At 51.2% G+C, this 133,841-nt stretch overlaps 51 protein-coding genes across 51 annotated transcripts; 32 read left to right on the top strand and 19 right to left on the bottom strand.

Annotated features, from left to right (window-relative positions):
* Positions 1-456: 456 nt before the first annotated feature.
* On the top strand, positions 457-978 carry COCMIDRAFT_26394 (uncharacterized protein; the record flags this gene model as incomplete). The annotated part of the gene is made up of 3 exons (XM_007689839.1): positions 457-491; positions 551-864; positions 935-978. 3 exons carry the CDS (start codon positions 457-459, stop codon positions 976-978), a joined length of 393 nt encoding a protein of 130 aa, XP_007688029.1.
* A 2,523-nt stretch (positions 979-3,501) lies between these two features.
* Positions 3,502-3,900, top strand: COCMIDRAFT_95511 (uncharacterized protein; the record flags this gene model as incomplete). The annotated part of the gene is made up of 1 exon (XM_007689874.1): positions 3,502-3,900. One exon carries the CDS (start codon positions 3,502-3,504, stop codon positions 3,898-3,900), a length of 399 nt encoding a protein of 132 aa, XP_007688064.1.
* A 635-nt stretch (positions 3,901-4,535) lies between these two features.
* Positions 4,536-5,357, bottom strand: COCMIDRAFT_95563 (polysaccharide lyase family 3 protein; the record flags this gene model as incomplete). The annotated part of the gene is made up of 3 exons (XM_007689873.1): positions 4,536-4,736; positions 4,795-5,028; positions 5,082-5,357. The coding sequence occupies 3 exons, from the start codon at positions 5,355-5,357 to the stop codon at positions 4,536-4,538; spliced, it is 711 nt and encodes a 236-aa protein (XP_007688063.1).
* A 2,484-nt stretch (positions 5,358-7,841) lies between these two features.
* Positions 7,842-9,269, top strand: COCMIDRAFT_95527 (uncharacterized protein; the record flags this gene model as incomplete). Its single annotated transcript, XM_007689872.1, has 1 exon — positions 7,842-9,269. One exon carries the CDS (start codon positions 7,842-7,844, stop codon positions 9,267-9,269), a length of 1,428 nt encoding a protein of 475 aa, XP_007688062.1.
* A 2,373-nt stretch (positions 9,270-11,642) lies between these two features.
* Positions 11,643-12,460, bottom strand: COCMIDRAFT_36842 (uncharacterized protein; the record flags this gene model as incomplete). The annotated part of the gene is made up of 4 exons (XM_007689845.1): positions 11,643-11,771; positions 11,911-12,076; positions 12,131-12,362; positions 12,448-12,460. The coding sequence occupies 4 exons, from the start codon at positions 12,458-12,460 to the stop codon at positions 11,643-11,645; spliced, it is 540 nt and encodes a 179-aa protein (XP_007688035.1).
* A 144-nt stretch (positions 12,461-12,604) lies between these two features.
* Positions 12,605-12,766, top strand: COCMIDRAFT_36841 (uncharacterized protein; the record flags this gene model as incomplete). The annotated part of the gene is made up of 1 exon (XM_007689844.1): positions 12,605-12,766. The coding sequence occupies one exon, from the start codon at positions 12,605-12,607 to the stop codon at positions 12,764-12,766; it is 162 nt and encodes a 53-aa protein (XP_007688034.1).
* Positions 12,767-13,636: 870 nt separating this feature from the next.
* On the bottom strand, positions 13,637-14,687 carry COCMIDRAFT_5367 (uncharacterized protein; the record flags this gene model as incomplete). Its single annotated transcript, XM_007689832.1, has 5 exons — positions 13,637-14,023; positions 14,080-14,292; positions 14,349-14,443; positions 14,559-14,621; positions 14,681-14,687. The coding sequence occupies 5 exons, from the start codon at positions 14,685-14,687 to the stop codon at positions 13,637-13,639; spliced, it is 765 nt and encodes a 254-aa protein (XP_007688022.1).
* A 365-nt stretch (positions 14,688-15,052) lies between these two features.
* COCMIDRAFT_5366 (uncharacterized protein) lies at positions 15,053-16,681 on the top strand (the record flags this gene model as incomplete). Its single annotated transcript, XM_007689831.1, has 1 exon — positions 15,053-16,681. One exon carries the CDS (start codon positions 15,053-15,055, stop codon positions 16,679-16,681), a length of 1,629 nt encoding a protein of 542 aa, XP_007688021.1.
* A 379-nt stretch (positions 16,682-17,060) lies between these two features.
* On the top strand, positions 17,061-18,503 carry COCMIDRAFT_95548 (uncharacterized protein; the record flags this gene model as incomplete). Its single annotated transcript, XM_007689871.1, has 1 exon — positions 17,061-18,503. The coding sequence occupies one exon, from the start codon at positions 17,061-17,063 to the stop codon at positions 18,501-18,503; it is 1,443 nt and encodes a 480-aa protein (XP_007688061.1).
* Positions 18,504-18,832: 329 nt separating this feature from the next.
* Positions 18,833-19,444, bottom strand: COCMIDRAFT_95543 (uncharacterized protein; the record flags this gene model as incomplete). The annotated part of the gene is made up of 3 exons (XM_007689870.1): positions 18,833-19,022; positions 19,077-19,184; positions 19,266-19,444. The coding sequence occupies 3 exons, from the start codon at positions 19,442-19,444 to the stop codon at positions 18,833-18,835; spliced, it is 477 nt and encodes a 158-aa protein (XP_007688060.1).
* Positions 19,445-20,607: 1,163 nt separating this feature from the next.
* On the bottom strand, positions 20,608-23,190 carry COCMIDRAFT_95469 (uncharacterized protein; the record flags this gene model as incomplete). Its single annotated transcript, XM_007689869.1, has 1 exon — positions 20,608-23,190. The coding sequence occupies one exon, from the start codon at positions 23,188-23,190 to the stop codon at positions 20,608-20,610; it is 2,583 nt and encodes an 860-aa protein (XP_007688059.1).
* A 591-nt stretch (positions 23,191-23,781) lies between these two features.
* On the top strand, positions 23,782-24,867 carry COCMIDRAFT_36835 (uncharacterized protein; the record flags this gene model as incomplete). Its single annotated transcript, XM_007689843.1, has 3 exons — positions 23,782-23,842; positions 24,114-24,449; positions 24,512-24,867. The coding sequence occupies 3 exons, from the start codon at positions 23,782-23,784 to the stop codon at positions 24,865-24,867; spliced, it is 753 nt and encodes a 250-aa protein (XP_007688033.1).
* Positions 24,868-26,767: 1,900 nt separating this feature from the next.
* On the top strand, positions 26,768-28,250 carry COCMIDRAFT_26384 (uncharacterized protein; the record flags this gene model as incomplete). Its single annotated transcript, XM_007689838.1, has 3 exons — positions 26,768-26,860; positions 26,909-27,172; positions 27,222-28,250. 3 exons carry the CDS (start codon positions 26,768-26,770, stop codon positions 28,248-28,250), a joined length of 1,386 nt encoding a protein of 461 aa, XP_007688028.1.
* A 1,285-nt stretch (positions 28,251-29,535) lies between these two features.
* COCMIDRAFT_95545 (uncharacterized protein) lies at positions 29,536-31,268 on the top strand (the record flags this gene model as incomplete). The annotated part of the gene is made up of 5 exons (XM_007689868.1): positions 29,536-29,713; positions 29,821-29,919; positions 29,979-30,049; positions 30,102-30,731; positions 30,789-31,268. 5 exons carry the CDS (start codon positions 29,536-29,538, stop codon positions 31,266-31,268), a joined length of 1,458 nt encoding a protein of 485 aa, XP_007688058.1.
* Positions 31,269-31,699: 431 nt separating this feature from the next.
* COCMIDRAFT_5360 (uncharacterized protein) lies at positions 31,700-32,648 on the top strand (the record flags this gene model as incomplete). Its single annotated transcript, XM_007689830.1, has 3 exons — positions 31,700-31,925; positions 32,013-32,351; positions 32,416-32,648. The coding sequence occupies 3 exons, from the start codon at positions 31,700-31,702 to the stop codon at positions 32,646-32,648; spliced, it is 798 nt and encodes a 265-aa protein (XP_007688020.1).
* A 1,711-nt stretch (positions 32,649-34,359) lies between these two features.
* COCMIDRAFT_95528 (uncharacterized protein) lies at positions 34,360-35,259 on the top strand (the record flags this gene model as incomplete). The annotated part of the gene is made up of 2 exons (XM_007689867.1): positions 34,360-34,754; positions 34,824-35,259. 2 exons carry the CDS (start codon positions 34,360-34,362, stop codon positions 35,257-35,259), a joined length of 831 nt encoding a protein of 276 aa, XP_007688057.1.
* A 1,102-nt stretch (positions 35,260-36,361) lies between these two features.
* Positions 36,362-37,819, top strand: COCMIDRAFT_95472 (uncharacterized protein; the record flags this gene model as incomplete). Its single annotated transcript, XM_007689866.1, has 1 exon — positions 36,362-37,819. One exon carries the CDS (start codon positions 36,362-36,364, stop codon positions 37,817-37,819), a length of 1,458 nt encoding a protein of 485 aa, XP_007688056.1.
* Positions 37,820-38,861: 1,042 nt separating this feature from the next.
* Positions 38,862-39,749, top strand: COCMIDRAFT_95541 (uncharacterized protein; the record flags this gene model as incomplete). The annotated part of the gene is made up of 3 exons (XM_007689865.1): positions 38,862-39,286; positions 39,397-39,527; positions 39,655-39,749. 3 exons carry the CDS (start codon positions 38,862-38,864, stop codon positions 39,747-39,749), a joined length of 651 nt encoding a protein of 216 aa, XP_007688055.1.
* A 1,806-nt stretch (positions 39,750-41,555) lies between these two features.
* Positions 41,556-43,348, top strand: COCMIDRAFT_95497 (glycoside hydrolase family 79 protein; the record flags this gene model as incomplete). Its single annotated transcript, XM_007689864.1, has 2 exons — positions 41,556-42,372; positions 42,435-43,348. The coding sequence occupies 2 exons, from the start codon at positions 41,556-41,558 to the stop codon at positions 43,346-43,348; spliced, it is 1,731 nt and encodes a 576-aa protein (XP_007688054.1).
* A 1,721-nt stretch (positions 43,349-45,069) lies between these two features.
* Positions 45,070-46,443, top strand: COCMIDRAFT_71132 (uncharacterized protein; the record flags this gene model as incomplete). Its single annotated transcript, XM_007689863.2, has 3 exons — positions 45,070-45,170; positions 45,233-45,879; positions 45,935-46,443. 3 exons carry the CDS (start codon positions 45,070-45,072, stop codon positions 46,441-46,443), a joined length of 1,257 nt encoding a protein of 418 aa, XP_007688053.1.
* Positions 46,444-49,142: 2,699 nt separating this feature from the next.
* COCMIDRAFT_95481 (uncharacterized protein) lies at positions 49,143-49,343 on the top strand (the record flags this gene model as incomplete). Its single annotated transcript, XM_007689862.1, has 1 exon — positions 49,143-49,343. One exon carries the CDS (start codon positions 49,143-49,145, stop codon positions 49,341-49,343), a length of 201 nt encoding a protein of 66 aa, XP_007688052.1.
* A 2,968-nt stretch (positions 49,344-52,311) lies between these two features.
* On the top strand, positions 52,312-52,911 carry COCMIDRAFT_95518 (uncharacterized protein; the record flags this gene model as incomplete). Its single annotated transcript, XM_007689861.1, has 1 exon — positions 52,312-52,911. The coding sequence occupies one exon, from the start codon at positions 52,312-52,314 to the stop codon at positions 52,909-52,911; it is 600 nt and encodes a 199-aa protein (XP_007688051.1).
* Positions 52,912-53,053: 142 nt separating this feature from the next.
* On the bottom strand, positions 53,054-53,650 carry COCMIDRAFT_95544 (uncharacterized protein; the record flags this gene model as incomplete). The annotated part of the gene is made up of 1 exon (XM_007689860.1): positions 53,054-53,650. One exon carries the CDS (start codon positions 53,648-53,650, stop codon positions 53,054-53,056), a length of 597 nt encoding a protein of 198 aa, XP_007688050.1.
* Positions 53,651-54,680: 1,030 nt separating this feature from the next.
* On the bottom strand, positions 54,681-55,073 carry COCMIDRAFT_26376 (uncharacterized protein; the record flags this gene model as incomplete). The annotated part of the gene is made up of 1 exon (XM_007689837.1): positions 54,681-55,073. One exon carries the CDS (start codon positions 55,071-55,073, stop codon positions 54,681-54,683), a length of 393 nt encoding a protein of 130 aa, XP_007688027.1.
* An 825-nt stretch (positions 55,074-55,898) lies between these two features.
* On the top strand, positions 55,899-57,019 carry COCMIDRAFT_95575 (uncharacterized protein; the record flags this gene model as incomplete). The annotated part of the gene is made up of 2 exons (XM_007689859.1): positions 55,899-56,879; positions 56,930-57,019. 2 exons carry the CDS (start codon positions 55,899-55,901, stop codon positions 57,017-57,019), a joined length of 1,071 nt encoding a protein of 356 aa, XP_007688049.1.
* Positions 57,020-57,726: 707 nt separating this feature from the next.
* On the top strand, positions 57,727-58,227 carry COCMIDRAFT_5351 (uncharacterized protein; the record flags this gene model as incomplete). The annotated part of the gene is made up of 1 exon (XM_007689829.1): positions 57,727-58,227. The coding sequence occupies one exon, from the start codon at positions 57,727-57,729 to the stop codon at positions 58,225-58,227; it is 501 nt and encodes a 166-aa protein (XP_007688019.1).
* A 288-nt stretch (positions 58,228-58,515) lies between these two features.
* COCMIDRAFT_95471 (uncharacterized protein) lies at positions 58,516-59,920 on the bottom strand (the record flags this gene model as incomplete). Its single annotated transcript, XM_007689858.1, has 2 exons — positions 58,516-59,784; positions 59,858-59,920. 2 exons carry the CDS (start codon positions 59,918-59,920, stop codon positions 58,516-58,518), a joined length of 1,332 nt encoding a protein of 443 aa, XP_007688048.1.
* A 385-nt stretch (positions 59,921-60,305) lies between these two features.
* On the top strand, positions 60,306-63,299 carry COCMIDRAFT_95530 (uncharacterized protein; the record flags this gene model as incomplete). Its single annotated transcript, XM_007689857.1, has 6 exons — positions 60,306-60,444; positions 60,515-60,579; positions 60,641-60,805; positions 60,859-61,208; positions 61,258-63,217; positions 63,279-63,299. 6 exons carry the CDS (start codon positions 60,306-60,308, stop codon positions 63,297-63,299), a joined length of 2,700 nt encoding a protein of 899 aa, XP_007688047.1.
* A 1,105-nt stretch (positions 63,300-64,404) lies between these two features.
* COCMIDRAFT_5348 (uncharacterized protein) lies at positions 64,405-66,329 on the bottom strand (the record flags this gene model as incomplete). The annotated part of the gene is made up of 5 exons (XM_007689828.1): positions 64,405-64,888; positions 64,940-65,031; positions 65,087-65,176; positions 65,227-65,317; positions 65,407-66,329. The coding sequence occupies 5 exons, from the start codon at positions 66,327-66,329 to the stop codon at positions 64,405-64,407; spliced, it is 1,680 nt and encodes a 559-aa protein (XP_007688018.1).
* Positions 66,330-69,822: 3,493 nt separating this feature from the next.
* On the bottom strand, positions 69,823-71,968 carry COCMIDRAFT_95489 (uncharacterized protein; the record flags this gene model as incomplete). Its single annotated transcript, XM_007689856.1, has 2 exons — positions 69,823-70,119; positions 70,175-71,968. 2 exons carry the CDS (start codon positions 71,966-71,968, stop codon positions 69,823-69,825), a joined length of 2,091 nt encoding a protein of 696 aa, XP_007688046.1.
* Positions 71,969-73,374: 1,406 nt separating this feature from the next.
* On the top strand, positions 73,375-73,866 carry COCMIDRAFT_95486 (uncharacterized protein; the record flags this gene model as incomplete). Its single annotated transcript, XM_007689855.1, has 1 exon — positions 73,375-73,866. A coding segment is annotated over one exon (492 nt), but the record flags the coding sequence as incomplete, so codon positions are not given.
* A 279-nt stretch (positions 73,867-74,145) lies between these two features.
* On the top strand, positions 74,146-82,034 carry COCMIDRAFT_5346 (uncharacterized protein; the record flags this gene model as incomplete). Its single annotated transcript, XM_007689827.1, has 4 exons — positions 74,146-74,176; positions 74,256-75,109; positions 75,175-79,524; positions 79,575-82,034. 4 exons carry the CDS (start codon positions 74,146-74,148, stop codon positions 82,032-82,034), a joined length of 7,695 nt encoding a protein of 2,564 aa, XP_007688017.1.
* A 2,153-nt stretch (positions 82,035-84,187) lies between these two features.
* COCMIDRAFT_95533 (uncharacterized protein) lies at positions 84,188-85,110 on the top strand (the record flags this gene model as incomplete). The annotated part of the gene is made up of 2 exons (XM_007689854.1): positions 84,188-84,602; positions 84,689-85,110. The coding sequence occupies 2 exons, from the start codon at positions 84,188-84,190 to the stop codon at positions 85,108-85,110; spliced, it is 837 nt and encodes a 278-aa protein (XP_007688044.1).
* A 925-nt stretch (positions 85,111-86,035) lies between these two features.
* Positions 86,036-87,295, top strand: COCMIDRAFT_36816 (glycoside hydrolase family 17 protein; the record flags this gene model as incomplete). The annotated part of the gene is made up of 1 exon (XM_007689842.1): positions 86,036-87,295. The coding sequence occupies one exon, from the start codon at positions 86,036-86,038 to the stop codon at positions 87,293-87,295; it is 1,260 nt and encodes a 419-aa protein (XP_007688032.1).
* Positions 87,296-90,323: 3,028 nt separating this feature from the next.
* COCMIDRAFT_36815 (uncharacterized protein) lies at positions 90,324-90,632 on the top strand (the record flags this gene model as incomplete). The annotated part of the gene is made up of 1 exon (XM_007689841.1): positions 90,324-90,632. The coding sequence occupies one exon, from the start codon at positions 90,324-90,326 to the stop codon at positions 90,630-90,632; it is 309 nt and encodes a 102-aa protein (XP_007688031.1).
* A 2,024-nt stretch (positions 90,633-92,656) lies between these two features.
* COCMIDRAFT_95525 (uncharacterized protein) lies at positions 92,657-93,934 on the bottom strand (the record flags this gene model as incomplete). The annotated part of the gene is made up of 3 exons (XM_007689853.1): positions 92,657-92,777; positions 92,827-93,526; positions 93,628-93,934. 3 exons carry the CDS (start codon positions 93,932-93,934, stop codon positions 92,657-92,659), a joined length of 1,128 nt encoding a protein of 375 aa, XP_007688043.1.
* Positions 93,935-94,329: 395 nt separating this feature from the next.
* On the top strand, positions 94,330-95,057 carry COCMIDRAFT_26365 (uncharacterized protein; the record flags this gene model as incomplete). Its single annotated transcript, XM_007689836.1, has 2 exons — positions 94,330-94,641; positions 94,806-95,057. 2 exons carry the CDS (start codon positions 94,330-94,332, stop codon positions 95,055-95,057), a joined length of 564 nt encoding a protein of 187 aa, XP_007688026.1.
* A 1,617-nt stretch (positions 95,058-96,674) lies between these two features.
* COCMIDRAFT_95500 (uncharacterized protein) lies at positions 96,675-99,515 on the bottom strand (the record flags this gene model as incomplete). The annotated part of the gene is made up of 2 exons (XM_007689852.1): positions 96,675-98,992; positions 99,047-99,515. The coding sequence occupies 2 exons, from the start codon at positions 99,513-99,515 to the stop codon at positions 96,675-96,677; spliced, it is 2,787 nt and encodes a 928-aa protein (XP_007688042.1).
* A 1,286-nt stretch (positions 99,516-100,801) lies between these two features.
* COCMIDRAFT_95496 (uncharacterized protein) lies at positions 100,802-104,133 on the bottom strand (the record flags this gene model as incomplete). The annotated part of the gene is made up of 6 exons (XM_007689851.1): positions 100,802-100,849; positions 100,909-100,999; positions 101,056-102,023; positions 102,156-103,110; positions 103,172-103,829; positions 103,941-104,133. 6 exons carry the CDS (start codon positions 104,131-104,133, stop codon positions 100,802-100,804), a joined length of 2,913 nt encoding a protein of 970 aa, XP_007688041.1.
* An 895-nt stretch (positions 104,134-105,028) lies between these two features.
* On the bottom strand, positions 105,029-105,904 carry COCMIDRAFT_5340 (uncharacterized protein; the record flags this gene model as incomplete). Its single annotated transcript, XM_007689826.1, has 1 exon — positions 105,029-105,904. One exon carries the CDS (start codon positions 105,902-105,904, stop codon positions 105,029-105,031), a length of 876 nt encoding a protein of 291 aa, XP_007688016.1.
* Positions 105,905-108,147: 2,243 nt separating this feature from the next.
* COCMIDRAFT_95519 (uncharacterized protein) lies at positions 108,148-111,479 on the top strand (the record flags this gene model as incomplete). Its single annotated transcript, XM_007689850.1, has 11 exons — positions 108,148-108,272; positions 108,330-108,374; positions 108,435-108,536; positions 108,611-108,732; positions 108,973-109,202; positions 109,261-109,588; positions 109,641-110,444; positions 110,544-110,883; positions 110,935-111,209; positions 111,279-111,360; positions 111,413-111,479. 11 exons carry the CDS (start codon positions 108,148-108,150, stop codon positions 111,477-111,479), a joined length of 2,520 nt encoding a protein of 839 aa, XP_007688040.1.
* A 715-nt stretch (positions 111,480-112,194) lies between these two features.
* COCMIDRAFT_26360 (uncharacterized protein) lies at positions 112,195-115,258 on the top strand (the record flags this gene model as incomplete). Its single annotated transcript, XM_007689835.1, has 7 exons — positions 112,195-112,213; positions 112,309-112,694; positions 112,760-113,193; positions 113,268-114,307; positions 114,358-114,450; positions 114,541-115,089; positions 115,215-115,258. 7 exons carry the CDS (start codon positions 112,195-112,197, stop codon positions 115,256-115,258), a joined length of 2,565 nt encoding a protein of 854 aa, XP_007688025.1.
* Positions 115,259-115,643: 385 nt separating this feature from the next.
* On the top strand, positions 115,644-116,195 carry COCMIDRAFT_26359 (uncharacterized protein; the record flags this gene model as incomplete). The annotated part of the gene is made up of 1 exon (XM_007689834.1): positions 115,644-116,195. The coding sequence occupies one exon, from the start codon at positions 115,644-115,646 to the stop codon at positions 116,193-116,195; it is 552 nt and encodes a 183-aa protein (XP_007688024.1).
* Positions 116,196-116,625: 430 nt separating this feature from the next.
* Positions 116,626-117,743, bottom strand: COCMIDRAFT_95572 (uncharacterized protein; the record flags this gene model as incomplete). The annotated part of the gene is made up of 2 exons (XM_007689849.1): positions 116,626-116,878; positions 117,052-117,743. The coding sequence occupies 2 exons, from the start codon at positions 117,741-117,743 to the stop codon at positions 116,626-116,628; spliced, it is 945 nt and encodes a 314-aa protein (XP_007688039.1).
* Positions 117,744-118,063: 320 nt separating this feature from the next.
* On the bottom strand, positions 118,064-119,273 carry COCMIDRAFT_36807 (uncharacterized protein; the record flags this gene model as incomplete). The annotated part of the gene is made up of 2 exons (XM_007689840.1): positions 118,064-118,177; positions 118,227-119,273. 2 exons carry the CDS (start codon positions 119,271-119,273, stop codon positions 118,064-118,066), a joined length of 1,161 nt encoding a protein of 386 aa, XP_007688030.1.
* A 464-nt stretch (positions 119,274-119,737) lies between these two features.
* Positions 119,738-121,380, bottom strand: COCMIDRAFT_26356 (uncharacterized protein; the record flags this gene model as incomplete). The annotated part of the gene is made up of 5 exons (XM_007689833.1): positions 119,738-120,632; positions 120,685-120,832; positions 120,887-121,035; positions 121,089-121,303; positions 121,363-121,380. The coding sequence occupies 5 exons, from the start codon at positions 121,378-121,380 to the stop codon at positions 119,738-119,740; spliced, it is 1,425 nt and encodes a 474-aa protein (XP_007688023.1).
* A 1,887-nt stretch (positions 121,381-123,267) lies between these two features.
* COCMIDRAFT_95503 (uncharacterized protein) lies at positions 123,268-124,242 on the bottom strand (the record flags this gene model as incomplete). Its single annotated transcript, XM_007689848.1, has 1 exon — positions 123,268-124,242. The coding sequence occupies one exon, from the start codon at positions 124,240-124,242 to the stop codon at positions 123,268-123,270; it is 975 nt and encodes a 324-aa protein (XP_007688038.1).
* An 817-nt stretch (positions 124,243-125,059) lies between these two features.
* Positions 125,060-125,459, top strand: COCMIDRAFT_95461 (uncharacterized protein; the record flags this gene model as incomplete). Its single annotated transcript, XM_007689847.1, has 2 exons — positions 125,060-125,216; positions 125,314-125,459. 2 exons carry the CDS (start codon positions 125,060-125,062, stop codon positions 125,457-125,459), a joined length of 303 nt encoding a protein of 100 aa, XP_007688037.1.
* A 1,790-nt stretch (positions 125,460-127,249) lies between these two features.
* COCMIDRAFT_95517 (uncharacterized protein) lies at positions 127,250-129,580 on the top strand (the record flags this gene model as incomplete). Its single annotated transcript, XM_007689846.1, has 3 exons — positions 127,250-127,287; positions 127,337-127,862; positions 127,919-129,580. 3 exons carry the CDS (start codon positions 127,250-127,252, stop codon positions 129,578-129,580), a joined length of 2,226 nt encoding a protein of 741 aa, XP_007688036.1.
* Positions 129,581-130,417: 837 nt separating this feature from the next.
* Positions 130,418-130,921, top strand: COCMIDRAFT_5332 (uncharacterized protein; the record flags this gene model as incomplete). The annotated part of the gene is made up of 1 exon (XM_007689825.1): positions 130,418-130,921. One exon carries the CDS (start codon positions 130,418-130,420, stop codon positions 130,919-130,921), a length of 504 nt encoding a protein of 167 aa, XP_007688015.1.
* A 530-nt stretch (positions 130,922-131,451) lies between these two features.
* COCMIDRAFT_5331 (polysaccharide lyase family 1 protein) lies at positions 131,452-132,468 on the bottom strand (the record flags this gene model as incomplete). The annotated part of the gene is made up of 2 exons (XM_007689824.1): positions 131,452-131,877; positions 131,941-132,468. The coding sequence occupies 2 exons, from the start codon at positions 132,466-132,468 to the stop codon at positions 131,452-131,454; spliced, it is 954 nt and encodes a 317-aa protein (XP_007688014.1).
* Between the last annotated feature and the right edge of the window lie 1,373 nt (positions 132,469-133,841).

The following is a 133,841-nucleotide window of genomic DNA, read 5'->3' as shown; positions in this document are numbered from 1 at the left end:
AGACCCTCAATCTAGCCTCCTACCTCGACCCCGTTTGCAATTGATTGATGCCTAATTGCAGTAGCCTGGTACAGCATCCCCAACAGAACATTTTCACAACGTCATTTGCTTTCAAAAAGGCACATCGGCGAGCGATTCCGGCAAAAAGGCCAATTTACTCAAGTCTGAGCTTGATGGACTCATCAATCACGACATCTTGGATACCACACCTGCGATATTAGCCTTTCATCTATACAGCCTTGCTTTTGGACAGATCGACGTGAAAGCACTTTACACTGGGCGACTGGCACCCAGGAACATGACTTTCCTGAGTACCTTTGCCAAAATGCATACGCGATGAAAGACATATAAAGAGCACCATCTCAGTACCATCTTTTTCTTCACCACCATCAAGCTTCTCCAGCCATCTCTACTATAATCTAGCTTCTACTGCAACTATTGTCTCGATCCTCAACCATGAAGTTCGCAACTATCCTCTTCCTGGCCACCAGGTACATCCCTACCACCTTGCCCCTCCCCCCAAAAAATCCTATCCACTAACACCACCCAGCGCCCTCGCCGCCCCCGTCATCGAGCGCCAAGTTTCTCCCCCGACCGGCCTCCCGCCCCGTCCAACAGGTGTCCGACCAACTCCTTCGGGTCCCCCCGGCGGCACTCCCCCTGCCTTCCCAACCGGCTTCCCACCACGCCCTACAGGCCCCGTGCCTACAGGCTTTCCTCCTCGCCCGACTGGCGGCTTCCCCGGCGGTGGTGCACCTTCATTCCCCCCGCCAGGCGGCGTGCCTTCGTTCCCGCCGGGCGGCTTTCCTGGATTCCCTACTGGCGGGGCTCCGCCGAGACCTACGGGCGCGCCCCCTGCTTTTCGTAAGTTATTCTTTTTTTCTTTTGTCAAAGGTTGAGCATGGGGGATAGAGTAGGCTGATTTCTTGGGTAGCATCGATTCCGCCTAGGCCGTCGGCTGTTGCGCCGCCCCAGTAGATGGGTATTTGGAATTGGTGAGGGATGGGTTGGGGTGATATGATTAGGGGGTTTGGGGGTTTTGTAAATATGTTGTAGGGTAGGGTATAGGTGACTTTGTTGTTGAGGTGAAATACATGGGGTTTTTATACTTTGATTGCTTTGTCGAAGTGTGTGCACATTCAGTGTTCTTTTCTTCAGTATCTTGAAAGCCCTGGATGGACTTCTTGTTACGATGATGTTGTTCGAATCTTCTTTTCGGAGTCACCTTGAAACGCTTACAGTATCCCTAGTGTTACATTTGTAAAGGATCTTAATCTCAAATTGGAAGGCGGCTTTTCAAACGACATACACGGCATCCGAAACTACAGTCTTCATCTACTTTTGGACATTACACATTTCCGAAAGCTGTAACATGCCTGTGCGTGCGTCTTGGGGCCCTGGACTGCGTGAAACTGTGCCATTATAGTGCTACGTAGGGGTGTCACTGAAGATTCTTTGATCTTTTCGGTTTGGAGGAAGAAGCTACTCCAACTCATCTGCTCATCGTTAGTGTTTTGCACCATCCGGTACTTAATTGACGAAGTATAGGCTAGTCAAAGGTTGATGGCGAGATGGGGAGGGCTATTGACGTGCTGCTACATGGAATCACCTTTCTATACTGTCCCTTCCCTACTACCGAATTCTTGGCCTTCAACCCGGAGAAACGGATATACTTACGTAGTAAATTCTGGTCATCTATGCAGCTCCATATGTAGTCATCTTCCCTGCAGTGCACGGAATATGGCGAGGCTCTCTCGCCATCCGCTTCACTATTTGCTGTCGTTACTGCCCTAGTCAATGCACATTTCCTTACCTCGAGCTCCGATTGGAGTCTGCTCGGGCAAAAAGCACAAGTATACTAAGGCCCCTGGTGAAACTGCCAAGCATGGTATAACAACTCTGATGGCCGTAACGCGGCCACTTGGCGCTGCATCGGGCTAAATTCTGGAAAGCTGTGATGGTACTACATATTGCCACCACATGGCGTGATGGTGCGACTTGCTTTACAAGGGTCAGGATGTTCGTCCGGTTAGAGTTGGAGTACATGTGCAGATGAAGCGGGGTTGGCAGGCAAGGCGGGGGCGGGAGGCAGCGGGGTCGTTGGTGCTACATACTTTAGATGGACAATAAGACGGCAGTCGACTTTGTTGAATTCATACTCGAGAATCCTTGATTTATTTTCATGTGAAGACTGTTGACGACGAAAGGTGGTTTGACAAGACAAGAATTAGCTTTGCCGCCTACATATCTGTGAGGAGACACACTTACTAGCTCACGTGAAAACTTGGCAAACTTCAAGTTGGAGAATCATCAAGTCCATCAGAAAAACTGAAACAGAGACAATCGGTGAATATTAGAAGCAGAGTAAACCAACTCTTTTTCGTCGGTTCTCAGAGTTTGTATCCCTAGTAAGTAGTCTTCACAAGTCTCGCTGAAGTGCACCTACAAACCTCGAGACATTGTCAGGCGTAGTTATCGGTTAATAACAAGAGAGGTTTATTTTGAACAAAGTAGCTGGTTTTTTCGTTCAATGGTCAATCCTTTGCCGCTCATATTTGCAGTGTGTGGCATGAACAAGGCGTGAGTACATGTCATGCTGTTCGTGATGTGCGTGACTGCTTTCTGCTCAAGTAAACCAAATCACATCCCGTGATAGTAGCTGTAGCAAGACATTTACGTTAAAAAAATATCACACGAGCATGGGCTCACCATTGTGGCTTCTGAAGTGTACCAAACATACCAAATAACATCGGATCCTACGGAGGAGGCGCAGCTGATGGCTCAGCCTCCATGGCACTTCCCCACCTTTCGCTAGGATCTCACGATGCCCAGAACAGGCCACCAATCGAAGATGGACGCCACATGCAAAGAACATCAGCTCGAGAATAAATATAGCGATCGTTCCTCGCTTACTTGACCAATGGAGAGTCAGCTGACCGCAATGCAGCAGTGAATGAGGATTGGAAATATGAGCAGACACTAGCCCATTTTGGCAATAACTTGATACTATACCAGATGCGCTGGCAAAGATGATGTTGCAAGCATCAGCTATATGGCAAGGCTAGCCATTCAGAAAGCGGTCTGCTTGACCGCTTCCCATACGCCCTTCAGAGTAATACGGTATACAGCCTCCACCAAAAGTGAAACGTTACAAGAATGATGGCGCACTAAGAAGGTGACTGACACGAGAGAAAGAAAAAAAGGTGAGCTGAGCTGAGCGCAGCTGTGGGTAGACTACCAACTCTGCTGACTGCTATTCTTGCGGTGTAACATTGAGGCATTGCTAAGGCAAAGCCATCGATGGATTTCCAAGATGTCACACCGAGGCTGCATGAACAGAAAGAAGTATAAGAGAGACAGCTTCTGCGTTGAACAGAGAATCATCACAACACATTCCAACCCAGCTTCTACAACAAGAACAACTTTCTTACCATCTTCCATTTCCAATCTCCCAATCCTCTCTCTTCAACTTTTCATCAAACGCCACTTCCAACCATCAAAATGAAGGCCTCCATGATCATCTCTTCCGCTGCTCTCTTCTTCGCCGGCGCTCTCGCCGCCCCAGCGACCGCTCGCTCCGCTCCCATCAATTTCACCGTTCAACTCGCCAACGACCTCTCTGGCAAGAACGCCAACGCTGATGTCCCCGTCAACGGCGGAGCCCGCACATTCGGTCAACTCTTCGGTGCCGCTTTTGGCCCCAAGGTCCTTGCTACCTCGCTCCAGGCCGTGAGCCCCGGTGCAGGCGGCAACAACGTGCACTGCGTCATCATCAACCCTGCCGCCCCAGCCTATGGAGTGGTCCTCAACTCCTGGAACACTTTTGTCGATCTCGATGGCAACGTCCAAAAGGCTGTTGAGACAGATGTTACTGCTTTCACTATCGAGTGCTTCTTGTAAATGAATGGTTCTGTGATGGAGCATAGAGATAGAGGCTGGTGATGATCTTCGAGGACATTCCTTTTGAGCAGCATTTGTTTTGCATAGCGCTTTGGTGTTTTTTGTCTTTTGTTCCGAATATTTACATTCCTTGGATGTTTATTAGAATTACTAGTAGTTAATATCATTCCCTGACGAGTTTCTGCAGGACTCGTCTACATGATTTCTGGTCAGTTCCTTGGATTTTGTGAAAGACGAGCATCTAAGAAACTAGTGAAGCTAACATACCAAATTGTAAGACGAAGGCAACCCTCTCCAGCAGGTAAGACTCTCCCTACTTTCCACTATCCTTCTTCAATAGCTATTCATATTGCGAGAAACCTACTGGCATAACCAACCCATTAGATTGACATTAAATATCGTGAACGCGGATATCAGTAACCAGAGCGATACTGTGAGAAACGGGTAATGCGTCTTGTATCAACAGTGTGTGCTTCAGTGAAGCAAAGGGTAGTTAAATATTTACTGAAGAAGAGGATACAAGTTACAAAAGCAAGAAATAGTCACAAGAACTAGACTCTACTATGGTTTTCGAAGTACGTTATGCATTGCAGCTGGCTGCAGGGTCATACCATGGCTTCAACATCAGAGTAAGCTTAGCCAGAGCAAACACCAGCCTTCTGGGGCTCGCAACCACCAGCACAACCAGTATACATCTGGCACTTGACCTTTGCGTCAGAGCAGACGTTTCTTAGAGTAGCAGTGTCGCCGTAGTTGCTGTTGATACCGGCCAACTCATTTCCTTTGACAGCAGTAACACCCTCGATGTAAACGTTACGCTTGCATTGCGTGGAGCACTATTATACTAATCAGTCGTAGCTCTGTTAGGCTTTTCAATAGATCGAAAAGACTTACGTTTCCGCAAGAGCGGTAAAGCTTGCCGTAGTCGTTGACGTAAAAGTTAATGATGTTAACGGTACCACATCCGTTGTGCTGGACAACCTTGTCTGAGGCGTGGTAGGCACCGCCACCGATAATCCAAGATTCTTTGCCTGGCTTGTCCGACTTGATTGAGATGGCGTCCTCACAGACGTCCTCAAACCAGACATACTCGAGACGGCAATGGCCCTGGCAATGGACACCCTCAGCCTAAAACAAATTAATTATTATCCTCTCTGCTGTTCCTCTCACACGAGACTCACCTGGTTCTTGCCAATGATTACGTTGCGGAGAGTCGCGCCCTCCTTCAGCAAGAATACAGCGTCTGAAGCACCTCCCTCTGTCTGACCAGAGCAGGCACCGCTACCGCGATCATATCTATACCATTGCCCGTCAAAGGTCTGGCCAGCCGCGATCTCGATGACCTTGCTGTTGGTCTTGGTGCCGACAGCGGCAGGTACACCTCCAGTGTATCCATTGCAGGCGAAAGCAGTAGGAAGGAGGGCCGTAACGGCAACGACGAGTCGGGCAAATTCCATGTTAAAAATGAGGTCGAGATATGGTCAGCTTGTTAATCCAGAAATTGAATGAACCCGTTGTTAACGGAGGGTGTCATGAAGGCTTTAAAAGTAAACTGGCTATGCTAAGGACTGAAAGCCTTAACCGGTAGGTCTTGATTCGCATTCCCAAGTAGTTGAACATCGCTCTGCCACCTTCCTACCTCATCTTCGCCAGACCTACTGTTGAGGCCTCCTCAAGACCTCTAGTCTATCCATCTTACCAGATCAGGAGCCCCGCCCTTTGTTTCCCCATAGCTCATTCGCGGAACTCCACATGGTTACCGTACTCGCTTGGCAGTGGATTCTCCGCCCGACGCTACAGTGCTGCCAAGAGAACGACTGATCTTAGGGGTTGCATTCCAAGACATGCACACCACAGAACACAAACGCAAGGCTGAATGCTGTGAACATTCCAACACCCTATCTTCGGACAATTTAATCCGCCAACCGCCGTTTTACCGCTTTGCATATTCATGCATATAATTCAAGTAGGTTTCTACAAGAGGAGGTTGAAGGATGCTACAATACTACAGACGTCTTGGACATCGTCAAAGCAAGAGAAAAGGTTGGCGGGTTCCGAAACGGTACATATTGTACCTTTGCAAACACGGACGACTATCGTAATTACTAACTGTGCTGCACACAAAAATGATTGGCTAAAGTTCATAACTCAACTCAACTCAGTCGTTTTTTCTTAAGCGAAGAGTTCTGGAATACGCAGATCGGGCTTGCGCGAATATCTGATCCACTTGCGCCAAAACCAGCTATTGGCTAGCACTGCTTTGACATATTCGCATGTGGGTATATTAGGTATCTCTCGGCTCTGTAAATCAAGGCCTGTAGGGATAATCATGATACAGAATTCATACACGCATGTAGTAGTCAATATTATAGGCGTGATAGCACTTTGTAGGAGTACAACTAATATGATGGAGAATCTCGCACCATATGACCAAAACATCATATTCTTTTCCAAAACTTCATTATGAGATATACAAATCGCATGTGGCTTCTCCTTTATGGAATGGCATGAGCAATCCCTAATCACGTCACATGACTTTCTTCACTAAGCGATATCAATCCTACAGTCTTGAGCAATGAGATTGGTCCGCGGAGGAGATAATACAATCAATGTATCTGCACAATGCCACCGACTCATTCGTGTCGATCTCAACCCCACCTTTTGGCGCCCCCTCATACCACGTGGCGGCTGTCTCAGTGGTGGACAGAAGGGTGACTAGCACTATGGGGTGCATTTTAGGGTGCATCGTGACTTGCGTACAGCTCATTGCATTAGCTTCGAGTACCCCAGGTTTCGGAGAAAATGTGCCAAATGCTTGGGCAAAGACGGAACAATATCGAGGTTCCCCGAAATTTCCACGAATAAGCAAGCGGACAACTATCATTGATGCATATCTGATCACATCGTCCCTACACCATAGTTTAGATCTTCGAACAATGGGTGCCTCAGCTCTTACAGGTCGATTGACTGATGGTCAAACTCAGCCTTTTTGGGCCAGACTTGGAAACTGCGGCCTGTTCACACATAGTTCGATAAGTAGTGCATGCGATCTCCAGTGACCCTGATCCGGATTAGCAGGTAAGATAAATGCAACATGTTCCCAACAAGGGTTTTACGAGCAAACAGCTATATGATTTTTCTGCACAACTATGTCCGCGATGATGGTGGTCATCGATATAAAGTTGCGGAAAGCAAATACCCGGCGAAGCACCGCCACAAGCGACGCCACATGTCATCTTGACTAAACTCGGGGTCGGATCGACTGTTTCATGTCAACAGACCGATTGGCCTCCATTCGACACTTATGAGTTTAACACAGAGTTGCGTTTTGTATAGGTAGATTGTTCATGAGCTCATAAGTCGTTGTGCCTGGTCGAGACACTGACATCTAGCAAGTCTACATCACTTGGCTATTGCGTAAGTGTCGTTCACTATGATTCATCTACGTCTCTTAAGTACTATCTAGTGGTCTACGGATATACACTCACTGTTCCTCATTTCTTCGGACACTGGCCAATTAGCGTAATATGTCCAACATCGCTAATCCAACGTCTTCATTCGTCACCGATTATCAATTTTCGAGTATAAATTGAGCGTAGACGCAACAACCAGCAATTACTAAAGTTTCACTACAAAGCCAATACACCCGCTGCTTACATGTTACTAGTGTATCTTGTCTTCACCTTTCATTAGGCAACACTTTGTCAGGTCTCTTTCACTCACTTATCCTAAATCCCGTCAGTCTCACTTTCATAACAGCGACGCAAACACGAGTCATAACAACCCCTACCAAAACCCCTGTATATTCGAGGTTTTCACTACCATTCGCCGCGACACTTAAATGGTGCCGCAGTCAAGCCGGATATCCCACCTCCTTAATTCCCCACCTCAACCACATATCGGCCTGAGTATACAACCGCGCGATACCCGAGGTTTTCAGCATGGCGTGTCCAAATATCCGTTCTGAACCCTTTAGTCGTACTCCATCACCAGTGCACATTCAAACAAACACTCCGGATAATGCTTGCATACAACCCGCTGCGCTGGACCCGGCACATAACGGACCCGCACGTCCTCCATCGCCCATGGCAGTCACAGCACCAGCATTGCCCATACACTCAACAACTGCTGTTGGATTTGTAGCCAATCACACTAGACCATCCACCTCACATTCCAACACGGATGACTGCCCCATTTGCCTGGACAGCTATACCACTGAAGTCTGTCTCCAAATTACAGGAATCACAGGATGCAACCACCGCATTGGTGACATGTGTTTGCAAAAAATGCTCGATCACCATCCCGAAGACGAGAAGAAATGCCCGTTGTGTCGCACGGTCTGGATATCCAGCTCTGCCCCCGATATCACTGCACACAATCAAAGTCTTGCTAGGATAAGAGCGATGACAAACATGCTCCTGGGTATGGGCAGAGATGCTTCCAGTTCACGCAATCGAATTCCACCCGAATACATGGCGCACCATATGACAGGCCACAATCGAGATGAGCTACGAACCGACATACATCCATCATCACTGTGGGAGCACCAAGATCAATCTATCCTCATTGACTCGTCAGAGGAAGCAGAAGATGGAGACTCAGACTCAGAAGAAGCTGCTTATGCACTCCAAGTCCGGATCTACGAAGACCTAACGGCCGATATCGCTGATATACGGCGTCGAGCAAATAACCATGGAGCGGATCGGACCAACCGAAACAGACGCCAAGATCGATTGCGGTACGGTCACGAGGAGAACCAGTCTGACGGTGGTGAGACCAACAGAGTAGAGCCTAGAAGAAGGAGAGGAGCCATGTCCGCCAATACACCAGGAGCGAACGCGCTCAACCGCTTCATGAACGCACGCGCATTGAATGCTTTCCGAACCCCCGTGAACGGGACTGCACCCGAAGTCGCGACTAGGGGCGACCGCTTCACCGGCCATGTTATGCGGGGAATAGCGCGTGCACGGGATGAGCCCAGTGCTCGAGACGGGCAGCATCGCGCCACGCCTGGCGAAGGTCAACAACAAAATACCATTTCATCCGCCGTGACACCTGCTTCTCCGCATCCACAGACTCGTGCTCGGCATCCCGGCGCAGATTTCGGAGTGATTAGGTCCGACAGCGTTCTTCCACAACCTCATACTCGTATCTATCATTCATTCCGTACTCCCGAAGCTCGCGCTCAGTACCTAGACGAACGAGAGCGGCTTCTAGATATCCGGTATGCAAACTTGCTAAGGTGGCAGGAAGCGCTTCAAGAGCGCGAGACGAGGGCAGAGAACACGCTTGCACTAGTAACGAGACAAAGGCTTGAGTTGGAAGACTTGATGCGAAGGCAACTAGAGGAATTGGATAGTAGTAGGTAGGATCTCAGAGTACGCGTATGGCGATACGTACGTAGCAGCCAAGGCGATAAGGAAAACCCACCTGATCATATTCAACTCTACGATAATACCATTAAATATCGATAGCAAATACATACATAACCTAAAAATAAATCTCCCACGCATCCATCACGCACACACCCCAAAGAAAACAAAATCACACAGCCTCCCCCAGCAGACCAGTATCCTCGACAACAAATCCCAGAAAATCCCCCGCTAAGATTCCCCAGCCCTGCGGCTCTCGGGATCCCCGAATATGCATGTAGCTCGACATGCAGCGCACATGCACGGGTTCTCGTCTAAAGCGAACTAGCTTCCTGCGCCTCTCTCGCAATCCTTCCCATCTAAGCCCCACGCGGGACACCGCACACACACACACACACCACACGTGTACTTACACATACATGCACACATACAGACATGCACACACACACAGACACGCACATACAGAAACACACAGACGGGCGCATATACGCAATACGCATAAGCGAAAAGATAATAATAATAACAATGATAATGATAATAATAATGAAAAAAGCGCCACGGAAAGGATAATGTTACACGAATGTAGTCTGTGTGCGTGTGTGTAGGTTTGCAGGGTACACACACACACACACCTCGAGGCGAGGGAGATTTGGGAGAATGAGGAATGTCACGTGGCTAGGCGAGTGAGCGGGGCATGCCGTTGTACTATATGCTTGGGACGGGACGGGATCCGGGGTGATGAGGTTGGGCAATGGGCGATGGGCGATGGGCGGGCAAGGCAAGGCAAGGCAAGGCAGAAAAAAACCTCTTCTAGAGTTTCTGTTGGAAGATATTCTGGGAAGATGGCAAAAAAAAGGAAAGTAAATGCGGAGGACGTTGTGAAAGTGCATGGTTTGGCTGTGGTTGGTTAGGAGGTATGGTGATCCGAAAGAAGTCGTTTCTCGTATACTTTCTTCTTACTTTGTACATCACTCTTGTCTTATCGTTATTTTTTTGGTTGTTTACTATTCTGAGAGGGGTTCTGTTCGGTAGATATGATTTCCGCGCCTCTATGGCTTTCCTTTTTTGCGGAGGTTAGTGGTCAGGCGGTTTGTGGTAGATGTTTGGTTCTGGGGGGAGATGAGAAAGACGAAGGATGGAGGACCAGACTTTGCAAAGTGTGTCTCCCTTCTCGATCCGCAAGGATGAAAAGTTCAGCCCTGCGATTTCAGGCGACATGAGCTGAAATATCGTCATTTCGCACCATCTCGGCCAACGACATGCGTCACGTTTGCTCTCTGTGATCCAGTAGACTTATTTCGCTTTCTGTGGCTTATTGTCGCATAGTTTCAAGGCAGCAGTTTCACCAAATGTGGAGCAGTGGTGGGGGAGGAGTGGAAGAGCACACGCTTAAACGACCATGACCGCTCGGTTCCACAACGGCGGTATCCGATAATGGTCCGATCATGCTCGGCCGCTGCGTGTCATGCGGCGCCTGTCGAGCTGAACCTGAATCATGTTTTACGGTGCGTAGTGCTTTGCGAAGCTCAAGACTAGTAGCCCTAGCCGCGCTAGTTAAGGCTGGAAACAAGAAAAAGTTCCCGTGTAGTTCTGGGACTGCGGCGTACCACGTAAATGTTCGGCATCTATAGCTTCTAGATGCTTTTCGGGCTTTTTTTATGGGGTTTTTCTTCAGCACGAGCGTTCGTAACGGTGGACAAGTGAATGTTTGAGATGGTAATTAACTGTTTGATATATTCAATACATGAGTATATGGACAGGAAGAGAAATGAAATATAAATTGAGAAATAAAGGAAAGAAAACAGTACAGGGACAAAAAGGAGAGAAGAAATAAATCCGGAGTGCTGGTAATACAAAACAATCGAGCCGAGGAATCAAGTGATGTAAACTTCACAAGCTTCACTTGTTACTCGCTCTCCAGCATATCCTCATCAGCGGATACATGGTACCGACCGCTTGCACCTTCCAGTGAGAAATGACATGTCCCGAAGGATTGGACTAGCTGAACGCCAACGCCAACGCCAGCGCTAAGACCGACCATGGCCAAGAAAAACTGACATGTATAACGTTTTGTGCCTGTGGGAGGGAAGAAAAAAATAAGGGCGTGACCAGCACTGTTGTCGAGTGAGAAAGGGTGGTTGCCAGTTTTTTTTTAAAAAAACTGGCAGAAATCCCAAAGGAAAGGGATGTCTGGAAACATGATGGGTGGAGCCAATAGGAGAGAGCGGATTCGTCCGATGCCGAGGCGACCGTTATGCAGCATGATATCGTAGCGCAGAGTCATGAATGGCGCCAGAGTAGGCGGCGTGTATCCGGGGAGTATAATGGGGGTATCCAAAGTCGAGAGACATTATCGTTACAGGGTATCGCTTATCGTCGAGACAGAATGATCTGCTGAATTTGTGCAAGCGAGGGATCTTCGTTGAGCCATTTTCCCTGCGCTGCATCTGCGGCACGGAGGGTATTGTCAATGTATGCGTCTGTCATGGCCATGAGTTCCTATTGCTCGCTTGTCAGCCCATGTTTCAAGTCCGGATAATGATCTTCTAGTCTTCCAAGTTTTCTGAAGCGCTTTCATCCTTCAGGGAAGGCCTTCGGCTCCCCGAGGCGAGGTGGACAGGGGAAATATTTCACGTACATTGCTCAATGTAGCATCGGCTTGCTGCAGTGCTGCCATATGACTAGCATTAGGTTTCTGGCCGCGCAAGATGCTCTGGCGGCTGTTCATCCAGCGGAGACCAGCGTTGGCTCGAAGGTAGGCACGCTGGCATTGGAAGCGGCGTACAGCTGCATCTACGATAATGCTGTGAATTCCATGTTAGCATGCTACCAGGAGGCCTCTCAAAACAATCACTCACGCCCTCAATTGCCGCTTCTCATATTCGAGGTCACCCGTTCCCGAGGGAGTGCTGCTGGCGAATGGCGTCTGGAGGATAGCCTGAGCCTCGCTCGTACACTGTCGGAGAAGGGAGTAGCCATCTAGATAGTACTCCTCGGCTGTTGGTGTGGCACGTAGTTGGACAAGGTAGTGTTGGAGGTTGCGGAAATCAGTCATTATCTCCGCTACGCGCATTGCGCGGGCATCGTTGACTTTGAAATGTTAGCAAGGAGGTCCTGATAGATTCATCCTCAAAGACGCAGTGATGGGCTTCAAGAGAGTTGAGGGATGCCTTACGACCGTCAGACATGATGAATATTAGGTTTCCAAAGTAAAGGTCGGCTGGCGACGAATGTGTAGAAAGGAGTGAATTGTAGTGTATCGAAGAATGAATCGAGGCTTGTTGGCTTGTATGAAAGAATGAGGCGCGGCGTAAGGAGTGTTAAATAGTCATATGTCCTCAGATGCACACTCCTGCTACGGTGAAGGTAGTAGGGCCATGGGCGAGGTTCTGATAGCTTGGGTAGAGAATAGAAGCCTCCCTGCAGGGCTACTCCCGCCGCTACATGGTGCCGAGCTCCACTTTGAGAGCGTGAGTCGCTTCCAGCTGTACTAGGTTCGTCTCCGCTCGCACCATTCAGCGGCCGGCATAGAGTATGTCGAGGCTTGGAGGAAGAGGAAGAGGGCATACTAGCATCGCCATGAGTATCCATCGGTGCTACAATGGGGAAACGCAGCATGCAGGAACCGTGCGTCTGCATCATAGCGAGTTGGTTTTTTCGGTGCTCCGCTACCGCGGCATCCCAGCTGGAGTTGACAGCGTAGTGTTGACTGACTTCAGCAGCGTGAGGTGCGCCACACGGAGAATTGGGTTTAGCGGGCCAGCTCTAGGGGCCTGAATCGGGTAAGGCAGCGATGCCAGGCTGTGTATCCTAGTCCCAGCGAAGGCGGCGATTGGCTCTGGTGTGATTAGCGGTGCGTTCATCGCGTGCTGGTCCGCTGAGTGTGAACCTGAAAGGCATGTCCGGAAATGGAGCACCAGTGCGTAGGGACGCACAACGCTCGCCAAAGCCACGGCTGCAAGCCGCAAAGGCGGTGTCAGCCACGCGACGGCTGTGCTGGACGCTCCGAATGCTGTGAGCCAGTCAGATGACGTCGAGGATGCTGCTCACGAGTTGAGGGCCAGCCGTTGGCAGCTGAGAGGTTATGGGAATCTGGGGCCATGGGCGAATGGGCATACCAGCCAAGCAGCCTCATGGCTGAGCTCGCGCACTTCTTTTTTTTCATCATGTCCGGCGTTGGTGACTCGCTCACGGTTCATTTAGGCAGGAGAGTACAGTCTAACGTCTTTATTCATCGTGCTGCTCGAGCACTTCTGGCGTGTAAGAGGTCGTGTCATGCTACCTGTGAATATCGTAATGCTTTAGATTGTGTGGCCGTACCTGAGCGCCCCACACCCTCCTTGCAGCCCCATGTTTGCTGTTTCCTAGTCCTTGTCTGCAATTGACTGAAGTCGCTCGTCGATCTCGTCCTCGGTGAGCGCCCTGAAGGCGGGATCTGTACCCTCCGCGCCATCCGCCTTGGGTCCTCCTACAATGCCAATCTCCAACTCTCCCTTTTTGAAGTCAACAGACAAGACAGTGCTCAGTGCGGTAATGGCAAGCTCGACCACCTCTTCCCAGTTGCCGTCGGCATGCTCCTTGTTCTTCAGCTTCTTCTCGAGAAAGTTTAGCGCCTCTTGCGTTTTGGGGCCAGACGCTGTTGCCTTGTAACCGACATAGTAGCCTGCAGGATCGCACTTGTATAGTTGGGGTCCGTATTCAGAGTCGAGCGAGATGAGCGTAGTGGCCACGCCTAGCGGTCGCATGTAAGCCTGCCCTTCTGTCAGTAATTGATTGGCCCATGTTTGTACGTAATGTCATGCAGTACCCTTTGAGTGTAGACTTGGCTGATGTTGGCTATCCTCTTTGCCAGGACATCACAGGGCATCTCGTAGCCGTACTTGTAGCGGAACTCAGCAGCCTCACCCCGCGCTCTGCTCACTGACGCTCTCGCATCGGCAATGGATCCAGTCATGACGCAGCCAACCGAGGGCGACAACCGAAAGATGTGCGAGACCGAGCTGGGGTCAATCAGCTTGTCCTGGAGATATGTCAGTACACACGGTGCCGGCCCCTCCTCGCATGCGCCACACATACAGGCACCTTCTTCTGCGAGATGACTACCGCACAGTCTTTTCCTCGCACACCTAGCGATGTGATGTTGGCAGCGGTGATGGCCTTGAATGCATATTCTGGTGTTGCGGGGTCAGCATCTGGTTGTCGACGAGGACACAGCAGCGGGCAGCCAGCCAGTTGGCAATGGTGACCACCCTAGCTGTGTCTATGGACAGGCAATGGACTGCATACCGACTTGGTAGAGACGACCCTGGTCCGAGAAGATGGTAATGTGTCGGTCGTAGCCTGCGCTTCCTACATGGTGGCCACCGCTGTCAGCATCTATGTAGCTTGGTGGGCAGCTTGCTACGGACCAGACATGATGAAGGCGGTGGTGGGTGGTGGATTTGGTCTATATTTGTAGTGCTTGTCTTCAGCTTCAGCTCCCGCAACAGGTACCGGAAATATGCGGTGTATTGAAAAAAGGCGCGGGTCTGGATGTAGGCCAGAGGTTGCTGGTGTTGGCTATCGCTGCTTCACCTACGCGTTGCTTGTGGCCTGGAGCTTCTGGGATCGCCGTCACCTGGTCCGTGCATCCCTAGCATCAGCCCCGAAATTCTCTGCCTGCGACTTCTCATTCGACCTTTGTATGCTGACGAACGCCTTATTCCAGCTGATTCGGTCATGCGCGATGCCCTCTAACTTCTGCATCTTCAGTCGCACATAGCCATATTCCTCTTTCGATCATGGCCCAAGACGCGGGCAGAATTCCCGCCTGGCGGAGACTGGGTCTCGCCCTCAAGAACCAAGAGCAGGCCGGAGTCGCCGTGTCTGAAAATCAAACTCCTTCCAATGCTCCACAGCAATCTGCCTTAGGCATTGAGCTGGATGGAAGCGGTCAGGCGGCCAAGCTTGGCAAGCGGAAACACCAAGATGAACCCCATCATCAAGAGGCCAAAAAGAGCCGGATCGCTATTGCCGACATCCAAATCAACCAAAATACGTCCATTGAACCTCCTGAGACTGTCCTGGAGAAAGCCCCAGAGACGGCAAAACCTACCAAGGGAGATTCCAACTATCGGAAGAAGAAGGAAAAGCCAGCTAAACGCCCAAAAGCAACTAAAGACGCTCAGCATGCTGGCTTCCAGCCGCACTCCCAGCCCAGCCGTGCATCACCTGCGACTGCAACAGAGCGCCCAACTTTACTTGCGTCCACTGAGACAAATAGTGCAGACCAAGTTGCGACTCCACAAAAACCTCTGGTAAAGCAAAGCCGCAAAGACCCCTCAGCCTCACCGCGGAAATCTGTTGCCTTTACCCCAGACACTAAAAAGTCCGACGGCAATACCGGACAGGATTACTTCAAAGCCTGGGTCGCGTCACAGAAAGGCACTGGAGAGGTGTCTCAGCCACCAGAGGTCTCGAATTTTGTCCTGCATGCATTGATTGCCGACGAAGAGAAGACGGCAAGGAAGAACGGACAGCTCGAGAAGAAGCAGGAAAGCGAGCAGACTAGACTAGCAAAAAAGCCATCACCTCAGCCCGCAAAGGCTGAGAAAACCACCCCCGAACAGGACGAGACAAAGCTGGAAAAGTCAAAGCCTAACGCCGAACAAGCCACCTCACAAACTGCGCCCACGGCAAAGGGTAAGAAAAAGGATCCATCCGTCTACATTGCTTATCTCACCCAATACTACAATGACCGAAGCAACTGGAAGTTCAACAAGGCCAAGCAGAATGATGTTGTTGACAATGCTTTGAACATTTTCCGGATCCCGATGGAACATTCTGAAGCACTGGCGACATATATTGCTGGCCTTCAAGGAGCAGGTGTTATTGACCGCCTGCGTGAGCGCTGCCACGCGACACTGGACGACCTTGACAAGCAAGACGCAAAAATGGACGATGAAGAGGCCCGCAAAGTAGCTCAGGAGGAGGCAGAGCAGGAACGCATCGCCAAGGAAAGAAAGAGAAGGAAGACTGATGGTGATCTAGCCGCCTTTGCAGAACATCCGTATAGCCCCGGTTTTATTAGAAGACTCCAGCGACGCCGAGCTGAGGCGCTTCTGAACGCTTTAGGACGCACTGCACCAGTTATGGCACCACCAAAGCCCATTATAAATCCGCTGATGCAGCAAGTCAAGCCCGAGCCACCGAAACCAAACGGGCGAAAACGCAAGCGGAGAACCGAAATCTCAAGTGACGAGAGCAGTTCGGACAGTAGCGATGACAGTTCGAGTTCAGATTCAGATTCAGACTCAGACTCAGACTCAGATTCCGGTTCTGCAAAGGATGCCGCTAGCTCCAGTGACGACATTGATAGTGGGAGCGATAGCAGCAGCAGTGACTCGTCCAGCGATAGTGATAGCGACTAGATGGCAGAGTGATTTTTTCCAGGATATTTTGCATTGCATTCGATCAAGGATCTCGGCGTTGTCTGTCTTGTAGATACCATTGTCCTCAAAAAGCCCGCCTGGACTATTCACCAGTAAGCCGGAACATCATCTTTACATACCACAAACAGAATGCATGAATTTTAATGGCCTCCATCATGAAACCAAAACAGTATTCCCGGTTAGTAAATATGCAAGTATGTTACCCGAACCAGCTAGCTCCATCGTGTCCCACGAGTTCCCCGCTCTTGTTACCTAAGTTGGACTATAACCAGTCCATTGACGTCTACTATTTACTTAATCAATTTCTTTAACAAATGTCCCCTCAATCACCTCAATATTTCTTCTAATACAAAACAGAATGACATTGACATCTCTTCCCAACGAGCTCATCGAACACATTGCTTCGTATCTCGACCTCCCCAGCACGCGTTCACTCCGCCTAACCACAACCTCCCTAACAAAAGCATCATCCCACATCTTCAAAGACCGCTTCTTCCAGCAACGCACCCTAACCTGGACCAAACAAAGTCTCGACACTTTTGTGCAAATCTCGCTACATCCACAATATGGCAATGCCCTCCGCCATCTTATCATCGACGCAACCCCTCGACACTCCATCCTCCTCTGGTCACTCTCCAAACAAACAACCGACATAACCCCCTTCCCCAGCTCCTCCCCCTCCTCCTCAAGAATTGCCGCATCCACCGAGCAATGCAGACTCCAAGACGCCTGGGCGCAAGCCGCAGAAAAAGCCGCACAAAACACCTCCTTCTTCAACGAAACCCGGTACGACCAGAAGACCCTCAAACAAGCTTTCGCAAACATGTCCCAGGGGAACCTAACCACCATTACTTTCCTCTACACCGGCCTTCCCGCCTCCCTCGTTAAAGGGGGCAGAACATACTGTGCACTAAGCCAATGCGAGACCTCCCGCCCTTTCGTCTCCACCCTCGCCGCCCTCGCCGCATCCCCTCACATCCAGCTCTCCACCATCGCACTGCACAAACCCTTGCACCACGGTGCCATCAGCATCGGTCGCCTGGAAAGTCTCGCCCCTCTCCTTTCCTCCTTCGACAAGGCATTCAGCTCGCTCACGCATCTCGCGCTCAACCTGCGCGATTGGCGCGAACAAGAATCCGGGTTTCAACTCCCATTCTCATATTCTTCTTCTTCTTCTTCTTCTTCTTCTTCTTCTTCTTCTTCTTCTTCTTCTTCTTCTTCTTCTTCCTCTTCTTTGGTTCCCCCCCGCGCACCCTTCATCGTGCGCTTCCTATCTAAAATGACTAACCTAACTGAGCTGGAACTGAGCTGCTACAGTAACTTGGAGCAGGATGTTTTTGAAGAAATAGCAAAGCACTGTTGCTTTGACAAATTGGTCGTATGCAAGCTTTCGGTTATGAAGATTGAGCGGGTAGAGTGGCTAGACATGTTTCTGGGCAAGAGCCTGGGAAAGACACTCAAGGAGCTTTGCTTGAGGCATGTTATGCTGGGGAAGCGGGAAGGGAATGGGTGGGTTGAGTGGATGAAGCGCGTTGCGCTTGAGCAGCAAGACTTGAGCCGGAAGCGTGCATGTCAAGGGCAAGGGGTGACGGCGACGGAGATTACGCATTTTTGCTTTGCGGATTTGTTTACGGGACAGAGTGAGGTGTTGCATGTACGGGGGTGTCGGAGTCTTTGTTTGGGAGAGGACTGGACATGTCGGCTTTTGGGTGCACTGGAAAGTGGAGCGGAATGGAAGGAATGGAGGCCACAGTGGGATATGGGCGCCTCTGCGTATCCGTTTGTAGGGCTAAGCATGTGAGAGAGGTATGGAATGGTTTCCATTAGTCTTTCAGTGAATAGCAAAAGTACGGCCCTGGGCGCGTTTGTAAAGACTACCCAGTGATTCAGGTTCTGGAATAGACCATAGTATTTCAAGGTCAAAGGGCCGTCAAAAGTCTAGAATACAGGGGGGACTTGTATATTTTGGTATTCGAAAATTTCTATCATGATTCCGCATTCCCCCGCTTGCTGCCCACTGTTCAATCGTTCTCAAAGGAATGCAACTCCATTCAATATGAAGGCCTCGTCTGTCGAGTGAGATTACCCATGATTGCGGGAGCGGCCCAAGTGTATTGCGGCGTATATCTCTTACTCGAGGTTGGCCTTGATGGCGGCCTCGAGAGCCTTGGGGTTGGCACCAACAACCTCGGCGACCTTGTCACCGCCCTTGAAAAGAAGGAAGGTGGGCATAGCGCGGATACCGAGTTCCTGTGCGACGTCGGGGACATCGTCAACGTCGAGCTTGTAGAAGCGTGCGGTGGGGTATTCTTTGGAAAACCTAGTGCAGTGTGAGATGCGCAATCTGCGTACATGGGCTAGGGTAGAGGCTTACTTGACGACCTGGGGAGCAATCACTTTACAAGGGCCGCACCATGTCGCGAAGCAGTCAAGAACCAGCAGGGTTTCCTTGTCGTTCAAGGCAGCGTCAAAGTCGGCCTTGCTACAGTTCGCATCGCGTCAGCTACGGCTACCAAGTATGACGTCGCGTACATGGCGCGAAAGGCGACGGGCAGAGACTTACCTGCTAAGGTTGTGGACGCCCTCCTTTTGTTCGCTCATTTTTGCGGTGTTTGAGAAGAAACGTGGGGTGAAGAGTGGTCGGTAGAGGTTGGTGGTTGAGGTGGGGTTGATGGAAGCTGTTTGCAGACGTACAGATGTGAGCAGTGTTCTGGTAGCTCTGAATGATGACGGCGCGAACATAATATATGCTAGACAAGAAGAGAGAGAGAGACGGCAAGAAAAAGGTGATTTCAAATGCTCGGGAGAATGGAATGAACTGGCCGCCGCCGTTGCCGATTGCAATGCTGAAGCGCGCCTATTTTTCGGCAAGCCCTGGGAGTCCCTGCGCAGATGCAAGAATCGTAGTAGTGCACTGGAGCGGGACGGCGGAGAGGCAAATAGGAACGCAAAGGGGCTGCTTACAATGTCCAAAGGTGAGTGTATTTGTGATGGTAAGTGAAGTTGGATTTCTCCGAGTTTCTTAGGTATGTATAGCGTCAGGCGCGCTGATAAAGGCGGATTACTGTACACAGGTGGCTGGAGGGGCTGTAGTGATGGATGACGTGCTTGGCCGACCGACGACCCGAGTTGCCCCGCCAGGGTCCTGCCTCGTGCGGCGAGCCATGTGGCAACCACGACGACGTCGACTTGCTGCAACTCAACCTCTCGGAAGCGCCATGTAACAAGTCATGGACGGAAGCCCGACATCTCCCAACCCACCTCTATATCGAGACCCATAAAGAAGAGACATAAGTAGGTGGGCGCAATGATTGATGTACAAAAGCCACTGGTGCGGCTCATCAACTTAAAATTACAGTTTTTCCCGCAAGAAAAGATCCATCCAGAGAAGTGTCTTAACAACGCCAGGTCTACACGCCGAAGATACAATGAGGCGGCGGCCCTAAGAGACTGGGCCTAACTGCACACGTCTAAATGCTGCCCGTATTCCAAAAAAAAACTATTAATTACAAAACCAACATCGCAATCCATAAGGAGGGTATCACAGAAGCCGACCGCAGCTGCTTGTGCTATCACAGACCACAATAAAACAAACCCAAATCCTGAAAATAAAATACAAACACCGCGCTATGCAAGGCGCAAAGGACAACCCAGACCCCCACAGAATTGGTCCGAGAGGAAGCTTGCATCCATTCGAGAGCTTTCCTGATCAATGAATCGCATGCTGCCAAGCCAAAAAGGGACAAGAGACGAGAGATAAGAGAGACAAGAGACAATCAAGGAAATCGTAAACGAGTGACTGAGTGAGTGGATCAAGGTACAAAGAAAAAATGCAAAATGAATGGCGTGGCGTGGCAGGCATGCAATATCAGAAAAATCAGGAAAGCTCTTACAAAACGGCTGTCTTACTCCTGCTCGGGCTTTCTTGCGGGTGAGTTGTCGTCCAACGGTATGCTTGACCGTTTGTGGATGTCCAGAAGCCTCGCCGAACCAGCGCTGAGGTGCCTGACATGATGCTTGCCGAGATCAACGCTTTTGGCACGTTGCAACACCATTGGCTCCGAATCTGATGTCGGTGATGTCGGTGACTCTTCGGTGGGCGATCCCGTCACTACTTCGGCCGCCTTGGAGGATCTATCCCCCGTGTCGTCGGTGAAGACGCTTAGAAGACCTTCGGTGGACTGGATGCGAGGTCGGCGGTAAACTATAGTAGGCTGCCGGGCGACGCCGCTCTGGACACGCTGGTTGCCATCTTCGGTTGTCGAAGCCACAAGAGTGGACTCGACCTCCTCGTCGGATTCGACCGCAGTGTCAAGAGCCATCAAAGTGCTACTAGCTCTCCGGCCCCGGTCATCGCTTCCATAAGGAGAGTAGCCTCTTTGGTTTGGCATGCCAGTGAGTCTCTTGAAGTACTCGTCATCGGCCATTCCCAGTTCCTCGTAAGAAGGATTGAACTCTTCGTGACGCATCACAGCCGAAGACTTGAGGCTAGAGCGCATCTGGGACCGATTGGATGGCCGTTTAAGCGGTCTTCCCGAAAGCCATGATGCTTCAGAGTCGACTGATGCAAGAGACTGTGACATGTTGTTGGTGGGCAAACTGGGACTCACGGGCGAATCAGACCGGTCATCGGATGGCGGTCCCACACGAATATCCGACAGATGCTGGCTTCTTCTGCGAGCAGCAAGGCCAGCGTTGGCCGGTGCTTCGGGTGATTGCACGCGGGAATCGGGAGGTGAGATGGGGAATTCGGGGAGATCTTCCCTAAACTTTGATCGGGTTCGTCGAGGTACACTAGAGGGTCTCTTTATCTGCATTGGCTGTGACTCCACAGGTGCAGTACCGACGAGGTGAATGGGAATGTGCTGGCGAGACATGGATTCCCGTGATGTGTTGGAGAAGGAGGCCTCGGAAGGCGGAGGACGTGCTTGGTCTTGCGAGTTGCGCTTTCCTCTTCGGAAGAGTGAAGCAAACACGCCCAAGCGCTTGCCCTCAGTGCTGAGCCTACGCATAGAAGATCCTTTTTTCGACGTCGCCGTAGTGTCAATGGTATCAACAGGGTGCAATGATCCGCTCCTTGCAGGCTCCTGGAAATGCACAAACTCAATAGGGGTGTCGTGGCCAAGTTTCTCGGTTAGGAGTTCTGGGAGTATGGAAGCATTGGACACGACACGGGTGTGCAGCTGTGTGGAGGCGCTGCCTCGTGAGAAGCGGACAGCCTGGGCATCGGATACAACGGGTTCTTCAACAGGGCTTTCGAATGGGGTGGGTAACTGGTTGTTGACTTGCGTTGGAGGGGTGATGGGTATCTCGACTGGCTGAGGTCGGGCTGGTGTCGATGGACGAACGTCCTCCATGGGCACAGGAGCCTCTCGCTCAATGCCCAGCCCAACTTTACTACTAATTTCATCCTTGGGGGGAGTTGCAGGCGTGACTTGGGCTTCGGCAGCAGCATTCTGTTTCTCGGCGCGTCGTTCTAGCCTTCGGCGGAGACGTTCTTGGTCGGCCTTGGCCTTCTTTTCTCTCCGCCTCTTGTCTCGCTCGAGGATATCGCGGAGTGCTCCGGTGTCGAGGTCGTCAGCCAAGTCGTCAATTCTACTTGTTCTCCGGTTTGCCTTTTCCTCATTGCTGGTAATTGGTCGTCGGTCGCGGCGTGCGGATTTCTCACTTCGTGCATTGGGCGAGGTGCGGTCGCCTGCGTGATAGTTTGAGCCGTAAGAGACGCGAATGGTGGGTCGAGGTGAGAACATGTCGAGTGCACTCACGCGAAAGGCGCGGTTGTCTGAGCCACCGGACATGGACGAGTGGATCGAGTCGGCGAGGGACAGGGAAACATTCGAGGTCGGGCGCTCAAGGCGGTAGTTGATGGCGCCCTTGACCTTCTTGCTGTCTCTGCGCAGCATACTGGCAGAGTTGCCGGCGGGTCGTTTCTGAGGCATGGCAAGAGACATGGCGCGGATCTCCTCTTCACGGACGTGATCATGTTCTCTGCGCCGTTTACTCGACTTGCGGCGGACAAGGGAGTCTATAATATGCGGATCCCTGCGCATTGACTGGGATCGCTGGAGTTTGCCGCGATCCTTTGCTGAGACCAGGGGTTCGGGATGGACGTGGGACTGGAAGTTGTAGAGGATGCCGCCGTGCTCCTGGGTAATGGGACGCAGGTGTGGGCTGTGTTGGAGTCGACGCTGCGCAGGCAGGGCGGTGATGTCTTCAGTGCTTGACTGGGGCCAAGGCTCTTTGGCAAAAGAGAGTTCGGGCAGGGTCTTGTCAACGTCGCGGATTGAAGCGGGCGTGGACCGCGAACTGCCCCGTCTGCGGCGTAAGCGTTGACTAGGGCCTCGCCGCGGGCCATTATTGCTCTGATTCGTGTTGGATTGCTGGCCGGCGGCGGATGCGACAGGCAAGTTCCTTTCTGTAGCGGCAGCAGATCCACCACCGTCTCTTAATTTAGCGGCCTTCCTCCGCCTCCGCCCAAACAGCCACATGGGGCTTCGCGGGCGCCAGCGCGGCGGCGACGGCGAGGAGCTCTATGAAGCAGGTGTTTTTTGTCGAGGGGCTTCGTCGCGACAGTCGACGCGACGAGGCAAGTCGGGGGATAGCGAGAGAAGGGCGGGTGCTATGTGGAATGGGAGTCGCTGCACGGCCGGTCGGGCTGCATGTTGCGCGGGCTGCGGTGGGCGGGTGGCACTCGGGCTGGGGCCGCCAACGGGCGAGCGAGTGGGTAAGTGACGGAGGGCGTAGGTGTAAGGGAGTGAGTGGGAGGCAAGGGAGAAGAGGAGGATGATGAGCAGTGGATGTGTAAGTATGAGAGACGGCAGTATGGTGTGTCTGCGTGTGCGTATGTCTGTGTCTGTGTCTGTGTGCGTGCGAGTGTCTGTGTGCGTGGGTGCGGTGCAGGGCGGGTGCAGGGCGGTGCTGCGATGTGATGTAAGGGAGGATCCGCCTGCTCGTATCTACCTGTAGGTGTACCCTCCGCTCATACGTAGAGTAGACAGGGCTCGAATCTTGCTTCACAGGGCTCGACCCTTCGCTGATGAAGATCCCCACCAGGCGGACAGGGCCAAAAATATACTACTATGCTACCCGTCTTGCTTGTTCTTTTCGGGCATTTCTCTGCTGGGGGCCTGGTCGGTCCTTGTCGGTGCGCAGAGGGCGGCGACACGGGCGAGGGAGTGCAGCAGCTTTTAATCTTGCCTCGCCCTGGCCGCTGGACCACAGCAGCACCGCACCCGCGGCCACGACAGCAGCGGCGGGCTGGGGGAGAGGCAGGCAGAGGCAGGCAGAGACAAGGCATTGGAACGCCAGAAGCACCGTCCCAGATTGCCCTCGTCGATCTCGCCCTGACCGTGGCCAACCAACGGTGGCAAGGGGCTTGCGCTACCCTATCCATGGCAATGCCAGCATCCAGCCAGGCCAGGCCAGGGCCGCTGCTCACCTCAGCTTATCGCTCGCCTGCCACTGGTCTCCTGTGCCCCCCCGTCGAACAAAAAAGAAACATGCTGCCCCCCCCACTGCAAAACAAACATATTCAAGCCGCTGTCATTTCCACGCTTTTTTGCACCTCGCACTCGCACTTGCACTTGCACACCATGCCTGCCCTGCCCTGCCCTGCACTGCACCGGAGCCTGCGTGCTGTCAGAGCGCGGTACGCTGCACGCCTGCGACCCAAACCATGTCTGTATTGAATTTCAGTGGGACACGTTGCTCCTGCTCCTCCTCCTGCTCCTGCTCCTGCACGCCAATGGTGCCCGTGGCTTGCTGGGGGGGGGATACTACACTACCGTCACCATCTCCATCTCCCTGCAGCCCACCCACCTGCAAGTCCATCGACAGCGACGTTGTGTGCCTCGTTGCAACTCAGGTACCCGTCTCTCAACCATGCGCATTCCTTCGCACCCCGCTGTAAGGGCCTTCCCTGCTCCGGCCAGCGGGCCCCCCCTCCCCTCCCAAGACCACAACCGTCGCCCGCCGGCCCAAACGGCTGCGCATGGCTGGCGCCTGCTTTTTCGTCTTGTGCGTGTGCCCCATATACTACTCTACTTACTGCAAAGACCTGTCGGCGCCCACCAAGCCTCCTCGCCTCTACACCTACTTGGAGGTCGCGTGAAACGTTCAAGGCGTGGCAGGCTGACGTTTCAGATGCACAATGTGGTATTACCTGACTTGTGCAGTTACAGTCCCGGCTTCCGCTTTCTCGGCGGCCCGCAGTTGACTCATTGCCAACGCCAATACGAACCATCCAAGTACGGGCGACATACAGGGAACGCCAACTGTCACACCTACGTCAATTTTTGCCTCGCTTGCGGCTTTCCGCCACGCCTGCGAGGCGCATGATCCAATACCACTGTGCATCCATCCACCAAACCTCGCTCCAGAGTTTGGCCCCCTAGCCACAAGTCTGAACTTACTTTCCCTTCTGCCTCCTACACCTACAACTAAGCCGAACCGCTGGGGGAGGGGGCAATGCATGACGACAAGCCGTTCATTGCTCGGCCTCGACCGACCGACCATCCTGCTCATGGCCGCCCGTTTTCCGTTTTCCAGCCCTCCCACTCCCCTCGTCTCCACCAGGGTTGGCACTATCTCGGCCATACAACCCCAGTGAACGCATAGACGCAGCAACGGATCCCCAAAAAACTGTAGCATTTTTTTCCTCGTCTTGCCCTGCTGCTTACTATTATTACTAACCCTGGCTCACTCTTTCTTTAGTTGGAGTTATGATCCAATGCTTCGTAGTCGTGCAAGCATACTTACTACTTTTGCTCAAGCCTGACGTATAACAGCTGCCACAACAGCAGGCCAATATTGGCGTGCGTCGGACAAGCATAACATCCCCTCGCCTCGCGCGAAATTACAACACTGCATCTCGGGGATTTGCTCCTAGTCACTTGGGTACATTGCTTGTCCGGAGTGTCATTCAACTCATGCAAAGCCATGCTCCCAATAAACACTGTGCTCACTAACCCCAAGCTGCTGCATGTCCGGTCGGAATCCTCCACGCAGCCAACGCATCACTGCGAGTGCATCACTCCTACGTCTAGGCAACAGAATTAGTTTGTTTTGGTTTTGTTTCTTTTTCTCGCTCTTTGGTTCCGTGTCACGTGGCTAGTGCTGGCTGCGGCGGAAGGAGCGTTCCATCCAACGGTACCTTTTACCCGAGTACTTTTCGCCTACCAGCTACGGTTTCCTGGGCAAATTCAAACCAAACTGGAGGCCCGCCAAAAGCCACCCGGCTATGTATGTATGTATGTATGTATGTACGACGACATGATTTAATCCACATGTGCATGCCGCCCATGTGACCTTGAGAAGTCGAGCATCTTACTCCTTCTACTTCACCTCCTTACCCCACTGCCTTAGTGTTTGAACAGCCTGCACTCAATTGGAGTATATTACATGTTGTCTCATCTTATCTTGTACATTTCGAAATCAGCACCAGGTAAACATATGCATAAAACGTCTTACCATATACAAAACCCGAGGTGCTGTAGCATTGTTCGATGTTGTCTGTGAGCAAAGGAGAGACGAGAGAGCTTGCCACTGTCCAAACAGGAGTCATAGCCCATTACGAACGTTGCTTGATATGGTCACAGAGAGCCCGCTACCAGTGTAGCAGTTGTTTCATTCACCATCTGAACGCTAAAGCTAGCATGCAGTACAAAAGCCGCCAATATTGGTGAGACGGCTTGGAGTATCAATGCTTCCAAGGAGCGTGCACGTGACATTGTTGGGAGGTCATGTGAGCACAGGGAACAGTACTGCGTACATATCGATAGCTCACAAGCATGTGAAAACAGAGTGAGAGTAAGCAGCGGAACCGCTTGCCGTCCGTGGTCCATGTCTGGTTGTGGACGAGCTGTTGGTGTGGATCCGTGTGCTGTTCTGCTTGTGCCGATTCGGAAAAGACAGGGTCTCCCGTGCCTTGCCAACAAAGCGCTCCACTGTGTAAACAAACACCGCCCACCCACATTACACCACCATCACCCCGCAGTCGAGATAACCAAATCCAGCAATATTCAACCAATACATCAATACCTGTCTGCAGTCGCCCATAACACCACCATGTCTTACAACGGGCGCATGAGCATGGCGCGCACCACACAACACAATCAGCGCGCACCCCCGGTCAACGAACATGACGCTTTCATGACCTTGGTATGTCGACAGACGCCCCTCGAGTCGAAGACATGCTGACTGCTCTAGCCGGACAACGAGATTGCAGGCTGTATTTCAGACATCGGCATCCAGTTCACCGTATCGGACCTACAGAAGCCCAACCCCCAGATCATCCAAAAAGTTTTCGAATGGCTGGCCGAACTGCTGATGAACACGACTCGCGAAGTCGTTGCGCCAGCGATGCGTGCCGCGGCTGAAGACATGTGCGGAGGAGACGCAGAGCGACTCTACACTAGCGATACCAGAGATTTGATGGGCTTCTTTGTCATTCTACGAAAACTATTGCGCGAGGTGAGTGTCATTCGGAAGTGTCCGGATCGGTCTTTGTTAACAAATCTAGTGTGGAATTCACGATTTTACTTTCAACGATCTATACAAGCCCACTCATGGCCGCCTTGTTAAGATATTTTCGTACATGATCAACTTTATCCGCTTCCGCGAATCTCAAACCGAAATCATCGACGAACATTTCAACAAGGCCGAACGCACTAAACTACGAATCGAGCAGTTGTACAACGATAAGCAAACCAAGGAAATGCAACTGGCCGATCTCGAGCGCAATCGTGCAGCCACTCAAAGGCTGATGCAGGAGAAGGAGAAGCGCAACAACGAGCTGAAGACCCGACTGCTGGAATTGAAGAGGGGGCAAGAGGCAGTAGCAGAGAAGCTGGAGCGTGCCAAGATGGAGCAAGACAGGCTGAAGAAGCTGCTTCAGCAAAAGGTCGAAAACAAGGAGAATGTCCAGCGCGAGGTGCTGAAATTGAAACCATACACTCAACAGAGCCCAACAGCTCTTGAAGACTCATTGCGCGACTTGAGCGATCGTCTCACCGGCGATAAGACACAGATTGACATGTTGGACCGCCGTGCTCGTGCCCTCCAGACCTCGACCGATTCGTTCGCTGTTGTCGCTACCGACGTTACTTCATGCACGCGCTTGCTTACCGATGTACAAGCCGATCTCGCGCGAGAGGAGGAGGAGCTGGCAAAGGCATCGAGACATCGAGATGCGCTAGCCGACCGGAGCAACAATGTGCGCGACGTCGAGCGACAAGAACGCCTCTTGCAAAAGCAATTGGGTAACATCAATGCCCGCACAGACAAGCTCAAGGCCAAAGGTGATGAGGAGGCAGAGCGTGCGCGCAGACGTATGGAGGAGCTTCGAGACACTCATGCCAAGCTTACCGAAGAGCGCGGCGAGAAGGGGCGAGAGATGGAGCGGCGGAGAGTTCGTATTGAGCAGACCGAGAAGAAGATGGCCGAGCTCAAAGACAACATTGAGAACGAGGTTCACTCTGCTCACGACGAGTATCTCAAGATGGAGAGTCACATCAAGCTCTACATTACAGAGATGGAGCAGAGTATATAGTCATCTCCTTTGGGAAATAGAGGCTGTTTTTTTGGGTCAGGCGGGGCGTTTGGGGGGCATTGTGCTTCCGTTCAGATACCATGAGGCAATCTAGGGCACTAGGATGTGATACCACGTAGTTCTATTTTAATCACAATTGTTAGACTTTTACATACTTATCATGAGCCATTGTCTCTCACCGCCCAGTGTCATGGTTAGCAGAGAGGATACATAGACAACGCATCCCTGGGTCTAGTTCTGCAGGCGGGGCGGCGACAGGCCATCAAGACATCAATCAAGACTTGGTGCCACCTTGCAAGCAGCGGTCTGTATCCCCGCAAGCTTGCGTGTTGAGCCACCGGCTACCCAGAAGGTACAAGTGTCTTTAGGGTCTGCCCAGAAAAAAAAATATAGCGGGTGAGGGATCATGCGTATTGTGCTATCTCGATATTAAATCTCTTGTCACACCCAGAATGTCAAGGTACACTCTGAGTCATTTAAATAGTACGATAATATACAAAATTCCACATATTTGATTGATGCACAAATGTTAATACATGAACTATTCAAAGCTTGTATACCTTGTAGTATGCGAATGGAGTCCTGACTGGAACGAGCGACCCTTGATGTTACATGTGCTCCTTTGTTCAACATGAGTCCAAGTCGGGTAGTGAAATCGGAACTGTGGTAGTGAATGGACTGGTGTAGCGGTGTAATTCGGAGTGTTCAGACGAGCCCTTATGCATGATAATCTTCACGAGGCGACATGTGATTTGTTGCTTCGCATCGAGTTGCACATGCCTGGCATAGCGTATACACTCGCAAAGACTAGGACAGTCGAGAGCATAGATAATTGTTGCGTCTTGCTTGGTATACCGCGTGGGCGAGGGGCCAGCAAGCAGACCAGTGCCCAGGCATGAGAGAGAGAGAGCGTTGAGTCAAGGGTGGATTGCAAATTGCCGGACCCCCATTGCTTGACTCACCTGTGGAAACCATATTTGGAGTCTTGGTCCAGTTTCTCCAGGTTTGTGGAGCATGGGATAGACTGGGAGCGGGAAAAAAATGGCTGTACTCCGCCTCCCGTGCATCCAAGGGGAGTGCTCCCGTTGGTCGCTCAACCCCACATCATCAGCGAAGCCGGCCTAGCACAGCTACAGGCCCGATCCCGGCTCTGACGCTTTTCATCATCGCTCAGCGCAGCAGATTTTTGTCATTGACTCACCTTGGGAGCAGCTGCCCGGCCTTCAAATACTGCTCTTTGCCCACCACTCTTCCAACAACTTTACAACACACTTCAATTTTCAAAATGTGCCCTCCTACCGAAGAAACCACCAACGGCCATGCCAACGGCACCAATGGTGCACCTCGCAGCAAGGAAGGCTTTACTGGTGTCCAGACCAAGCAGAACCCTCACCCGTCACACAGGAGCCCCTATCAGCCTGTCGGCGACTTCTTGTCAAATGTTGGGCGATTCAAGATTATCGGTGCGTTCAGAATGCCAACCTTCACCGCCACCCGATGCGCACGCGTCGATACTTGAAGTTTTCCAATTGAGCACGATACTAGAGCACAACTGACTTTGTTTGCGTAGAGAGCACACTGAGAGAAGGCGAGCAGTTTGCCAATGCCTACTTCGACCTCGAAGCCAAGATCAAGATTGCCAAAGCCCTCGACAACTTTGGTGTTGACTGTAAGAAATTTACTCCGCGGCACTTGGCCTGCAAATTCCCCAGGCTAATCAGATTCCAGACATCGAAGTTACCAGTCCCGCTGCTTCCGAGCAGTCAAGAAGGGACTGCGAGGCTCTGTGCAAGCTCGGAGTACGTTTTACAAATATCCTGGTAGCGAGGTCGCACGCTGATAATTTTGCAGTTGAAAGCCAAGATTCTCACCCACGTACGATGCCACATGGACGATGCCAGAATCGCTGTCGAGACGGGTGTCGACGGTCTCGATGTCGTCATTGGAACCTCAGCATACCTCCGCGAGCACAGCCACGGCAAGGACATGACATACATCAAGAACACGGCGCTTGAGGTTATTGAGTTTGTCAAGAGCAAGGGCAAGGAGATCCGCTTTAGTTCCGAGGACTCGTTCCGATCAGACCTTGTGGATCTTCTCTCCATCTATAGTGCCGTTGACAAGGTTGGCGTCGACCGTGTTGGTATTGCTGACACCGTTGGCTGCGCATCTCCCCGTCAAGTATACGACTTGGTCCGCACTCTGCGTGGCGTCGTTTCCTGCGACATTGAGACACATTTCCACAATGACTCTGGCTGTGCTATTGCCAACGCATTCTGTGCGCTCGAGGCAGGAGCTACGCACATTGACACCTCTGTACTCGGCATTGGCGAGCGCAACGGCATTACTCCTCTTGGAGGTCTGATGGCTCGTATGATTGTAGCCGACCGCGAATACGTCACCAGCAAGTACAACATCAAGGCGCTCAAGGAGGTTGAGGATCTGGTTGCCGATCTCGTTGAAGTCAACATTCCTTTCAACGTAAGTTCTTTCTCCAAAGCAACAGCAATCTAGACACACCACTGACTCATATCTCAGAACTACATTACCGGATTCTGCGCCTTCACCCACAAGGCTGGTATTCACGCCAAGGCCATTCTGAACAACCCCTCGACATACGAGATTATCAACCCTCAGGATTTCGGCATGTCCCGCTACGTGCACTTTGCCAGCAGGCTTACGGGATGGAACGCAATCAAGAGCCGTGCCGAGCAGCTTGGTCTGCAGATGACTGAGGCCCAATACAAGGAGTGCACTGCTAAGATCAAGGCCATTGCCGACATCCGCAAGATTGCACTAGACGACACTGACTCCATCATCCGTACTTATCACAACAACCTCCATACTACCGAGGAAGTGCCACTTCTGCCAGGTATGACAGAGGAGGAGAAGGCCAAATTCGCTCAGGTTGAGGCCGAGCTGAACAGTGTCAACGAGAAGAGGGAGCTCGAGGCGACGGCCGATGCGCAGGCCGAGGTTCCTGCTGCTAAGAAGAACAAGACCGTGACCGCATCATAAGTACGGGTCATTTGTATATATGGGATATCCGGAGTTAGTCGTTTCTGGCAGTCGTCTTTCTGGAGCGGTTTTACATTTGTTCCGGCCACGGAAAAGTTACAGAGTTTTTTAGTTTTTTGATACCTGCAGCTAGGCCCATGGGCAGTAGGCGGGATATATAGAAATGATGAGCAATGAGCAATGTTAAGACCAGACCGCATTTGTATTTACCAATACCAAGTTGTGCGTTGACCGACTGACCGAATCCAGCAAAATACCGACTGGCCAACGGACCAACCACAAGTCACTGCCGCGGCGAAGATGGGCACGTGAGCTTGGACCCTGAGGCGCGCGCTTTCTTAGGCGGGCCTATACCGCCCCTCTCTCGACTTTCGGGGATCAATCGCCACGTCTCAATCCTCGTTGTTTTTTACTCACCACAGATCGCAATCATGAGCACTGTCGAGACGGTCACTCAGCACCCCGTGATCACTGCGGAAAATGTCTTGCGCCTATTTCCCGAAGTAAACACTTCGCTCATCGGAGGATCGCACAACTCTGCCACAGATGACAATGCGCTACAAGGCTATGATGAGGAGCAGATACGGCTGATGGACGAGGTTTGCATTGTCTTGGACAACGACGACTTGCCCATTGGCAGCGCGACCAAGAAACTGTGTAAGTGTTTGCGCACAGCATAGCCCAAGGTGCAAGGCGACCGGGAACGACCAACTGTGTAACTCTGAGCAGTGCTGATATAGACAGGCCATCTCATGGAGAACATCGACAAAGGCCTCCTCCATCGTGCATTCTCTGTCTTCCTCTTCGACTCCAAGAACCGTCTGCTTCTCCAGCAACGTGCGACCGAGAAAATCACGTTCCCGGACATGTGGACAAACACATGCTGTTCACACCCGCTAGGCATACCTGGGGAGACGGGTGTCGGGCTTGAGGAGTCGATTCAGGGTGTGCGCCGCGCAGCAGTACGCAAGCTCAACCATGAGCTTGGTATCAAGTCCGAGCAGGTGCCTATTGACGACTTCAAGTTTCTTACGCGGATACACTACAAGTCGCCCAGTGATGGCGTATGGGGCGAGCATGAGAGTAAGTTCTTTTAATGTCAAGGGGCACCAAAGTCGTCGTAGACAAGTACTCACAACCGTTTTAGTTGACTACATCCTGTTCATGAAGGCCGATGTCGACCTTGACATCAACCCCAACGAAGTCCGGGATTCAAAATGGGTATCCCAAGAGGACCTAAAGACCATGTTCAAGGACAAGTCGCTCAAGTTTACACCATGGTTCAAGCTCATCTGTGAGAGCATGCTGTTCGAGTGGTGGAACCACCTTGACTCCGGACTAGAGAAGTATTTGGGAGAGACGGAGATTCGGCGTATGTAAAAGGCAGTGGAGGATTGCGCCCTGCGAAGTGGGCAGTATTGCAAGTGAGCACAGCTACAAACTCCGAGACCAATCGTCCGTGTCGAATCTACTTAGGGTTCCGCGTTAGACCACGCCGGGTTCCGAAGTGAGGCGGCGCATGCATGCAGGCTCGGCGCCCATAGATATCAAGTTTCCGATAATATCCCCGTCACCAGTGGTTTGAATAGACCCCACGCCAATTATTCATATGGCTTTATCGTGCGTACAATCAGCATCTACTACCCCTCTCTTATCGTTGTGTCGTCGCAAGCTTGGTCATGGTTAACCAGCCACTAGCAGCGCCTTTGGCTCTTTAGCTTTTGCCTAGCAGAATGACTGGCAGCCTAATCTATGCCGATACGAGTTTGATCTTGCGTTGAACTGCTGCGTGTAGAGTAATGGAGAGTTTTGATGATCTACTGGGCTGGATGATGGCTCTGGAGTTGCCTACTCCGGGAGGTCCAGCCGAGGTCAGCGCTACCATGCTTCCTCTTCATCCCCACAGATGCTCACAGTACATACGCCACTGTCAATGCCACATCACTTGCCCTCCTCATTCTGCCGCTGATCGCATGTAAATAACAAAGCAAAGCAATGAGAATGAGCAAATACGTGCACAAGTAATGCACGCGTTGAGCCGCATCGGGCCGACATGCAGCTGAAGTCACAAGACGAATGATAACGGGAAGGACGCCTAGTAGCCAGGCAAATGGTTCCGTAGTGACTAGAGGTTGCTCGGCATATGTGAAGCATGACCTTGGCCTCCACCCGAGGATGCTGGGGTGCTGCACAGACGGGGGGGGGGTAGCCGTGGAACTATATCAGTATGCTGATGTCCCCCCATCTATGGCTCTTGTCGAAGAGGCATTACGTTTACTACCACTGGAGCAAGTCAATCATTGCTCGTCATCTCACGTCAAACGCGCCTTAGTGACTACTGCAACAACCCCCACGATACACGCCTCCGGCTGCAACCGGACATTCTCACGACACACTGCTGCTGCGGCTCGACGTTGGCCAAGCATCGTACAGCTGTGCTGTCAGTGCTCTTGTGACAGCCCCCTCAACGAGTAAAAAGCAACTTGGACGCCTCGGGCTAGCCATACATCAACGGACACCAGTCCACGTACACGGGCTTGATACATCGATAACCCAACACGTATACTATCGGTACAGGAAGATCCCGTCGCTCGGGTCCCCTTTCACCAGCAACACTGAATTCAAAAGGGAGCTCATCGAGCCTCACCCATTGATGTCGGTTGATCTGCGTCAAGCTTTCACCTCTCTACGCTACCCATCTCGAGTCGAAACTGTCTCGAGATCGCAGCTTTCCAAAAACCATACAGGAGATTTAAATCGTCCTGCCCATACATAAACCACCAGTTAGCAAGTCGAGAAAAGGTATACCATAATGGCAGGCAATCTACGGTCAAGGCTCCTGCTCAGCCCACGACGACCCATATCAACCACAACGATACTAATTCTATCCATCTAGTAGCGTTGTTTGAACTCAAGGTTTCTTTCTAGACACACTGTGGTTCAAGTGACTAACCCTACCTTTCGACGAGCCTGGTAACTAGCCCTGCGGGGAACACTTCACGGTGGCTTATTCCACGACTGTCCCAATTACCAAACGAAGCGGCAGATCCCATTTGAATACTAGTAGAAGCTTACCCACGAAACCGCAATTATGGCGAAAACCTTGTCGCCCATTACGCCAGTCAGCTGTAGTTTTGCAGGAGAAGCAAAATCCTCCAACTTGAAGTCTGCCACGATCAGGGCCAATGAAGTCCCAGCTAGCATCAAGATTGTGAAGCAAAAGCCCACCGCTCCTGCCTTGCCTCCGCTTACGCATGATGTCCGTGTCGTGACCCTTGCCGAGTACAAGCAAGCTGCTCGTTGCTTGGCCGATGCCTTTAACCAGGATGAGGTAGTCAGGTACTTTGTCGATGTACCTGACCTTGCCCACTGGACTGAAGAGCGAAAGTTTGCTTTGCATGTCGAGATTCTCGAATACATCACGTATGCTCACATCCTCAAGGGAATGGTGACTACGGTCGGAGACTTTGAAGCAGTTGCGTTGTGGTAAGTCATCATATATTAACCTTTGGTAACCCATGCAAGAATTATCGGGCTTACATATGCATTCTATAGGATGCCGCCAGGCCAGAACATGGATGACTATCTAACCATATTCCGTTCTGGCATGTGGCGTCTGAACTTCCGCCTGTCGGCCGAAGGCAAGCGTCGCTTCTTTGGCGAGTTCATTCCTCTACTCCACGACACGATGCATACTACGCTTGGCGATCGAGAACTCGAGGCCTGGTACTTGGTATACATTGGCACTAGGCCTAGTGGCCGTGGAAAGGGCCATGCTCGCAAGCTCATTGAGCATGTCACGAAGCTGGCGGATCGTGAGGGCAGGCCGTGTTACTTGGAGTCGAGTAACGAGGCCAACCCCCCGATCTACCGCAAGTTTGGCTTCCAAGTGACGAGAAGGGTCCTCCTTCAGAGGGGTGGAAAGAATATTCCCATGGATATCATGGTGAGGGAGCCCCAGATGACGGAAGAGAAGAAGGGTGGCATGTAAGGTAGTTCGTTGTTGGGACAGGATTGATGGTGAACAGTAAAGCACCGGTTCAACAGGTGATTTCTGAGGGGTAAGATACAAGCTAGGGGATGCTGGCTTCTTGTAGTGTCCTTCAACAGGGCCTACCTAGTGGATTTCTTTTCATACATGTCTTGGATTACACACTCGTTACTGTGGGGTACAGAGAAACAAAGTGGTGACACGATGCTTGCAGCTCTTCCGACTGCTACTTATTGTGAGTGATGACGTTGTAAGAGATAAATTGAAGGCTCTTGACGCGAGAAGTGTATTGGCATTGTCGAATGGTGTGGGCATGAGGCGTTTCAGCAGCAATTGTGTGGCAGCGTCGCAATTGGGAGTCGAGCATGAAGCTGAAAGTGGGGGGTACCGAGTCGAGATGAAATGCCCCGAAATATGTAGTCGCTGATGCGGATCGTAATATATGTAAGTAGCACGTGGTGCCGGGGTCCATGGCTTATCATGGCAAAAGCAAAGAAGGGTAAGAAGATTACACGAGAGATTAGCGGTGGAGCTTGGTAGTGGCAGTGCTGGCAGGCTTCACGACAAATTGCGGTGTCATGAAACACGCACTGCCGACGGTATCGCTGACCCAGTTGCCAAACCTGTCGCGTCTTCATCTCCTCACTCCACTCCCTGATTGCTCCCCCTCGTCCACACTGTCGTTGTTCGTCCGCTGCCTGCCGCTCGTTGTACGCCTGCTGCACTGTTGCACCATTGCAGACTTTTTTGCTTTCGCCTACTACGTAGCCTTTGCATCGCTTCACCCCTCGTGATCCATCCCCCAATTCTTTACCCTTTCATCCCGAACCCGCCTAATCGATAAAAAAAAGTGGTGTCTCCCCACTCGGTCCGCATCCGCAACGCTACCTAACGCACCCCGCAAGTCTCGCCCAGCAACGCGTCGACGGCCTGCTGAAGCCAATCGTCCGCCCTGCCAGCTCACGCCCAGCGAAAGACTTTGCTGGAGCCTGCCGTTGCATTCCACGTACCATTCACTTATCGCGCCCCTATCAGCCTGCTCTCATCCTCCTCTATCGCTACTGCTTCTTCTTCTTCTTCTTCTTCGTCTGTTTTTCTCGTCATGGTCACCCAACGCAGGTACTCCGTTACGGGTCAGACACCACCCGACGACGCCGAAGCCATGAAGGCGCGCTCGCCCAAGCTCCAGTCTCTCGACACCAGTGTCCAAGCGCCGCCCTGTGGATACTGCGACGCCGCGGCCGAATTGAGCGCCAGCGGCGATGACGGCGCATCCGAGCAGCGGAGAGGGAGGAAGATGGGCCCCAACGGCACCATTGTACGCACATCGAGCAAACGATCCGCAACCCAGCTGCCCTCGCCCAGCTCGCCCTCACAGCAGCTGCCGCAAAAGATTCCGCGGTACCGACTGTGCCATGACGAGCACGCCGACGTTGACATGGACTCAGACACGGACTCGGGTTCGGATGGCACGGACGGGCTGGGCGAGGGGAGCGAGCTCGATGACGACCATGGTCTGGAAAGCCGGGCAACGTCTGTCCCCTCAACGCCCGACCATTCACTTGGATGCAGCGCGCTGGGTCTGCCCGAGGCCACGCGCCTCGAAGGGCTGCGACTGTATGCGGAAGAGAGACCAGACGACGAGCACATGGAAGACTATGCACTTTCACCCCCGCACTCGAGAAACAACAGCGTCAACCGCACGCAGTTTGATGGTGCCAGCGTACTGCAGGCGGAGTGGGCGGCACACATTGCGATGCACAAGGACAAGTCGGAAACTGTCCATATTGAGAATATTCAGAACATTGAGCCTATCGAAAACGCCGAACCCGTCCAAAACATCGAACCCGCCGAAGACATCCAAACAACCTCGACCGATATCGGGCAACCGCTGCCCACCGACACTACGCACGATCCTCTAACCTTCATCACGCTGCCCCCCGAAATCCGTCACCAAATCTACCGCAGCTGCGAAAACCTCGTCGTCGACAAACCGCTCGTATACTGCATCTCGACGTTCAACGGCGAAATGCAACACCCGCTCGCCTCCGTCTCGCGCCTCGTACGCTCCGAAGCCCTCGCAATATTCTACAGCTACAACCTCTGGGTCATCAAGGTAGAATTCCGCATGATGTACGAAGCCTTCCGCGACTGGATCATTCGACTCGGAGAAGGCGCGGGACTCCTCCGCCTCATCGCCTTATCCGTGCGGGGCTCGCTGTTCAAGCCCAAGAAGAGCCATGGACAGAGCGTACTGATTCACGGGCATTTGGTTCAGCTTGCGCCAGGCATCATCGGGCCTGCAGCAGGATCGAGAGAGGAGCTGTATTGTCCCCCGGACGGCGATGCGAGTTTTAGGATTGATCTGAGTGAGAAGCATGCGGGGGGCATGGTGCAGATTGTGAGGAATGATGGGACGAGCGAGGCCGGGGAGAAGGCACGGGTGTATTTGAGTAAGATGGTGGGGGGGCTTTGGGAGAAGAGGAGGGCGGGGACGCTCAATGGACAGGATTGGATTACTATGGTGGATGGGTTTTTGTCGTTTATTGGGGGGTGGTGATGAGGTTTTGGCGGGAACTTTTTGGGTTGATCTCACGTCTGGTGTGTGTGTCTGATGAGGAAGAAATGGAAGAGGAAGAGGAAGATGAAACAAAATTAGGTGTATTTGGAAGGGACTGGACGATCTATTGTTTGGGCAATCTTTTTTTGCTTTGAATCTTTGGGGGGGGGGCAAGGTTCAATCATCTTTCGGAGTATAATGTTAATGATTGCGGGTTGGGAGAAGAAATTTTATGGGTAAGTACATGACCAAAGCGGATACAAGCATTGTGTTTTTTTTTTGTGTGTTAACTTCAAGGGAAGAGATTGCACGTTTGTTTGTTTGTTTGTTTATTTGTTTCATCTCCTGCTTTGTCTTTTTTAACATATTTCTGCCTTTGGTCGAGTAAAGCAGTTTATACAAGTAGTTGACAAGTTCGCGATATAATATATACCCCCTTTTTTTTTTCTTCCTCTCTCTCTCTCTGTGTGTGTCTTGCGTACTTTTTGCATTTACTCCAACTTTTTGCACCGTATATACCGTATTCCCATCCCCTATTAAGATTCGACTTAGGTAATGAATGTATGGTCCAATGAGAAAGTCGTGTATACGGACGCGTGTTTTTTTTTAAAAAAAGTAGGCGGTTAGCGAATGAAGCCCAACGATGAAAAGGGGTTCAGCCCTCTCTCTCCCTCTCTCCCTTTCTCTCTCGGAAGACGGGAAGACGGCATGGGGGGATGGTGGTTTGATTTGAACAGGCCATTGTGCGAGTGGAGCATTCCGGGGTTCCGGGCTTTGGCCTCATCCGGACATATTTCTCACTCTTCTGTATGACCGGGGCCGTGGGGGGTTACGTGCACTCTCTCTCTCTCCTCGATATATACAACTGTATCTACAAGTCTTTTTTTTTAAACTACGACTAGAAAGAGCGGAATGCGATAGGCTTACCCTCTCTCTCCCTCTCTTGATCCCCCTTCCCCCCCCCTTTCTTACCCTTGGTTCTTTCTCTTAAATCGCCTTGGCGTTCTGAGTGAACGCACCGCGCGCCGCCACGCATCAAACAATGCACGTCCTACTCACGCTCTCGCTGTTGCTCGGCGCCCTAACAACACTCTTCTACAATCTCGAATCGCGCCTCGAGTCCTTCTACATCTTCACCCCGGCTGCCCTGCACTCCCTCAGTCTCTCGGCTATTGAGCGCCACGGAAACGACACCGCGGCCGTCGTATCCTACATTGTCGACTCGCTGTCGGCGTTGCACCCGCAGCATATCAATCTCGATGAGGAGTGGGTGTTTAATAATGCGGGGGGTGCGATGGGCGCAATGTATATTATACATGCGAGTGTGACGGAGTATCTGATTGTGTTTGGGACGCCTGTGGGGACCGAGGGGCATACGGGACGGCATACGGCGGATGATTATTTTCATATTTTGAAGGGGGAGCAGGTGGCGTATGCGCCGGGTAAGGGGGTTTATGAGGCGGAGAGGTGAGTTTTTTTCCCTGTTGTTGATGTTGTTGCCATCTTCCTTGAAAGGAAGGTGCATTTTGGAGGGGTTGTTAGTATGAATGGTTTTGCTGACGAATGCTGGGGTACAGGTATCCTCAGGGTAGCGTGCATCATCTTCGTCGCGGCGAGGTGAAGCAGTACAAGATGGACGGAGAGTGCTTTGCGCTCGAGTATGCGAGGGGATGGATTCCGCCCATGTTGGGATTTGGATATGCTGATAGTAAGTTTTTTGCCCTCGCTAACTCTTTCATTCCTTTCTCCTTTCCCCCTATCTGCAAAGACTGGGTCAAGGAGGAATAAACTTTTTCGGAGAAATTTGTGGCTGACTTTTTGGTTTCTGTTGATAGCTTTCACAAGTACCTTGGATTTCCCAACCTTGTGGCGCACGACTGTGATTACGGGACGCGAGATGATCGCTAATTTGCTCAAGGGGAAGTTGTAGCAAGGCTTATGTCTTGGCTGCCAAGACAGGGGGGTGAGAAAAAGCGAGGACTTGGTTGTGGGGAGTGAGCGAATATTTAGGTGGGAGAAAAGACGGGCAGTGTACGTGCGTATTAAAAAAAAATACGGGTCAATCAGCCTGAGTAAACCTCAGATTCTGTATACTCGTTTATTTCAATCTATATGTCGTAATTGCAAGGAGAAAAGGGAGCAATTTTCAATATATTGGCGCGGAGCTATTTAAACTTTGAGCAGCGAGCCGGTTACCAGATGCGTCGGAAACAAGCTTTTCCCATGCTGCCGGCTCGCGCGATTTTAACTTTCGCCGCACAACGTTTATTTGAGCGAGCAAAGAGGAAGGGCATCATGGAGAAGGCATCAGGGCTCTCGATCTAGGCCTAGATTTGGGATAAGCGAGTGAGAACGATAGCGGGGTCTGCGGATGGGTCAAGTTGAAACGTCTGTGCCAGAGGCATCCGCAGCATCCGACTCTGGCGGTTGTGGCACGACTCGGGATGTTACTATAATAGGGTGCAGGGGGGCTAGGAGCAGCAAAGGGAACAGAGGGAGCCACATGCGCGACTGGACAGCTGAATGGCTGGACTGATGGACAGCACTAGCGGACATGGTGAAGCAGCGCGTACTCGGACGAGCAACAGGAGCAAGACATTGAAGGGCTTGTTCGGCCGGGGTCTTGGATATACGGGAGCTAGAGTACGTAGGTGGGTAGACGAAGAACAAGAAGACGTTGGTGATGATATCAAGTGGTCATGACGAAAGAGACAGGACTTAGCAGAAGCAGGTGGCTGGTGGCTGGTGGCTGTATGCAGACGGTGGCTGGTGGCTAAAGCGGAAAGTGCAAAGCTCAGCATGGAAGGTGGGGGGGGGGTGACTGCAGGCGGAAGGAGCGAGTGGTGCATGAGCAGGAACCGGGCTAGGCAATAAAATCAAGCCTTTTCCACCGGCTTGGGAAACACAACCAAGGCAGAGGGCGCACCATGACGACGGGGCACGCAGCAAACAAGACAGGACAAGAGAGAGAAAAAAATCTCTACTGCACACATGCTCACACAGCCCAGGCCGGAGCAGCCACGGAACCCACGACACCAGGCAGGACGGGCTGCAGGCCATGGACGAGCAAGTGCAAGCAGCGGGCGGATCAGGGCAGATGGCGCGTCAGATTGGCGGCTCTGCCGATGCGAGGCATGGCCAAGGCGGGCGTGGTGGCATTGTGGTCCACCATGTCGCCCAGAGCTGACGCGGATTTTTCTTCTCTTCCCCAGCACAACGCGCAACACAACTCTCCGGGGCCCACATGGCCGGCGTCTCGCACTGGGCCTCCCTCCTCCGCTGCTGTTTCGGCCGGCGTCAAAGAGGGCGCGTCGTGATGTCATGGTCGTCAATGGCGGTACACTCTGGCTTGCCCAAGGGCCCGGCGTCGCGGCTGGTTCCAGTTTGGGGGTGACGCATGTCAAGTGCAATCAATTGCCTTGCCTTCACAGCCCTCCTCCATCCGCTTACCTACTTAGATGCAAACACACTCCCGACTGCTCTGATAAGCTTGCTCCTCCGCCCCCGGCCTCCCGCCTGCCCGTCCGCTTCTGTCTTACTTACATGCCTCCTGCCTCCTTCTCCTCGTCCTTCCCGCCCGCACTCTAGCCTCGACGCTTTTGCCCTTACCCTTTGGCCCCAGTCTCCCCTAATCTCCCCCTGCTGCCGTCTTTCGTTTTTGCGCCCTTGTCCCTTCATCCACGACCACCGCCCGCTTGTTGGCTGCCATTGAGGCCCTTGGTCTCACGCTGTGACCATGCTTTCCCCAAGATCCACAGCCACCACCCTCGCAGTGGCCATCCTCTCGCTCCCCGCCGCTACAGCCCAGTCCCTATCCATATCGCCAAACACAAAGGCCCCCAAAGATGCCTCCGACTACATCAACCCTTCATTCGCCGGATTTGGCATCGAGCCCTCCAACCTCTTCTCCTTTACTGGCGGCGACCAGATCAACCAGTTTTCCGTCAAACTCCTACAGAACCTCGCAGACTACTCGGGCGCTCCTCCTCACATCCGCCTCGGAGGAAACACGCAGGATTACATGCTTTTCGAGGCAGACAACCAACGCTTCGCATGGAACGCCAACAAGAACTCACAAGCACAGGGCACCAAGGCTGCCGACTCCATGATTATTGGTCCCAACTACTTCACAGCCCTGGACCGCTTCCCCAAGGATACCCCCGTCACCTTTGGCCTCAACATGGCTTACATGGAGAGCGACTGGGAGACTCGCATCACTACCATGGCAAAGGCCGCTATTGACGGTATGAAAAACGTGAAGCTGTATTCATTCGAAGTTGGCAACGAGCCCGACCTGTGGCTGCAGAACATGTTCCGCGCTGGCGCATGGAGCGGAAGCACATACACGACCCAATGGCTCGACCGCTGTGAACTCATCTACGAGCAGGTGCTCAAAAATGCTAGCCTTCCTTCGTCCTTTTTTGAAGCTCCTGCAACTGCCTCTACCATCGGCACCACCTTTGAGATTGCCCAGCTGGTTGACGATGGCATCATGGAAGGCAGAAATGGCGACAACTACCTCGCTACCTGGAATCAGCACGACTACTACTATTGTATGTTAACAATGTCCCCCCCCCCCTTAAATCTAGCTACCAGCCATATTAACAATTTGCAGTCATTGGAGTTACACCCACTCCTCTTACCCTTGATGAACTAATGGATCTCGACACTACTAATGTTCAGTTCAAGTACTGGGAGAAGCAAGTCGGCATCGCCTTGAAAACCGGCCTCCCCTATGTCCTGCGTGAAATGAGCTCCGTTGGCCCTATTGGTATGCCCTCTGTCAGCGATGTTTTTGGAGCCGCCCTCTGGACCATGAACTTTTTCCTTTACGCCGCCACTATCGGCATCTCCTCTGTACAAATGCACATGACCGACAACTCAAATGCCAGTGCTTGGCAACCTATTCCCATGTATGGCCGCGACACCAGCTTTGTCCGCCCTCAATACTACGCCCACGCTGCCATTGCCCAAATCATTGGCAACGGTAACGGAACTACCCAGATCAAAGCCGAAAGCACAAGCGATGTTGGTGCTGGCTACGACGGTCGCATCCGCGTTTACAGCGCCTATGCAAATGACAAGCTGCAGTCTGTCACCATGATCAACGCCAAGCAAGTCAATGCTTCCACTTCAACCAAGAACAGCTTTACATTCAACCTCAACCTTGGCTCTGATAACGCAAACAAGGAAGTCTTCATTTCTTATCTGACCGCCCCTGGCGCCGATTCCCAAACTGATGTTACTTGGAATGGCATGAAGTACGATGACGTTACCGGCGAATCCTCTGTCGTCGACAGTACCGTTGTCGTCACCACTGCCGACGGCTCCGGAAAAATCACTGTCCCTGTCCGGGATAGTGAGGCTGTCGTTGCCAACATTGGAAATCAGCTGGGTGTCAATGCTGTAATCAAGCCAGACGGCACACAGTCCAAGAAGAGTAGTGCTGCTTCGAGGTCTGTTAGCAGCGCTGGTTTCGCTGCTATCACCGGCATACTGGCTGTGCTGGTTAGTCTAGCCGTGGTGTAATGAGTGGTGTGGGCTAGTTGTCTGGCCGTCTACGACCTTTTCCTTGACTATCCGTTTCTCCTTTTTTTTGTCGCTTCGTCTCTCTGCATCCATTTCCCTATCTCTCTCTTGTTACAAGACTTGCATCATGGACCTTGCATATGCATTATGACTGGCGTTTTCTCTTCTTCTTCTTTGGGCTTGGGTCTTCCGGGAATGTTTCTATTGGCATTGTTGTTGTTCAAACTAAAAGACAACTTGGATTAATGGGCTAGCAATTGGAAAGGGCGTAGTAATAAGGCGTCTAGAGTTGTATGTACGTGGATATAGAGTACATTGACATGTACATACCGATATGGCAGGTGTGTGAAAGTGTCAACTAAATGTGTACTTGTACAGTACATATGACCTTTATCTCCTGGAGATCATCGCAATACATCCATTCAAAGTTCACTCTATGTATTCAATTCATGGGAACACCACCCCAGAGCCAAAGCTAATACATTCGATTAATATATTCTGAGTGTGTTCGCTGTGCCAGACGTAACATCACAGGGCTCGTTGTTCTTACTGCTTAGGGCATTTTATGTGTCCTATCAATAGTACGTGCTCCTTGTTTTGATTAGGCTTCTAGGCAGATTGACACACCGAGCCACAGGGTACCCCGTTTGGATGGTTAAGTATAGCAAGCTAAGAAATATGTCAATGTACGTACTCCTGCAAAATAAATCATTGTGAAGTTTAGAATACTAAATCAAATGGACAGTTTCACATGGTTGGGTTCACCATGTCCACAACCTGATTGATGCCTTAGAAAGAATCGAAACTGATTCAAGTCTTTCCATGTCCGCCGAGGCAATATACATGTATATCCAGCACCAAGAACTAAATAGGATAGCCGCGGTAGCACTATGTAGACATGTGTTACTATCTCGTATAAGGAAGCGTACCGGATGGTGGCTAGATATACCATGTGCGTTACCATATGCGTACGTACTACAAATGGCCTTACACTGATAAATAGTAAGCGATGCCGAAGGGAATATGGCTGACGAATTTATCCTATGTATCTATTCTTTCTTCTATTTGATTCAAGAGGAAAGTTCCCAGTTACCTGCTCTTTCGACTACACTGAGTTGACATTGCTCACGTGATTTATCGCTAGCTCGAGAGTGACATTCCCACACTAACAGTCTAGCATTGATGGAACGAATAATAGCGAATACTCTTAGACTATCGATTCCATCTCTAGCAGACCATACAAGCGGGGTAAAAACACTGGCGATCAGCAACGGCTATCGGATCGCATAGCACGTCTTGGCAGCTCTGCTACTCGATCCTATCGCAACATGACTACCCACTACTCTACCACTAGACGTGAAACAAATCAAGACGTCTTATACCCAAAATGGCAATTTTCCAAAATATCCATGTTCTCGCCAAAAACCCAGCAAATGAGTCAGGCCTGACGTAACCCACTCCCCACGCTCGGCGCCTTCACAATGACATCATAGCATCTCCAAAAAAAATTCCCCCCAGCTCCACCCACACTCACGCGCGATCAAATGCTACCTGTGCCGACGATCCGAAAGTCTCAGCTATGGAGCGAAAGGTGATGACGAATGGTGCCCAGCTTGTTTTGACAGCCAGGTTGATAGGGTCATGAGCTGCACTGTTATCTGGAGCGTAGGCACCGCTATTTTGACAACTTTTCGCCGCGTGAGACCTACATCGTCAGCACCATGAGATTTCGCGATAGAAGGCAAAACCAGTACAAGGATGACGATGATGAGAAGCCGCCGGAGCAGGTGGGCCTTCGTGATCGACTTGCTCACTTTACATGGTGTGTTTGACGTACCAACAAAAAAAAAGGTCGCTTCAGAAAGTAGGCTAACGATACAATAGGACATGGTTCGCGTGCACAATGTCTACAGGATCCCTTGCTGTAGTGCTAGGAAATACACCAAACAAATTTACCGGGCTACAAACAATCGGCAAAATCGTCTTCATCTTCGATCTAGTCCTCTTCGTCCTCTTCAGCCTATGCATGCTCACCCGTTTTCTACTCGTTCCTCGGAAGCTCCTCGGGTCCCTGCATCATCCAGTCGAAGGCCTATTCTTCGGCACCTACTGGGTATCCCTCGCACTGATTCTGAATTGCACATACATCTACGGCGATTCGGCGACTGGGCCATGGCTGACCAAGGGGCTTGAAGTTACGTACTGGATGTACTGTGCTGCGGCGTTTCTTGTCGGGCTGTTACAGTATTCCATGTTTTTCCGTCTCGAGCGACTTAACGTTGCCGATGCTGTCCCCGCCTGGATCTTTCCTATTTACCCTCTGCTTGTAGTGGGGACGCTGGCTGGGACTATATTGCCCGGGCAGCCTCCAGGTGCGAGCTGGAAGATTTTCGTTAGTGCCATCATGTTTAAGGGACTCGCGTGGTTGGTTTCGTTCTTGCTGTATGGTCTTTACATGCAGCGTCTTATGACGCATGCTTTGCCATCTCCGTCTACTAGACCGGGCATGTTTGTTTCTGTTGGACCGGCAGGTAGGTTTTGACTTTCCCTAGAGATAGTCTACCATCCTTGTGCTAACATCTGCAGGCTACACTGCTGCTGGACTCCTTTCGCTCGCGAATCAAGCACCAAATCAAGTTCCAGCAAACTATTTGACAACTATTTCTATTCCTGACGGCGAAATTCTGCGCATAATCGGCATCGTCGCTGGTCTTTTCGTTATACTGTTCGCCTACTGGTTCTTCCTCGTCACAACCATCGCCGTCTTAGTCGGAGCCCGCAAAATGTCTTTTACGCTAAACTGGTGGGCATTTATTTTCCCAAATGCCGGACTCACTCTCGCGACGATACAAGCAGGGAAGGTGCTAAGGAGTGAAGCTATTAATGGCGTGGCGAGCGCACTGACTCTATTGCTTGTGATCATGTGGCTCATGACGGCCGTGTTCTGTGCTCGCGCACTGTTCCTCGGACAGATCATGTGGCCTGGAAAAGACGAGGATAAGACTATGGCTGACGTGCCTTGGGGCTGGAAAGGTAATAAGGGAGATCCTGGAGCTAGCAAGGTTAGGCCAGCGAGACTAGAGGATGATGTCTAGTTTTGGATATATGAGCATGACATTAGCGAGGAGTATAGGCGCTTTGAACACATAGGAACATCATGCTTTGTCGTAATTATGAGATTGTTGTGATGCACTTGACATTTTTTGTACACCACGCCCGATTAGACCGGAGATTGATTTTAGCGGATTCTATAGTTGTATGTTTCATGACGTAAGATTTGATGAAGGGGCTTCAGTGAAGGACTAAAGTTTCTAGTAGCAATGCGATATTCTTTATCACAGCTTTGCACCGGGAGCGTTACATTAACGTCTTTGAACAAATAAACACCATTTTAATTAAATACACTTTTCTCACGGATACTCCCGCCTCACACCCGCTGTTAGCACTCTTGCACTGAAGCGTAAGCAACGGCCAACGCGACATCAAAGTCAATTCAACTAGTGCATAACGTAATCATGTCCTTTCCCCGCAAAAAAAATCCCCCATGTCAGCACTTGCTTCGTAGTACGTTCTTATTTTATCAAAAAAGCCGTGTTTAGAACCCAGTTCTTATCTTGCGTGTCTCTCTCTCTCTCTCTGATATGCTACTAACTAAGAATTATCACAAAGTTTGGTCACGCTAGTTAACCCCCCCCTTCCTCCCCCATTTCTCGCTGGCGCCGCCAATCGTACCATTTTTTGGGAAAAGCAAAATATATGGTTCTTGTATCATATGATCTCAAGTTGTACCTGATGTTGTAGAGGTCATTCGGGATGTATTGGTATTATTATGCTGGTTCAGGCGTACCCGGTACCGCGGAATAGAAGTATGGGTTGAATGATCATGCATTGAGCGAAACGGGGGTATTGGCGGAGTGTTGGCGGAGATTCTTGGGTGCATTCCTTGGCATGTGTAGATATTAGATTAGGTTTTCGGTGGTATTACGTGTACGGGAAAGGTCGAGGCTTGGACGGGGGGGGGGGTGTAGGTTTAGATAGCCGTTGGCTGAATTAGAGTTTTCGAGAGTTGAGTTGCGATCACGATTCAATAGACAGTGAATGAAATATAGCAATCGTTTCCCCAAAGAAATTGCTCAATGAAAACATTTTTTTTTAGGTTCCCAAGAGGAAAAGTGTTCCGCGCTTCTTGGCTGCTTCTGTATGCAACTATAGACGAGGCTCCGATGTGTAGAGTGGCAAAGGCCAAAACGCCACTATCAATGGCTCTCAACGCCCCAACCGTGCGCAACAATAAACTACCGCGGAGCCAAAAGGGTCTCGGTACCCTCTACACGAGTCGTAGAACAGTGTGCAGCTGAAAAAGCATCATGTTCTATACGGATGGCTAGTCTACTTGGGTCAATATACATACCTACGTGTTATTTAGCAATCGTCACGGCCATCGTGAGCTGTGAATAGAATCGTATCGAAGCTCTCGGCGCATTTCTCGGCCCCGCCTCAAAAATGCCCAGGAGCAGGGTATCTGGGATACCAGGCCAAGCCAAAACCCCACAACCGTCATCGTGAACTGTACCAAGACCGACAGCAACACTTTATTTCCTTCTTCTTCTTTTTTGGAGTCCACCTCAGCATGATCAGGTAACCTCCATCCAAACACTGTCGTCCACATGTTGCATAATTCTTGCAAATCGAAAAAAGCCATCTGACTCATTTTCGGCTTTTTTGTATACACGCAAAGTCCGAACATGAAACCGCACTGACCCGCGCGGCCCAACCACTTGTTCGCTAAAACCAGACACTCACTCTATCACGAACTCTGTTTTTCTTCTTCTTTGGGTGGGAAATGTCGATCCTCAACCCTATATCCGGGGGAGGGCCGACAAAAGCCTCGTATTATTAGGCACCACACGGCAAAGGCAATGCACACACACACACACACATGGCAAGGACTGGCATTCTTTGCCGATGCCATACGGCGCAATCCCAGCAAGGCAGACAAGACCAAAACGCAGTGAATGACGATGATGGGGTTTTCCTCTGCTGCCCAGGCTCTTAGCCGGCGGTAGACAAGAAGGTCTAGGCCTGCGGACGCTGCGACGTGAGGGGCGCTAAAATCACGAGGACTAGGCGCCCGGGCTTGGCCTATGGGCTTCGCTGGCGGAAAGCGGACGAGAGAGAGAGAGGAGAGGGGACAGGTTGCAGGGCGGTATTATGGGCTTTTGGGCAAGTGGGATGTCCGGTATTGGCATGGGCATGGGGGTGCGGGGCCTTGAACGACATACCGCGCGCATGAACCACTTATCACCGTGGGCCGGACACAATAAGTCGGCACACCTCAGCTGCATCGGGGAGACTTGCCACGCGTTGTGCAGGTGCGAGGCCGAATCAGCGCTGGTAAGCGGAGGAGACGGAGATAGTGCCCCGCTGCCCTAGCTAGAGATGGGGCCGCTGGTTGGCTGTGTCTAGGGCCGGGTGGGTAATACGGTGCTTGGATTGTCGGGGATAGGGTTTTGGGTTGGTGTGGGCTACATGGGTGGAGCTTGGGGTGGTGTGTGAGTGGCATCGTTGAGAGAGCGATAGGGCCTCTGTTTTGGCTGGGGTGGTCTGAGAGTTGACAGTATATAGATGGGTGCTTGTCCCCCCACCTCCATGCCTTGGAAGCCAGAACATCGTGAACTTCATATACTCGACATCTTCATCTTCGAGTCATTCAAACAGTAATACATCGACCGTCACCTCTACTACTACTACTACTACTACTACACACTACAACATCAATACTACCATCAACACCATGTCTTCCCCAGCACCTCAATACGTCTACGTCCCCAACCTCGTTGGAGGACAAATGCTCCGCCTCCCCATTGAGGACCTCTCCTCCGACAGCGAGTCCACCATCTCCCAACAACCCATTGCCAGCCCAACTCTCTCCTCACGATACACCCGCGACTCGTCCCCTTCGCCAAGCGTCGAGAGCGTCGAGTCCGAGGAGTGATGAGCTCATCATCCGTCCCACGTGGGGAGTAGAGACAGACACGAGCGAGAGCGGAGAATGACGACAACGGGCCTTTGCAGCCCAAACCCACAAAAGTCCAAGACACGGCAACCAAACTGAAACTAGCGAGCGGAGAGGAAGCAGGAGGAGAGAGGACCCTTTTTTTTTGCCAAGTCCCCTTTTCAGCGATGGAGAACGATGAAATTACACCTACCGAATCAGTCTAATTACGCGCACGAAAGAGAAGGGAGGGAAAGAGAGAAAGAGGAGTGACATCATTTTTGGTCATTGCTCCCTCTTTCTCTCTTCTCTCTCTCCGCTCTTTGTACGACAACCCAACCCTTCTTTTTACCCAACTCAGCCCAACACGACATAACGCACGTACGCACGCACCTCCCTTTTTCTCCCTTTGTCAATTTCAAGCCCAGAGAAGAAAAAGACTGTGCTTGTTTTTCTCCTCCTCCCCTCCCGATTGTTGTCGGCCCGACAGAACGGATTGGAGAAGAATGGCCACGTGGAGGTGGGAGTATGTGTGTGTGTGTGTGTGTGTGTGTGTGTGTGTGTGTGTGTGTGTGTAAGAGATAAGGGTATTCCGGGGGTGAAAAACAAAAGGTCGGCTTTCTTTGAAACTACACCAAACTCGCACCTTTTTTCGGTTCATCAATTTTTTTTCTCTTTCGCTTCCTTCTTTTCTTTCTTGGTGGGTTGGGATCGGGCTTGGCTTGCATGATGGGCATGCGCGGAAGCAGGAGAAGGAAGCTTGGCCTCGGTTAGAAGAGCGAGGGGGGTGTGGTGCGGCGCGTGGGAGTGGGAGGGGGGCATGGGACGATCGCTGCATTGTTGGGGAAACAGAGCACGCGGGCTACTACTCTCAACCCCCCCCCATCCCCTCACCTCTCTCTCGGCCGACCCTGCTTGCGGGGATCTTTTGTTCTTTTTTGCACTTTTACCCCTTCGATGCTTCGCTTACCAATAGTAAGCTGATTCATCAGGCAATTGCTTCGAGGGTGTGGTGACGCAGAAGCATCAGTTGGGCCGCCAAAAAAGTTAACCGAGATGGTAATAGTTTTAATAGTTAGTTATTAATGCAAATAAATGTCGTGGTATCCTTTGATTTGTTTGCGAGGTTTGTGCACAACATGTCCTTGTGACAGGTGTAAGCTTGGTCCTTGCAGCGTGTGTCTCTGAGAGAGAGAGAGAGAGACACAGTGAACCGTGCATATCATTATTATGGGATATATGTATGGGTAGGGTTCGGGCCTGTAGAAAGCTCGGATACTCGGATGCAGCGTCATGCGTGAGGCAGCAAAAGAAAACAAAAAACGAAAAGATTGGCCTGATGGAAAAGGTCTGGATCTTCTCGCTTCTCGTTTACGACTGACTAGTAGCTTACGGGGACGAACCTATGCAAGTATATCATGTGATGCAAAGACGGTGATGACGATGTTGCGTAGAGTACAACAGGTTCCACCATCCCGCACATCGTCATTCTCCTGCATGTCTGTGTGATACGTTGCTGCCCCGTTGCCCAAAACTTTAATGGTCAGTTAAGAGTCAGTCAAGTTGGGCCACGTAGGCAGGCACCCTTCGCACGCACGGTTACTATGCCTATCCAGGCTTTTTTTGTTTTGTTTTTGTTTTGTTTTTTTCCCTTCCCAATTCCTATCTCCTCATGGGTTTGGGGGGCATATTACACATATGCAACTCTTTGCTGTACTGTACTTACCTGCAACACTGCATCTTTCTTGCATCCGCACGCGAGAATGCCAAGATTGTGGAATGCTAGAGTACATACTGCCGGCACCGATGCCCAAAACCCTGACGTCTCTCGATGCCGAGGCTAATGACGCCTGACTTCACCATGTATGGTCCATGCTTTATTGTTCTTTTTTGGCAAGAACTACTATCTGAGCGGTGTAGGCGTTATCAGGGACAAGAGGCTAGAACCTCTCTACCTCTATAGTAGTGATTGATCTGGCAAGGAATAGATATGATGCCAGCGTTACAACGTGAGGATATTGGGCAGTACGTGGCTCTTGGGATCATGAGCGTGTGCATGTAAAACGTACCGATGGAACAGGGTGATGGCGAAGGGAAAAAGAAATAACGTTATCACAAGGTGAGGCGAGCCCAAGATACAGGTGAGACAGCTTTGGATGTATTTTTAGGGAAGAACTCCGAGCCAGTCGATCTGGTGAGCCGCGGCGCTGAAGAGCCTGCATGTACCAAGCACTGCACCTCATCGTTGTGGAGTGACCTTTTTTTCACGATCATGCATTTCACCCAGATAGTAGCCATTGCGTTGTTCAATTGCCAGTAATTGCGTGAATACTTGGCATAGAATGGAAGAAATATTGTGAGGTACGTCATTGAATTCATGTGCTCTGCTTGGCTACTGACAGGAGGTGCTTGACTCCCCCGTATTCACAATGAATCCGTTGGACAGTGTCAAACCGTAAACCCACCATCTCTGAGCAGAACTTGGAGAAAGCGCTGTCATCTCTACAAAGTACACCGAGATATTTATTCACTAGAATATTGCGTTTCATGAGAGTGCTCCTGTAGTCAGAGACTATAGATATGGGTGTGCCTAGGTACAGCGAGGATGTCGGGTGATATTCAGCATGAAGTGCCACTTGCTTTGGAAATACAGATACAGTACGTAGGGCGTGAATCGCACATCATAGGGAAGTAGGTCATGCTGCCTTATGCTTTTCACTTGCACATTGTTGGTCCTGCTATGAGAACAACCCGTGTGTAGAACCAGAATGACAGTGTGAATGGTGATAATGAAGGGAAGATAACCAACTTGAACATGTACTGGCAAACAAACCGCACTGTGTAGAAACTATAAATGAGCCACTACTATTACATAACACAATACCCAAGTTTCCATAATATACGCATAACAACCAGAGCCAGTTTGATCCCCAAGCTCCCTTATACTAACATGGCACCACCACCCGAAATGATCATCCTCCAAATCCCAATCTTCTACCAAAAATGGGTCTGGCGGAAATGTCCCTGCCACCCACGCTACCACAAAACAACAGCAAAGTACGTTGCTATGCCACCTTCAACTGACCCTGTCATAGCCGCTCGAAATGAAGCCATAATTAAAGACTGGAGGGCATGGCGCTGGAACGTCTACAATATCGACATGACCGCCTCGTCGATGAAGAAATGGTGGTCTCAGTACGAAAAGGAATCAAAGCGCGAGTCATGGCAGGACGATTTATGGCGCATCTGGCAGGAAGAGCATGGTTTTAGGATCTTGGTGGAAGAGGCGGAGAAAGAGGCAAAGGAAGAGGCGAAAAGGAACGCTGCCAATGATGAGAGCGAGAGCGAGATCAAGATGGATGCAGTGATTCGGGGGGTGAAGAAGATTGGTCAGTGGGCGAGACACTCGAGCCAGGCGACGGCGGAGGCGGAGGCGGAAATGCGACAGGCCGAGGATAGGAAGAGGCAGTTGTGGGAGGAGGCACATGTGGGTCGTAATGCCTCTGAGATTTCGCTGCCCGAGTCATTCATGACGAGGCTTGAGCTGTGGAGAGCCGGTGAAGAGTAGAAGGTGTATGAGCCGTTTGTATTTTCCGCAACTTCATGGATGTATAGAAGGCAGGTCGTTCCAATTCAAGTAAAGCCATGTGATCCCTGTAAATTCCAGTCATAGTCGTCTTCAACTATTTCCGCACCGCTCCCCAGCGTATCTATGAATATCCTCCCTTTTCCGTATCTTTATTTTCCTTCCTCTTACTCTTTTCACCTCTAATTCTTTTCGTCTCTTCAACTCCGCTGGTTAAGTTCCGATGCGAGACTCTGACTTCCCACTCCCCTTGCTCACACCACTGCACCTGTCCCAGCTTCTCTGCAAACGCTACACTGCGATGATGGCCGCTCCCGCAGAGACATCCTACCCTCACAATAGCCGTCTCACCTGACCGAAGAGTCCTCACGTCTTCCACCTCCATAAGACGTCTTATGTCGCTTTCAGCCTGTGTGACCATGTTGCTAAACGAGCTCCGGCTCATGAGCTCTTCTTGCAAAACGGCGTCAAGCCCTGTACATGTTTTGCGGAGTTCTTCAGATGGGTTATTGGTTATGCGGCAGTCGTATTCGAGATCGGGTGTCGGACTTAGTGGAGTGAAGCGGTCGTAAGACGTGATCTCGAGGACGGGCCGTTTCGGTTCCGGCTGGGACTGCTTTGAACTATCGAGATTTCGTTTTGACGAGGATATTTCCTCTTCCGTAGGAGGTACTAAGCGAATACTCTTCACTTTAGAGGCGATGTCTGATATTATCGTCATGCTTCGGGAGGTCGGGAAAGTGATGCGTGTGAGTGGTAGTGGGACTTATCAGTCGATGGGTGCTTACTGGCCTGGGAGATCAACATATATTCTTTCCGATCTGTATGACCTCCACAAATCGACTGGTCCAAAATACGTTCCTTTCTGGCAATGCTAGTTTGGGCAGGAGGCCGGCTCACCATCATGTGAGCTACAACCATAGAAGCCCTGAAGTTTCGTTGGCGCATGACGTCGGGCCCCATGTAAAACGCGTCATCATACAAGAACATCGCATATTATTTATCCGTCGAAGAATTATTGCTGAACCTTCCTCGGATTGAGGGTAGGAATTTGACTCCACAATACTGCGGCCAACGCTTCGAACACGGACGTTCTTTGAGTACCAATGCGCTGTAGTTCTCTCCCTTATTTCGAGGATTCTTCACCGTTTGGCTTACTCTGTACAACCTCCTCTTCAAATCGCCTTCTGGCAAGCCCCCCGAACTCCGGTGCCTATCAATAGCTAAAAATAGGCGAGGATCTTCAAGAACTTTCGGTGCGTCTTTCGTCTCCTCACCTAACATCCAATCAAGTACGGTAACGTCATCCGGGTCGTGGGCGGAGTGTAGAACATCTTCATGATCCTTGATAGATTGATCAGACCTTGAAACTTGATCTTCATTCATTGGCTCTTATCGTGTCTCGCGACAAGTAACTGGACTGATAGAAAAAAAGCGTGTGTTTCTGAAGTGTGATCACTAGCGCTCCACCACCCCACAGAAGTCACGTCGGTCTCAGAGTACAACGCATGTTGCCGTTATACTTTAGGTGTGGATTGCATTGGCTGTGGTTTAAATTCCATTTCATTGACGACGCGAGTCCTACGAACAGGACTTGCTCCAGGTGGCATTTCTGGTGACGTAGTAGACGTGCCGGGTGATCTCAACGTGTGTTCAACATTGACCGCTGAATACGACCTTACAGCTCGAGGTCAGAAATATAACGCAGTTTCCTCATCCAGATCTAAGTGAATCCATGTGATACCTAGTGTCTATGTTCGGTAGCTTTTGTAGCAAGCCTTGGCTCGAAGAGTGACCGTGATCGGAATTGTCATGGTAAAGTCCTGCATTGATGAAGCAGGCAGCACCTCCCTTGGTCTCACACGTGACTTTTGAGGAAAGAGGGAAGAGGGAACTGCTGTAGAGTTGTTGTCGGAATGAGGCGAATCGGTCTCCAGTGTTTCACATGAGGTTGTCGGACATTTGACCAGATTGGCTGCTGATGATGGGCCCGGCTCGATAATAAGTGTTTTCTTGGCAGGGGTTTTTGGGTTCGAGGGCAAAAGAGTAGACAAGTTTTGAGAGTATTCGATCAGCTGTGAAACTCTGTTCGCCTTCCGATGAGGGAGAGGCGTCTGGTGGGGGCTGGCCGGGGGGTTGTCCATGTCTAGAGTAAGATCGGAAAACAAAGAAATCGAGAAAGTTACAAAGAGCGGATGCTGTAGAATCCACAGAACATATGGACGCTGTGAGAACTTTCGTAATTGATCTTGCGGGTTCGTCGTGACAGAAAGGTGAGAAAGTGCGAGTGCACTACATACGAACAGTAATGTATTTGTTGTGAGGGTGAGGATGACCCATGGTTGAGTGTAGGCTATGCCACTCTAGCCGTCAACGCCGGAATCTTTTGAGGCAAGCATGGCACTTGTACGTCAAACACCGAGTTCGTTTTATTCGCATAGTACTTCGGAAAAAGTACTTGGAACGATTCCAATTTGCAATTATAACTGCAGATCTTTGGGCGATCGATGTGTATGTTCGGATATTTTCAGGTATCTCTCATACGGCAAGGCTGTGGATGAGATGCAGCATAACTCGATCAAGTCGGATGGCAGCTACGTAAGCTGACCATCGATGCTCGTACTCATGCTCTTTCCAATTTTCATATTATGCAGTAGCAAGGGGTACCGGATTGTGATGGACACAAATGATTGCATGTGACGGACGTGGCAATTGTGAAGGATTAGTATTTATAGAATGATATGTCTACGATAGGCAAAATTATTCCGAGAAGGCTCTGGAAATGTATAAATAACTAGGGAATGAGTTCAGTGGTGTTTGTCTTGCAAGCAGGTTTGGATGAAATCTGGGGAAACCATGGTCGGAGTTAATCCTCTGGTCTTGGCGAATGACTCAGTCGCCGACGACCCCTCCCTACAAAATATCCAAAAGTCTACGGAATAGCAACACACACACATTTTACCGCCAAGATGAGTACAGAAACCGCGGCCAAGACGAAGCCCGACTTCGACATTGTCGCAACCTATCGCCGAATCCTAGAAGATGACCCCGAGCTTACTATGCCCGTCGCGGCCATCGAGGCGCTCGTCGAAGCAATTGCACAAAGTTCCGTGTCGACCGTAGCCGAGACTCTCGATCTTCTCGAACGCCACACTGCCGCGCTGAAGGCTTCAATCGCAAACCCTATATCCCTCTCTGCCGGCACCGACCTCTTCCAGCGCTATCTTATTACCACCCTCAACCGCCCCGCCAGCCTGAATCTGGGCCCAGAAGATGATTTCCGCGCGATACGAAACCACTTGCTCTCTAACGGAAAGCTATTTGTGGACAGAGCAAAGCAGAGCAGGGAGAAGATAGCCAGTTTTGGCAAGCACTTCATCCGGGACGGCGGCACTGTGCTTACAAACGGTGGCTCGCGAGTGGTGGGTGCGCTGTTGAGAAGGGCGGCCGAATCAAGCACTCTTCGCTTCAAGGTCGTATATGTCCTGCCATCTGAAAGTTCGCTCGATTCCAAGGAGGGGTTGCAGACGGTCGCCGATCTCCGGGAACACAATGTACCGGTGGCCACGATCCCAGACTCGGCAGTTGCATACTCTTTGGGAAAAGTCGACATGATCATTGTGGGCGCCGAAGGTGTTGTAGAAAACGGCGGAATAATATCGCGCATGGGAACATACCAGTTGGGCGTGCTAGCCAAGAGCAAGGGAAAGCCATTCTACGTCGTGGCTGAGAGCCACAAGTTTGTTAGGCTCTACCCGCTGAGCCAGTTCGATTTGCCAATCGAGCAGAAAGTCTTGGACTTCAAGGTGGCCGAGGAAAACAAGGGTGAACAGAATATCAAGGGTGAACAAGAGCAGCGTAATGTCTTCGACGAGGCCATTGCTGACATGACCGCAAAACAAGGCTCGACAGTCGCTCCGCTCGACGCACATGACGCCGTTGATTTCACTGTAGGTTTCACATCGTGCAGTTCATGTATAATGTACTAACCAAAAAACAGCCTCCAGATCTGATCTCTGGAATCATCACTGAGTCAGGTGTCCTCACTCCGTCTGCAGTCTCGGAGGAGCTGATTAAGATATGGTTCTGAGCCCTCTCTGAGCACTCAACTCCTCATACGCTCCGAATATATTTACTCAACTGATCCTTCCGCCAAGTCCAACAGCAGAGTGAAAGTTACTCACGTTGGTGTTAGGAACTACCTCGATGTGGAGATCTTCACTTCGCGCACTTAGCGTCCCCGCCACGAATAACGCAGCACATGATGAGGCAAATCACCGTGAATCAAAGAACAGGGTGAATGCCAAGACCACTCACCCGGTCTCGGGACGGGTTGTGTGTCGTATTGGTTGGTCTAGATCGCCACTCAGCAACAGGCCGTTAATGGTAAAACGTCATTTTGTATAAGGTGGCAGCGGCTTATGATACCCAATAGAAATACCCAATAGAGCCAATTTGGTATTTCTTGGTTTTCAAGAAGAAAACCATTTACATCGTTTTGTTGGACCTGTTCTACATGTAAATCCATGATTCTGCTATCACCAGTAGCCTCTGCGGCCCATCAACGTGACTACCTGGCCTCCGAAATACACAAAACCTTGACCGGAGTGGTTTATGCATTCCCAGAATGGTAAAGAAGCGTGAGTGAAATCGGTACATATGACCGCATGTAGCCGGACCCGAGTGAACAAACGTGATGCACACACTCACTATAAAATCACTCCAGCAGTACTGATACTACTTTGATTTGCAACTCAACTCACCCAACTTACTTGACCGACTCAGTCAACTCTCGTCATGCTTTCAAACTACTCCACCCTCTTTGCCAAGTCAAAGGCGCAAGCCAACCAGCCCCGTACCCAAAGCACCTCTCACTTCTTCCGCAAAAACGACACAAAACCCAAGCCCAAATCAACAACCAAGACGCCAAAAGACATACACAAAACCCGAGATCTTGTATCCCGCTACTTGTCCTCCTCCAGCGTCACATCTATCTTGCATCTATCCCGCAAACCCAAACCCAACACCATGTCTCTCCTCGACCCACCAAAGTACACTATAGGAGTCCACCGCCCACCAAACAAAGATAAGCGCGGCGCTCGTAGTAGCACGGGGCAGCCGGAGTGGTACGTGACGTATCGCGCTATCATGGACGAGGAAGAAAAAAGGAAGAAGAAAGTGCGCAAGGAGGAAGATAAAGCGTGGGAGAAGGAGGTGAGGAGAGATAAGGAGAAGCATGCGAGGGACAAGTTGGGGAAGGAGGGTGTGTTTGCGGATGTGTTTGTCTTATTGGGTTAGGGGTGGATGGGGAGTCATATTGATTGTATGTTGGACTGAACCCGATCTGACAAAGGCGGAGAGATGCATACAGTAGAAGGCTATAAAGCATATGGAGTGGTAATGTAGAAGCAGGAGGTAGATGGATAAATGGATATCATTCAACCATGCATTGCTTTTTCCTCTTTCATGTCTATGTATCTCTCAAAATCTTACTTTTTTAGGTGCAGGTGTCTAAGCGTGGTATGGAATCGTGGGTATCGCTGAAAAAGGAGGAGTGATGAAATTGAAGGTACGGGTTAGACGGATTTACAAGGCCCACCCTGCCTTCTTCTTAGCTGCCTTTGTCGTTATTGTGGGACCAGATGGTGGAGGTGGCTTGATGTCGTTAAGGTCTGGTAGGGGGTCGTTGTCTCTGATCTCGAGGATCGTCATTTGAGAAGCGAGTGTTGTAGATGCATGCTGCTCGTCGTCGTCTTTCGATCCGGTTTCAGCCGAAATGTCGTCACCAACTGGCCCACCTTCATTGTCATTGTAGTCTTCAGCCTCGCCGTAGTCTTCCTCAAAGCCAGCTTCATCCTCATCCTCCTCACCAGGCTCGTTACCATCCACACCTGATTCGGCGTTTGCAGCATCGCCATCGATACCGTGCTCTTTCATGTAAACTTCTAGTTCCTTTGCCATCTTCTTGCTGAAACCAGAGGCCTGCACTTCGACATCCAATCTCTTGACCAGCTTCTTTGTCGCATCTTTGAAGAATGGGCCGGGCTCGTCGCTTGTGAAGCCAAAACGACGATCGAAGAAGCGCTTTATGCAGGCGACGTCGCGGTCAAAATAGTATTCGGCGTTGGCATGGTCGATGGAAACCATTTGCGGGAAATCAATAAGAGTAGGTACTAGGATCATGTTGCCATCCTTTTCTGTACGCTCCTCGACAAGGATGTTGAATTCGTTGAAATCTCCGTGGATCAGACCATACTGTGCAAGGCGGACAATGAGGGCGAGGAGTTCAGCGTAGAGAGGCGCAGGATTGCCGACCTTGGAGATCTGGCGCATTGGAAAAGCATCGATAAGGCTCATGACGACGGTGTGCCTGTTCTGGCCGACGGGCTCGGGGACTGGAAAGCCCTCTGCTCGCAACGCCTTCATGAACTCATATTCTTTCAGGGCGGCGAGACGCGACATGTACATCCACGAGCCACCTTGGCGATTCCGCAGATAATCACGGTTCGCTTTGACTGTGCGGAAGGATATGCGGCCCAGACGGTGGATCTTAAGAACCAGCTGCTTGCCCGTCTCGGAGGCACACACAATAATATCCGACTCCTTGCCTATGCCGATTTGGTTGCCAACCGAGTACACAGTAGCAGCCTTCTGGTGGGTGTGTAGGGCGAGGTAGTCGAGGCCGCCGTACGTCAGCCGGTAGCCGTCGTATTTGGCATTGCGGACTTTTGCGATGAGGCCAATTTTGGCCAGATTGGAAATGCAGCGGTGAACGCCAGTGCCTGAGCGAAGAGCCGCAATCTGGGAAATCAGAGGCGTAGGCACAATCTCATGGTTTCGACTGCCCATTTCTGTCTGTCATGGTCTTGATCAGCGTTAGTCCCCCCCACCATAGACACAGACGAAGACACGGGTTGCGGGCGCATACCGCAGTCAGGACGCGCCAGTCGTCGGCGGTCAGGTAGCGAATGTTCTTAACGTTGAGCTTCATGGCAGGCGTATTCCGACGGCTGTCCGGGTGAGAGTGAAGGTGGTTGCTGGGGTTGGGTTAAGTGGAGGAATATAATTTTTGGATGATTCTAAGACGAGAGAGGGTCTGAGCGCCCGCTGCCGCCGCCGCAGCTCATCATCGGCGGACGGTGCTTGGCCCTAGCGCGGCGGAAGTGGTACGCGAACGCAAGAGCTGCCTCATTGACATCAATCCGCCCATTATCATTTCCCTCACCAGCCTTACAGCTGCTCCCGTTTCATTCGAGTGGCGCGTGTACATCTCCCATCACTAAACGCAGCCCCCTCATTACCGGCCGTCGACGCCGCTATCTCCCCGCACAATACACATAGTTCGCCGCCGGTGGTAGCGACACATCGTAATCAACATGGCCAAGGACGACGACAAGAAGCCCACGACTGCCGACAAGGGCAAGGGCAAGGCGCCGGCCGCAAATGATGCAGACAAGAGCAAGGACGCAAAGCCCGATGCAGAGGACAAGAAGGGCGGAGTGGCGACGACTGGCGGTATGTTTGGCCTGCAATCAAGCTGAGATGGTAGCTATCTCGGTGATTATATACTGACGGCCAACGGCAGAGGAGCTTAGCGAGGAAGACCAACAGCTCAAGAGCGATCTGGACATGCTTGCAGACCGGATACTGGTATGTGATGCTGTCTTTCCTGTGCTCCCCGCAGCATGCGCTGACCTCGTGCCTCTCTTAGGGATCCGACACCAGCCTGTACAAGCCCGCACTCGACCAGATCAAGGAATTCATCAAGACATCGACGAGCTCCATGACCGCTGTGCCCAAGCCGCTCAAGTTCCTCCGACCACACTACGAGAGCCTAGAGAAGGCCTACGCATCATGGCCAGCCGGCGAGAACAAGGTACGCTGATGTGGCTGTTCAAGGGCGCGAGACAGGGCTAATTGGAGAAAAAGCAATCGTTCGCCGACATGATGTCCGTTCTGGGAATGACATACTCCGACGAGGAGCGCCTGGACTGCCTCAAGTACCGCCTCGAAGCCCCCTCCACAGATCTTGGCTCATGGGGCCACGAGTACATGCGCCACCTTGCGCTTGAAATTGGCTCCGAATACCAGAACCGCCTCAACGACGACAAATCCACCGATGATGTGACCGACCTCGCCTCGACCCTCGTCCCTTTCTTCCTTAAGCACAACGCTGAGGCCGATGCTGTCGATATCCTGTCCGAGCTCGAGATGATTGACCAAATTGAGCAATACGTTGACGAAAACACATACTCGAGGGTAGCCCTTTACATGGTCAGGTATGGGCTTTCCAAGATGTACTATTACGGACTGTACTAACTGTCATAGCAATGTACCCCTGCTCACATACCCGGACAATGACAAGTTCCTCCGCACCACCTATCGCATCTATGCCAAATACAAGCAATACACACAGGCCATGGCGATAGCCATACGGTTACACGAGAAGGAGCTGATCCAAGAAGCTTTTGATGCCACAAAGGACAAGTCCATTCGCAGGCAAATGGCCTTCCTTTGCGGGCGACAGCGGATATGGTTTGACGTATCCGAGGACGAAGACTCTGAGCTGCAGGAGTGTCTTAACAACACCCGCTTGCCTGATCACTTCCGAGCGCTCGGCAAAGAGTTGAACATCCTGGACCCCAAGTCTCCCGACGACATTTACAAGACGCATCTCGAGAGCAGCAGGACCGCCGGCCTCACCAACACCGACTCCGCCAGACACAACCTCGCTTCCGCATTTGTCAATGCCTTTGTCAATGCGGGTTATGCTAACGACAAGCTCATGTTGGGCGAGGCTACTAAGACTAGCTGGGTATGGAAGACCAAAGACGAAGGCATGCTCTCAACAACCGCGTCTATGGGTATGCTTATGCTCTGGGATGTGGAAGAGGGTCTTGACAGAATTGACCCCTACACCCAAGTCGAAGAGGACATGGTCAAGGCTGGTGCTATGCTCGCCACTGGTATCTTCAACTCTGGAGTACGAATGGACTCTGATCCTGCTATGGCTCTCCTGGGAGATGAGGACAACATAAATTCCAAGAACAAGAACATTCGTTTGGCTGCCATCATGGGTCTTGGTCTTGCATACGCGGGGTCGAACAAGGAAGACCTCCTCGATGTCCTCTTGCCGGTGGTCAGTGACACTACACTCGACATGCAGATCTCTGCTATGGCAGCATTGTCTCTTGGAATGATTTTTGTCGGCTCCGCCAATGGAGACGTCACAGACGCCCTGATGAACACTCTTTTGGACGAGGACCGAACCAAGCAACTCAAGGACAAGTGGACTCGTTTCATGGCCCTTGGCCTTGCTCTACTCTTCTTTGGCCAACAAGAAGAGGTCGACGTTATCCTGGAAACATTGAAGGCTCTCGACCACCCCATGGCCAAGTCTGCCTCTGTGCTTACTGAGGTGTGTGCGTGGGCAGGTACTGGTGCTGTGCTGAAGATCCAGCAACTGCTACATATCTGCAATGAGCACATTGAGGACGAGAGCGAGGAGAAGAAGGGCGACGAGCTCCTTCAGTCATATGCGGTTATTGGTCTTTCACTAGTCGCTATGGGCGAGGACGTCGGCCAAGAGATGATTCTGCGCACTCTCGGTCACCTGATGCATTACGGCGAGGCTAACATCCGCAAGGCTGTGCCTCTTGCTCTGGGTCTCATCAGCCCTAGCAACCCACAGATGAAGGTCTACGACACCCTTTCAAGATACTCTCACGACAACGACAATGATGTCGCCATCAACGCCATCTTTGCCATGGGTCTCTGCGGTGCCGGTACCAACAACGCTCGTCTGGCACAACTTCTCCGACAATTAGCCAGTTACTACCACCGCGATCCCAACGCGTTGTTCATGGTCCGCATAGCGCAAGGTCTCTTGCACGCTGGCAAGGGCACGCTTTCGCTCAACCCATTCCACACTGACCGCCAGGTCCTATCTCGCGTCGCAGCTTCAGGTCTCCTTACCGTCCTTGTATCTCTCATTGATGCCAAGTCCTTCGTTGCCGGCGACTCACACTACCTCCTCTATTACTTGGCTACTGCCATGTCACCACGCTTCCTCATTACTCTCGATGAGGAACTCAAGCCACTCACAGTCAACGTGCGTGTTGGTCAAGCAGTAGATATTGTGGGTCAGGCTGGTCGTCCCAAGACCATCACTGGGTGGCAAACACAGAGCACACCGGTGCTGCTAGCACATGGCGAGAGAGCGGAACTGGAAGACGAGAAGTACCTCAGCTTAACCAATGTACTGGAAGGTGTGGTTATCCTGCGCAAGGTAAGTTAACCCTTCTCAAACCTTTTAATTATGCAAAAAACGCTAACGTAAATAATCATAGAACCCAGAGTGGGAAGACTGAGCGAAACGATCAAAGCCAAAAAAGGAAAAGATCAAAGGAAAGGAACGAAAAAGAAACGTGACATGATTATTGGCCCGCTTTCTGCGTTTCCCTTTTTATCGTTTGTAGAACATAGGCAGCATTTGTGCACAATCGGCACTTTTGTACATCCTAATAGATTTTACGCGGGGGTTTTGTTGCCCTTCTGCCTTGTATCACATCCTTTTGCATTGTGACTACGTCATGTTCTTTTTTTTTCCTCTGAAACTACAGTGATTGAAGGAATTGCACAATAGGAACAAGGCCAACTGTTGGATACGCATGCTAAAGTAGCAAGTGTAGATTACCATCTTGACAAGGCGCATATGTGTTTTGCATTCTGTATAACGTATCCAACATGATGGGCGATTCATCTGACAAACAGTCAAGACTATAAGTGTCAGTCCCTTACAAACAATAAATCTTTGTCTAAGTAATGGCAGTACGGTACGGCCTATCCGTGACGGCTCATATTCCCACAAAAGCAACGAGAGCTAGGTTATGCACAGTCAAAGAGCACCAAAGTCAGACATGCACCTTCAAAGGTAGTCATGGTCAAATTGCATAGCACCAAGAAAATGTATTTTACTAGGAACTATCGAGGCTACGACAAATTCGACCATAGAAACCATCCTTATGAATCCTGCCCTCGCCATCGACGAGGAAACAAAAGAGATATCCCGAATAACATCCTAACATCCTTTTGGTTCACTGGCTTGCCCAGATACTAACAAATACCTCTAAAATGTGAAAGAAGAAGCCCCCCAAGCATAGTCATTAGAGAGGGACGCGAGCCTCATTTCGATGAGAAGGATATGTTCCAGGTGCCGAGGCTAAGAACAAAAGTATTAAGGGCCCCACTGTGTGAAGATAGAGACGAGAGTGGGTTGCAGAAATGAATGTCGAAAGCTCAAAGCTTCAGACACAGTGCTGCGATGTGATGCGTTGAGATAACGGGTTCCAGGCAGCTTGTGCTCATCGTATGCGACCATTGCCAAAGAAGTCTCCAAGAGGATACCACATTTCGATGCTGACACAGCAGTTGTGAAGAATAGGTACGAGAAAGGTGACTTGGAAAGATGTGCGTTCAGTCGTTGCGGTTGGAGAACCGGCTTGGCGAAGCCGACTTGTCATCAGCCTTGACTGGAGTCGCGGGGTTTGTCTTGACTTCAACACCATTCTCCGAAGTATCATCGTCGCTCTTGATGGGTCCGCCCTGGGGCATGTAGTAGACAGAAGACCTAGCAGGGCCCAGTGTAGATGGTACTGGGGGCGACCATGGCTGCCGCTGACCGCGCATGAACATCTCGAATTCGTTGGCGTGGCCTGGCGAAATCGGGGACGCGGAAAGGTAACGATCAGGCGTTCCCAGAGCCCTGGCCTGAGCAACGCCGACTTCATACTCTGCAGCACGAAATACGCGGCCTGCAGCAGTTTGTTGCTTCAGCATCTTCTGCTCATGTGTATCTGAGAAGCGGATCTGAATGAGATGTTCCTCGCCACCAGGCTTAGACACAGGAGTATTGTTGAATTCCTTGATGACCAGGTCGCAGATATCGCGAGATTCAAAACTAATGACGGTTAGTGATGTCCGACTGTTGATAGAAGGTGCTACGTCTTACCGAGCAAAGCCGACACCACGGCCAGTGCCAGAAGAGTCACGGAGTATTCTGCTCGAACACACTTTGTGAGGTGCGAATATTGAAGCGAGTTCCTGGTTCTTGTTAGAGATAGAGAGAGAGGAAAAGACGAGTTTTGTGGTCACTTACATGCTCATTCATGTTCTTGGGAATGTTGGACACATAAAGATTGGTGTTGCTCTCGTCAGCGAACTTCTTGAGCTTAGAGTAGAAGGATTCCTAAAAGAGATTAGCAAGTTAGGACAAGTGCTTGGGCAATCGAAACATACACGAGCGAAGCTGACTTCGTATCCAAGATAGTGAAAGCCACGAATGCAGTCCTCAGCATCCTCGAAGTTATGATATTTGATGAAGCCGAACCTGTATCAATGAGTCAGTAAGTACAGGGGTATGACGAGCAATAAGTCACTTGCCCTTTGCAAAGATTGGTCTTGAGGTCAATGATGGACTTGGAGCTCTGAATGTCACCAAAGCGCTTGCCCCACATATGAAGCATCTCATCCGTAGTCTCAGGAAGCAGCCCACGGATGTAGACGTTGGTCTCACCAGTCTTGTTCTCTAGGCTACGGTCGAGTGGCTTGTGTGGGGAGCTAGGAGCGGGAATAGCCCGGGGAATAGGTGGCTCTTGGTGCACCAGCGACAGCAGATGCGGAGGCAATGTAGGTATGGTTTGCTGCTTCTGTATCGGGGCCATGACCTGGTAGGGATGGGCCAACTGTGATGGGGAAGGGGTAGCACTGCTCAAGTAAAGTGCGTTTGGGGAACGGTCCATGATAGCAGTGTTGTTGCCGTAACGGTACATGCCACCACTACCGTGAGGTGTGCCAGGGTTGTCATTCTCATTGGAGGAGATGGAGTCACGGCGGGGCGTCATGAGCGATGGGATCTCCGCCGATGACATACGAGTCGCCCAAGCAGGTGGAACAGGGCTGTTGTCGATGACGCCTTGGCCATACTGATATGCTGCCTGCTGAACATACGTGCCAGCATGGCTATACATGCCAGGAGAAGGTGTCATACCGGCCTGATGCTGAGCGCCAGGTATCATCGGATACATGGATCCAATGACATGCTGGTTCGGGACCCAGAGTCCCTGGCCATTGGAGATTGGGATATTGCCGTAGTCGGAAGAACCGCCTGGTAGTGCAGAGTTGGCAGGCTTAGAAGTAGCGGCGGATCCATATGGGGCGTGCATGCCGAGGACTGCCATGTTGTTCGTCAGACCTTGCATTCCATTATCACCATGGGGGGACATAGGCAGACCTCGGGGGAGGTATTGGGCGGACCCATGACCTTGATTGTTGAGCACATGCTGACCCTTGTATCCGGCAGTAGGAGCCCCGTAGCTCTGTTGACGACCGTTGGCAGCCATTGCAGAGGCTTTGCAAGGGAAATAGAGCTGAGAGCAAAGAGACAGCTGGCTGAAAGAGTGTCGTCGCGCCCTTGAGCTGCGAGTAGTTCTGGGCAGACTGAGGATGCGGACCTCGGAGGAAGACGAGGTTGGGTCTCAACAACGGGTGCGAACAGGAAAACTGAAATGCAGAGAAGAAGGTTGCTCTGGGAAGAAGGTTAGCCTTAATCCTAGTGAACAGGGTGTGACGTAGCGGAATCGTATGGTGACGAATGAAAATGAAAGGGGAGGGCTTCCTATAGCGACTCGAGAAGTGCAGGGGAGCTAGTGGACTCGAGACGGTGAAAGTGAGAAGCCACCTGGCATGGTGAAAGGGGCTTACCAGGTCGTAAATGTCAAGCTTTTGCAATGTGCGGGGGACCGGTAGTGACTCCAAAGCTGTTGGACAGTCAGCATCGGCACGATGGATGATAGCAAGGCATCAAGGTGTATTGAGATGGATGACTGACCGGCGAAAAGCTACAAAGAATGTGGCCACTGATGCGTACTGGTGAGAAAGAGACGAAGAAGAGTGGAGGAGAGAAGAAGAGAAATGGGAGGGCGAAGCCAGATGTGGTACAAGAGGGCGGCGCCCAGGCGTTGCAGAAGGGAAGGAGCCACGGCGGTGTTGTCTTGGTGAACATGGCGGTGCAGAGGCAGGTGGAAGTCTCGTCCTCTCCTCGACAAGGAAGCCGCCCAGCAACACGGAGGTAGAGAGCAAGGGGACTCACCTTCCTAGCAATGCAAATTCTGAAGTCAATCGTATCACCAAGATATCCACGTATACAGCAACGACGAGGGCACCTGCGTTTCGGTGGCGGCGAGTTCCGTTTAGATGTCGTTCCGGCAAATGCCTTAGGGAATACTGTTGGAAAAGCTATTGCAAGTATCAATGTCAAAATTTGGCGGTCATGAAATGTGCGGTCTTCTGTTCCATCTTCTTCACTACGGCGGAATGTTGGTCTAATATATCACATGAGGGCGTTACGTCGTGGAGCTGTGCATGACGATACATTTGGCCTCGTGAGAGCAGCACGAAAGCCGTAAAAGTATGTGGTATCAGCCGTTGTGTATCTTGCGTGCATCCCACGGGCGCAGCCGTCACCTCCCCGTGTGTAGCAGACAGACGACATGGCGTCCCCTCCTGCAGCAGCCAAGTTTCCCCCAGAATATAACGGTAAATGCAGCCACACCGGCCTTGCAGCAGGGCTGAGAAGCGCTGCAACAGAATCACAACCGCAAGGCTTCGTTGCTGGCCACTGGATATTTGAACGCTACCAATACATCTCTTTTCCATCGCTCGAGATCCGTCGTACCTCCCTACCTGGTACGGATTTGACCTGTCGTTTTGTGACTTGTACACTCCCTCTAGCCCTCGGAATCGCGCAAAGACCTGTCTCCCATGTTCTTAGACGTGTATGGTTCTTGTTTGAGAACTTATCAGCAAGCATCGTGTTGGTTATGCTACACAAACAGAGCGCTCCTCCTTTCATATCATCTTGCCAGCTTGTTTTCCACCTGTGACAGCGTCCCGGCCGGTGCATGTGCAGCACGCTTGTAACCCGCGCGACGAGCCGGCGCCGTGCAGCCAGCGCCGTCTGTGAAGATGTGGATCAAGAGCTCAAAGCGGATGCGTGGAGACCCACACGATACCGTTGAGGAAGCGCCTTCGAGTGATGAGAGCCTATGGGACACCAGATTGAGAGTCACCAGCTCCCTTCCTCTAAATATATTCGGTACCCGACGGTTTTCTGCTATCGGCGACGGTAATGCAAATGCAAGGGCGGATCCACAGGTTTGGGTCTACCCAGCTCATTCGAACAGTGCACCCAACGTCATTTTCTCAAGAAACAAGACCAACAAGCCCACACTTTGCGTGCAACGCGTGCCTCGGAGTAAAGACGAGAGAGGCTATCGAATTTTGATCAGTACATGAAAGGCTTGAAGTGCAGCCAGAGCAAGAGATCATATACTGACTAAGATTGTATACGTGCCCCTCTCAAGTCCTCGGGAAGTGGATACCTGAAGCCATCTTTTCTACTCAAGTGATACGAGCTTGACAAACGGAGACTTGTCCGCTTCCTCGCGTGGTGCATGGGCGCTACCGAACCGATTACCGTGTCGCATAGGCTGCTGCGCAACTATCCGAATCGTCGTCCGGCTGTTAAAACATCCATGCTCGTGTAGTGGCCCCATGCCGATATCGCAGAGTCAGAGTCGACTGACTGCTGCCCAGCAAGTAGCAAAGGAACCAGGGAGTCCAGGGAACCCTGTAAGAGTGGCGCTTCAAGGTACCGTCATTCGTCAGTTGTCCACGCCATGCCTGCCTGTAAGGACTGTTCAAGAGAATTTTACATGTCGTGCGGCCGTTGGATGTCGCATGTTCATGGCACGCATGCGTCCATGCAATGGCTTATTCCAGTTCGTAGAGAGCTGCTTCAGCCTTGGTCCGTCATGACTTCAACAATGTTACTCGGTCCAACCTCATACCTGGATTCTGGATCTCCTCGCTACCACGATCGTAAAAAAAAAACGACAATGAGGCTGACCAAGCCCTTCCCAGTCGCATCTACAGCGCCGTACAACACGCAGAAACGATCAAGCCATGACATGTAAAAGGGATTCCATGGAGCCTCGACTCACTGCGTTCAGGATGATGTTGAGTAGTTGCCCCGCAGATGCTCAGGCGGTGGCGGGGAGTGACTGGCTCACGCCGACCTACAGTCAAGAAAGTCACTGTGGATGCAATGCGCGGTCAGGTAGATACAGAAAATGACACTTAACCGGGACTGTTGTGTAATGTCCTGTCGCAGACCTGAGGGTTGTGGCCTATATGACTATATATGCCTGCAACTTTGAGCAATTGGGGCCTGCCACGCGACAATCCTGGCACGCAAAGTAAAATGTTGGGGGCCGCCTCTAGGCCTTGTGCCCAGAGCAGTGCATAGATGATTATCGCGGCGCAGTCGTTGCTGAGAACCACGAGGGCCAAAGTGAACAGCTAGTCCCGGCTTGGCGTGTATGTATGCATAGTAATGGAAGTTGGTGGAAGAGATGAGGTTAAGGGGGAGCAACACCAACACAAGTCACTACATGAGCAGGACCAGTCAGTACCAGCAGTCACGCCTAGCGGAACTTGTCCATTTCACAGCAGAACGCCACTACATGAAACTGTGCAGAGTTCAATATCCTTATTCTGATACAGCACCTACATCAACCCTAGCCAGAGCGAGATAAGATACAGAGTACAGGCGTCATTATCTATCAAACGACGTCTTCGCATCGCAGGCTATGCCAAAGTACGCGTTCCAACAGCATTAAATGAACTTATTGCGCGACAAATCCAAACCCAAAAGGGCCCAAGACCAAATGTTGTTGTTAGATCAAACGCCGCCGTCCACTCCAGATCTAACCGTGAAAATGCATGTTCTAGAAGCCGTGTCCCCAGACGCCCTTTTATTTCCAGTCTCGCCTCTCATGACCAGACATCTTCCTGGTACTGATTTGATGCCCTCATGGCCTTTACAATCTCCTCACCCTTGGTCTCAGACACGTTTCGGTACTTGGAGATGATCTTGCCGAGCAGGGTGTTTACCTCACGGGCCATGTGTGCGGCATCACCGCAGACATAAAAGTAAGCCTTTTGCTCGAGCAGCTGGTTGAGGACCTCGCCATTCTCTTCAATCTTGTGCTGCACGTAGACCTTCTGGGGTCCATCTCGAGAGAAGGCTGTGTGCATTTCGAATTTGTCGCCGAGGTCTTGTTGGTATTGCTGCACGCCAAGTTAGTAAGAGGGCAACCGTCAAGAAAGAGTAACGTGAACTTACCTTCCACTCGTCAGCATACATGAAGTCTTCTGCTTGTTTCCTGCATCCAAAGAACAAAACAGTCTTGCCAACGTTCTGGCCAGCCTTGGCTTGCGCAGCTCGCTCTTGGATAAAGCCACGGAAAGGCGCGACACCGGTACCAGGGCCAACCATGATGATGGGCTTTGAGGGATCCGAGGGAAGCTTGAAGTTGGAGTGGCGGACATGCACTGGGACGTGAATACCATCGTACTTGTTGCGGGGACCGGTAATAGCGTAGTTGAGGCCATGGGGATCTGGGTTGGGGTCTCCGTGCTGCTTCTGTTTAAGGGCAAGCAGATAGTTGGTAGTGACACCTTTGAGAGCATATGGCGCGCCTGGCTTCTCGATGGACTCGACGACGGCAGTGATGGAGATCTTGTCTTTCTGTACCAACGAGGATGAGGAGATTGAGTAGTAGCGGGGCTGAATCTTGACCATGGTCTCAAAGAGGAAGGAAAAGGGGATCTTGTCCCAAATGGCGCCCTTTCCGGTAATCTCGAGGAGTTGTCCTAGGTTGAGGTTGCGATCGGTGACTTGCTCTTTGAAATAATCCCTGTCGCCACCAAGCTTTGTGATTTCAGCCTTGATGTCGTCGTTGGGAGCAAACTGGGCAATGACTGAGACGAGTTGACGAGACACAGCAGCGTTGATTTCAATGTGGTAGCGGATAGCGGCATCGTAGGTGGTCGGCGAAGGGAAGGGAACCTTTGCAGTGGGGTCGAGACCTTTGACGGCAATGACGGTATGACGCTTATCTTCCTTTCCGAGAACCTTGAACAAGCGATCGACTTCCTTGCCAGCGTTAGTAGGCCAGATGGCGATGTGATCACCAGTGGTGTAGGACAGGTTGGAGCCAGCGATACTGATTTCCATGTGCAGACAGTTTCGGTTAGGGTCAGAGAAGAGCTCGTGGGATTCGACAATAGGGGCAATGTAGGGGTTGTTGGCGTTGAAGGGGCCCTTTTGGTTTCCCTCGAGGTGGTTCTTGTTGGGCTCGCCGAGGAAGACGGTGTCGTCTTCGGGGGAGAGTTCTGGCTTCTCGGTGACCTCGAAGACGGGCTCGTACAAGGCTTCGCGCTCTTCCAAGCCCAGGTTTTCGGCAACGGCAGCCCACATGGGTTCCTTCCATGCGAGGAAATCCTCTTCCATGGTACCAGCACCATCGTCACCCTCACCAGCCGAGCCCAGGCGGGTAGCACCAAGCTTTGTCAAGAACTCGTCGACTCTGCGGACCATGACATTGTAGTGTTCGTATGTGTTGTTGCCGAGACCGAATGTGACGTACTTGAGTTTGCCGAGAGGCTTGTCGTTGATGCCGCCGCCCTCGGAAAAGGTGATGTCCTCGGAACTGATAAACTCGTAAAACTCGACGGCGTTGTCTGTGGGCTCGCCCTCGCCGTAGGTGGCCAGGACGAAGACGGCAAGCTTGTCTTCGGGGAAAGTATCGAGATTCTCAAAGTCGTATTCCTCGAGATCGGCAACCATGGTCTTGAGACCGAATCGTGACTGGCCCTCCTTGGCGATACGCGAGGCATAGTCCTCGGCGGTGCCCGTTTGGCTGCCGTAGAAGACAATGCAGTTCTTGTCCGTCTCGTTCATCTTCTCAATGAAGTTGCGGGACTTGCCCGCTTTGTCTGCGCCATTGGCCGAGGCCAGAGAGCTGCCGTATGGGTTGGCGGAGACGGCCCAGTAGGTGCCCTTTGTGAAGTAGGCGACGGTGCCGACGAGCAGGACGGCCAGCACGGCAATGTCGAGGGTATCGAGTTGGGCCATGGTGCTGGGAGAGGCGTTAGCAGGAGGCACGAGAGAAACGAGGGCGGAGGGGCAGCGCTGACAATGTTATCTCTCACTCGGCAACCGAAGGCGGGCAAGCGAGAGGGCAGTAGTATTTATGTACAGGCAACGTTGCAGCGGCCCTGGAGCATGGGCAGCGGCTGTCGGGGCCTGGGACTCAAACACAGTCTTCTGCAACCTGGTATTCGCCAGGCAATGTGTGACACTTACACCAGCACACGGAGGAGCGTGGGATGTAATACCTTTTTTTTCTTCCCCTCTGGCTAGGGGTCTGCGCGCGTTTTGTGCTGTGCAGTGTCCTGCTGACGAGGCGATCGTTAGGGCCAGATAGTGCCGTCACAGACAAGAGCCGGAGCCGATTCGTCCCGTCCCAGACTGGCTGCCATCTGCCACCACCGGCTATGGAGCCCTGGGTTTCCCGAAGGCGAAGCCCTCCCTGCCTGCCTGCTGGCCGCATTAGTGAAGAGGCCGCCGGTCGAGCAATGCCGACCAACGCTCACGCCAGACGATCGGTCACTGTCCGCAAGCCCGACAGTCGGCGCGGACGAAAGTGCAAGTCGAAATGCTGCTCCGCCAGAACAGGGCAGCCCTGGGCCCGCCTTGACCGGCGTTTACTACGTATGTCGATACGTACACAGTAGTAGTACTATACGCGTGCGAGCACTGCTTGCCGCCAAACTTGCCTGGCCCGTACACACGTACTAGGTATTGGACACTTAGCTGCTTACGTACACACATAGGTAGCTACTAGCACGTACACGTCTATGCCTACCACTCACACTACCTACTTACTGCAAATAAGCATCTGACCTGATTAGCTGCTTGGCTGTTATAGTCCTAGTGGCAAGCTCACCACCCCCGGCGGCAGCCAAGTCATTGGACAACAAGCCTGGTTTTTTGTTGACATCAATCATCTCCGAAGATTGTGCTTCTCGGCCACTCGAGTGATCCAGCTGGGCAACATGCAGTGTGAGTGCGACAAGTCGACGGCTTTCCGCTCTAAAAATACCGTGTAGCATACATGTCGACATCTGTCGGCGTAGTGTACATATACCAACAACATACGTCAGTTTACTAAGCACCCAATCGGGGCTGGCGTCATCACCCGCTGTCTGCAGCAAAGCAGCAATTTTTTGCCAATTTCACATGCCAGTGTGCGACTAAGTACTAAGCCCGACTGCCCAAGTTTGGCAAACTACCGTCTTCCCATGGCAGACTTGCCTGGCTTCGATCGGGTTCGATCGGGTTCGTCCGTTTACATACACTCACGTACCCGCTATTAATTACGGAGAGTAGCGAGCCGCCGATTTCCCTGTGCGTGCACGGTAATAGACCTCATGGGGCTAGTGCTTCGGAGAATGGACGGATCTAAGTGTGGATAGGTTTCATTTCCTGTAATACGCATAGTGAGTAAGTCCTTACTTACTTACATACATACATATGTACGCACATACGTATACCTCTTTCCAGTCGTGTTCGAGACTGCCCGTGGAGCACTTCAGTCTACTTACTTGTACCACTACTGCTACAACGTAGTAAGGGAGGGGGCTGTCAGCCAGCCAGCCAGCCAGCCAGCCAGCCAGCCCGAGGTTCTAGTTCTAGTCCGGCCAATTCACGTGACGCTCCTCTCGTCCTCCTCTGTCTGTACCCAGCCAAGGCACGCAGTCGATGACGGCCTGCAACCCGAGCAGGATGCCTCTCACGTGCACTTCAACGCCGCGGTGCCGGCCCTTGTCCTCTCGAGGCCGCGTCCCAAGCTTGTGCTTGCATGGCCAAATTGGTCCTCCACGTGGGATTGCACATTAAATCCGGATGGATCTCCAGAGCCGCGACGCTGCCGGAGCGCCATTGATGATCGTTGCCGCCAAATGGGCTAGCCGTCAGGCACAGGGCAAGGGTCTACCCACTCCCTCGACCCCAAAAGACATCAATGACAGCCAGCGCGTCCCCCTCACCCGCCCTGCCTTTGTTGTCGTGACCCTCTGGCGACGGGCTGCAAGATCCTCCGTCAGACGTGGAAGATGCTGCACGGCAAGTCGGCGCCATGTGTAAGTAACTTTCTCCCCCCGTCCACCCCCTGTGACTCTCTAGGCGTCCCCAACCCGGGACACGGTACCGTGAAACACCCTCCCCACACGGCTCGCCTCTGGACTACTATGCCGGCCCTCTGCTGTGCCATGCTCGGCCGTAGATGGTCGTCGAGACGACTTTACTGCTTTGTTGCAACTGCTTTGTGCTGACCCGTCCTGTGCCTGTTAATCAGCAGCGTTTCCTCTCTTGCAAGCCCGGCCACCGGCTGGGAATGTGTCGCACCATATAGACCATCACCCCTCGTCGGCCTCACGCGAGCCCAGCCAGACGCGTGGAAGGGCACTGACAGCCTCGTCACGAACAATTACCTCCCGCTCACAGACGCCCGCCGTAAAAGGCGCAAGTAGCAATTCGAGCCCCGACCGCACCCTGGCCACACTCGAACGCAAGCCCTCGGGCTCTTACGCCCACAATCGCAACACCTCCATCGTGCACGGCATCCAGCACTCGCGGAACACCAGCTTTGTCAACTCGCCCGCCACAAGTCCCCTGAGCCCCCAAATCATTGCCGCCGCCGCCGGTGCCACCATCGATGGAGCCGTCATGTCGCAAGAATCCATAGCCGATGCCTTTGCTGCAAACGGCATGCAACCTGGCTCCGGGATTCCCTTTGCAAGCCCTCCCCTCCAGCCAGTCCATGCCGATGGCTATGCTCCCCTGCGCAAGCCTGAGCGGGCGCCCAGTTCGAGATCCTCGCGCAAAGGCCATAACCACCACCGCTCTCAATCCCGCCACCCACAGCACCCCCATGAGCTCAAGACAGTGGGCGAATATGCCCTACACCACCTCTTTAATTCCTTCATCAGCCAGGCTGAGCACAAGATCAACCAATGTACAACAGAAAGAGGTCAGCCCGAGGCAAAGGTTGAAGGCGTTTGCGGTCCTGGGGTAGACCCAACCTTTGACCAGCTTATAGCCGCCCTGGGTCATATTGCTCGCCAGAAGCCCAAGCCCCTAATCGACACCATAATGCTATGGCGCAAGGCAAAGAGTGAGGAGGCGTCCAAACAGCGCACCCAGCTGCTCAATGTAGGCCCTCCCCCCCCCCCTCGAATTGACTTTTGAGAGACGACGACCTTACTGATGTATCCAAGGCACGGCAAGCCAGTCCAATACCCCATCCCCACCCCGCCCTATCCCGGCGAAACACCGAGTCGACGCAACAGCCAGACAGCCAGCCCCCGGCCTCGGTAGCATCGCCCGCTGAGCACATTCTTGCACTACAGCATACCGTGACGCAGGCTGAGCAACGCTCCACCGTCTCCACATATATCCTCTGTCGTGTCTTGATTGAGATCATGACCCAGACCGATCTTCAGAATCTCACGTTCGAGATGGCCGATCGCCTTCTGGGTCTATTCTATGGCCAACTCAGCACGGTAGACCCAGACTTGGTGGATGTCTCGTCTCTCAACCTCGCTAATTGGACTATTTATAGCCAGCTGCTTGGTGTACTGAGCGGACTCATCTTCGAGCAAGTGCAAGAGAAATTCATTGCCGACTTGAAAATGGTGGATAGTCATTTAGCTGCAAAGAACCAGTACAACAGGGATCATGAGGCAAAAGGCGCCTTGTTGATCCGCGCGCTAAGGCACATGAAAGTTGAGTCTTACCCCGAAGAGGTCTGGGACCGGACGTGCGACTTCATGCTTTCAATGGCAAAGCTCTTTACCAGTGCCCATGGACAGCCGGTCAAGTATGCTTACTGCCAAGTGCTGAGGGAACTGCTACTCCGCATCGCTTCGAAAGCGACCGTAGAGCTCAATACACCCAAGTGGAAGGCCGTGATCGAGCTTATGAAGCAGCGCGCTGCCATATTGCTCGGCAAACCCAAACATTGGCATGAAGCCTTCCCACTCATGGCTGCGATCCTGTGTGCATCTCCTACTGACATATTTCTTTCCCAATGGCTCGCACTGGCCCTGTCGACTCAGCCCCGGCTCAAGGAACGCACAACTAGACCTATTGCCCTTCGTGGCATATGTCGACTCGTGTGGACCTACATATACCGACGAGGCACCGAGGCTCCCAATGTTGCTGTGCGCCGACTAGACGAGATCATACGGATGGTGTTCCAGCCTGGAAGAAGATCGTATCTTTCCACCGAACCTGTGATAGCGGAACCTTTGATACAGCTCACGCGCATCATTGGCTACAGGTACCAAGACCTTTGCTTCAAGACAATTGTATTTCCCCTTCTCAACTCGGACATGTTCACGTCAAATCGAGAACTGCGCGTCGAAAATCTCGAGCCCGAGCGTATGGTCATTGGAATTCGCTCATTCCTTGCCATCATGGCAGACCTGGAGAACACTGAGCAGCCGCCTTTTCCACTGACGTTTGATTACGATCCCAATGCATTGTCAAACGAGCTACCTGCGCTTCCCAGTAGCCCGCGGCCTCTACAACCACTGCCTATAAAGTCTAGCCTGCTCAAGGAAGAGCGTCTTTCGCGTCCCGTTGACTTTAGCGGTTTTACCGAGGTGGCGAAAGAGCACTATGTCCGATTTTGTAAAATTTTGGGCGAGATCACCATTATTTGCGATAATGCATTTGGTGGACAAGCCGTTCTGGACGAGAAGTTCTCTGTACAGACACCAAAAACACCCATGGCGGACGCTTTTAGCTTTGGTCGTCGCGAAGATAACCTAACCACTACAGATCCTCGGCAAGGGTTTTATGATCTACTACACGTAGCCGTCCAGGCTTTGCCTCGTTGCTTGTCCCCGCACATCCCGTTCAACTCTCTCGTCAATCTTTTATGCACGGGAACGGCGCATGTTCAAGGAAGCATCGCAGTATCATCGGCCCAGTCCTTGAAGTCTATAGCACGACAATCTCATGCTCAACAAGTTACAATCGGGTTTGCACGATTCATCTTCAATTTCGACGACCGGTATGCTACAATGTCTGACGGTGGCATGCTCGGTCCCGGGCATATTGAGAACACATTGAAGCTCTATGTCGAACTGCTTCAGATATGGATCGAAGAAATCAAGCGAAAGACACGCAAAGCAGCACTGGACACCCCAGATGATGGCTCTGGCAATCGCGCTGCTCAGCTTGACCTTTCATCGGTATGGGCTCATGTCGAGGAGGTCGAGTCTCATGGTATTTTCTTCTTGTGTTCACCTTCCCGCCGTGTTCGTTCTTATGCCGTTACCGTACTCCGCCTCATCACCGAGTTTGATACAGCTCTTGGAGGCTCAAACACTAGGATCATTCGCGTCATGGAGGGCAGCCCGCAGAGAGTCCTTGATATTAGTGACGACACATTGTCTTTAGCAGAGCGGAGTCGCCTACAACGCGGTATGCGCAAAAGCAACGTACAGAGCACACTCGTCGAGCTGTGTAGTAGTGATATACCCTACGACTCCACTTTATGGTTCAAGATTTTTCCAAACCTGGTTCGAATCAGTTTTGAGATTTGTCCTTTTGCTGTCACGCTCACTCGGGACATTGTTTGCGCAAGACTATCTCAAATGTATCGAACTCTATCTTCCCTGGCTGAAGGCCAACGTTCAACCCCATACTCGCCCCACGAGCCCGCCAGTAACAGACCCAGTGGTCGCCTTGCTTCCACGGCGCCGGAGATTGTAGTCGAGCAATGGAAACTCTACCTTATCTTTGCGTTTACCACATTGACCAGCTTGGGTCCAACAGCCACTTCAGCCACGCAGGGACATCATTCACGGAAGAGCTCCAAGTCTTCACAGACGAGCACGACTAAATTGCACACTGCTACAGAACTGTTTTCCAAGGTCTTGCCATTCCTCTCCGTGGAAAATGGCGCCATACGAGATGCTGCTGTCATCGGCCTTGGGTCTGTCAATCTCAACCTCTACCGCACGCTACTAGAGTCCCTTCAAGGGATTGTAGCAGCTTGCTCAGAGGAGGCCAAGATGCGTCTGGGCAACCACAACAGAACCATCAGCAACCCGCGGCCGATGAACTACCGAACCGACCATCTTCGAACCGAGATTACGCATGTATACAAGCTGACAGCGCAACATTTTCTAAAGTCACCTGAGGCCTACAATGATGAGTGGATCATCAACAACCTGATGAACTACACCAAGGACCTTAGGATCTTTCTCAGCGACGCGGAAGTTCAGCTCGAAGCACGGTATCAGAAGCTACGCACGCATTACTGTGGCCTAGTGGAAGTTCTTTTTGTGGGTATCAACAAAACAGCAGACCCTCTGCACTGGATGCCATTCCAGGCCCGAAAAGCTGCCTTTACATTGATGGAAGACTGGTGCGGGTACTCTGCGAATCAACATCAAGTTCGGCAGCGTGAGGAACAGATGCGCCGTACCATTCTCGACCGGGAACTAGACACAGCCAACAAGGGCAGTGCGACAGCAGCGCTTGAAATTGAGAAACGGGACCTTCGGACCGCCGCTTTGAGCGCCATGGCTGCATTGTGTGGTGGGCCGGTCAGTATTACGACCGATAGCAAGGTTTTGCTACAGTTCGATGTCATGCGCATTCTTTCTTGGATACAAAGTATCTTCGAGACACCTAGTGACCGGACGCACGCTATTGGTCGCCGGGCGCTTTCAAACCTGATTCTTCACAACCGCGAGCATCCATTTCTGCTGGATAAAGCAATCGAGATGTGCTACCTCGCTCCCTCTGGGAAAGCCCTCTACAGCTATTTCTCAGTTGTCACCCAAGTTCTTACACAACATGAAGACTACACCTTGCCGTTCTGGAAGGTGCTCAGTGCGGGCCTGTATACACTGGGCCATGAGAACAGCGAGATACGTATGAAGTCTGCTCGGTTGCTGCGAACACTCGAAGCACGTGAGGGAAAGAATTCCAAGCTACAAGACCTCGACATCAGCATTTCGGACAAGACAGTAGCTGTGTACAAACTTGCACAGTTCGAAACGTCACGTAGGCTGGCCAAGCAACATGCTGAGCTCGCGTTTCTGGTCTTCTCGCAGTTCTCCTACTATTTCAAAGATCTTCAACCAGATCACAAACGCAACATGGTCGCCGCTATGCTTCCCTGGGTACAATCAGTCGAACTGCAAGTCAATCCGGATGGAGGACCAACGGCAAATTCCTACATGCTGCTAGTCAACCTTTTTGAGATCACTTTCACTTCTGGTAATGTTCTGCATAATGAAATCCAAGCCCTCTGGCAAGCACTGGCAACCGGACCTTACGGTGGCAACGTCCAGTTGATCCTGAACTTCGTCATCAACCTCTGCTTGGATAGAAGAGAGCAGAACTATGTCGATTACTCCAAGCAGATTGTCGTCCACTTGTCTACTACACCCGCTGGCCTGAAGGTAGTCGAGTTTCTGCTGCTACAGATCAACCCCAGATCTATGGTAAGCGAAAAACGCGAACCTTCGCCACCGCCGCCTGATGCTCTGAATCTTCCATACCTGGCCGATCTCACAAAGGTCTTGCCTAGCAGCAACAAGCAGGTCCGTATCCACCTCAATTCCTGTATGATTACAACACTAACCTCCAATAGTCGGGCTTCGCTTTGGGCCAGGTTTGTCTAATCTTGCTGGTAGATCTGATGGTGTCTCCTGTTGAGGTTGCAAAAGAGCACATTCCTCTGCTTCTGCAGGTGGTCCTAGTCCTCTGGGATCACTATACACCTGTTGTGCAGGACCAGGCTCGCGAGATGCTTGTGCATCTAATTCACGAACTTGTCATTTCGAAGATTGAGGATGACACACCGGGCATTGACAAGAGGTCTATCGAGGACTTTGTTGAGGGCATTCGACAACGCGATAGCAAGGTTGTGTGGAGTTACGATGACGAAAACGGCAAAGCTGCGGTCGACTCAACCACAAAAGTTCCTGAGCCAATGGAGTACGTTTCCGGAGAGGTGATGAGGTTCTTTTCTTTTGCCTACCCTGGGTTAAGAGAAGCATGGGGAAGAGTGGCACTGAACTGGGCAACTTCCTGCCCTGTTCGACACATTGCATGTCGATCATTTCAGCTTTTCCGCTGTATTCTGAGTTCGCTCGATCAGCAGATGCTTTCTGATATGCTGGCAAGACTTTCGAACACGATATCAGACGAGGAAAGCGACATTCAGACCTTTTCGATGGAGATACTCACAACACTGAGAACCATTATTGAGGCACTGACACCAGAAGATCTCATCCAATATCCACAGCTCTTTTGGACGACATGTGCCTGCTTGGACACGATACATGAGGGCGAGTTCATGGAGAGCTTACTCATGCTAGACAGGTTTCTGGACAAGCTTGATCTGGGCAACGAGGATGTCCTCCGGATATTAGAACAAAGTTGCCCGGAAAAGTGGGAAGGGAAGTTTGAGGGCCTGTCGCAGCTCACGTACAAGGGCATCCGATCAAGTCTATGTCTGGATCGCTCTTTACGGATCCTGGAGCGATTGGTAGTCTTGCCTTCCAGCCGTATTGTGGGCGACGACAGCCGACTGATGTACACCGTCCTCGGAAACTTGCCAAGGTTTTTACGTTCGTTTGATTCCTCCGTACACAGCAGTAATGCAAGAGCTACTGCTGAAGTGCTTGCCCAAGTCGCTGAGCAGCAGTATCAGTATACACTACTTACGGAAGCCCTGACTGCCTTTGCAATGGGAAGGTATCGTCATGAAAGGGATTTTCTTGCGCAGACCATATTGGCAATACGTTCATCATTCTTTCCTGATCATGAGTTTGGCTGCTTGGTCTTCCTTCTTGGTCTGTTGATGAACAAGATTGACTGGATGAAGATCAACACAATGGAGGCCCTGTGTCTCCTGCTTCCGGAAATTGACATGCGCAAACCGGACATGGCATTGAAGGGTTCCGATCTCTTTTCACCACTCTTGCGACTCTTGCAAAGCGCATACTGCCCGCAGGCATTGAAGGTCCTCGACTTTGTTATCAATCTCAACATGACCAGCACGCTCGCACCGTTCGACAAGCAGCACATACGTATGAGTATGGCAGGCTCTCATTCGACCAGAGGGTACAAGAAACAGTTCGAAAAGACGCAGTCTCTTTATGGTATTCCTGAAGAGAGTGGATGGTCGATTCCAATGCCTGCTCTGCATTCACAGTTGACGAGAGCAAATGTTCATGCTGTTTTCTATACTTGCGGCAACTTTGGCGAACTGCATGCGCCACATACGGAGACACCCAAGGTGGAGTTCCGCCAAGAGGAATTCCCTTTTAGTCCATTGTCCGATTACCACCGAACTGCAACCATGACATCCGAAGACACCCGTGGTGAGAGTCACATCGGGGAGCTGGTCATGAAACTAGACAGCCTCGACGACTTTTTCGAAGACGATGATGATGCTGAGACGCTAACTGATTTGCCCAACTTTTCATCTTTGGGACGTTCTGCAAATGGATCATACGCTCACGACATGCGCGAAAATCTATACGACCAGCAGACGGCGCCCATCTTGCACAAGTCCCTGACGCGTAACGCTTCGGTGACATCATTCCAATCTGGATTCATTTCTGACGTAAAACTTTCACCGGCTCGGGACCCTGGTGTCATGACACCAGGTGCTTTCAGCTCCTTTGCCGGCCCTGCCAATGCTGCTTTTCCTCCGGCAGGCAATCCTTCACGCCCAGGCGGTCTCCATGCTCGTTCTGTAACTTCGCCGTCCGCGCCAAACCAACCCCAGCGTATTTCCCCATCGCTTTCATCCACTGCCTTGGATGAACAGAATGAGACCTTCTCCGACGATGAATATGCCACCGGCCGATCGAATAGTACCGACAAGGCTAATACGTTTCATCTTGACAATATGGTTAAGCCTATAGCACAAGATGCGAGGAGCCGGTTCAGAAGCGGCATGCGTAGGCTTACTGGAGGGGGCGGCGACAAAGACAGTGCCAAGACGAGAGAAGCAATCAAACTGGCTCTGCAGAAGAGCCCTCAAGTACCCAAGGTGCCCGACATCTACCTCGTCAACCCCAAGAGTGCGGATCTTTGAGGTCCTGTAATAGGGAGATGAGGAATCTGCTTTTTTTTCTCTTCATGATAGCAAACTAGGGTGTGACAAGATGTGCATGTGTACATTGCATAAGAACGGTATGGATGGTTTACGGACAAAAGCGAATACGAAACGCAATGTTTTTGGAGCAATTTGAGTTTCTCAATGGAGAAGAAAGATGAGAAGAGATGCAGACTGTTGCATGCTGGTGTGCGTAGTTCATCTTCTCTCTTTCTTTTCATGTTGTAAAAGATACCTGACGCACTTGTGGTACTTACTCTCTTTCTCTGTCTCTCTCTCTCTCTCTCTATTTTTTATATTTTTGCTTAATTGCTTGTTAGCTTGCTTGCGAGATACCATGGTGCCTGTTTCCGATAAATGATATTTAATTGTTACCTTTCTGACGCTGACTTGATTTCGATGCTTACGTTGTGATGGTTATGATTCTGTGAGACGAAGAGATGAGAAGGTGAATGGGTAGGTCGATCACAGTTGATTGTCTCGCGCAGCGAGATCGTACTCTTGTGCCGAATAGAGTTCTCATATGCTTGGCTTTCCCCTGAGGCATTTCTCTGCAATCACAGTTACGCTCTGGACATAATGACACGGCGGGATGCAGAAGCGAAGTGTGGCTGTTGGGGCCGGGACGGCGGGGAAGCGATGCATTGCATGATTTGCACTAGGGGCACGAAAAGGGAAGTGTGGGGAAGCGCGTATAGTATGAGCATAAGGAGTGTGTGCGCACGATAATTATCGTGTATATATGCATGTCACAGTGTGACATAAGAGCATATAGGCCTGTAAGCACCATAGTAAGGACGAGGGGTGCAAGTGCCGAGACATTGTTTTGATGCAGAATTTGTATCTTTTTTCAGAGCCTAGATGGCCAAGATACAAAGTTTGGCGGCATTGTTTCGTAGCACATGTGTAGTATACACTTGGCAAACGATGCCCAGGCGCAAACATTGATGGCCTAGCACTTTCCACTAGTTTGTCAACTCATTCTGAGACCAATATGAAGACGATGGTATTGATATAAAGTTTGCGCGGAGACCATTTTCTACATCTACTGTGTAGATCCTGTAACGCAGGGAAAGCGAAACACGAGACAATGTCGGGCTACGACAACTTTATTGCGGACTGACTTCGGAGCCATAACGTGTAGCTTTCAGTAGAAGGGAAAAATGGCGTCACCGTTTTTCCAGGGACGAGCGGGCTGACGGTTTGCAGAAACAAAAAAGAAATGTGAAGAAAGCAAAAAAAAAAAAGCAGGAAAGGCATGGTAAAATAAAGTGCCATGACCCGTGTCTGACAGGGCATTTGACGATCCTGGCATCCCGCTGTTGTGTGGACACCTCCCGGGTTGAGACATGGGCGCCCCCCTACCAAGCTGACCAAAACCGTTGAACTAGGGCAGTCTCGCAGATTGCAGTGACCGAACCCGATTCATAGTGGGCGAGCTGCATATCTCGAAGCGGTAAGCTAGGGTCTATCTCGGATGTTAATTGAAACCGTGGCGCTGACGATATGAGTCCAATGTAAGGCCATGGAAGTGCGAGGCTAGCATTTCCATGGCCCTGCCGTCTGCAACGCGCTAGAGTGACAAACACAAATCGGAGCGACGACACACACACACAGACCTCGTCATCGGCGGTGGCGTTTGTACCAGGACCATTCTACATACCCCACGATGTTAGTGCGTCGCACTGTGCTGTGACTGAGTGACAATTTGAACCGGCGTGGCTGAAATCTAGGCGCAACTCGCCGGAAACATGTCTTTGCCGAAACACATGCTCACCGCTGTGACGAAACGCATTTTGGTGCTGACTATCCCAAGGCCCGAGCAATGTCATATTTGTCACATGGACCACAGGACTTGCTGGCATCAGACCCATGCACTGATATTGCGTTCTTATGGGAGCCCGGGGGGATAACCTACATATATTTGCAAGTCAAGCGACACACTTTCCCACGGCGATTTCAAGACATCTCTTTTGTTTATTTTATTTTTTTTCCTTTTACCTTTCCCCTCGTTTTGACAACGCTTTTACATCTGCATGCAGATAATTCAAGAAAGACTTTTTTGAGAAGAAGAAACTCAGACTCATACCACAAGAAAAAGAAACATAATACATACCACACCAAACGCCACCATGCCGACCGCAATCGAACATCTCGGCGCAAAGATTTATCTTATTCACACACCACAATTGCATCGACCGTTCCTGACCACTGTACCCTTCATTGCCGGCGACTTTGTGTCATGGGGATATCGGGTCGACCAACATGCATCAAACTCTCCGTACATTGCTGAAATACGCGAGCGCGAGAAGAAGCAGCATGCAAACCGCAAGGGACGAGAAGTGAGCCAGAGGACCAAATTGATGGAAATATGGGCACACGAAATCATTGAGAGGAAAAAGACCGAAAGAGAAGCGAGAAGACAGAATTCCAGACGAGGAGAAACAACAAATGTGGAAACGAGCAATCCATACATGCACACAGATCCTAGGATGAAGAAAACAGGAGACTTTGTCCAGGACTTCCTCGGCGGCATCGTCGAAGTCGGTGAGTTGCAAACCATGCAAAAAAGAAAAGAAAAGAAAAGAATAAAATCATAGGAAGATTGCTGACCAAGAGAAAAAAACAATTAGGAAACGAAGATATCCTAGAAATCCCAGCATCAAAGAAAACCCCAGAGATAGTGCCCGAGACATTGCGAATCCGCGACCACATCCGCTACCTGTACGCCATCCGCTACGTGCCCAACGCACCCTTGCCCGACTGGGCGCATCCGACCGTCACCTACGCCGACATGGTGGTGCTAGAGTACCGACCGCAAAAGAGCGACATGCACGACCACTTTCTGCGTGCGCTGGGCAAGGCGATAGGGAAAGACGAGGGTCGGATGGGCAAAGTGGAAACGTGCGTCAAGACGGGGGCGATGCGGGTGTCGCTGTGGATTGATGTTGGGGATGTGATTGGCGAGTGGGCGATGAGCAGGCAGGGAGATGTGGAAGATAGAGATCCCGTGCCCAAGTACGAGAGGGGAGAAGGACCACCGGCGTATATTTAGAAGGGATGGCATGGAATGGGATGAACAGATGGATGGATTGCATAGATGGGATGGGTTTTTTTTTGCATAATACCGATAATGCTTAATTCCCATTTTTTTCACATGTAGATGTAAATGTACATAAGCTGTAGCCACAGTGTATGTATGTATGCATATGTGTGTGTGTGTGTGTGTACTGTTGTTGACTAAATCGTCTGTTACTGGAAGGAAGAATTGCATCGAGTAAATATTTAAATCGGTGGCTTCTCGTACTCGTGTAATGGGCAAAGGCTACGATCGCTCGGGCAAAATGACCGCATTTAATGCGTCGCCGGTGGTATTTTGGTCACATCCCCAGGGAACGCATCGCCAAAGGGGCAAGTGTAGGAGCCAAAAGCGTGTCTAGTTGGTGGGCAGCGCAGTCGTCGTCATCGCGTCAGCCCGTGGATTCATGCAATGTCCGAAAGCCATCGAGTGGTATTTTAGCCGGGAGCAGTCAATCATGTGTTTGCTGGGTGAATGGAGTGAGGATGTATTGGGGGCCAGCGGTGGAAAGACTGCAGGCTTGAAGCACAGTCATCCACACGGCGTTTCAGAGGCGTGGCTATGCATTGGCGATGGTCCCAAAATACGAATAAACACACCCCCTAAATGTCCGCGCCAAGGAATGACTGAGCAGTGGCGCCGCTGCAAGGCTTGCCGCCAGCCAATCACAGCGCGCAGCTGCCTGGTAGCGCAATGACGGGTGTCAGGGCGGGCGTGAATGGGTGCGGGCCCTAAAACTAAGTGGGGCGGCGCCCTCAGCTCTCGACTATTCCCCGGTTCTTGCTATACTTACCATTTATCCTTCTCCCTCTTCTTCCTTGCCTTTTCCCACACTCACTTTTCTGCATTTTCCGTCTTGAACCCTAGTCACTCACTTGCCATTTTTTTTCCCATACTAAACATGCGTTTCACAACTGCTCTTGTTCTTGCGGCGACCGCTGTCACCGGCGCCGTCGCCCAGGACTCCTTTGTCCTTGGTTTCAACTCTGGCGCTACTGACGACAAGGGCAAGGCAAAGACTCAGGCCGATTTCGAGAAGGAGTTCAAGACTGCCCAGAACCTCAAGGGTGCACCTGGAAAGTTCAACACCATCCGTCTCTACTCCAACATCCAGGCGGGTACCACCGATACCCCTATTTCTGCCTTCCCAGCTGCCATTGCCACAAACTCCAAGCTGCTCCTTGGTGTCTGGGCCTCGGGTACCGACAGCATCGACAATGAGCTCAAGGCCCTGAGCTCCGCCGTCGAGCAGTACGGCACCAAGTTCACCGACCTCATTGTCGGTCTCTCCATCGGTAGCGAGGATCTCTACCGTGTCTCCGAGCCCGGTATCAGGAACAAGTCCGGTGTTGGCAACAGCGCCGAGAAGATTGTCGAGTTCATCAAGGACGCCCGCAAGAAGCTCGAGGGCACCCCTCTGAGCGGCGTCAAGATTACCCACGTCGACACCTGGACCGCCTGGGTTAACGAGTCCAACAAGGCCGTCATTGACGAGATTGACTTCCTCTCCGTCAACGCTTTCCCCTTCTACGAGGTCGAGCACGACAACAATGTCAAGAACGGCGGCAAGCTTTTGGCCAGCGCCATCGAAGCCACCGAGGGTGTTGCAGCAGGCAAGGAGGTCTGGGTCACCGAAACTGGTTGGGCATACACCGGCCCTGACTTTGGCGCCGCCGAGTGCACCGTTGACAACCTCGAGTACTACTGGAAGAACGTCGGCTGCGCTCTCTTCAACAAGAGGAACGTCTTCTGGTACACTCTCCGTGACGCCAACCCAGCCAACGAGGTCAAGTTCGCCATCACCGACAACCTGTCCACCACTGCCCGTTTCGACCTCACCTGCGACAAGGATGTAACCCTTCCCTCCGCCTCGGCCGGCAACACCACCCACACCAACGGTACCTCCTCCACTGGCAACTCTTCCAGCGGCAACTCGACCAGCAGCACTGGCAGCGGCAACGGCACCAGCACCTCTGGTGGAAACAGCAGCAACGGTGGCAGCAGCGGAAGCGGTAGCGGCAGCGGTAGCAGCAGCAGCGGTGCTAACGGCGCCAGCCCATCATCTCCTCCTGAGAGCAACAGCGCCAGCTCCATCTCCCTTGTCAACGCCATGGCCATGGGTCTCTCTGCTGTCTTCGCCGCCGCCGCTTGGGCTTTGTAAGCGCGATTAGCACAACGAGATTCGTTTAGATACTAGACTTCCTTTATGTTAGTACCAAAAGTAAACGGTCGCGTTCGTGGTCTGGGGTGGGAGTTGGAGTCGTCTGCGAACACTTGTACCAGTTTGAGCGACTGGCTCGCAAGCCTATGTCTTTGTAATATATCCCTAGAAATGGAAGGCCAGTCATTGTTGTCGTCAAATTGAATATTTTCGAATCGGTTCATATATTGAATGTTGTGCTCGTGGTGATTGTGATGTGTGTGAGAGAAGAAGAAGAAGAAGAAGAAGAAGGGGAGAGACGTTACTGATGGCGTAAGAAGTAGATATAAGCCGCGCCTACCTGTCTGCCTGCCCCACTTGTCCAAGACGCAAGCAACATCCGCTGCTGAAATCTTGTATCTTGTCGTCAGCACTATTTGCATCGTGTGCTAAGCACTTTGGTGTCTTATCCTTGGAACTCTCACTTCCTCTTGTCAGCATTGCTTACCGTAAGTAGAGCCTAGAATATCCAATTAGCATGCTTGGACAAAGGGTGTTTGCGCTTCAATCAGCTCTTCGCATCTCAATACTCTTCCTCTCTTTTCCCAAGTGACATCCCAGTCTCTTCATCTGTTCTTGAAAGACTACTACTCGTGCATGTTCAACTTGATGCACGAGACCAGACCCGCATTACGAAAGCACCTACTTCCAAAACAGGAAGTAGATAATACTTATCACTCACCTTTTCTAGGCTCATATAATCTACTTAAGTTATACCAGGCCATACTCCCACTGCATAGTCCGCCCAATACCGACCTCATCCGAGATGATATGGGATTAGGTGAGATGGAAACCCTGTTCTACCAAGAGGCGGGGAAGGCAGAGTGAGTGGATGTATGAAGGTTCCACGCCGAAACTTTGTTCAGGGGAATCTTGAATTTACGAATTTGCGTCCGAATGATACTGTGGGAATTATTTCTGTCGTAGAGCATGTAGCTGTCCAATTTCTGGTATGAGGATGCGGTAGTGGAATGATGATTGTGTGTTTGGAGTTGGGTAGATGCAACATCGGTAGCTATGCTTCCACGAGCGCTACTAGTCCCGTCCAAAGCTTAACAGTAAATGATCTTTTCAGTCGCCATTATATCTGTTTGTTGATGGGGAATATGCTGGAACATCTTGGTGTAACTGGTAAAGCGTCTTCATTGCACTCTGACCTGATGTAATGTGCTCTAGAGAAGGATTTCTCTATATTCCGAAGGGCTGTACACGAGACCGAGACACCAACGAGGTTACCAAGAAAAAGCCTTCAATCTGTTACATATAGCATGAGATGTTGCACCACAACGGAAACTTTTGAGAGAAATGTTTTCGTTTTTACTAAAGAGGAAATGGTATCACTCTTGTTTACTCGCCATCAGCTCACGCATACGTGGTGATCACACTTTGCGAGGGGACACGCTGGGCCAATTATATACCATAGAAAGTCTAGAAAAGGATAAACTATTACGAAACTTTATACCATTCTTTGTGTCACCAGAATACTAGTAGCAGTCAGTGAAGACATGTACTACGATCTTCAGTTCGACTCTCATGGGCTATCCTCCCACATCCTCTCCTCAAACGGCGATTAGGCTGTCCAGCGAGCCGCAACGTAGCAGCTAGACGAGTACTTGGCCAGCGACGAAGTGCTTGAAGACCTCCACGTCCAGGACCCAAGCAACAAAATGCTCAACACGTGAGCCACATCTTCTACTACTCAGACCTCAACCGTGTCTGCAGAGATAACCGTATGCTACACGTGTACCCCACTACAATTACCAATCCATGCGTCTCAAGCCGCACCTTTAGCGTAGACTGCGACCTCGACTTTATAGTCGACGCCAGTGCCAAGGCAGGTAGGTGTACACGGCGTCGCCGATGAACGTCGTTGAAAATACACGCATTGTAAAGACCCACTCTACACATTAAGTCACGGCGATCAAACCGGATTGACAGGGAAATTTGACCATAACTACTCCCTTTCGTACAATTGTCCCAATCCGGCAACGCAGATTCTATTTTTGGGCGGGGTGGCTACCAGTCCACCTTTTACCGAGGAAAATCATGATGTCCCCACCTCAGTTATTTTGTATTAATCTTAGTAGTAGAACTTCCTACACCTAGTCTTTTTTTCCCTCCCCTCGGAAAGACATGAATGAAGTATAGGTATACAAGTGAGATTACAGGGTGAACAGCAAAGAAAGAAGAAAAAAAGGAGTCAGCCTTATACATCACAACACCGTCATTAATAAACAGCCAGGCAGGCAACAACAACAACAACAGCTATTTAGTAGCCTCTACCAAATCCCCATTTTTTTATTACTCATCCCTACTCAAAACCGTACCGCCATTGTACGCAGGTCCCCCCGACAAAACGCCACGCCCCCCCCCCCCCCTTGATGCAACCCAATATGTTGAACGAACGGCAGTTGGGCAAAATAAATTGGAAGGTGTGAGCGTCGATTGGTGTTGCTCGGGTTGTCACGTGGCAGGTGGGGACTGAAGGGGGCGGTGCAGGGCGTAAGTATCGAGATGGGAGGGCCAATCAGGAAGGCAGGTGGGTAGGACGCCTTGAGCCAAAGAGGAAATGGGTGAGGCCGGTTGGGGGGGGAGTTATATGGAGGATTGCATGTTAGAGAGTATTGGGAAGGGAAGGGGGGGGGACAAGGGGAGGCGAAGGTAGGATTGGGAGCCGAGTTTTGGTGTTTTGGGTTGGAAAAGGATTCGAGGTGTTGTGTGTGTGTATGTGTGTATGTGTGCCTTTTTGAGAGGCGTGGTTCGCTGTTTTCCTGAGGGTTTCTCTCTCTCTCTTTTTTTTTCCCATCTACATTCTTTGCTATTTTCGAAAGTGTGACTGGGAGTTAAAGACGTTGATAGCACTCATTTTTGACGAGCTGGATATACATACATACATATCTCTCCTTTGTACGATCATTACGACGCAAATTCAACGGCCATGGCACGACTACAACGTGCAACCACCTTGACGCCATTCTTCATCCTCGGCATGCTCCCTTATACATCCGCCGCACCACTTATCAAACGCGACGAGGGATACCTTCTTCCAAAGCCCGTCATCATCCTGCTTATCATCATCGGAGCTGGACTGCTTGTGTGCGTGGGGTTTGCAGTACACAGTGCCTTTGGGTTCCGGTCGAATGGAAATGGCATGAAGAACATGGGGTCGGAGCAAATGGAATACATGACAGCAGTGCGTGGGAGGAACTTAGCAGTAATGATGGCGCAAGGACAGCGGAGTCGTATGGAGGGTGCCGGGCCTGGAGGGGTGAGGATGGGAGAGAGTGTGTACGATTAGGAGTATGTTGGGACAGGAGTGGAAGAAGCGGGAGGCAATCTTTGCGTTGGATTGAGCATTATGAGCTGGACGCATTCGGTTCACGTATATCCTCACTTGTCCAGTTCAGATACTGGATTTGATACTGGGACAAACGGCGTTTTGGATGTTATGATTTTTTTTTGGCTGGATATGGTGGTTGTGTACATATTTTTACTGCTTGCGCTTTTTTACTGCATATGGTATTGAAACAAGCAATGCTTGTGACATATGGAATTGTCTGGAACTAGCTACAATGAATACATGTATTTATTCGTCGCTTGCACTGATCTACAAGGACTGATATTGGTGCAGGAAGTATCGACGAGGGATGACTGCTTTAAGAAAACTACAGTATGTGTCCACACGCTCCTGTCAAATACCATTAGACACTATATTTGGCATTAGTATATGTAAAGGAGTAGTCAAGCTTGATAGTGCAACTCAGAGGGCAAAATACATGAACTATCTGTCGAGCTTTAATAGAGCTCGAACAGAGGTTTTATATATACTCGGAAATACAATATACCGAGACCTGCTTTGTATCTACCTATGTTGTAAATGCCTGGCAGGTCGAGCTTGATCCGTGCTCAAGCTCCTTCACCGTCAACGTATGCATTCGAGCTTACTAAGGTCCATGGCCGAATAAGCTCAACCGTGACAGAACATGTAGTGTTGTGACTGATTAGTCTGGGTACAATCAGTTCATATATATTGTTGTTCGGCCTTCAGAGTCATGTTGATTAGTAGAGCTGCGTTTTCTGATATACGATGCAGCAGACGGCACAAGCAGTAGAAACAGCACATTTATCCACTATAGTCAGCTAATACTAATAAAACGTTCGTAAACATCTCCTATTCCAGTATGGATCTCAACAAGCAAGCACAGGCAGTTATAGCAAGCTGACTAGGTTAAGTTTACATAGCTCACTACTGCACCTCGACTTTATGATTCATGTTCTACGTCCGACAACCGAATAGGCAGTATTTGCAGAAAAGCGTTGATTGTAGTGGATCCATGTACATGTCTCCTACCTGCAATCCTACCGTATATTATCCGACACTAGAACAACCAACACTGACAAATAATCCAATCATGTCAACCCTACCTACAGTAACTACACTTATGTTCCCCATCTCTACACCATCAGCTCATTCAGTATACCTATTTCCCCATCCCTACACCGTTCCATGATTAAATCCCCACATTCCTTCACCGTTATACCAACCAACTCGGCTAAACCACACGAATGGAGTTAACAAAAGAAAACACATACACAGCTGACCACGTAGATGTTCACACCGCTGGCCTACACTCTCTCTTGTCCAAAAAAAAATTTAAAGGAAACAAAAAAAGAAAACACGCCAGGTCGGCGACGTCAGGACCAAGCCAGAGGGCTGGATTTGCGCCACAAAGGACTGGTATTGGGCAGAGAAGGAAGAGAAGGATGCACGTATATCCCTGTAGATAAGTACATAGCATGCATACGGGTGGAAAGCAAGACCGAGAAGGACAAGAAAGGGTGGCTGATTGAGTTAGGCCGGAGAAGGGCCAGGCCATTGCATGAGGGCAGTTGTGTAAGTTAGTGGGATGCCTGAACAGGGCGAGTGCCGAGACAGTTGGCGCTGGCCCAGTAGCCCAACTAACTAGCTAGGGGCTTTGGGCGGAGAATTTCGGGATCTGGGGCTGAGAAGATGCAGCATGTAGGTGTTCCAGAAGGCGAGGGCGGATGGGTCAGTGCGGTTAGGTGCATGTTTGAATATACGGGTTTATGTCACTGACAAGGGCATGGGATGTATCTAGGGAAATGGTAATTGGACTTGTGGCTGTCACGGTACGTAATGTCACAGAGGCTGATGGTGCCAAGTCAAAGTTTAATGTGCATGTCAAACGGTCGATGATGGTTGAGAAGGGAAGAAAGGCAAAGGATTGAAATTGGTCAAGGTAGCTGCGAAAACAGAAAGAGCAAACAGGCATCATATGCAACATGACAAATGGCGGGGCATCAAGTAGCTTCCGCGGCTGAAGAGGGACCCTCGTCGTCGACGCCCATAGCTCTGAGCTTAGCTTCGACAGCTGCGACCACCTGAGCATCAAACTGGTCTGACTTCTTCGCTTTCTTGACACTACGTCATGTTAGTAAATCATGTTTGAGAAGACAATAGGGGTACATACGGAGATCTAGTACACTGATCGCACCGTTCGTGTCCGCAGCCTGGACACTGAGGCTGGTGATTTTGGAAGAGGCTGTTGCACTTTTCACACTGCCAGCGAACCCTGGTTCTTGGTTTCCGCCATGTGCGCCTAAACGTCTCGAGTTGCCTGTCGACCTCTGTTTCGCTGTCTGCTTCGGCGTCGCCGGGGTATCCGGCAGGCCATTTGGTGAGCTTTGCGGGCTCGCGGGGGCACTTTGTGCATCTGGCGTGGTGGCAGTTTTGGCAGATGACAGCTTGGGCAGGAACGAAGACGGTAGAGCACTTGTGGCAGGTGCGCCTGATGCGCTGCTTGGTAGGCTGGTAGACGAGTTCGTCTCCAGCACGAGTGCGGATGGTGAGCATGCGCTTTCTCTTTGGCTGGTCGGGGGCGTCCTTTTCGGCCTGCTTCTCCTCGGGCGTCTTCTTCTTGGGAAAGCGAGGGCACTTCTTGCAGCGCCTGTGCTCGCACTGGACACAGGTCCTGTCGGCGCCATAGAGGGTGCCGCAGCGGTGGCAGGTGCGGTGGACACGCATGCGGATGGGCTTCTCGACACGCTGCAGAGGGGGCATGGGGCCCGGGGCAGCGATCCACTCATGAGACTCGAGGGTGAGACCATACTTTGCAAAGAGAGCGTGGGCACGCTCCTGCTGCATGGCGTTGCGGTCCAAGGACTTTGAGGCTGGGGCGGGGCTGTCATGTTGTTAGTAGTGTTGGTGTTGTTGTCTAACTGTGAGACTCACGTGGCGGGGATGGGCTGGGCAGTGGTGGTGTCTTTTGCACCTTCATTGTCGATGGATGGAATTTCTTGTTGTTGTTGTTGTTGTTGTTGCTGTTGCTGTTGGGGAGGTGGTGATGCGGGGGCAGGTTGCTGCTCCTGCAGTTTTTGCTGTTGTTGTGGCTGAGGTGGTGGTGGTTGTGGTTGTTGGGCTGCAGCCGCAGAAGAAGAGGAAGGAGCGTCCGGGGCTGAGGCAGGCGGTTGCGACTTGGAGGAGCGGTCCCTCTTGAAGACGGTGCTCATTCTCTTTACATATTTGCCCAGGCCCGTCTTGGCCTTGTCCTGGGCCGGAGGATTGGGCGGCGTCGACATGGCTGGTGGTGGTAGTGGTGGCAGTGACAATGACAGTGACAGTGACAGTGCGGGCGATGTTTGTTGGTGGTGGTGGTGGTGTGCAGTGCAGTTCAGCAGCTCAGCAGTAAGAGGGTGGAGGGTGCAAGGCCAAGGTCGTGTCCAAATCCCTGGAGTCTGGCCACTGGGTCAACTGGTCGGGAGGGACACCGAAGGCTTGGTAGGCGAACCCCACTGGCGCCCGCAGCCAATACACACACACACTACTCGTACCCTTGGGGCTCTTGTGCTGGCGAGACGGGCGGATGGGTCGGTGGCTTGAGATGGCAGTGTCCAGGTCTGATTCTCATGCGCCCCGTCGTGTCTAAGTAGGTATGTATGTATGCCCCATGCGTCGCCGCCATTTCAATCAGGCCATGGCAAGACTTGGTGGCATAGCCTGTTGTTGGCTGCTGGCTGCTGGCCGTCTCCCGGCGTGCTGGGATCGACCCCGAACTACTCGCAAGCGGCCCGTTGGTGGCCAAGGCACCACACTCACCCTCCCTGCTCGGCCGACTGCGGCCACGGGCTTTTTTCCCTATCACCATTGCCATGTCCATATGTACGTCCGCGCCTGCACCAGGGCCAAACAAGACACGCATCCGTGTCCGCGGCTACGCACAAGACTGGGTCTGCCTGTGGGGATGCATATTCCATACAGTACTGTAGCATTGCTATATCCTGCCCATGTACTTACAGAGCCTAAGTACACATGTCAATCAATACTCAGGTATATTGCCTCAGCTGCACCGTCACATCGCTTGCCCGCCTGCCCGCTGCACTCGGACGCCCAGCGGCCACGCCGTCCAAGGCCAATGACTGCCCATTCACTGCCCTACACATACGTAACTAGATACGCATACCCAGCGATATACCACCGACAGAACGGCCGTCAGCCTGCCTGGCCTGGTGGCTTGGGTCCAGCTGCACCGCTCCCCGTGAGCTGGGTCGCGGGCTGGTGCTGGTGCTGGTGCTGGTGCTGGTGCAATGGCAATGTCATGACCGCTGCTTCCGCCCACCTGGACTCGTCGCGCCCGCCCGGCCCTTCTTTTCGCCTCACCCACCACCATCCGATCCCAATACCCCAGCATTCCGCATGCGCTAGCACCACGACTCCATGTAACACATCGATGCCATGCCATGCCACTCTCTTCGTCTCCCTCGTCTAGGTACCAGTACCTACGCACTACTTACTACTTACTATACTACTCTACACAATCACATGTCTGCACATGTCTCTCCATTCTCTCCCCCTCATACTTATCTCCAGCCTGGCCTAAGCCATGCCCAGCCCAATGTCCGCCTCGACTAGTCCCACTCCTGCGCTGCTTGAATTCCATCAGCACTAACCACGCAGCCACCCCCCCCAATAGTCATCACCACCATCATCAAATGTCACTATCATCGCTTCCGTCATCTCCGTCTTTATGCCTTGCATCCCATGCTTTCATCATCATCCCCCCCGTAGCTTCAAAAAAAAACCACAATACAAACTTCCATGCCGCCCGCTACAGCATAAACCTGCCGAATCAGACACCTCGCTTAAGCCCCCTCGCAACCCGCGCCCGTTTCCCAGTGCCCAAAACGTACCACTGTTGCGGCATGCTCAATACTCTGCCTCCCCCAACCCCTGCTCCCCTTCAAACACGGCCCACATCTCTCCGACCACTCTTTCACATTTCCTCTTCAGTCCAACCACTTCATCCGTTCATCACCAACTTTGACATGCGAGCAAAAGCATAATAAAACAAATATTAAGGATTAGCCCTGCTTACCAGTTACCCATCTGCCGAGACGCAGGGTCACAAAATAATAACAAAACGGTGTCCCGATGCAACGGTCCGACTTCCTCGTCTCGACCTTCCCTCTTCCTCACCTTTTGTTTTTCCCATACGCATCATCACATCACTTCCTAATACTGTACCTGCCTCATAACATGTTAATGCAAACCTCCCCACACCCCCCCTAGTTGGGCATCCTTTTCGTCTTGTCTCTTTTTTTCTGCTCGAGCCGAATTTCTCAAATCGGGCACCAATCAGAACAAGGGCAAAGGAGAAGAGAGAGAAAAAAAAAGGCTAGAACGTCACACTAGGCCGTGTACGCGCATCCCATAGTAGGTAGCGTCCGCGCCTGCACCTGCGCGCACACACTTTTGTCTCTCCCCTCGCCTCGCGCTTTCCCCCCCCACTGGTGTTTGACTCGATGCTCGAGTTTGCCACTCAGGTGGAGCCTTCCTCCCCCCTATGCTTGTATAAAACAGGGCTTCATGTTATGAGATTGCGTCGGCATGCCTCAATGGGATATCGTCGCGATCCGGGGCACACGTTGATAGGATATGCTATCGTATTTGAGAAATGGACTAGGTAGGGGATTGAGCTCGTGTAAAAGTAGAGAGGGGAAATTGGGATCTCCTATACTCTTGTCTCTTCTCTACATGTCAATACGAAGGAAGAGAAATTTGACAACTGACACTCGCTATACATGTGCACGGCAGACACTAGATAGACAGGAGAGTCTCTTATATGTAGACTACAATGCAACGCTAAAGAACAACATGCTAACTACATGGCCGATTGCAGCGCCAAACGCCCCTTCCCCATCCAACCAGATAAACAAACAAACAAACAAACAAACAACCATTCATTCTCCCTCTCTTCTTCCACAATGCCATTTTCTTACTTACAACTCCCCCTCCCATGCTATACTTACAATCTGCCCCCAACTACAACCTACTATCCCATCCCCTCGCGCCCTCACCCTCCCACCTCTCGGGCCACACCTTACCCAGCGCCTCCCAAATATGTCCCACAAACTCAATCTTGAGGCCCCGTACAACCTCCTCGGGCAACTCACTAGCATCCTTTCGATTGCCCTCCGGCAGCAACACTCGCTCTACGCCCGCACCCAAAGCCCCAATCAGTTTCTCTTTAATACCTCCCACAGGGAGCACCCGGCCACGCAGCGAAATCTCACCAGTCATGGCCAGCGTCGGCGGAACAGGCTGATTGCTAAAGAGCGAGATAAGACCAATGGTATGCGCAAGCCCGGCAGACGGGCCGTCTTTGGGAATCGCTCCGCTGGGACAATGCACGTGGATGCTGCGGTTCTTCATGATATCCTCGTCGTGCGTTGTGCTGAGCCCCAGGTCGAACGCGTGCGCCTTGACCCACGTTAGAGCAACTTCGACGCTTTCCTTGAGCACGTCGCCCAGCTTGCCCGTCAGCTGCACCCGTCCTTGGCCTGGCATGTCTGCAATCTCAATGAACAGGATGGATCCCTGGCCACCGGTTGAGTAGGCTACTAAGCCTGTGATTACGCCGGGTCGCGCAGACTGCTCAGTTACTTCTTGGGCAAACTTTTCAATTCCTAGCGTTGCCTCGACGTCTTCTACAGTCACGACTGGAGAATAGGCCGCTACTGTGTTTGTGTCTTTGGCCGTCGCATACTCGACTGCCTTGGCCCGGCAGACTGATCCAATCTCCCGTTCCAGATTTCGCACTCCAGATTCCCGAGTGTACGATGTGATGATCTTGTCAAGCACCTCGGTCGGAATCTGAATGTGCTCCGTCTGCAGTCCATTCGACGTAATCTGTTTTGGAATCAGATGCCTCGAGGCAATGTGTCGTTTCTCAAGCGTCGTGTACCCCGATAGCTGGATAGTCTCCATGCGGTCCAACAGCGGAGGCGGAATTGTGTCCAGCGAATTGGCCGTGGCAATGAAGAGAATCTTGGACAGATCAATGGGGATATTCACATAGTGATCCGTGAATGTGTGGTTCTGCTCTGGATCCAGTACCTCGAGCATCGCCGCGCCGGGGTCGCCGTTGTGGTTTGACATGCCGAGCTTGTCAATCTCATCCAGCAGGAAGACGGGATTTGCCACTCCCACCTTCTTCAGTCCGTTGACAATAAGACCGGGCATAGCTGCGACATATGTCCTGCGATGGCCTCGAATCTCGGCTTCGTCGCGAACACCACCGAGTGAAATGCGGTGGAACTTGCGCCCGAGTGCAGTCGCAACAGACTTGGCTAGCGATGTCTTTCCTACACCAGGCGGACCCACCAGAAGCATAATGGGCGACTTGTCAACCATGCGCTTCTTCTCCAGGAGCCGCACTTCGGTCTCGGACGGCTCTCTTGTCACCTTCTGTGTAGCCACCGGTTGCTTGGCCTCGGCCTCGGCCTCCGCATTGGGGGCCTCGGTCAAGGACCGGATCTGATCATCAATGGTCTTGTTTGCCTGTTCCTTGAGTTTGAGCACGGCAAGATACTCGAGCAACCTCTTCTTAATCTTTTCCAGGCCGTAGTGGTCATTGTCCAGCTGCTGTTTCGCTCGCACCAGCGTGTTGGAATCCAGCTGATCAACCGTCATCTTGCTCCATGGAATCTCTGCAAGGTTCTCTAGATAGTTCCGGCACACCTGGTACTCCGCCTGCGCTGGATTCATCTTCTGCAATCTTGCCAATTCGCGCTGTGCCACTTTATTGGCCTCTGCTGATAGCTTTGCATCCTCGAGTCTCTTCTTGAGCTCATCAATCTCATTCGGTTCATCTTCACCCGCCTGCTGTGCTCCTCCTCCAGGAAACCCGGCGGGGAAGCCAGGGGGCATACCACCCATCTTGGACCGCCTCTTGAGAGCCTCTTGTTGTAGCTTCCGTAGTGTGTCCATGTCCAATGTGCCGTTGGATGATTGTGTAGTCGCAACCGTCATGCGCGTGTTGCCTTGGATGTTGCTGATCTGCCGTTGTAGAATCTCAATGACCCGGTCAACCCTCTCCTTGACATCTACAGACGCCAGTACGCGCAACGTCTCTTCGTGTGTGGTATCCACCACATTGGCCATGAAGTCGGCGAGTAAGCCCGCATCTGACAGGTCCTTTCGTGTGATGAACATTTCCAGTCTCCGTGCGACAATAGGCGAAAGTGTGACTTGTGGTGTGCGTGGTAGTATGGCGGATAGTCGGACGAGGGCGAGTAGCTCGCGTGACAACTGCTTGAGGAGGTTGAACTGGTTCAGGAGGTCTGCACTCGCGATGTCGACTGGAAGTTGTTAGCTTGCCACATGCACATGGGTAGAAACAGGTGTAGACATACTGTATTCCTCAACAGCTGCCAACTCTCCCTCAAAGTACGGCCTCTCTTGCACAACATCAACAACCTGGACCCTCTCGAGTCCCTCGACAATCAGGCTCAAATCGCCCTGTTTACGGCCCTGCACCCCGCTGACTTTTGCCACACAAGCCCACCCAAAGATATCCTTCTTTGTCGCCAGTATGGGATCAGACTCATAATGCGTCTTGTCGCGCTGATGTCCATCCTCAATCAACATGTTGCCATCCGACCCCAGTGTATTCGACTTCAGCGGCACACACGCGACCGTGATGGCGGCATCCGGCTTAGCCGTCGGACTGATACTGTATATCTTTGCGAGGATAGCAGCGACATCGGAACGATTGGTTATCGGTATCTTGAGCGTGGTACCGGGGAGCACTGCGAGGGGTGGCGCAAGCGGGATGAGCGGGAGCACCGTCGTGCTCGTCTTGGACGAGCCCTTGCCCATCATGACCACCTACTATAAAACAATGAACGGGGGGAAAAAAGCTGAGAAACTAGGAGTTCAAAGGATAATGATGATGATGAGAAGGAGGAGGAGAGAGTGAGGGGGAGGGGGAAAGGAAAATGATGTTGGACCAAATCCGATAATAGTGGTTCGTCTGGTTCGCGTTGGTGACGTGCGGAGTTGGTACCGCTGGGATCAGTGGCGGGAGGGTGCGGACTTTTGTCCCCTAAAAGAACCAGAATCAAGGAGCAAAGCAACCCCCAGCTGAACTTGAGTGATTCAGCACTCACGCGCGCGCGCCAAAATGTATAGTAAACAAGAAACAAAAAAGCAATTCTGTTGATATGCCCTCTTGTCACGATAAGCCAGCTCTATTTATTTACTCGCTCGTCACATAAATGAAAGGAGCGCGCCATGCTTGTGTGTGTACTTTCCAGAAGATACGGTCGCTTCTCTCTTTTTTTGTTGATCCCCGCCGCTCTCTTCTACGGCAATCTCGTCGCGCGGCATCATCACGGACCCTTCTCTTTCTCTCCTCGCTCGTGCTTGGTATTCTCTCTCTCCCCTCCCCCCTTCCCCAGGCCGAGGTTAAACGTGCCGACGACGAATCACGTCAGGCGCGTTGCCCAGACTTTCCCCATCTGATAAGATGACCTCCGCACTTTCCCGCACCTCCGTCCCGCGAACTTTGGGTCCCCCGTTGTTGCAACACTAGCATACAAACACGTGAACGCATGTACGTTTACTACTCGCATACGTATGCATCTTGTAGTTGTGTATAGTGGTGCTCCGTAATCGGATGCAGAGATCTGCGCTTCTTCTTTTTTTTTTTTGAAACCCTTCCTCCATGGATTGACGAACCCAAAGAGGGATATTCTGTACGTTGGTTGTGGCACGGCATTCTGACCACATGCAGTCAATCGTGCACATGTCTACAGACTTGGACTGCTAGGATAACAAACCTATCTATTCTGTTTCTGCTTAGAAACATACATGTGTCCAACCCTCCTCGAGGTATTGCTAACCTACCTGCATACCAAATGCACACCCTCAACCCCCGCTGCAAATGCTTTCAAGAATCCGTCTAGACATTGATTCCTTGTCCCATGCATTCCGTTTCCTACCCACCATGACAAGTCAGACACATTTAGAACGTTCACGTATCGTGCATTTCCCATGACATGCTCTATCCGACCCCCTCCAAAAATATCATCATTGCCACCCAGGAAACAAATAAATCATGCCAAGTCCATCGTTACACTGCAGCGCCATTCTCACCACCCTACTCCTCATGTCGGCGTGTTTCTGCCGTGGGTAGCAGTCATGCTGTAAGGGGCCTAACAATGAACCTCGTTAGCTATGCCTTTCTAACCAAACCAGCACGCAAGTGACTTACCAAGACTTTCTTCGCATTGCAGATGCGCCAGGCAAGGTTCCTAACCGTGCCGTCCGCTTGTACAACCTCAGGTGCGAACTCGATACCAAACCTGGCCACCATTAGTCCCTTGTCTTTGCAAAGCCCAAGCAACAGCCATCTACTTACATCTGGTGTACTGCAAAGACTACGCGCTTGGCAAATTTGCCATGGCGCTCGACTCGGCTGCCAAAAGGCTCCTCAGGCGTCGAAGGCGCAACCTCTGGGTCGCGGTCAAAGCAGTTCTGGATAATGGGGAGAAGCGCCGCTTCCACGGCCCGATGCGTCGTTCCATTCTCGTCCACTTCCACGTCGTCCTCGTCAAACTTTGGAATCTGAATCTCAAAGGCCTGTGAGAGTGCCATGACGTGGTGTCCACCGTCATGATGGTACCTAAATTCAAAGACACCAGTGGTCCACCAAAGCTTGTCTCCTCGGAACTCGACTTCGCCAGTGTAGCAGTCGGATGCTTCTTCATCAGCAGCGTTTGCAGCTTGTAGCTTGTCAGAGACTAGTATGCCATCGTCGGCACGAGCAGAGTCAAACATGTCCCTGTTGGTGGCGACCCATCGTCCATTCGAGCTGATGTGTGTAACCTCGCGAGATTGGTTGTCGGCGACCATGTACAGACCAATCCAGTCCTTCTTGCTGTGATTCAGAGGAGCTTGCCAACGAACCTTAATGGGGGCGCCGTATTCCAGGGCCAGTGTCTTGAAATCATTTGTCCGTACTGCCGGAATCCTGGCAAGCTCGCCTTCGCGGCCGCCATTCCTCTGCTTTTCAACAGTCGCCGGTAACAAGGTTCCTTCAACCACTAGCCTGTATTGCTTAGGGTCCAAACCAGACATGTCTTGTGAAGCCCGGCCGATTGTAATCCGCCTTGGAGAGATATTGAAGAGGCTCGTCACGTTCTGGGCAAATGCACTGAATTTAGCGGCAATCTTTGGTCTTGTATCATCCAAGAATTTTTCAATCTTTTCCATCATGGAGTTGATGTACTGGTCGGCTGCCGACTGCCACTGGCGGACTGGATCAGGCAACGCTTGACGCACAGTCTTGCTGACACCTGACATTTCGCGGAGGTTGCGGCCATACAACTAGAGAGATCGAGTTAGTAAGTCATGCAGGTTGGTTGTGTTCAGATGCGCTCCACATAGCCTCTTGGTCCAGGCCGAGGTCGGGGTGGTATAACGATTCCGTGTGGTGTGTAACAAGCGTTTGCGACTTACCTTGATCACATGTGGTTTCTCTACGAATTGCAGGAATGCGAGATTGAGGACGTGGGCTGTTGTAGCGAGATAGAAGACTGCTGGGCTCCAAGTTATGATTGCTACACCCCAGACACCAGCGAGCCCAAGAACACGCTCTGGATTGTTGAGGAAGCGGTAGATGCCACTGTAGGTAAGCGATTTCGAAGGGGGGTCGAAAAAGAAGTCTCCACAAAACCATCCAAACTCCCCAAGCGATTCGTATATGCTCATAGCAACCCACAGCTGGAGGGCGATCATGGCTGCACCAAGAACGTGTCGAAAGAGCGCAAGTCCGCTCAAGCCTTGGGGAGGGAGGCTGTACATTTTCCAGGCAAGTGCGACGAAGCTGGCGTGGCTCATGGTCATGCTCATGTGGTAAAGGGACTTCCACTGGCGCCATGCCTCTTCTTTGGTATCGCCATACTTGATGAAGTGCTTAGTCCAGTTCTTTTTCTTGGACTGTCGGTCCAGGATGTAGCCTAGGCCCAATGCATACCATAACCGCCATCCGAAAGCATTGATGAAGAGGAATGCTTTCACCGTCCACGTGTTAGGAGTCAGCACCGCCAAGCATATCATATAGAACGAAAGCAGTACTATTGTGACATCTATGGAACGATGGAAATCCGTGTTCAGAGGTCCTACAATGTGGTGCGTTGGGGCAGGTTGCTTAGAGGGGTCGTGGACGGCGTCACCGAATCCGAGTTCGGATTGACCAGTCTTGGGCCGATCTTCGTGAGCAGCCTCCCCAGAAATTTGGCGCGTGCGGCGGGGAGGAGCTGGGTTGTACGTCGCTTCAATATGGGGCTCCTCTACGATGGACAAGAAAGCAAATTGCGCAGCATGGGCGATGATGGAGATTGCTAGAACTTTGTAGCTTGCCGTCATTAGGGCAATACCATAGTATCCGGCATACCCGATCGAGTACATGGGGCTGTGTGCAGGGGTAGCGCGTTAGTATGTCTTTGGTTCAACGACGCAACAGAGGGTCTTACTGCGGTGCCATCTCGAAAACGCCGTCGAATGTCAGGCTTTGGTCAATGAGGTAGAAAAAGTCACCCCAGTACCATGCAAAGTCCTTGACAACTCGGTGCGCATCAAGCTTGACCCAAAGGTTGAAAAGGAAGAGGACGACGCCCGTCGTCCATCGCAAAGCCCACAGGAACCAGCTTTCCTGGGGCCGGTTGAAACAGGCGATGGCGAAAAGGCAGTATGACACGAAATCACACATCAGAATCAGGTCTACCACACGTCTAAACACGAGCCATGTGTTGTACTCAAGCGGCGCTTCTTCAAACTTGTAATCCTCTGGGATCTTGATCTCCAGCTCACGCTTGAGAAGTTTGTATAGGGCCGGGTGTGGGTTTTTGCCTGTTTCGGGATTCTCAAAGATGTGGCTCTGCTTCGCCCACAAAACGAGGCGGTTGTGCTTGGACTGGCCGTCGAGCAGCCAGCCAATGCCTGCATTGTAGCCGGCGCGCCAGAAGAGGAAGACTATTGCGAATACGGGGATGCGGGCGCTTTTGGGCAGTACAAAGAAGGTCAAAATCATAGAAGCGAGCACACCAAGGACTGCTAAATCCGACAGGTTTTTAGGTTGTGAGGGCGAGAGAAGTTGTGAGACCATGTCGTGGGTCTGGGGAACAACGAAAACTGCATTGGAGAGTCAGTATTGAATATCAGCTTTGCAAAGAATGAGGAGTTCCTCGTGTATGCAAGATAATTGTCGTTTTCTCCGGTGGTCTTCGGTGACGCGAAACATACCTGTACCATCTGGAGTCCTTCCGTAGGTTCGCTTTCTGCTGGCATCACCTTTGTACTTTTTATTTTCCTCGTCGTTCAACTGCAGAACCTTTTGCTTAGCATCGTCTGCATTGTTGAGATGTAGTGGTTTGGCGTTTGGCCGCTCTCGCAGCTGGCTACCGTCGGCCATGGGCCCGTTGCTAACATCAGCCATGTTGGCTGGGACGCGAGCAACTGGATAGGAAGCAGGTTGCCTGGAGACCAGATGGGTGGGGGGTTCTCCCGACTGATATCACAGCGACAGCCAAGGCTTGAGCGCTAGGTGAACTGCCGTGTTCAAGTGACTGTCCGGCACTGCAGGGCGTTGGAGCTGAATGCGCCGGCGCGGCTGTAGATTCTGATTTGTCTCTGTGTGGCCGCAAATCTCGCTTCTTGAATACGGACCAACGAGAGGGCTCAGAGTGTTGAACTCTAGCTAGCGTGTGAATGTTGAACGTGGGATGGAAAGGGAACAAGGTCGCGGGCAGTGCAGTTTGTGTGTAGCGCGCGAAGGAAGCGTGGGTTAGCGGCACGTCACTGTGTGGGGCTCTGGCATAAGCCGACTTGGCCCGAACTGGTAGTCATGGGCCGAACTGCCGTTCAGCACGCCCCAGTAGCACGTGAAATGAATTTTACCAGTAGTATACACTCGTCTTGTTACTGTCTTTTTTGGCAACAAATGTGGATACAAAGCGGTTTTATTGAAATGACTTCCATTGTACTGTAGCCATGCTGGTTGGCGAACAAAAAATGCCTCCCCCACTGCAGTGTCGCACCAAGAAGCCCAGGCAGCATGGGGGAGAGTGATCGAACACAAAAGAACAATTTCGATTGAGAAATGGCATTCGATGCGCCAATAAAAGAGCCACTATTCCTTGCATGTATGCATGCATGGGAAGTGGGGTAATATACCTCCAGTATCCGCCTGTCGTGCCGTGACATCTACCCATCACACAGAGTTCACCCTGCATCTCTTGGGCCTGCCAGCATTGCCTGCCTCCTCGTCTAGTCTTTGCTGCCGCGGAGCCCTGTGATCCCAAGACTGCCTCCTTGCTTCCTCAACACTTCTCTCAAACAAGTTTTTTCGGATTTGGTTGTGCAGTGACAAATTTGGTGAGGCGACATGTATCCATGCTACCACCCAATCCCCCGCCGTCCAACGTTGTCGCTGCTATTGATGAGGCAAGACGTAGTTCAGCGAACTGTTGGTCTAACTGCATATCCTGATCCTTGTAGGTGTTTTGGGGTTCAAAAAGAGCAGCCTCAGGGCTGAACACAAACTGCTTTGATGTGCAGGTCATGGGCAAAAGCCACGTAGCGCCTGTCTGTGCCACATACTGTGCACATACTGTGCTTTTGATGATCGCTAAATCGGACCCATCAGCACCTAAATGGTCATCTGGTGCGATGTCGTCAATAGAGGTAGAGTTGCTACAATCCTTTTGAAACAAAGATGATGCCATCTTGTCCACCCAACCGTTCCACTGCCCATCTCTGGCTTCTGGTTCTTCCGGGTATGAACATAGGGTAGAGACCGAGGCAAGGTCTGGTATCGTTGACGAGACTGTTGTAGATGGCGACGAAACTGTCTCGGCAAGATAGATATTTGCTTTGCAGGCTTGGAGATTGTTGAGGAAAGCTTGTTCATCACGCTCTCGATTTTGAATTTCTTTCTCCAGGTGGCGCATACTTTGTCGGATCTTCTTCTTTTTCCTAACAGGCAAGGACGAGTCGGCAGCAAGCCGGCGTTCATTCCGACTTTGCTTCTTCCGTAGCGCCTGTAAATAGGTTACGCAGTTGGCGAGTCCGTTCTCCAATAAGTCCTTTTCAAGCTCCAGTCTCGATACCTGGACGGAATAGGGAAATGTGTCTTCAATGGGGAAGAAGTAATTACCACGTGTGACGGAGGCCATCCAAGGCTGGCATGAATCGGCATAACACTTCATGATGAGAGACATGGACAGGTATCGATATAATAATTTTTCACGGGATCTCGAGCGAACACAACGTGAGGCGGACACGAGAGTATTGTATGGTTGTGTCCAGCATGGAAAACCAAGGCTGGCGCTGGGGTCGGCTGGAGCCGTCCCTCGCATGATGGTCGGAGGCGGCGAGCTACCACGTCTAGAATCCAATGGAGATCACATCGTCTTGGCGAAGGGCTGTTCCAATAACTCAGGAGGCGCAAAGTTCGGGAGGCAAAAGGGGGGCGAGGACTCAAGGAAGCCTTTGGAAGAGCATTTGCTGAAAGCCCGTCACAACAGCCAGATCACGAGCGTCGCGGCCAGAGACTAGGTTCGCGCCGTTTGGTCATGGTGCAGGATGCAACTTTCGTATCCAGCAGCTGGGAACGCCACGGCCCTCGAAATGGTACTATTTTGCTATTGTTCGCTTCCGACAATCAGAAGCGTTACAAAGGGGTTCCGGGAGGCTTGTCGGCGAGAGCCCTGTGCTGAGAGTATTGTCGAGCAAGTCGGCCAAAGGCGACTTGCGATTGGTCCGAGCTAGTTCAAGTCGGGTAGCGCAGACTACGAAGAAGGTTCCTTGATGTCTTTGTATGAGAAGCTTTCTGGCGTTCTGGGGCGTGAAAGGAGCATTTGCAAGCAAGGGGCCACAATTTCTCGTGACTAAAGATACCTATATTCAGCTTTATTCAACCGGTACTGAGGGCAGCTGAAGGCACCTTTGGACTCGTTTCCACAGCTCTAGCCATGGTCGTTGTTGGTCCATGATAATGTTGCGAGATTGGTATGCAAGGGGGGACGCCGTGGGTAAATGGTGGGCAGCATCAGATGCGCATCATTACACCGGGGCCACGGGAGCCTCGGCGGGAAAACAGGCGTCGGGAAGGGGATTTCCAGTCATTCAATCGCAATTCTCATCAGTTCAATTCTTGAACAGGACGAGGCCGGCGATATGATTACCCTAATAGGTACAAGGTCACGCCACGGTGGTGAGAGGAGGCTGCTTCTTCGCGGTCGTTGGAACAAAGTACGTCAGCCGCGTCGGTACCTGCATGTGCGCAACACTGTCGTAATCGTTCATGACCAGGAATGCTGTCGTATGTTTATACCAGTGGCTGGCACGTTCTGTAGTTGGGCGACGAGCCTATTGCTTGTGTGTATAGTAGGCGTTGAGCATGGCGGCATGTCGTAGTATGTAGACGAGGCTCCACTCCTCCTTCCTGCCTTCCCCCGCAGTACAGTGCGTGCCCAAGTAATAGCAAATGCTGCGATGGAACTCAATCCTTCAACACAATCAACCCAACTGCAGCCAACCGAGCATTCACCATCCAACCCCCATCCATGGCTGCGAGTCCAGCTGTGCCGTTCTCACCTCATCCTGTGTGGGTGCACTTCACCTTTCTCATTACTCGGACACATGTGTCAAGCCCCGTGTCTGGCTCCGCTGTGACGGCATCGGCTATGCATGCTATGCATGCCATGCATGCCATGCAGGCTGTTCAGCAACCCCGCAGCACCGATGTGCATACTAACTGAGTGTACAACCAGGCCGGGAAACTCTCTTCGCGCTTTGTCGCGGCCATGCTGGAGGGACTACTATATGGCGCCGTGCAACGTGTGCCTGAGCGGGTTTTTCGGCCTTGGTTTCCCCACACAAGAGGATTTGCGTACGTACTCTAGCTGCATGGCCAGCCATGGATGTCAAACTCACCTGTCGGTCCTCGTTCGGTAGACAGTGACGTCACCACTGTAGCCCTATAGCATCCAGAGCATCCAGAGCATCCACCGGTCAGCCAGGTCCCCTTCTTGCGGGTCCCAATGCTGCTTGTCCTGCAATCTACTGAGGCGGGGTTCCTGGTGACGACGGAACATCCTTCCTACGCCATGAGCGCTTTTGGCGTACCGCTACGGAGCGTGAGAGCCATAGCCGTCTTGATTTGCTGTCCTGTGGCGGGTGACATGAACACCACAGCCACTAGTCAGGTTAAACATGTCCGGGAAACGCCTCGGTCATGTAGTATTGAGATGTTTGAAATGCACATCTACCGGCCCTTTAGTTACCGTCAGCTACCGCATAGCATAAGCCTCTAGGTACCCACATTACGTACTTTTCCCCTACTTACTATAAGTATTACCCAGCATCCATCACTTTTGGAAACCAACAAGACTGCTCGTCTCGAGCCAAAATCTGCACCAAACAAACTGACTCAAAGCTTTGCAACAATATGGCCGCCAAAATCATCGACATTCGTGTCGATACAGTCGGATCCGATATCCTCGCTGATATCAAAAAGGGCCTTCGGCCGGTTGCCGGTGCCGAGAAAACTTTGCCCACGTTGCTGCTCTACGAGTAAGCAGGCACACATCAAGCTAAAGGTACCTGCTAATGTCCTCCCCATCTCCACAGCCAGGAAGGACTCCGTCTATTCGAACAAATCACATACCAGGAAGAGTGAGGAACTCCATCCACTAGGGGCTTGGCTGTCAAGCTGACAAACATCCATCGCATCAGGTACTACCTGACTAATGCCGAAATTGAGGTGCTTGAAACGTATGCGGATAAAATAGCCCAACGCATTTCGCCAGGCTCAATCGTGGTGGAATTGGGGAGCGGGTAGGATCTCGGCTCTCACCATACAAGAGATTGGAAACGAGCCTCGTGCTTCGTAAGTACTAATATCTATGCAGCAATCTGAGAAAAGTCAACATACTGTTGCAGGCCATTGACCGTCTGGGCAAAGATATCGAATACTACGCCGTCGATTTGTCCCTTCCTGAGCTGGAAAGAACCTTCAAACAGATACCCATAGGTGAGTGAGCGCAATTTGACACGGCGTCATTGAATAAGTTGTACGCATAAGCGCATTTATCTGCTCTAGCATAAGGTAAAAGTTTCGGCAGCCGCCATCGGGGTTCGCCTGGGGCCTGCATATGTACAACTCAACAAGCCCCGCGCTAGTCTATCGTGGTACCTATCCATATATCGTATAGGCAGCATGCCAATGCCACATGACTACTTGATTACGAAGGCTTGCTGACCACCCGCGTAGAGGGGTATAGCCATGTCAAATGCTTCGGACTCCACGGAACGTACGATGACGCTCTGGAGTGGCTCAAATCCCCCGCCGTCGAAGCTAAAACCAAGACAATCCTTTGGCTAGGCTCCAGTTTGGGCAACTTCAAGCGTCATGAAGTCCCGCCGTTCCTTGCCGGATTCGGCAAAGTATTACAAACTGGTGATACCATGCTTATCGGTATCGATTCCTGCAAAGACCCCAAAGTATATTGCCTGCCACGAATTGTACGCAAGATAAATACTGACGTCCGACCTACGCTAGCGCGTGTTCCATGCATACAACGACCGCGACGGTGTTACCCACAGATTCATACTCAACGGACTCAAGCACGCAAACGCTCTCATGGGGGATACCGCTTTTAATTTGGACGACTGGGAAGTCATTGGCGAGTATGATACAAAAGCTGGGAGGCATCATGCTTTTGTAGCACCGCGCAAAGACCTCGTGATCGATGGAGTGCCAATCAAGCAGGGTGAGAGAATCAGAATCGAGGAGAGCTACAAATACAGCCACGAAGAAGCCAAGAAGCTATGGGAGCTCGCCAAACTTGCTGAGAATGCGATTTGGGCTAATTCAAAGGGTGATTATGGTGAGTATGCACTGAAGATCATGGAGTCATGACGTGTTTCTGACAGTCTTAGGTCTTCACATGGTCTCCAAGCCCTCGTTCTTCTTCCCTACCACACCAGAAGAATATGCAGCAGGACCCGTGCCTTCTCTCACCGAGTGGCAAGAACTCTGGAAAGCCTGGGATGCTGTCTCGAAGCAGATGATCCCAAAGAGCGAACTACTTGCCAAGCCGATCAAACTCCGCAATGAGTGTATCTTCTACCTAGGCCATATCCCTACGTTTCTCGACATCCACATTGCCCGTGCCACCGACGGAAAGCCCACAGAACCCACATATTTCTGGAACATCTTCGAGCGTGGTGTAGATCCTGATGTTGATGACCCAACCTTATGTCATGCCCACTCCGAAGTTCCTGAAGAATGGCCACCATTGGACACGATTTTGCAATACCAACAGACCATTCGCAAGAATGTTGAGGCGCTCTACGATTCTGGAGAAGCAGAGAACAACGGCCGTGTTTCGCGCGGATTGTGGATAGCTTTTGAGCATGAGGCAATGCATTTGGAGACCCTGCTCTATATGCTCATTCAAAGCGACAAGATCTTGCCGCCTCCAGGAATCAAACAACCGGATTTTGTCGCTTTTGCTGCACTGTCAGAAGTCATGGCTGCGGAAAACGAGTGGTTCACGATCCCAGAGTCTGATGTAGACATCGGACTCAATGACCCAGAGAAGGATTTTGGAAGCAAGCGATACTTTGGCTGGGATAATGAGAGACCCCGTCGATCAGTACACGTGAAGTCCTTCCGTGCCAAGGCCCGCCCTATCACAAATGGAGAATATGCCACATACCTGCTCCAGACAGGCAAGCAAGGTCCGTACTATTCGCACACAACATATTGATCTTGTTTCAGTGGTTCTAGAGTAATTCGTGTCGTCACATGATTGCACCTGGCTGACTTGGCTTTACTAGAATTACCCGCGTCTTGGTGCGACAAGGCTTATTCCAACGGCGACTATACAAACACCACGAAGAGAGACAGTGTTGTCAATGGTCACTTGAATGGCAATGGCGAATCCTCGCAGAGCATCATTGAAGGAAAATTCGTGCGTACCGTATACGGAACTATCCCATTGAAGCTGGCCATGGGCTGGCCTGTTGTCGCATCCTATGATGAGCTTGCTGGGTGCGCGCAATGGATGGGTGGTCGCATCCCCACCATGGAAGAGGCACGAAGTATCTACGCTTACGTTGACAGCATCAAGCCAGAATTTGAGCAGTCGCTCGGCAACACGATTCCAGCAGTCAATGGGTATGTTCTTGAGAGTAGGTCAGGGAGAATCAGATGTCTAACACAACACAGCCACCTACTTAACGAAGGCGTGTTTGAGACACCGCCATCACACCATTTGCTCAACGGCAACTCCGGCGCAGCAACGGGTCTCAAGCCACGCGATCTCTTCATCGACCTTGAGGGGACCAATGTGGGTTTCAAGCACTGGCACCCAGTCTCGGTGGCCGAAAAGGGCAACAAGCTCTGTGGGCAATCCGATCTGGGCGGTGTTTGGGAATGGACTAGTACTGTGCTGGAGAAGCATGATGGCTTTGAGCCAATGGTGCTTTATCCAGGTTACACAGGTATGGGGAACTTCTACGGGCTTCTATCGCTCAGCTTACATGCAATATCATATCGCTGACAGCAAGCAGCCGACTTCTTCGATGGCAAACACAACATAACTCTGGGTGGATCCTGGGCGACACATCCGCGCATTGCTGGGCGTAAGACTTTGTAAGTGCAGCAGAACGAGTGTAGCCAAGACTTTGTCGCTGACATGTTCAAGCGTCAACTGGTACCAGCGTAACTATCCTTATGTCTGGGCCGGTGCCCGTATCGTGACAGACGTGTAGTGGTAGACTGACAACCATATGTGACTTGGATGCGGTCATGACGCTTGTAGTTTCGCAGCCGGACGAAGTGGTAGTAAATGGGCGGAACAACAACGGCTCACTGCAGCCTTCACCGCAGCATTATGGGCCCTCCCCACCACATATATCTCCTTTCGTTTCTTGACAAATTCGCTCGCACTGTTATGTAATTGTTTCGCCATGTCCGGTCACTTCAGTTTCGGTCTACTTGTTACGGTCACGCTCTTTCCATAAATTGCTTAGATGACGTACCATTCGTCCATAGTGAACTGCGCAGTCACCCACATTCCCAAACAGCTTATACTGAGGTGCAATGATCACTCACCTCATCTTTTGCGACAAGCAAACGCCTTGTCTCAGCCCCACAACTATTCTGCACTTCTACTACCAAAATCTCCTAGACTTCTAGTTCCTTACTCAACCACTACCCCATTCAACAGCACACCAATCAGGAGAACACATTCAAGCAGACAACATGGGCAATGGTCTGTTGTTCAAATGGGAAGATTCGCAAGCGCTTAAGTAGGCTATCCCCCGTCTCGTTCGTGTTTTTTCTTGTTGCTATACCATCCTAGTGCGATTGCGGCACCAAAAATCAAGCACCCTGCTAACAGCGTAGTCACCATTGCGGAGTTTGCGCACGTTCTTTGAAGCACCCAGGTGCCAAGTCTTCTTGCTTTGGGAAGCATAGCGAACCATGCGTGCGGTTCCATCAGGTTTGTTATCAACTTCTCTCGTAGCTAATCAAGTATTGACATAGTGCAGGCCATGTTCATGCGCCTGCGCGGCCATACCTGCAAACACTGTCTAGCCATTGATGACGCCCATTACAAGAGACACCAATGCATTGCTGAGCAGCTGCACGCTGTCTATGAGAGCTGTGGTGAGATCAGTTGGACTATAATTCCGCCCGTACCCGAAATTGCGACTGAAGAGATATCGAGAGATACCAATAACTCGTGGGAGTATGGTACCGAAAATGACTACGTAGCCGCTATTGCAGGTATGCCGCCGTCAAAGCGCGGCAAAAAGGACGCAAAGCATTTGACCAGAGCGGCGAGCAGGTCAAGAGCGATCACCCAGGAAGAGATTCAATACATCGATTCTGTCATCCGCTCTGATGATGGTATTACTAGCAATGAAACTGAAGGGCTGCGCAACCCTGAAGAGGTGGACGAGATTGAGAAGCAGCTTCGCGTAAGTAGCCTGATACTGACTCCTGTGACCAGTCCATATCTGTCTTTTCACTAACAATCCCCTAGTATCATGCACAAGTATACAACGCAAGAGGAAACCGCGACCGGCTTGAAAGCCTCACAGACAATCCCAGCAAGATGGAAGAAACGGAATTTGATGCCGAAATGAACCGGATCCTAAACATCTTTCACATCACAAAGCTACTCAAACGCAATACCAACACAAAAGATTTACAAGGAAAAGAGCTCGAAATATTCCTCGCGCTTGTCAGTGCCTTAAAATTGGCTATAACTGAGGACATCGTGCAAGTCAAGAAAGATATTGTGGAGGTGCGCATGCGGCGAGCAGGCTATCTACGATACGTCAACAGAGCCTCATATGAGATTTTAGGGGACAGGTATTCCACTAAAAGCTGGAAAGCGGGCGGGAAACCAACGACGAGCGCAGTGAATCCAAGTGACATGCCAATTACAGCCACGAAAAACAATGCATCATCAAGGTATGTTGTCCATTTGCCATTTCTAAAAGTCAATCTCATCTGTTGTATGAGATGGAAAGCTAACATCACGCCAGCGATCAGCGAGAGGACCAGCAGCCGAGAAAAAGCTGGGCAGGGAACGGCTCTGACCGAAGGCATCTCGAGAACATACATCAGCGTGTAAATAGTGATGATGGGCTTCGCGAGGCGACCATTGAACCTTACCAAGCGCCATTGCTACCTCTGCTGCCTGATCCCACTCCTGGTCGAGCGCCTGTCTCAGTGAGAATAACCAACACCAAGACATTACAGCAATCTACAAACCCCATGCTAGCTCATGCGAAGAAGATAGTTATGCCATCATCCTCAGATGGCTGGATCACTACTATCAATGGTACAAGGTCCAAAGCACTCGCTCTCAGGCCGCCCGTCTGGGAGGGTTTCCCAAGCCAGCAGTGTCAGCTCGCTGAGACTCCATTACACACAGAAATATCACCCTTGGGTCAGTTTTCTACGTATCGCAACTCTTTTGATGAATCTTTCTTTAATGCCCCGGCTGCCAAGAACTCCTTGACCCAATTATCTAAAGAACCAGAGACCTTCGCCACAGAATCAGAGGAGAAAACTGCCACCGAGCATGTTATAGTCTCAGAAAAGAAGAAATCCAAAAAGCTACGCGAGTCGAAGCGCAAAGCTAGGAGGCTTGACATGATGAGAAACACTGAAGCTTCCATCGCCAGCAAAGCAGCAAATGAAGAAATTACCGAAGCTACTGATACATCATTTTGTGAAATTTCATCATTGTTGAAAGGTGGCAGCCGGAGCTCAGATGCGGAAGAAATTCCACTAGCATTGCCGAGTCAAGATGTAGACAGCATTGGCTGTGACATTGTTCAGGCATCGAAGACTACCGGATCTACCACAGTGTATATTCGGGATAAATCCACAGTCCCTCTTCCTGGGTCTGTGCCGGTCACAACGCATGGAAAGCAATCGCACTGGAGAGATTTTGTACTCAACTTGACTGCTGATCAGCTAACAAACCCTTTCCTACCGTCATGGGGTGGTTACTCATACGAATCTTGGTGCATTTTCGAGAAGAATCATATCTTGGACTGTCCATTTCACCCGCCTCGTACGTGCAGTCTAGCTGTCTCCTAGCATCAAGTATTGACAAAAGTTCAGATTGCTCCTGCGTCGACCCCACAACAGACCAATGTTTCCTCATTATGCCTGGCGACAAGCCATGTACTAGCGGGCCTTACAACCGTCTCCGTGGTGAGAAGCTACTATCAATTTACGAAAATGATGCTAGAGTTCAGGGCTGCCTGATGCTCGTTGATGCTGATTTTATTAACTACCTTGTAGGAGACCTGTCGAATCCGGCTTGGTTTCCCAATCTGGACCTCGAACCAGGACGTCTAGCCCAAGAGATTGCAGATTTCCATGACGGTCTTGCGCCTGGACCTCTCATGAAACAAGAGTACCAATACCATCGTCTCAAATGTAGCAACAAGCTCAAGAACCAACAGCTTATACTTGATACACTACTAGAGATTCGGCGCGAAGCCTCTGGGCGGCGTGGACAGCTCCATATTTGCTATTGCAATATCGCGATACCGGAAAACCCTTCTCCTTCTCTACACGAGGACCTGATAACGTGCTCATACCAATATTGCACCATTAAGACCTTTCACAAGTCGTGCGTCAAGAAGCTTGGCATGGAGAATGTATCGCGTTGGTACTGTACGCATTGCGAGAAGCAGATGCGACTCGTAGCATACAAGGCGTTGCGCATGTCTGATCGTATGGATATCTCCGATAACGCTTCTGTTCAGAGTCCTCGCCACCAGAACCAGGGACATCTAACAAAGAGGTTTACTGAAACGGTTGATCAGTTTTTCAGTATGACAGAGGGTGAGTTAGAACAGCTAGTACCTGGACGGCTGCGGGGACGTTTTAGAAATCTCTCAGGCGTCAGGGCTCCCTATAGAGCGTAACGAAAAAATGTTTTGACAGTTGTTCGAAATACTGCATGATAGATGGGAGTTTAGGAATGAGGGATTTGATTTGGGACAGACCTTGAGCTATTGGTCGTACGTCGCAAACATGCACACACGCCAACCACACACGTATACCAACGGTGCGTAAATGTCAGATAGAATGAAATTCGATTGGTTTACAGGAGACAGAAGGACACCGGCGTATAAAGGACCAACTACATCCGTGATGTTCGTGTCCCGCAAGCATCAACTATGGTACGCACATGTCCATATCCATAGTTGAGTACACTGTGCAATGTTTGCGTTTTATGTCCTATTGAACTGAATTATATTTAAGAGAAGCTGCCATACCCTGAGCTTCCCATCCAGTTCTCACCGCAAACATCAACGCACAGAACAAAGTATCACACCTTCTGCTCACTTCAAAGCCTCCACAACACCAAGCAAATCCCACAAAACACCTCCAAAATGGAAAATCCCGCATTAAACCGCAGCATTTCAACCATCACCATAGTCGCTCTCTTGCACGCCCAATCCTACACATATCCCTTAACCAGAGTTTCCAACGCCACCACTAAATCACCACCACCACCTCCACCAACCTCTTCACCAAAGAACCCTTTCCTCCCCATCAAACTCACCCGTCGATCCCGAATCCGGCAGTACAAAACCTTCAACTCCTCACACATCAATATCGAGATGTCAGATCTCAACCACGCCAGCTCCGTCAAGCCATCTCTCTCCCACCTCACTGATGCTGATTATGATGGAGACGCCGAAGACAACGGTGCTGAGTGCGCCGACGTCGATCTCGTCACACTGGCGCTATGCACGGTTGATAGTATGGAGATTATACGCCGGGATACCGAGGAGAAGTGGAAGGGTGGCCGCAGTAGGAGTGGCAGCGCGAGCGCGAGCGGGAATGGAAGCGTCATGGGTGGGGTTAAGAAGACGGTTACGAACATGGGGGTTAGTGTTAGGAATGGGGTTAAGGGGTTGGCTAGGAAGTTGACTTTTTGAGAGCCAAAGGGAGGGGACATGCTGGACTTGGATGGGGCGAGCTGTGCTGGCTCTTCATCGTTGTGTTTGTTTTTTTTATTGCCACTGCTGTTGTTTCTTTGGATACGTACAATCATACGACGGGGGAGAGGGAGAATGGGGTCATGGATCAGATAACGTGTTGTGTATATAAAGGCATGATGTTGGATGTTTTCTGCAGTGAAGTCTAATTTGCACTAGTGATATGTACTCACACATGTAAGGAGCGAAAACGTATTCATACCACTTCCGCTTCTTCTCTCAAGCAACCCGCTCGCCACGTCGCACATTGTTAGCGCTTACTCGTGTTGCATCACCTCCTTTTTCTTGCACGCCAGGAACATTTGGGCTTGCTCCTCTCTTGCCATTATTGCTCCCGCGAAACCGATTGCTATTATCGTTTCGAGGCTCACTATTCTGATGTAGGATCTGAGTCACACATGGTGTCTTGATGCTGTAGGCGGAAAGAGACACGACGTCGGGAGACAGTAGTGGTGGATGCGAAGTCGGCAGTGGAGGGTGACGCTCCGGAGTCGTATATCCCAGATTGAGTTTGCGACCTTCGTTCATGATGGAGCTGCTCGTATCGCCGGGACCTTGTGTATGGAGTGGACAGTATCGGTTTGGCACATCGTGGTCGCGGATTGTCAGGCGCACCGTCGAATCTGGCTTACTGTTAGCTTGTCTCTGTTATAAACCATTTGAAGACTCTGAAGTCGCATGGGGAGATCCAGACTCTCTAGGAATACGTATTTCATGTTCTGATGAGTTGGGGTAGTCTCGTTTGCCCTCATCGGATCGACCACCAGTTGTAAAAGATGACGTGCTGGAAGATGACCTTCTCGCATCGGTATTCTCGCCCTCATCTTGTGACAATCGTTGCACATCGAGGGGAGGGTATCTTGGCGGGTTCAATGCGCTAACGCGGAAAAGGTAAGGACGGTGTATGATCGGATCTCGCTCAAATGACCGGGCTTCTTTCAATATTTTCTCCCGGATATCCAAATCGAAATCTTTGCTGCTCAACTGCTTCTCCAGCTCTCTAACTAACGGTGCTGTTCTACCACTGAAGCACACGAGGAATTTTTCAGCGTGAGTTTCTGGTCCGAACTGCGAGCGGAGGTGCTGGAAGGCTCGAAGGAGATGAGTATCTACCCAAGCAGAGCGCTGATAGCTGCATATTCCTTCCACGATCATAGTGTAGAGACTACTCATAACTGAGATTAGCTCATTTTGAAGCGTTGGGAGTCTGAGACGAGCTGCGAGTGCCCATGTTTGCGCGAAGATAAGAAGAAAGCTGGGATCGGTGGCTTGGCTTTCAAAGACCGAAAGAGATTCATCGCCACTTAGGTAGGTGAGTACAATGCAGAAAGGATGGACCTCCACATTCGGTAAGACAACGCCGGGCGCCAATGCACCACGTTTTAGACAGCGTTCACGTATGTAATGGTTGAGTCTGATGTGCGTAAGATGATTGGGACAAGTACCAACTGCGATGGTGACGCTGCTCCAGATGGGTCTGGCAGACATGGCGCAATTGCTCGTGAGTTGTCATGCAATGAAGGGAGATGCATCTCTTTATCAACCTTGAAGATCTTTCAGGTCTGACTATTGAGCAATTTGTGCCTTGAAGCGCCTTTGTCTTGAGTTTGCAATATAGGCAAACCTAGTCTTGCATTTGACTGTAGTTGATCTCAACTTTTGTTCTTTGTCGATTTGCAGATGTTGCATTGAGACAAGCAAAATATGTGATTTTCTAATGTACAATGGTTTATCGATAGTTTGCAAAACAGCAGAGTGACGTGCAAAGCATCTGATAACACAAACGCGGTGTTTAAGACAATGCGAACTCAGGATTGCTGTTTCAATTGGCGCTTCCAATATCTCACAAGTGGCTTCCAGATATTTGTTTTTCCATCAAGCTGAGAATACGCCACGCCTAGAAGCCCGCCTGCAAAATGAGCCTAGTGAAGTTAGTAAATTTATTCACGAGAGGCCGGGCTGAGAACTTACTGCATGTCCAAAATTGACAAAGCTGTATCCGCGGATCATACCGATGAAATCAAAAAGCATGATGGCAGGCAGCACATGTTGGGCCTCGAAGTGCACAGGTACAAACAAGATTCCCAGTCCAGCGTGTGGGTACTGCATGCAGAAGACGCCGAGAATACCAAAGAGAGCACCCGAAGCCCCTCCGCAGCGGATGAAGATCTCGGGGATGGGCCGTTTCTGGATGGGTATCAAAGTCGACCAATGCTGCGCGAAACCAGACAGCACACCGGCTGATAAGAAGAAAGACAAGGTATGGTATGGACTACCCTCGAACAGGCGTGAATATCCAACTGGCTTCATGAAGTTGTTCAAGAAGTACATGTTTACGAAGAAATGCAACGCTCCAGAATGTACAAACATGGACGTAAACTGTGTGTAATTAACATTGCGGATAGGGAGATGCCAGAGCGTATCCCAGGTCTGTGGCATTATAAAGCTGCTCAGATAAATCCCACTGTTGGCTCCAATGATTCCATATGTGATTCTTGAGATAGGATCCAGGCTGTTCCACGCTCCAGTAGCAACTTCAGTTGGGGTTGGTGCAGTGCGTCTAGGAAGGGTCCATTGCGGCTTCGGAAGCCATCCCCCAGCAGATGCAGACTGATCTTTGAGCTCCCTCTTAGCTTCCAAATAGGAAAGGCCGACAAAGATTCCACTCGATACAAGTATGGCCCATATGGCTGGCCGTAAATATCGGACCTTGATGTGTCTAAGTTGCTCTAGGATCACATCTTGATCTAACTCTGGTGCTGGAGGATGGGTTTCTCCATCAGCACGAACTTTAGGGTATTCTTTTACAAGATTCTCTGAAATTTCCGGCGTGTTTTGCGGTATGTGTGATTGTTCATTGGAAGGTCTTGGTGCTCTTCTTTGTGGTACACGTTGTACACGCGTCTCGGAAAAGCTACGCAGCTGACTAGGAAGGTGACGATATTTTGGTAGCGTCGGCGCTCGAGATATGCGGCATGTCAGCCGTAGCAATGGCCTAGCAGACTTGAACGCCGACATGAGACGAGTGATCTAGATGCAGCGCGTGGTGGAGATGTGGATGTGCTGGTGCGAACTTTCCAACGGCGTCGGCCCGACTAGCGCGAGGTCCGTGCGATGTCATCACCATCCGCGGGCAGGCGTTCTTGTAATACTCCTCCATCATCCTGTCTACTAGCCATTGTCCATGTCATGGTACATTTCATTATCGGTCTATTGAATTACCACATACTGTCACTACTTGGGTACTGATTTAGGGCTACTCCACCACAAATACAAATTATGCGCCACACAATTGTATTGCCCAGAATATGTTCGCAATGGCTCATTGGACGTGAACGAGATAGATCTATATTATTGTTAAACATGATTTTGGCGTATTCTAAAGCATTACTACCAGGAATCAAGGATCCAAGCTATTTCCGGTAGCAACCCGAATTCCACACTACTCTCTACAGCTACCCGATCTAATGCATCTACGCCACTTAAGCCTGTTTGCCAACAGCAGCTGCTGGCGCGTTGTGACTACTCGAGCTGCTAGCATTTGCCTCGTAGTGGTTCTGCTCCATCAGGCTCCAGTCACCGATTTGCTCGTCTCCAAATTGGTCAAGGTCCAGGCCCATCATCTCCGCCTCAGAGGTAACACGAAGGTGCATACCCGGGATGAACTTGAGAATGTACAAAAGGATGCACGAGACGACGAATGAGTAAGAAGCGATCGCAACAATTTCGGCGAGCTGACGCCCGACCTGGACGCCGACGCCATCCATTGCACCGAGAGCATCGTAAGGGCCCATGCCATCGAGATCGTAGACCCATGATTGCGCAAAAATACCAGTAAGGAAAGATCCGACCATACCGCCAATTCCGTGCAGTTTGAAGACGTCCATGCCCTCATCGATCTTGATCCACTTGTCGACATTCTGGCAAAGAGAGCAGATGGCACCGGTAAGGAAGCCGATGAGTGCGGCGATCCAAAGAGAGACGTATCCTGCGGCTGGCGTAATTCCTACGAGTCCAGCAATGGCACCTGAACAAGCGCCAACAACGGAAAAGTGTCCCTTGGTGCGGATGTACTCCACCATGACCCAGCCAAGCACACCGAAAGAGGCGGCAGTGTTCGTGTTGAAGGCAGCTACCATTGAGCGGACAGTGGCATTGAGCGCACTGCCTCCATTGAAGCCAAACCATCCAAACCAAATAAAGACGGTACCTATGAAGACTAGTGTGGGGTTATGTGCTTTTCCGTGGATCTTGTCACCCTTGTGGAGACGCTTGCCGAGTACAAAGGCATAGGCGAGTGCAGACCATCCAGATGCGATGTGGACAGGGCCACCTCCAGCGAAGTCGAGGGAAGGGAGGTTAAACAACCAACCGTTTCTATTGAGTTGTTAGCTGTGATGTACCTTATCTAGTGCCGACTTTAACGTACGCGTTCCAGGTCCAGCAAGCAATCGGGCAGTAGACAATGGTCGCCCAGCAAAAGGCAAAGACCATGGATGGTAGAATACGTCCACGCTCAAAAGATCCACCAATAACGAGCTGTACAGTACACGCGCAAAACAATAGTTGGTACAAGCCTACATAATTGGTTAGTATATCATGTAACAACTGAATGGACACATGTCGCTTACAGAAGACGATCTCTGGCAAGAGTGGTGATCCAGGTGATGGGGCAGACATCACATCTTTGAGACCGAAATTGGCCATGTTACCAATGAATGGGCCGGCAGTCCGCGAGTAGGCGAGAGAGTAGCCCCAGAACATCCACTGGAAAGTCACGCTTTGCGCTGTCAGCAAGCCTGGCTACACCGAATGGACCGTCGTTGAACTTACACGCCCATCACAGCAAACGACTGAAAGAGCAACGATAAGGCGGACTTGCGGCGTGCAAGACCAGAGTATAGGAAACCGATTCCTGGTATAATCAGGAAGACTAGGAAGGCCATTATCATCAGATAGATGTAATGGAACTCCAGTCCGGTATACTGGAGGTTGACATTTTCTTGGTCTGGGTTGCCGCCATTGGGCTTCGCCGGGTCAAACTCTGGCTGTCCATGTGTCAGTCGTCCCGTCCACGACTGAACAAGCTGTTACTGATTCCACTTACGGCTGATGCTGGTTCCATGATGCAGAGACCTCGAGTTTTGCTGTAAGAGTCGAGCCTCAAAACAATTTATGGAACGGATGATCCAGCGCGCAAAAGAGTACTCAGGATCGTACATATACTTCGGGGCATATCACTCAATGGCCTGCCGCACCCCACAAAGGACCGCGATTGATACGCTGTTAATCCCGGCCCATGTCCTCTTTCCACACCCATACCCGAAGCCGCTGTGCCTCAAGCGTCGAGTGAAATACGGCCTTGGCAAAGATAAGGGAGGCATTCTGAGTCCAGTGTCGAAGGAGCGAAGCGCAGTTGGTGGAGCGCCAGGCCTGCACCGCAGGATTAGGTCTGTAGGATCAAGCCGAGATTGAGGGCAAAGAAGTCAAGCGCGCCGAGGCACGAATCCCAAGTTCCCAAGCCCCGGAAGCGAGTGTTGGCCTAAAACGGGGCGTGTAGAAAGCAGTGGATGCAGGGACCTTGATGGATGATAAGGCAGGGGATGGAAGCGGTATAGCGGCATCCCCAGACGATAAGGCGTTCGGTATCACGGGCGATTGGGTGGCTGTCCGTGGCCTGACATGAATTCTGGAATTTTACCTGATGACGATGAGTAACGTGTCTGAGTGAGAAGATAGGCGTGACTGGTGTATCCGATATCTATAGTTAGGTTTCCCATAAAGTTTTGGGTGTGGTTGGTCGTGGCGGTTGATTTGCTCTTCCATGGTCCGTGTATCCGAACGCCAGGTCCATGCCCCCATGCCATGGCGCTGTTGCATGCTCCTTAGGGGCCTCGTGTCTGACAATGCTGTTGACACGCAACTTGCCGCAATATCGCTATTAGCCGGCAAGCCTTGAAGCATGGAAGGTCAGGGTTTTTTGGCAACACGTTGAGTGCCTGCCGCCCGTACGTTCGATGATGAGCTGCACTGCGAGATTTCGAGACATATTGAGCAACCTTGGTAATGGAGTATGCTCTAAACAAGCAGGTAGTGACGGGGACCTTGCGGAAGACGTCTTGATTTCCGAGTGTCGCAATATCCAATGCAAAGAAAGTCGCTCCGCATAGTGCTCCGTGCCAGCAATTCATCTTATGCCGATCCTACGTGCGAAGAGTTGAGGGTAGCCGTCGGCTTCCTGCGTACACCCTGTATTTGCATTCAAGAGCTCTAGCTGTATAAGTTGTCCCGGATCCTTTGTGGTATGTGGCACTAAAGGTTACCGTCAGCAGCGTTAATGGGATGAGCAAATTCGTTTCTCTGAAGCCTGTGTCATCAGCCTTTGCATGTTCCTGGATGTCGTGTGATATTGTGCCTCTTTTGCATGTGCACATGGTGCAATTTGCTGCCGTGGAATAATGTACTGTGAGCCATGCCGGTGCATGCGGCATCTTGAAGTAGTTAGGCTGCTTGAGCAAACCCACTGTGGAGCGTTCTGCCACCGGGCAGCATAGGCTATCCGGGCTTGGGTCCCAGGTTAAACCAACGACTCGGTAGATTAGCTTATACTTAAAACGGCCAGTATTCCCTACAGGCCAGTAGTTGCTAAATGACCCTATATCTTAAAGTAGCGTTTGCTACCCTCTACTCTTAGCGAGCGGGATAGGTTCGACTACTTTCACCGGTACAACTTACCTGCTGTTGAGGTTGAAGCAACGATTGAATGGGTAAAAGGGGTGACCGGGATGGTAAGGAGACGCTTCCTAATGAAATTGGAGTTTTTTTGATATTGTGTATAGTATATGACGGACCGAGATTGAGCTTTCCCATTGACTACCTGTTTTTCTTTCACCAAACCCTGTCTTGATGTATGGAAGTCGGACTTCACGCTCAGAAAAGACTGCACGCTTCTCACTGTAACTATCACCACGTAAATACAGAACAAAGGAATGCTTCTCGACCTGTCGATCAGCTAATATCCCCCGACATCCTGTAGCTTTTTCTTGGCTCCTAGAGTGAGTTTCGACTCCAACTCATCCTCTCGATCGGCAAGCTTTCCATACAACCCAATGTTCTCCCCACTCGTGTTTCTGTTACTCTTGTTGATTTTCTTGTTCATTTGGGCATGAGCCACTTTAGCCACCGAAGGTATGTCTTGGATTACTTTGAGCACATTCATCTTCATCCTTTTGGCTGTGGATTTTAGACTCTTTTTGTGCTTGGTGACGGGTTTGTGTGTGTTTGGTAAATCATGACTGTTTTTTGTGGTGCTGGAGAAAGGGTTGGGGTCGAGCGCGGCGTATCGTGGAGGAAAGCCATCGCTTTTCTCGTCATCGGGGCGGCATGTGACCTGGAGGAACTGATGTTGAAGAGACTCTGGATGGGAGTGATAGTGGAGAGGCAGAACAATCTGGTCGAACCTTTTAGCATCGTAGACCATTGCGTCTGCCTCGGTGTGTTTTGCGCTGCTTGCATGCCTCGGGTCACGAGAACAAGGTTCGATGAGAGACCGTTCTGAAGTGGGCGGATGAGCAACACGATGCCATGACGATGCCGAAGACTGCTTGATTGTTTTTGATGATTTCATAGCTCCCAAAAATCGGCGTAGTGATGTCTGCGTATCGCGTTTGTAATTCGACTTTTCACTCTGACTCGAGGGTGGTGGGATTTGATTAGGGTCAGTCCTCCATCTTGGGATTGTTTCGCCACTGCAACTTGTTTGCGAAGGCGCTTCTTGGTCACGCTTTGAAGACACAGGAATATACAGAGGCACGCATCTTAGTAAGGGAAATGTGCCTGTTGGCATCATGTAGTAAGCCATGATGAGTCCGTAGCTTAGTCGGCCAGATCTTGGTGAAGAAGAGCAACGAAATACGACAAGAACATCAAAAGCGAGGGCGATGACGAAAGGAAGGAGGAAGGGGGGGAAAGGCCAGTGTTGCTTCATGTTGTATGTCTTGGTTGCAAGGAGAAATGGCACTACTTATTGCTTCCTCGGAGCAGCTGATGCGGTGTGGTTCTGGTCGAGTACCATGGCCATGGCACCATTTCTGTGGCGTTCTGCGCACTGCCATTCTGCAGTTTACTCATCGCACGCTCAGGTTCGAAAGCGTTATTGAATCTGTTTAGCTAGTGGATGTGGGGCTGGTAGCTGTTCCTTGATGCATGTATAGCGCGCATGTATAAGGGGCTGTACGGAGATTGAGGATGTGTTGATGCGAAGAAGACGCTTGAGGAGTTTACTACTCTCGCTCTTCGAGTCATCTCAACACGGAACTGATCTTTTCCTGGACAGGATCGCCGATCTGACGGCTGTGGTGGTGGTGGTGGTACCCGTGTTTTGCAGGCATGACCAGGCTTGGGCTGTGCCGAGGCGCGTTTCCGGCGCGTTGTTGATGGTTTCTTTTTTGCTGCAGCAGCTCGGACAGACACGATGGCGCAAAGCACACATGTAGATACTACATACGTGCATACGTAGACAGCAGATATGCAGTTTTGCATCTAACGAGCGCAACCATGGTAATGCACAGTAGTATGGAGATGCAGAGTCAGCTTGGCTGGATTAGGGGAGGGTCGCGTGACGCAACGAGGCGGAATTTCCAGTGACGTAGGTCTGTGCCAAACATCAAACAGTCCAGGCCCCCGCTTCATGCTTCCTTCAAATACAGCCCAGGCAGCACTTGGTTTTTACAGCTTCATTCTTACTTGCATACTACTCTGCCCTCCTCCCACTTATATCCAACGCCGACTTCAACACCGCAAATATGTTCAACCTTGTCCTCTCCCTGCTTCTCCAGCTCTCCATGTTCATGCTGGCTGAAGCAGCTCCTCTTACAGTGCAGAAAGCCGAGCCATGGCAAGCTGGTACCGGAGGCGGCATCGTCGGATTCATTGTTCTTGTTCTCGACATCATCGCATGGAGTAAGTATCCTTCACTGGTCTCGAGCCGTGTTGCTTTACCTTCTCGGGAATCGATCCATCTGACTGCCACAATCGTGCTGACCCGCCCGTGCTACAGTTGAGATCTTCAAGTCGAACCGCCCCGTGCCCAACAAGGTCATCTGGGCTCTCGTCGTATTCCTCTTTCCTGTTGTCGGCATGATCATCTACTACCTCTTCTCGAACCGCCAAGCTCACAACACCTACGAGCCCATTCCCGCATAGACCACCCAAAGGCCCCCTTTATCCTAGCATCCACTGCGCAACGCAAAGCAAAAGCTAGGTGCGATGACGAAATGTGCTTATAGGTATTGCAGCCTGAAGCAGCAATCATGCAAGAATCTGGTGTGATGGTTGGGTGTTGGGCGTTTTATTATGGACCTGTGGTGGACAATGGCGATAGAGACACGGCTCATCGTTGATATCCGGCCTGTTTACGAGTTTTCTTTCTTATCTCAATGACCATTGATGCAATAACCAATAAATTCCACTACAACTTTAAAGCGTTGCATCTCTCTCGTCCCTCTTTTACTTACTTGCTTCTCCCCAGTTACGGCTCCCCTCCCCCATAATGGGCCAGCACATCTCTTCCAATGGATCGTTTGAGAAAACCCGATTTACAGTTTCTGTCCACACTTTACCCAGAATTCTCCTACAAGCGACGAGCTTCCTGCTCAACGTAGGACATCGCCAATTAGGCTAACAGTGCCACTGGAAATAGTGACTTGTTAAAAACCTCCGTATTTGTTGGCCTGAGCACCGTTGACGGGTTGAATAATCGAGACAGCAAATCCGGCGGCACCAATGTCCATGCCCATATATTTGCCAATGCTTCGAGGATTCCTTGGTGCAGATCGAGATAGCCGCAGTTCCAGCTGAGATGATCGTTCCCGAGACAAAACCAAAGAAAATGGAAAAGACAATGATAACTGCGTTTGTATACAGCTCATTGAAACAGAACACGACAATCTCCGACGAAATGCCCGCAAAAGCAAACATGTTGAGTCGGCCCAGTTTGTCAGCCAGTATCCCGGGAATGGTGTGTCTAAAGTTTGACGACCCGTTGATCACGGCGATGAAATGGGATGCTTGCAGGGCAGTCGTTCCTCTTCTGACAGTGTATACAAGAGTGCAGAAGAGGGCGTCCACATACCTATCGTCATGAAGAATAGCACTGCTCCGAGTAATACGTACTTCTTCGCCCTCCATACCTCTCGAATGGAGACGGTCGCCTACGAGGTGGCAATGTGGACATATTACTGTACACGTAAGCATCGTGAACGGCAAAATGATAAATGTGATGATGCGTATGGACCACCCAAAATGTAGTGACGACGAGCAAAGGAGCTTGCAAAGGATGGTGAGCAAATCCACGCTACCAACCAAATACCCAGAAGCCACAATTCTGAAGGCTACAGTACGCCGTTTGTCGGAGTAATGTCACATGACGACAACGAAGGCGGGAAATTGTAGAAAAGCGACGCTGCTGCCCATAGGGATAGATCGCGCGAGAATGAGTTAATAGTAGTCGTCACTGAGACTGACGTTTGTAAGACTAAGTACGTGGGCAAAAGCTACTGGTGGATGCTTATGCTATAGTCGGAAGCATGAGACGTGGTGTTCTTTCACTTTTTTGTAGCCTTGCTCCCTATTATCTGCAGGGAAATGGAGCTCGCTCATGTAGACTCCAAACCGGTCAAGCAGTGGTCCACCTGCTGCGCTGCTTACAAACCGTGTAAAAGTTGCCAAGCTGCCTATCCATGGCAGTCTCGTCGTGGGTATGCTGGCACGGCTGGATACAGTAAACGAAAGTTAATATGTATCGGAGATAAGAAAGTCGGCCGTGGTGCGATTGGCCAATATCTCCGAGCACGCGAAAGTTTACTAGACATGACCGAGCGATCATAAGTATGTATCTCCGCTTTCACTTCGGTTTCGGGGACCCCACTCGAGCTTCCATCCTCTTCAACAATATTCAGGCACTCCACACTGCGATTAGAGGTTTTGCGAAAGATATGGCTGAGGGCCCTCGCTCACGTAAAAGACCCACTGTGTAGGTCGGTCGTGTCTTGGCGACTATAACCGGCACTAACCATATTCAGCTCCTGCACCCTCTGCCGCAGAAGAAAGATACGGTGTAACAGAGAGACGCCATGCAGCAACTGTATCAGGTCAAAGACGGGGTCTTGTGTATACGAGACTCAATCATCTCTAGATCAGAGGTTGGGTAAAAGAGCACCTGCATGCATTCAACCACAGCACGATGTACCAGGACCAATCGCCGGCTCCAACATACCTTCAGGAGTCTCGACTACAAGTAGCTCATCCTCTACAAAACACCCTACAGACGGCAGCAACTACGCTGCGTTTGAGCTGGAAGCCATGCGAATTCGCATCACTGAACTGGAAGATAAGTTATATCGTGCTAGTAGTGTTACCAACTCGCCGTTTTCGGACGCTGCTTCTACTCCAGCTTCGACACATTCCGTGCGGACTGTCAGCTGCCTGGCGACAACTCTAGATGTTCTTGAAGATACCCGGTCACCCAGCGGCACCTCCATCTCTCGGAGTGTCGCACATAAAAACCGTGTGTTTGGGCAAAGCCATTGGATGAACATTTTCGTCATGGTGCAAACCCCCATGCTTTACATCGAAGTGCACTCGATTGCTAACAATGTGCGTAGTTCCGCCAAATGCTTGAGATGATTGAGCCGCATCTTCGAGCCGGATCCATGAACTGTATCAATGACATACAACGAGCCAAGAAGCTTGCCCGTGTCATCAAAGCGAGTCGCTCTCCAGCCTGGCCTACTCAGCCGTGCAGAGACTTGCCGCCCAAGCCACTTTGCGACCAACTTGTTGCCGCATACCTTCGTACCATAGAGACACTATACCGGGTCTTACACGTGCCAAGCTTCCAGCGTGCATACGAAGACATATGGAGCACCGACACAGTTCCTAGCATGTCCTTTGTAGTGATGCTCAAGTTAGTCTTGGCAATCGGTGCCACCTTTTACGATGACAACATGTCCCTGCGGGCCGAAGCGATACGCTGGGTGTACGAAGCACAAACATGGCTGTCCTCGCCCTCATTCAAGTCGCAGCTTGGCATTCAATACTTGCAAAACAGCATCCTCCTGCTCTTTGCACGCGAACTTGTTGGAGTGGGCGAGGCCCTTGTATGGATTTCGCTGGGTGCCGTGTATCGTACAGCAGTCTATATTGGACTGCACAAAGATCCCTCCCATCTTCCTGCAATGACCACACTGGAGGCAGAAATGCGCCGACGGATCTGGAATACGGTACTTGAGTTATCGTTGCAGATGAGCATGATGTCTGGTGGGCCACCACTAATTTCCCAAGAAGAATACAGTACTGCGCCTCCAGGAAATTTTGACGACGAGGAACTTTTGAGGGCGGATCCCGTCGCGGCACACGACCAAGTCTTTACGCAAACGTCAGTGGCGATTGCTCTTCGGAAAACACTGCCGGTTCGGCTTGCGATACTCAAATTTTTGAACGAAATCGCTTCAAGTGGGACGTACGAAGAGACATTGCACATTGATGGAATGCTCAGAAGTGCGTCCAAGAACTTGCGCCGTACACTGCACGGCTACAGTGCTGGGGCGCATTCGCCGTCACACTTCACGCTGCAAGCAGTTGAGTTTATTATGCAGCGCTACACGAGCTGCCTCCACCTCCCCTTCTTCGCCTCTGGACTCACAGATCCAAGGTTCGCTTACTCACGAAAAGCCACGGTGGAATCGTCGCTCAAGATCTGCAATATAGCGCATCCGGTATGTGCGGGCAGTGTTTGCTCGGAAGGCGAGAGGGACCTAGATCGTCTATGTCGGTGTGGGTCGGGCTTCTTCCGGGAATATGCTTTCAATGCTTCGTTGTTCTTGACGAAAGAGTGGACCATGCGAGTGCAGGACGATGAAGAGGACGCAGACATGATGTCGAGCCCGCTGAGAGTCGCGGTTGAGCAGGCTACATCTTGGGCTTTGGACGCCAATCGAGCTGGCGAAACGGGCGTCAAGGGCTATCTTGTGCTGTGTCTCCACAAGGCATGGATCGACGCGACAAAACGTCGGGCCAACCGGTCGGATTTCCCAATGCTCTTGGTAGAAGCCTTGCGACGGGCCCTGGACGTGTGCGTCCCGCTGCTAGAGACGATAGCGAGCACCCAAGTGCAGTGTTTGAGCCCGTATGCCGCCAACGAGCTGGAGGCTGTTGGAGAAGGTGACTTTCAGTTTCCAGCCGAAGGTGCCGAGGATTGGGACACGGTGATGTGGGAAACGTTCAACATGGACGATATCGGGAGCTTTGACGCGTTCATGCCATGAAGCAAGTAAGTATGAGTATGGGCAGCCGGGTCAGGCAGATGTGGTGTGGTCTCGTGACGTGACGGCGGCTGTCATGGTTCCGAGGGGGCCAAGACGCAGGAGCATGACACGCGCCCCTGGCCGTGTCCCGCTTTCCAGCCGCCCGTCCATCCAACCGCCCGTAGCCATTGCGCCGCGCTGCATTCCAATGGCTACGGCGCCACGAGCAATTGACCATGTCTGGCAGCGCTTCGCACAACAATTGGTGCACACTCGAAATCTAAACATCGTCACGCTCACGCTGCTCGCCACGTCATCCATGTACTTAGACACACTACTAGTAGCGCCCAGCCAGGCACACTTGATCATAATCCTCCGAGCATCCTGACACACAAAGAGCCTCATGCACGCCCCAACATCCGGCGCTCCACGTCGCAGTGCTGTCAGAACAACCACGCATCATAGCCATTGTCGCCTCATAAATCACGTCCAAGTGGCCTGATTTTTCTTCCTTTCTTCGCTTCTCCCCTTGTCGTGTTTCTTGGTATACCTCAGGCAGCGGAACCAAAACCTCATCCAACCACTACTTCTCTTCTTTCTTTTGGGTCTATTCACTTCTACGAGGCGTGCCGGTCACATTTTTGCCATTACTATTTTCATAATACCCGACTTCCATTCATTCACTACCGACAATCGTTTCTTCGCCGGCCTCGCCACAACTCATTGTCAAACAACTCGACAAAGAAAAAAAAAGAATACAACAAAACCAAGAAGAAGAAGAAGAAGAAGACGAAGAAGAAGAAGAAGAAGAAGAAGAAGAAGAAGAAGAAAAAACACTCCAACGACGACATCGCCATCATGTACACCTCACTTTTTGAGCCGCTTCTTCTTCTCCTGTCCATCTTCCACTTGGCAGTTGCCTCTCCTTCAGCCAGAAATGTCATCATCCCAGGTCGCTTGAACAACGACCTGGACACCCGCCAAGTCTCCGTCACTCCTTCCCAGCAAGAACTCTGCCTCGACTATGAGCGCACGGCAAATCTATCCACTGCCGGCGCTAATGGATCCTACCGTACCGTCGTAATGCAAAAGGCAAACGTAGGCACTCTGACCAGTGCCGCCCTGATGAACGCAGCCATGGCCAAGTTGCCCGCCCTCACCGCCGACAGGGACTTGAACGCCCGCTGTGGAAATTGGACTGAGATTGCACTGGTCGAGGCTGAGAAGAACTTTACCCAGGGCATTGTGCTGCAGTTCACTACCGAAGGCCTGCCCGTTGGCATCAAGAACGGTCCTGAAGTAATAGTCATCGTAGCTCTGATTTGTCTGCTCTTCAGTGTCGTTTGGATCTTCGCAGAGTAAATGGAGCGAAGAGAGAGAGTGTGTGTGAGAGAGAGAGAGAGAGAAAAAATCTGGAGAGTCGGGGGAGTGTCAATATTGAATCAAGATAGTTGAGTTGTGATGGACATGGTGTATGGCCATCGCGGCGCTGTTACTATAGTAAGAGGAGAGACGAGTCAAGAATACCCGATCGTGCAATGTTTAAAGTATGGTGATTTGATCAAATCATCTTTCAATTCCTTCCTGCATCTTTTTAATGTTTTGGTACTGTTTGCGTGTGTGAACATTTTTCCTTTTCTTTGTTAGTAACCTGTAAATGCATCACCATGCGACACTGTATTTACTCGCAAACACAATCGATTTCAAGTATGGAATGGACAAATTCAGACCAGCGCTCCAATATCAAACTGAGTAAGAGGATTTTTTTAAAAAAAATATACTAGAGAAAATACTGTATGTACAAATCAACATCGTCTCACCACCATCAGGTCCAACTCATGTCCTGACAATAAGTATACAACCCGTCACTCCTCGTGGCACGCCCTAGTAGCTTAAAAGGTGACAACGCCGACACCAGCACTCTTGGCTACGATGCTGCAGACACTGGCCGCGGGGTCAACAGTGTACTTGTAGCTGGGCGTGAAAGAGCCCTGCTTGGTAATTTGAGTAGGGCTGTTGCTGAAAACATTGTTCTTCTCCGTTGCAAAGCCCTCCTCGTCAGAGTCAAGGTTGGTAACGACCGACTTGGCGACGTTGGTGAAGGAGTTGGACTCAACGAGCACTTGAGCGCCCATGCGCGAGTTGATGCCGGAAATGCCACCGTTGAAGCACGAGTTGTAGATGTGGCCTGTGCCGAAGCGGATGGAGGGCAGACGCGAGTTGACTGCGGTGAAGGAGTTGTGGTGGTATGTCACGCGCAGCTTGCCCTTGTCTACTGACCCGTTGTTGTCGGAGTGACCGACAAGGGAACCCTTCCACTAGCGAGTCTGTTAGCATCCCTTCTACCGATATCATTTATTCTATAGTAAAGAAGAACTTACGTGGTCGTGGAACTTGTTCCATGAGAAAGTCAAAAAGTCGGACCCAGATTTTGCGTCCAAGAGACCATCGTACTTGTCCTTGTCGCCGGTGATGCCGACGCTGGAAAAATCATTGTGGTCGATCCAGACCTTGGTGGTCCCCTCGATATCGATGAGGTCCTTGCCCTCGGGAGCACGGTAAAACTTCAGGTTGCGGACAATGATGTTGGAAGTCTTGTAAAAGCGGAAACCACCATCGGTGATTCCGGCATCCTTGCCCACACCAAGGATGGAGGTGCCGGGGACATTGAAGCGGACTATGCCGCAGCCGGTGAGCGTACCCTGAATCTTGATGACGCCTCCGACCTTGGCGGCAGCAGTCAGGCCAGCGCAGTTGGTGACGGTGGTACCGGCTCCGCTTCCTCCTCCTGTGGTGCCAGCACCAAAACCAACAAGCTCATCAACGGCGGCAGCGCTCTTCTCCACGGGGGCGCCATAGGCGGTGGAAGCAGCTGTCAAAGCCACAGTGGCGACCTCGAAGAAACGCATCGTGATGTCTTTATGGGTAATGGAATAAGAAGCGCACGAGAAAGGATTGATACAGGATGTAAAGATCGACTGGCAAAAAAAGGCTTGAGATATGTACAAGGATCCAGCGGTTATGCCAAACGAACCTACTGAAAAAAGGGATAGAGGGCAGCTACAACATTTGTATTTTTATAGCAAAACCATTTGATATATCATGACCTATATCATTTAAGATTAACAGAGCAGACGCCGTGCAAACTGTGGAGCAGCAATTAACTCATCGGGGCTCCCCAATGAGCAGTTTCTCCGCAAGCATACGAGTTCAAGCTTGGCTTTTGGGGGAGGACCTTTTGGCAACCGCCAATATCCACCAAGCACGTCAAGCCATGGCGGTCTCGTGTGTATCCATTTGATGGAATTCTAGAAGCCTAGTTCGCTTGGAAACCTGGAGTACATGTCCAGGGATAATGGGGGCGTTCTCTTTCAAAAGCCGACCCTTCTCAATAGGTGCGTGAGTGGGATGCCGTTTCTGTTAGCTTGTTTCCGAAAGATTCCTAGAGTAGGAAGGTAATCTAGCAGTTAGAGGTGTCGCCAATCGACCATGCTGTTAAGAAATCTTGGCTGCGCCTTGACGACAAAAGAACCACCAATGGGAGAAACTCGGAAATGAAGATCGCCATTCCAGACCAGTGGACGAGATGGAGGTCGTTGTCATTTGGGGTATTTGGGTAACGACGAACAGTGGATGGAATAATGTGGTGGGGGCGTGAACAATGGAATGTGGTGCAACAGGTTGACTGCATTCCTGTGGTGGGAAAGATGGAGAAATTGCAAGTCAGTGTAGAGGTGCCGGACGGGCCAACGCCGCGGACGGGCCAACGCCGGATTTTCCCTGCTAACACTATCACAAACTTGAAGCTGTAGAGCTCTACACAAAAGCTATTATCACGAGAAATCTTAGCGTAGTAATCTAGTAGTATTATTTATTTAATCTATCTACTAATATTTAACTAGTAGCTTAATAGGGCGGCCTGAACGCGAGCGCGGTGATAGTGGTGCAGCTGATCGATTGGCTAGCTCTACACCACCACCACTACCACCAACGATAATATTTTTTGATACTAGCTTTGTACGGCGCTTAGATCTAGACTTCTTACCTATCTTAGAGATCTTAATGGCTTTTTAAAGTCGTTTGTGGGCGGCTTGGCGGGCTATCCAGTGGGTAGCTACTTTAGCTTTCTGCTGTTACAAGTAACAAGAAGGATTCTCTCCTTGACAAGTGACGAGATGGCTGAAGGCCTATGGACGCCCACGTCAGAAGGTAATGATCATCGCGGGGCTAGGTCACGTGATGTGCCATCCCGCCAAGAGCAACCATCCAAGGGATGGCAGGA

This window comes from Bipolaris oryzae (assembly GCF_000523455.1).
Source record: "Bipolaris oryzae ATCC 44560 unplaced genomic scaffold scaffold_66, whole genome shotgun sequence".
In the NCBI taxonomy this organism is placed as follows: domain Eukaryota; kingdom Fungi; phylum Ascomycota; class Dothideomycetes; order Pleosporales; family Pleosporaceae; genus Bipolaris; species Bipolaris oryzae.
Note: the sequence above shows the minus strand (reverse complement) of the source record. Positions and strands in the feature narration are given on the sequence as shown.